The sequence below is a fragment of the Peromyscus leucopus genome, chromosome 7 (assembly GCF_004664715.2).
Source record: "Peromyscus leucopus breed LL Stock chromosome 7, UCI_PerLeu_2.1, whole genome shotgun sequence".
Classification (NCBI taxonomy): domain Eukaryota; kingdom Metazoa; phylum Chordata; class Mammalia; order Rodentia; family Cricetidae; genus Peromyscus; species Peromyscus leucopus.
The window spans coordinates 1,074,057-1,181,342 of record NC_051069.1 but is presented as its reverse complement, the minus strand read 5'-3'; the positions used below and the strand labels follow the sequence as shown (position 1 = coordinate 1,181,342).

The 107,286-nt window shown below is 47.0% G+C and overlaps 1 protein-coding gene across 3 annotated transcripts; it reads right to left on the bottom strand.

Annotated features, from left to right (window-relative positions):
- Positions 1 to 7,216: 7,216 nt before the first annotated feature.
- On the bottom strand, positions 7,217 to 98,695 carry LOC114690705 (myocardial zonula adherens protein). 3 transcript variants are annotated; one of them, XR_003734117.2, is made up of 14 exons: positions 98,511 to 98,695; positions 86,059 to 86,145; positions 69,616 to 69,771; positions 65,125 to 65,217; positions 63,987 to 64,100; positions 60,253 to 60,405; positions 56,955 to 57,080; positions 55,233 to 55,361; positions 52,062 to 52,141; positions 50,046 to 50,151; positions 30,208 to 30,291; positions 19,506 to 19,606; positions 11,632 to 11,737; positions 8,003 to 8,091 (listed from the first exon to the last, which is right to left on the bottom strand). XR_003734117.2 is itself a non-coding variant. In XM_028865590.2 (13 exons), exons 1-13 carry the CDS (start codon positions 98,583 to 98,585, stop codon positions 7,995 to 7,997), a joined length of 1,401 nt encoding a protein of 466 aa, XP_028721423.1. In that variant the 5' UTR covers positions 98,586 to 98,693; the 3' UTR covers positions 7,217 to 7,994. The 3 variants fall into 3 exon arrangements, 2 of the variants coding, with proteins under 2 accessions (XP_028721423.1, XP_037063250.1); XM_028865590.2 differs by lacking the exon at positions 11,632 to 11,737 and having other exon boundaries at positions 7,217 to 8,091; positions 98,511 to 98,693; XM_037207355.1 differs by lacking the exons at positions 8,003 to 8,091; positions 11,632 to 11,737; positions 19,506 to 19,606; positions 30,208 to 30,291 and adding an exon at positions 41,782 to 44,409.
- Positions 98,696 to 107,286: the final 8,591 nt, after the last annotated feature.

Genomic DNA, 107,286 nt, shown 5'->3' with positions numbered 1-107,286 from the left:
AACACATCCTTCCAGACTCCACCAGCTACTCACTCCACTGTTCTGCCCTTTCCTTCTTTGTGTGGAGGTCCCTGAATGCAGAGCCTCTATACTGGGACATGTGAATCATATGAACAGCTATATTGGGACATGTGTAAACTGTTTTCTTTTCTGAGATACTGTAATATCATGGAAACTTCTAGATTATCAGTACAATATCTATCCTTGTTATAGGAAAACGATCTTTTCCTCAAAAATATCAAAGTTTTATAAAGCTTTTGTGTTTTAAGAACTATCCCAGGGCCAGTAAGATAAAGGTGCTAGCCACACAAACCTAACAACCTGAATTCAATCCCAGAACCATGCAAAGGTTGAAGGAGACAGCTTACTCCACAAAGTTGTCTTCTGACCTCCACACACATACAGTGGCATGTATACCCCTTAATAATAATAATAATAATAATAATAATAATAATAATAATAATAAATCATTTAATTTTTAAAAGAATCATTGCAAATGCCCAGCTCTGTGGTATACATAAAACAGTGCAATCTCAGTGCTCCTACAGTGAGCTGGAAGGCAAAGATGAAAGTTGCCTGAAGCTTGGAGACCAGCTAGCCAGGGTCACTTAGAGCAGAGACAGGGGAGAGACCCTGCTTCAACAATGTGGACAGTGAAAACCAAAAGCTACCCTTTGTCATCCACACTCATACCATGGCATATGTGTTCTCTCTCTCTCTCTCTCTCTCTCTCTCTCTCTCTCTCTCTCTCTCTCTCTCTCTCTCATTTTGTTTGTTTGTTTCCATGACTTTTCTTTTGTTTTGTTTTGTTTTGTTTTTTCCTGACAGGGTTTTCTGTGTAGCCCTGGCTGACCTGGAACTGACTCTGTAGACCAGGCTGGCCTCGAACTCACAGAGATCTGCCTGCCTATGTCTCCCAAGTGCTGGAATTAAAGGCATGTGCAACCACTACCCGGCCCCTCCTCCAGATTATAAACTTCGTCAAGATTACAACTTTTTAGTACCATTTGTAGAAACTTAATTTAATTCCTTTTCTACCTTACCAAGCCCATTTATGAATTTGGAGGGCAGCACCAGTTTCCTTATTTTCTAATCCAACAACTAATGGTCAAATGTCCAGTCTCACCACTTCAAACAATCACTGTATTTGCAACCAGTTCAATGACATATCGATACCATTTACAAGAGTAAATGTGCTTCAACACTCTACTTAGTAAGAAAAACTGTTTTTAAAACTTCAAAGAAGGGGGCTGGAGAGATGGCTCAGCAGTTAAAAGCACTGGCTGTACTTCAAGAGGTCCTGAGTTCAATTCCCAGTAACCACATGGTGGGTCAATAATAGAATCTGATGCCTTCTTCTGGCATCTAAGTGTACGTGCAGAACAGAGCACTCTCACATTAAAAAAATAAATAAAACTTCAAAGAAAAGTAGAAATCTTTATGATTACTGTAAAAAAGAGCATCTTTAATAGCAGGTCTAATACTTTAAATTTCATATTGAAGATTTTGTAAAAAGACAAACAAAAAACAACAATAACAACAACACACAGTCAACTTGAGACAATCCTAACTTTCTTTTCCCCAGCTCTCCAAAAGTTTTAAAATAAATCTGTGGGTACCATAAAGATCTTTTCTTTTAGGGTAGGGCTACAAAATGATCAGCTAAGTTGTTTTCAGTCTGAGTATGTTTTGTTTAGGAGGTGGCAAGTTAAGAGGAAAAGAGAGAATTAATATTTGCAAGATGTCATTAATCTCCAGAAAGAGCCCAGGACAGCCCACCCTGCCCCCATCCCAGCTCTCATTTCAGAACTAACCCAGTTTTCTGTTATTTGGCTCTGAAAAGTCTTAAATCTGTAACAAGAGACTGACTTCCTGTTCTCAAGAGTGTGCCTGCCAACAAAAACATTTACAAGAAAAGCCCCAGGGCCAAAAAATTGCCTACTAATTATTTCTCAGCACCCCCCACCCCTAATTCAGGAAGGTGAACGCTGTAAACGCTGTATCTTAAAACTCTGAAGTATGTGTTGAAAAATTAAGAGAAAGCCCACAAGAACTGTTTGCTGCTTGCTTATATTTTATTACATTCAAATTACATCAGTTTTATGGCCCTTGGGCACAAATGATGGGGTTTTTATATAATATTTTATTCAGAATTCCACAAAGATTATACTATATAGTTATCAAAATACCCACTGGAAGTTGTATTCCCATTACCTTCCCAAGTGAGGAAGCAGCAGCCTTCACAGCCTGAAGCTGCCCTGAGCTTTTGCCAGATGGCCGAGTGGGCCCTAGCTGGACTGACAAGCCCAGGGCTAGGTGCTCTTGGTGGTCCATCCGTCCACTGTGAGCCCTGTCACCAGCCTAGCAGCCCCCCTGCAAGAATGCACAGGCTGGGTAATCGGTGTGAACATGCAAAGGACCTAGAATAGGAACAGTTGTGAAAAGGATTAGAGAGTAGATGCCACCTGATCTCCTGGCCTATGACAAAGCTACCATCATCAGGTGCCAATCCAGGCACCTGGGTCACAACAACAGGACCAAGAGCACTGAAATCAACTCAGGCCTCTGCAGCCAGTTGAGGTTCAAGAATTGTGCAAGGGAAAGGCAATGGTAGATGAGTTGTGTCCTCAACAACTGTTGGAGACATCAGGTACCTACCTGCAAAAGAAGAGGGAGGGAAGGAGAGGAGGGAAGAGGAGGGAGGGGAGAAAGAGGCTGCAGGAAGGAAAGAAAAGAGAAGAACAGGCCCTGCTTTGAGGGCTCTAACATACACTTTACACCAGGTTTGAGCTAATTTTGCCCCATGAATTATCCCAAGGCTTCAGCAGACGCCTCTTTCTGGTCCCCTCGCGTCTGACCTCTCCTCCTGGAAACACATCAGTCTCTTTTCTTCTCTAACAGAATCCACTCTTTGGGATTCCCATCTTTAGGCTTGAGGAAAAGAAGGCATGCTTTCTACCGGCCTGCTTACCTGAGCAAGTCTCCTCTCACTAGGGGTTGGATGTGGCTTGTTCCCTGAAAGTTCCTTTGCTAGAATCTTGGTGTGGCGATATGGAGAACACTGGGATACTTGGGGGAGGGAAGCCTGATGGAAGGTGATTACATCATTGAGGATACAATCTGTAGAAGTGATGGACATATTCTCGTAAGACCCTTTAGTTGCTAGGAGAGCAGACTGCTATGAAGAGTGAGGCTGGCCTTAGAATCTCCCCAACTGCCTGTGGCATTTTGTGGTATCTTCCCCTCCCATATGCCTCTACCGTGTTAACATACAGCCATGACAGAGTCCTCACTGAGCAGCAGGTTCTGGATCCCAGGGCATACTGGCTCCTTCTGAGTCCTTTCTTGGTTCCCATCGGCTGCTGAGACCCACTCTGGGCCCTGAGAGAACCCAACTCACAAGCGTAAGCTCTTGAGCTTAGCTACCCGAGGGCACTATCCTGCAGGGAATCTTACTGTCTTTTAGAAGGACAGGTCTGCAAAGGCAAGAAATTCTCCACATACTCCATTTCTCATTGCTGATGTTGGCAGAGGGGTCAGGAAGTCACATCCTTACAGTATTGGTGAGTTTCAGTGCACACAAATTTCCACAGAACAAATTAGGCCTTGTGCACTGAAAGATTTAAGGCTCACATACTGTTGGGACTGGCAATTCTTCATCAAGGAATTTAACCTGAGAAAACAATTAGGAGAATGTCCAAGGATGTGTGCAGAAGATGGATTGCTTAAGAAAGAGTAAGGACAACCTTTGAAATTCCAGTGTGACAGGATAGGTTAATTGAATCATGGTGCTTGAATGAAATAGAATCCAGTTAATTATATTTTTTTATAAAAATGGTGGAGCTGGAGAGATGGCTCAGCAGTTAAGAACACTTGCTGCTCACTCATGAGGAGCTGAGTTCAGCACCCACATCGGACAACCCACATCGGACAACTCACAACCAATTCCATCTCCAAAAAACCTGCCGCCCTCTTCTGGCCTATGCAGGCATCTGCACTCTCCTATGTTTATATACTAACACACACACACACACACACACACACACACACACACTCTCTTTTCACAACGATACAGTGATACAAGGGTTAGGGATGTGCTCAGCTGATAGACAGCTGCCTGGCAGGCACAAAGCCCAGCTCCATCCTCAGCACTGCGTAACTGGGCATGGAGGTGCACACCTGTAATCCCAGCACTGAGAGGCTGAGGCAGGAGGATCAGAAGTTCAAGGTCATCTGTAGCTACACAAGAGTTTAAGGCCACTTTAGGATACATGGGATTTTGTCTCAAGGAAGGAAGGAAGGAAGGAAGGAAGGAAGGAAGGAAGGAAGGAAGGAAGGAAGGAAGGAAGGAAGAGAAAGAAAGGTGCAGACTCTGTATGATATGTACACATAAACTTTAAGTGCATTAAGTCAAACTGCTTATGAAAGACATAACAATACTGGGTGGCATCTAGTAAGTGCTTACTGTGTACCAAACACTATTCTAAGACCTGTCCAAGGATTATTAGCTCAGTCATTCTTCACATCAACCCCACCAGAAAGAAATTGCCTCTGTTCCTCTTCAAAGGGGGGGGGTGCGTGCTCTGGCGGGTCACATGACTTGCATAGGCACACATAAGGGACTACACTCAAGCAGTTGGACCTCAGAGCCTATCGTCTTAAAAACCATGTGATTATACTTCTCTATGAAAGGTCGTATTTATTTTTGAAAATGAAACAAATGTTATATATGCTTGTTGTGTGTTTTTGAGAAAGCTAAGGGAGGACTGAAATGAAAATATTAACAAGAAGCACCATAATAAAATTCATTCATTTATATTGTGGTTCTTTATTCTGGAAAGGTCAATTTACTGTGTTACCATTAGAATCCTGCATCCCCGTTCTACACAATACTTGGGCTCCTGGTGGTAATATAGGAATATGCCTGCCAAGGTGTACGCAGAGGTCAGAGACAACTTTCTGAAGTTAGTTCTGTCCTTCCACCTTGGTTTTTGAGGCAGGGTGTCTTTCTCTTTCTGCTTGCTGTATACTCCAGACTGTCTGGCCTGAAAACTTCAGATGATTCTCCCATCTCTCTGCCTCTCTTCTCTCCATACAAGTGCTGGAATACAGATGCAAGCCACCAGGGATCAGATTCAGGTTGTCAGGCTCGCTCACACTGCAGGTGTCTTTACGGTTGAGTCATGTCACTGGGCCTTGCTAGATGTGGTATCAACCAAGGCTCTAGAAGGCTTTCCTCAGTTGTTCAGTCTGCACAATGTAGCAGCTCTCTGTAACATCTTCCTGGATAGTTCAGTATTTAGAATTCACTACATGTTATATGAAAAACACAAAGGCCCTGGCAGCAGAATGATCCCTTAAACATATCTGTCGGCCTGCCTACCTAGCTTCCTCTTTCATGCTTGTTTTAAAAAGACAAGGAACTACGGAGTTGTTTGCAGATGGTTTTCATCGATGCCTTTCGTCGCATTAAAAGCGGCTTTCTTTGAATCACTCCTTTCACTTTGAAACCTCTTCCAGACTAGTTTCTCCAGGGACACTGACTTCTGAGGATGACCTGCTCCTCCCTGTGGGTCCAGCGTCCCCATCTGCTCTCCTGATGGCCTCTGCTGGAGACACTCCTTGATTTCCAGAAGGCAGGGTTCCCTGCTACCCTCAAGGGCCACACAGGAGCCAACAATGCTTGAAAACAGCCTAGGGTGACAGCAGCTGTGAACTTCATTTCCTCTTACGTCAGCCTAGTGAGTTGCTGTGACTGTCCAATGGTAGAGGAGGAGATGTCCTTTACAGAGACTGTCCAACATTAGAGATGTCCTTTACAGAGACTGTCCAATGGTAGGGATGCCCTTTACAGAGACTGTCCAACATTAGAGATGTCCTTTACAGAGACTGTCCAACATTAGAGATGTCTTTTACAGAGACTGTCCAATTGTAGAGATGTCCTTTACAGAGACTGTCCAACTGTAGAGATGTCCTTTACAGAGACTGTCCAACTGTAGAGATGTCCTTTACAGAGACTGTTCAACTGTAGAGATGTCCTTTACAGAGACTGCCCAATTGTAGAGATGTCCTTTACAGAGACTGTCCAACTGTAGAGATGTCCTTTACAGAGACTGCCCAATTGTAGAGATGTCCTTTACAGAGACTGTCCAACTGTAGAGATGTCCTTTACAGAAACTATCCAATGGTAAAGATGTCCTTTACAGAGATTTTACGTCTCACCTAAAGTCCTTTAGCCAGAATTAAACACAAAATTGAATATAAAAAGGCACATTTTGGGTAATATCTTAGGTGGTAAAAGTATTTTCTGTGTAACCATGAGGATCTGAGGTTGATCTCCTGGAATCCATGTAAAAACAAACAAACAAAACAACTAGGCATAGTGGTGTGCACCTGTAATTCCAGCCCTGGGGTTTGGGGGCAGGATACCTGAGGCTCTCTGAGAGCAAGTCTGGCCTACTAGGCATGGTCCAGGCCAATGAGAGTTTCTGTCTCACAAAACAATAAGGCGGATGGTACCCAAAAAAGGATACTTGACATTGTCCTCTGGTTTGTATGTGTGTGTAACATGCACACACGTTTGCACATATGTTTACATATATACACATGCATGCACACACATGCATATGAGTACACACCCAGAGACATACATGAACATGTGTGTACATACACATGTGGCACACACACACATGCAAACATATAAACATGCACACACACACACACACACACACACACACACACACACACTTTCCTTTTCACTTTATCCTGACCTGGGGTGATTTATTCAATGGAACTATTTTGTTCATTTGCTTTTTCCAAACTGGATGATAGATGGCTGTGAAGGGAGGAGGATTTCAAATTTTTATTTCTTTATTTTCCATTTTTATATGTATATGTGTGTGCACAACTGTGTGCAACTCCAGTTTCAGGGGACTGGATACTAGGAACAGGACCCAGGTCCTCTGCAAGAACAGCAGTTGCTCTTAACAGCTGAGCCATCTCTCTAGGCCTGGAGGGTTATTTTTAAAAGGAGGATCTAATTCTTTTGTGATCATGAATATTTCTTACTCTTTCCGGAAGGGGTACTAACAAAATGTATTTCGGGTCAACTGATGAAAGACCTTTAGTGTTTGACCTGGACACCATTCCAGAGCCTGGTCTACTGAGTGACTATCCCTTCTACATAAGTCATAGATGAAACAGAACAGAGGCAACATTAGAACAAAATAGAAGTCATTTATTAAATATATGTGATGTGGGCTTTAATATTAAAGAAAGCGTGCGTGAATAGACTCCTCATCCATTTAACAAAAATATCAATTGTTCCTTAAACATGAAATGACTAAATGCCACAACATACAAAAGTCTTTTTAAGTTAAAGTGAGAAAGACAAAAATCACAGCTTGAATAAATACAGTGAGCTCAGGTGGTCCAATCAAGGCATAAGGCACACGTTAAAACAAGGAATCGGTGAATCAGAATGCAGCTACTCTGGCACACACAAGTCTTTACACGAGGCTCCTCCAACCAGGCACCCATCCTCCCAACCAGAGTAGAGAGCAGTGCATGCTGGGACTCCTTCCCTCCAGGTTCAAGTTTTTCCAGGTGCCCATGCTACCTGTGCACAGGCTTCTCCATGGGAGGAATACTGCTGCTAATACTTTATGGGTAAACAAAACCTTTATGCTGTAACAAACATGAAGTTTCTAATTAATGCCCCTTTCTCTCCAAACTAAAATCTAGTAAAACAAAACAGACTGTGAAACCTGGTCTTCAGCATCCACACGGAAAACAAACGATGATTCTGTATAGCAGGGTTGGGTGTGTGTCTGAAAGACGACCTCATGTCCATGACCTTGCTTCTTCTTTCTGCCTCCACTTGCCTGAGATTCCCATTCTGGCTTACACCGTGAGCAATCCTCATGCTCTCCAGACTTTTAAGTCACGGGGTTCCAGAGCCTTCCAGCATTTGCAAGAAGCATGTGTCTGAGTGCCTAGGTCAGCGTTTTCTTTGAGGTTAACTCCAGGACTCTGGTGTACGGGGTGTAACTCCTGGAAGGCAGCGTGATTTCACGGGTCCTGCCTGTGGGGCTGAGAAATGAGAAAAGGAAGGAGAGGAAAATGAGATAAAACTCTCTGCAGGCTTCATGTAGTTAAGAACTCGGCACTGAAACATAAAAATGCGGTGATTAGTAATGCAGTTGAGTATTTCACAGAAACGCTATAAAATGGATTTGCCATGGACTGAATATTGCATCCCTGAAAATTCAGAGCCAAAATCCTAACCCTCAAAAGGATGGCGTCAGCAGGTGGAAAGGCCATGAGGGTGGAGCCCTCAGGTGTAGGATTAGTGCCCTTACCAAAGGTCTCAGAGAGCTTCAAGGGAGGACCCAGGAAAGGCATTGTCTGTGCACACAGTCTAACCAGATCCTGAATCTGTTGGGGCATTGGTCTTGCACTTCTTGGCCTCCAGCATGAGCAGAAAATTTGCTGCCCTTTAGCTTCTAGTTCATTGTGACCAAATATGTAACTACATTTCCCAGCCTCCTTTGCAACTAGGTAGACCGTGTTACTGGATGGGTAGAAGTGAGGTTTGAATGATACATCCACATGCATTATCTTACATATTCACTTTCTCTTCTCTTTTATGTAGAGGTGTGGGTAGGGAGCAAAGGGACACTAGCCCACTGGCAAGCCTTGCCCTTCTCCCCCATCCCCTCCGCCTTGCTAAAAACCCTTAGATTACATTCCTAAAGCTAGCCACCAAGGTCTATTCCCTTATTTGGCCACTTCCTCCTCCTCCTGAGGCTGACACCAAAGTCCAGCAATCAAAAGCCCACTTTGGTTCACCTAATTTGCACACACAATTAAAATTAAACACCGCATCCTAACATGGACTTTCTTATTTTACCTTTATAAACTGACATTTTCCCTATGTGCCATGTCTGTCTCCTCTCTATCCAGAGGCAGTCCTTTGTCCCTCAGGGACAAATACCTCTTCCCCACTTTCCCTTGTCCCCTTCCCCTCTCCCTCATCCCCTATCTCCTTGACCACCACATCCTAGCCCATTCCAACACAGACCTCCCTTTTCCTCCTCTTAAAAACGACACCTGCAAGGTCATTTGCTGCTGTATTCTCCCTGAGTCAGAAAGCAGCCCCTTTCCTTCCCACCTAATAAAGGACTTCTCTGTGAAAACAGGTGTTTGGGTGTGGTTTGTGCCTAATCCAGAGCCTGGGAGGGAGCCCCCACTGTTCAGGAGTCCCCTGGGGGGGGGTGTCCAAGGATGTAACTGGTGGAAGAATCCTAGAACCCTGAATGACTGTGTAGAGTGAGGCTCATTTCACCCTGCCTTGAACTGTGATGTGGAGATACGGAGGTGAGCCACTGAGGCTTGAAGGTACCACAGTTACATTCTTTACCCCAAAAGCATAATGACCAAACACACAGGAAGCATGACAGTTAACTTCCTTACCACTAACTTCCCATGTCCAGCTACTCACAAAGTGGTACGGCTGTATCCAGAAGTGTGAGGGGCAGGGGTGTCAGATCTTACACATTGCATGTCTCCCCTAGGAGGCAGTTGTGCAGTAATTTACTTCAAAATTAAAACCTTCCATCTTGGAGGGAGTCTTATTAAGACATAGGATGTGAGGAAGGAGATGAAATAACAGGATGTTCTAAGGAGAGGTGAAACATTCCATCCTGCAGGGTAGCTCCTTAATCTCAGGAAGTGAACAACTCTAAGGCTTCAGGAAGTCCCTGAAACTGACCAGATCCAATCCTTCCCCAATCATATATAAGCAAAGAGTAAAGACTGCTGAGAGACACTTGCAGATCAGTTGAGACTCCTGTGAGAACTAGAGACCAAAGCCAGGAGTGGTGAGTGGTACCTGTCTTTAATCTCAGCAGATCTCTGCGAGTTCAAAGCCAGCCTAGTCTGCATAGCAAGTTCCAGGTCAGCCAGAGCTATACAATGAGATTCTGTTTCAAAAATAAAATAAAATAAATAAAACAAAAACAAAAAAGAGGAGGAGGAGGAGTTGGAGGAGGGGACCTGAAAAAGGCTCTGACCAACTGAGCTACCTGGAAAGGACACTCTCCAACCTGTTGAGCTACCTGCAGGCTGGGCAGTGTGCTCCAGGTTCCCAGCTTTCAGGGGCTGTCACCCACGCTGGGGTGGGCTTTGGGTGACAGAGCTGTCCTCAAACCATTTCTGCTTCTGTAACAAACCCCAATAAAACTCGTCGGCTCAGTAAGTTGGACTTTGATGGTACCCTTACTCTGGTGTGTCATGGGCTCCCTATCTGGGTAAGTAGACATTCATTTACATTCGTTCCCATCTCCCTAGATACAGTATCACACAACAGAGATCCAATGTGTCCTCTCCATGAATTCCATTCCCCAGGGCACACTAAAAAGGACTGTTGCTCTGACACACAGTGGCAGGGTCTCCTATCACACTGATTTGCATCTGTGCCCATGGCTAGGTCTGATTTTTCTGAGAGTGAAAACCACGTCTCACTCATCTTTGTGACCTCAATAGTTCACAAAGGCTGAGCCTGAAGCTTTCATTCCACACAGACATGGGGATGGAAGCCAGAGTGAGTTTGAGGAGGGGGCAATCACAGAGACAGGAATTTCTGGGATGTGGCACCTCAAGAATTCCCAGGTGACCTCACTAGGCAGATTAGATGAATAGCAGGGGCAGAAACCAGATGGCCTCGTGTGCCAACTCCTATGAAAATTCCATGCAACACAAATGGTCTCCTGTGACAATATCCTAAAAGCTCATAAAATGCAGAAATATTTATAAAGGTGAACATTCTGGGTTTCAAAAACAGGCACTCATATCCCAACCTTTCAAAAATGTGAAGGGTGGGGGCATTTTATTAAGCTGATCACTAGGAAACAATAGGACTTCAAGAGCGAAAGTCATTTTAATCACAGAACTGAAGTTTGCTTGTTTTCTGGAACACAGTTGGGATCCTGCTGACCTTTTATGAATCCACAGAGGAACAGTTTCCCTGGAGGCAGGAAGCACTAGCAGAACCAAAAGATAAAGCTTTGGCAAAACAAATTTCTGTTGTTGATCTCTACAACAGAAATGTGAAAATACAAGCCTTGAAAGCACTTATTATGTGAAGGGCACTAATGGCCATGGGGAGTATCTGCCACCAAACTGCACCTACTAAGAGGTGGTTAGAGAGATGACTCAGCAGTTAGAGCACTTGCTGCTCTCCCAGAAGGCCCGGGCTCAGTTCCCAGCACCTACTGTTGACTTACAACTAGTTACTCCAGTTCCAGGGAATCTGATGCCCTCTTCTGGCCTCCCCCAGTATCAAGTATGCATGTGGTACACATACATGCAGGCAAAAACAAAAACACTCATACACATAAAATCAAATAAATATATCTAAAAAAATTAAAAGTAAATCTAATTAAAAAACACAACTGAGTCTATCACGTTTCAATTTATTAAGGAGCAGAAGAAAAAAGTCTCGCTGCTCCTTTTTATTTTTCTCTGTACTCAGAGGCCAGATGACCTTAAATAATTCTCAATGACTAATCAATATGCATCATCCTTTTCAAACAGAACGAATTCTTAAAAAGCAAAAACTCTTGAACTCACAGTGAGTCCCTCCTCATGTTTTCATTCCATGATGAGATAGATCCTTGCTCACTAGAAATGAATGCAACCCAAAGAGGAGCTGGAGGAGAAGCAGCAGGACAGGAAACTAGAGACAGGAGGAAGATGGCTGTCAGGTAAGCTGGAGAGAGGGAGGAAGGGAATTTCTGAGAACCTCAGGAAGGGAAGTGATAGCACAGGTAAGCTAGCAAGCCCACGAGCAAAGCAATCACTGCTAAGCTATGGCTCTACTGTAGATCACGGGAAAATGGCAGAAATATCCACAGATTATGAACCTGCAAGTGCTTGGGCTGGGTACCCTGTGTTTGTTAGCTGTCCACTTGGACGCAAGCTTTCGGGGTGCTGTACAGGAATATTTTCCCAGCCCAGCAGCTGCCATCTTCATGAGTTGGCACATGATTATCACAACTGGGCTGGTTGACTATTGGCCCTCCTCACAGGAGGTGGGGGGGGGGGTTGGCGGCAGGAGGATCACAGGCCCTTTGAGTATCCAACCATTTTTCCTAACCAGCTGTATTCAACTTCTCCCTAATGGATAGTGTCCTCAGAGTCTTGGGGTGGGGCTGGAGTATACAGGCTTGGAAGAACTAGGAGAAGGTGACTCCATCTATGTGGCTATGGGGAAGCCATCACACATGCTGGGTGATGACTTTGTAGTATTGCTGCTTGGGGTCACCCATGCCCCTTTCAGTAACCCCTCCCCCATCTCTGGAAGTAAGCCCAATAAACTCACTGGTTCCCCAGGGGGAACTTTGGTGGAACAGAACTTTGGATTGGCATTGGGATCTTACGACTAGGGAGGTTAGATGTGACCTAGTACCCCACCCCCAGCAGAGAAAATTCTGGAAACAGGATCGACCACCAAACCTCCCCTTTCCTTTCTTTTGTTTTTGCTTTGAAAAAGACCTACAGCCCTCCCGCCTCAGTCTTCCCAGTCAAATTTTCCTTTTCAAGGTGAGGAAACAGACACTTCAAGAATTCAGAATTTTCTCAAAGCCACACAAAAGGCAAGCGGCAGATCCGAGACACAGATCCAGGTCTAACACTTAGTGGCAAGCATCTTAACCATTTCTAAGAACTGACTTTGGAGAAAAGGCTGGCACACTCCGCCTGGAAATGGTCCGTAGAGGACCAAACAGACTGCGCCCGGCTGGAGGACTCCAGAGGCCAGAGACTGTCAGGAATGAGGGGCTCGTGTTCGAGAAAAGGCTCAGCCACAGGGCGGGGAGGCAACACTATGGGCTGGGGCCGTCTTTGCAGAAATGACTGAAACCAAGACGGAATCACAGGGGACTCTAAGGAGAACGAGGCAATGCACCATGAAAGAAGATGGAGGACAGGCCAGGAGGGTGGGGAGAGAGCTAGGGAAGGAACATCCGGTAAGAGTAAGAGGCAAGCATTGTTCCACCAAGAACAATGTTGAAGCTGTTCAAACACCATCCGAGCTGTTGGAGGCTCTAGGGAGGTGGTACCGCACAAGGATGGGTTGAAAACCTATTCCCCGGCACCGCTCTGAGCACGTCTCGGGGAGACCGGGACTAGGAAGAGGAACAAAACCCTCTGCTCGCATGCTTGATGGCAACTTCGAGCAGCAAAGCCGCAGCCAAGTGCTTCTTCCAAGCCCTCTACGAAGTGAACGAACCACATCGCAACACCCGTCGGCTGCCTACATCCCCACTCTGTGTAGACCTTGCTGATTCCCCCCAAAAACGTTTACCGAGCATCAGCTAAATACCAGATTCTACCATCTGGATGCTTGCTTTCCAAAGAGGTCCAGGAATCAAAGCCTCGGGCCCTACTGGGGCACTGCTAGAAGGTGGTAGGACCCGTAGATGGTATGGCCTCAGAGGAAGGTCTCTGGCAATGGGGGGAGGTGTTATCCTTCAAGGGGGTTGTGGAACCCTAGTCTCGGTTATTTTATTTGTTTCCTGGATCATGGTGTAAACAATTTTTGCTCCACCTTGCAGTGCCCTCACCAAAAGATTTTGGAGTAAACTGAGTCAACACAATACACATTTCTCTTTCTAATTTGCCTCAGGTATTTTACTACAGTAGCAATCAGGTGACTAATACCCTGGAGGAACATTGGATCCCTCTTCATAGGCATTCACAATGCTGGCAAGAAAGAGGGCAGCGGGAAGGGGCGCCCTAGAAGAGGGGGTTAGTGCCATTATGACTAAAGAAGAGGTCGTTGCAATTTTGTTTTTCAGCATGACACAATTCCACAGGAGTCCTACTTGTGAGTTATACTCTAGGAACAGCAGCAAGCACCCGACACCTGCAGGTGTGAGAAGAGAGTGAGTCAGTGAGCTGGAGGCACGTGCTCCCCACAGGGAGCCCCGCAGTGCCTGGAACACACAAGGATCAGTCCTGTGTCTCAGCTCCCATGCTCTTATCACTCCTTCACTCTTTGAAACAACGTCTGGGGGATCTGAAGTCATGGAGAGTTTAACTGAGGGGTCCCATGCGCACTGAAGCACTGTATTCTTGACTAGGCTACCAACTGATGATAACTACCTGCAAAATTAAGTTAACAAAATTGCCTTAGCAAACCCAAATTCATTTATACAGGACACGGTGTTTTACATCTAAAAAATCGTAAGTTTGGTTTAGTTTGGCTATTTAAACCATTGTGTTTGTGGTGTGTGTGTGTGTGTCTGTGCGTGTCTGTGTCTGTTTGTACACATGGGTACAGTACTTGCAGAGACCAGATGAGGGCGCTGGAGCCCTTGTTGCTGGAGTTAGACGTGGTTATGAATCACCCAATATGGGTGTGAGGAACCAGACTCCAGTCCTCTGCGAGAGCGGTAAGTGTTCCTAACTGCTGAGCCATCTCTCCAGCCCCTTACTGGCTTTTTTTTTTTTTTTTAATTAAGCTACCTGCTTTATACATATTTTCACCTAATTCTCACAGCAACACACTGAAATTCAAAACTATCATCCTCTTTTCCATTTTGAGGATGAACATATCCAAGTTTCAGAAAGATTCATCAACCTGCCCAAGGCTGAGGTTGGCTGGCAGGGCAGAGCAGGGCTGGGCAGCCAGGTGCCCTAACTGTTCAACCTGGCTACACTGCTGAGCTGTGTGTGGCAGGAGAGTGTATAAACGCTTCTGTGTAATGCTAAATTCACTACTTCTCATAGAAAATACATTGTGGAGGAGGAATGTGGTGGTCTGGATGTAACCGGCCCCCATAAGCTCAGAGGTAGTGCCCTTGTTAGGAGGTATAGCTTTATTGGAATGGGTGTGGCCTTGTTGGAAGAAGAAACCCAGCTGTGGCCAGAAGACAGTAGGAGAAAAAAAGGGTGGCACTGAACTCAGAAGAAAGGCTTTGAATGTGGAAGGAGTAACGATGAGGGCAAATGTAATAGGACTCAAAAGTATCTCTTGAACATACAAGTGGCAGCTGAGTAGAAATCTGTCATGTTGGATAATAGGGGCTGTGAGGGTTCATTTTCATTGTCAAGTTAACCAAGTTTGGAATCACCTAGGAGATACAGTTTGGGGCATATCTGTAAGGTCATTTCCAGAGAAGTTGAACTGAGACCAGCTCTGAAATTGGGTGGCACCATCCTATGGTCTAAGGTCCAAGGATAAATAAAAAGGAAAAAAGGAGAAAGCAGCTGGGTGTTAGCATTCATCTACCCTTGCTTCTTGACTGTGGGAGCAATATGACCAACTTTGTTAAATTCCTGCCATATTGGGTTGATTATATGCCCTCAGACCAATGATTCTCTGTTGGGAACCCTGCAGTCTAGTTTTGGACCAGTATATGAGTGCTTGTCCAACAGGTCCAGATGAGGTAAAAGCCCACAGGAACAGTCTTACTCGGCAAGGACCAGTGGACTTCAGGATACTGCAGGATACTGCTGGGACCACACGACCTGCATTCTCTCTTCTCTCTCGTGATATTGATGATTCTCTTGGTGGATTTAGTGTCATTTTGTCAATCTTGCATGGAACAGATGTGATCATTCCTGAAAACCCAATTTTTCTCCAATATTTTCCCCTAAAATTCTTTGGGAGCTGATGCTTCTCAGGTTTCTTGTCTGGGGAAGCCAGCTGTCTGAAAGAGCCTGGGAGCTGTTCTGATTCAGAGCTGACAGGATCGGAGGCAGATCACCCCTATTTCTGTAAATATGTTTTGAATGATATTGTTGTTCTTGAAAATGTGTGCCTATGTCAATTACCTTTTAGTTTTGTAAAGACAGGATATACCCAACTCGATATTTGGCCAAGCCGGCAAAATGATAACTGTTGTTTTGGGTTTAAAGATGTTTTGATGTTAAAGTTGGGAAAAACACATTTGACATATTTGTTTTTGCTGGGGGTTAATGGAGGATGCAAAAAACATGTTTGTTATTATGGAAAAGCATGCTTGTTTTTGATGTATAAATAAAGATGGCTGGAGCTAAAAAAAAAAAAAGTGTGTCACTGTGGAGGTGGGCTTTGAGGTCTCCTATGTTCCAGATACGCCCAGTGTCTCAGTTCACTTCCTGTTGCCTGCCCATCAAAGATGTAGAACTCTCAGCTCCTTCTCCAGCATCGTGTCTGCCTCCACGCTGCCATGTCCCACCATGACGATAATGGACTAAACCTCTGAACTGCAGGCCACCCAATTAAATGTTTTCCTTTCTATGAGTGCCTGTGGTCATGGTGTCTCTTCAGAGCAATAGAAACTCTAACTAAGACAAGGAGGCTGGATAAAAATAAAGAAAAAAAAAAACACTCTGAGCCAGGTGTGGTAGCACACAACCACAGTCCCAGCCCTTGGGAGGGAGAGACAGGAGGATGAGGAGTTGGAGGTCCTTCCTCAGCTACATAGTGAGCTCTAGACCAGCATGGGCTACATCATCACCTGTCTCAAAGAAGTTAATATATAAATAAGTAAAAATTTGAAGTATAGAAAAATTCTGGAAAATATCCCAGAACATTTTACTTTTCAGACATAAGTTTGAAGTACAAGTAAGAAAAGGACTTTTGTCAGAACATACCTAGCATGGTTGGCAACCTTCTACTTCCTGCCCTTTCCTTCTCCATGTGTGTCTACATGTGTATGGGCATGGAGGTGCCAAGAGGTCAGAGGCCAGAGGCTCCTTCCACCACGTGGGTCTCAGGGGTCAAACTCAGGTCCTTGGGTTTGGTGGCAAGCACCTTTACCCAGTGAGCCATCTCACCAGAAACCCTCAACTTCCTGAGTCATTCCCGGTTATAAGTGGCTATACCCAGCCTCAGAAGCCTGCTCTTCCTGGCTGTGTGGCTTTCGGTGAGTTGCTTTTTTTTTTCTCTGGACTTCTGATTTGTTTCCTTTGAAATGTAGAATTCACCTAGACTGTGGGGTTCTGCTCTGTCTTCGCCCACAGAATCCACCATTCAGAACGAAGTGCTGGGTTGGGTCAGTGGGTACTGAGAAGAATGTGGAGAGGGAAGGTGTTCCCTAGCTGGCACCTCAACAATCCTCCTCCCCCACCACCGCAAGGTCTCCTCAGAAGCCCCAGCAACAGGGCAAAGCCTTTCTAAGAAGCCAAGTGGGAACCCTGCCTCGGGAGAGCTCAGAAGCTCTTGTCTCCTCACCTCCATGACCTGGGGGTGCTTTCCACATAGTAGGCACTTCGTAAATATTTGAGAGGAAGCGGGTGAAATATTATTCTGCCCTTTCGGAAATGTGGTTTATGCAGTTTTCATTTCCTCTGCTGACTGACCTAAGCAGTTAAACCTCAGCAATGGATCCTGAGGGAAACCCAAATGTTACATTTATGGAAAAGCTGCCTTTCGATTCTGACATGCCTTCCAGGTTCGCTGTGGCCATAAGTTAAGGGTCTGTCAGCACTTCCATTATGAAAACTGTTTTGTGGTTTCATAACGCAGCCATAAAAGTTTGCCTCCGGCCATCCTTGGGTGTACAAATTGAAAAGCTTGTTTTAAGCCAAAATGTGGGAATCAGAAAACAAACAATTTATTGGTTTCAGACATGGTTTTGTGCCCGTCTTGGCCAAACAAGATTTATGATGTGGGGAACTAGAGTGATCTGAGACACTTGGTCTCTGAAAAGCCTGAGAAAGAGGGAAATGGCCAAATTACTCATATTTCAAAAAGGGTCCCCAAACAAATCATTCATTCTTTTGGTTATATTTTCATCAAGTAAATTGTGTCATATGTTGATGAGATGCCGGGTCTACTTTATGTACTCTTATCTTTTTTTTAAAAAAAGCATTTTCTGTTAATTATGTTAGAATGGAAAACTGCCTCATTTACCTGGAAATCAGGAAATTGGCAAAGAAAGTTCCACAGTACTGCTAGTAAGTTCTTCGACAATGGCAAATGGCTGGATTTAACCAACAAGAACCCATCAGTCACAGACTCAAAAGTAGGGAAATGAGGTCTCACTGTGCCACATTAGTGACGCTGGAGACTTGGTAAAGCCACTCACTGGCGTTACAGACTCGGAGGCCAAGGCCTCAGCAAAGAGAGAAAGAACTCCTAGATGCCAGGCTACAGGTGGCCAACAGGACCAGACCTGGGCATTCCACATCCCAGATGGGCAATCGGCTGGTCACTCTTTCCCACCAGATGTTACTATCAACGGTCCCAGGATCTGACATGTTTTCTGGATCACTGTGTTCTAGCACAGCACAGCATAGCATAGCACATGCCTATACACAAGTCCTTTCTTGCTCTCATGATACCAGGCCTTGCCACTTCACGACTGTGAGGACCTACATCACAAGCCACAGGGCATTAATAACCATGTTATACACACAGTCACATCCTCCTGGCTGAGCACAACTGAGTACCCAGCCATGGCAAATTTGTGTCAGTCAGAGGCAGGACACTAAATCACAGGCTCAACTGTGACTCAGCGGGACACAGACCTCGCTGTGGGGGGGGGCAGCTGAACAAGGAACAGGTCAGCCCTCTAGCCTAGTAACAAATCCGGATGGTCAAAGGTAGAGTTATAGTCTGTCTTAGTTAGTGTTATCATTGCTGTGGTGAAGCACATTGACCAAAGCCACTTGGGGAGGAGAGGGCTTATTTGGGTTACACTTCCACATCAGTGTTCATCATCGAAAGAAGTCAGGACAGGAACTTGAACAGGGCAGAACGTGGAGGTAGGAGCTGGTGCAGAGGCCACAGAGGAGTGCTGCTTACTGGCTTGCTCAGCCTGCTTTCTTATAGAACCCAGGGCCACCAGTCCAGAGGTGGCCCCACCCACAATGGGCTGGGCCTTCCCCCATCAATCACTAATTAAGAAAATGACTTACAGGCTTGCCTAGGCCAGATCATCTGGAGGCATTTTCTCAACTGAGGCTCCCTCCTCTCAGATGACTCTAGATTGTGTCAAACTGAAGTAAAACTAGCCAGCACACAGTCTCAGATCATTATGATGAACCAGATTCAAACCAGACGTCTGAATAGATCAGCTATGGTACTAAAGGATGGATGAATTTTGTTCCTCATGTGGACACTCCCTCTGAAGGTAGCCAGCACACCCCTCTAACATGGTAATTAATGTCTTCCTATATCCTGTCCCGCCCTCCATACACTACTTCAGGGCAGGAACCAATCTCTTTTCTCTCTGCAGCCTATCTGCCTGCTACAGTTTGCTGAATGAATGAATGAATGAATGAATGAATGAATGAATGAAGAGAGGCTGATAGTCATAGCTTCCTCAGTCTTTCCTTCCTGTTTCCTCCACCTCACACAGTCCCTCTGCCTTCTCAGAAGTCACACTTAGCTCCAGAGCTGTACTTTCCAGAGGAAGAAGTCGATGCTGCTCATCACAGCCCCAGGACAACCGTCTTCTTAAGACAAAGAAGGATTTTTGTCAGAAAAAAAACAGGAAATCCCCAAATACCTGGGTAGAAGGTCGCAGCTCACTCCAATTTCTCTGGTCTCCACTTCAGTCTTGGGCTGGGTTTCTGTCAAATAGTCCAACCTGCTCTGTAGTTCATTGTTCTAGAAACGAGAGGAAGGCAGTCTTAGCACATCAGGCCTGCAGCACTGGCATCCACGTGCCTTTCAGAACTGGCGCTGCAGAGCTACACCGACTGCATCATTGTGCGAAGCTCTCTGTGTGTGTGTGTGTGTGTGTGTGTGTGTGTGTGTGTGTGTGTGCGTGCACACATGCACATCCAGTTGTGCATGAATAAAAACAGCACACACTGGTCCATCGCATCATCCCGCCGTTGTTCAGTCAGCACATTTGTTGTCAGGACGGTGCAGTGGCTCACTGGGTAAAGGGGATGGCCACCAAGGCTGGTGACCGGGGTTCGAACCCCAGGACCTGCACGGCAGAGGAGAACTGACTCCTACAAGCCGTCTTCTGACCTCCACATAAACTCTATTGCATGTTTGTGAACACACACACACACACACACACACACACACACACACACACGCACACGCACACGCGCATGCACGCACGCGCACACGCGCGCACACACGCATACACATATATCAATGTGTTGTAGATATCTCCCCAAATTTACTAACTTTCTTTCTGCGTCAGCAAACTCCGCCAGCTGAATCACAGTATCCCATTGTATGGATGCACAGTATTTACTTAACTAGTCTCGTACAATGGGCAGTTAGATATTTATCACATTTTTGGCATTATAAATACAGTGCAACTCAACTTTTTAACACTCCCTTACTAAGCTGTAAAATGAGTAAGTCTATTAATTTAATTTAGTGGGAAAAGCCTCTATAACTGGATAATTAGTATTTCATAGGTGTGGAAAAATTCAGAATCTCAAACATATAAACTAGAATGAGCTCCTTGGGATTAAAATTAGCATTCTGTATACTTTTCATGGCTTTTTCTTTTTCTTTTTTTAAGCTGGAGCCAAACACTGCATAAGCTTATGATTAGACGCCCAGGAATTGGAAATGTGCCCGGTGGGGAAAATGAAGGGCAAGGGGGCAAGAAAGGTGAGGATGGGGTTGGCTCAGCTTCACTCTAGATCCAGGGGACCCAGCACCCTCTTCTGGCCTCCAAGGGGTGTCAGGTCCCTGGAGCTGAAGTTCCAGGCATTTGTGAACCGTCTGCCACAGGTGCTAGGAACCGAATCTGAGTCCCCCGCCAGAGCAGCCAGTGTCCTTAACTGCGGAGCCAGCTCTCCAACTCCTTAATTGATTTTTAACACTTTTTTTAAACCGTTTTTCCCCCCTTTGGTAATGACAGACTCAATTTTAAAACCATAAAGGCTCTATCTAGTTTCTTGGCTGGAGTCTTTAAACTTGATATGTAACACATACAAGATAAAATTTACTGAATAAATGTACCAATCACTCATACACATAAAAATAAATACACTTTTTTTTAAGGGAAGGGTTAGAAAAAAGTCCCAGGGACTGAGAAGCCGACTTCAGTCTGAAGTGATGTGGGCTGTCCCTCAGTAGCTCCCCTCAGAATGAGCAACGCCAAGGAGCTGTTGTATAGGCCTTGTTCTGCACGTGCTTCTGACACATGGCCATGGTATAAAGAAAGAGAGTGTGCTCACCATGCCCCAGCAACTAATGAGTTGTGACAGAATAGGTCCCACTCTGTCACCCAATCTGTAGAATGGGAGTCAGGTGCTGGCTTCCTGGGGGTTGGGGCACATTTTTCTGCTATTTATAAGGAAAGAGAAAAGCCAAAGAGGTCTTTCTTGCTGACAACTGCAGCCCCTGTTCCTCTCCAATGTAAAGACTAATGTGGCCTGTTCCTCTCCAATGTAAAGACTAATCCTGAAGGCTTCGTGGAATGCCAGAGTGAGGCTATACCAACAGGGGGCAGAAGAGATGGAGTTGGCACATTTTCCTGGACCGGTATGCAGGGAAGGGTGAATGAGGGACTCCAAATGTTTTGTTTAATTTCACAGGGATTCTCTGTGTAATATCAAATACCCTCAGTGGTACAGGAATTAAAAATTAATACTCAAGAAAAAATACTGATGAAAGCAGTAAAAGAAAACAATGTGTGTCTTCTGTGCATCAGACAGTGTAAGGGGAGGCAGGGAAGAGCTAAGGAAATACAGCACAAGGTGTGTCCGGTGGAGCGTGGCCTTGCTGGGGTACAGACAACTGAGCAGAACAGGACGGTGTGGTAACATTACAAAAATATGACAAAGTATTAGCGTGAGCCCGGAGGGGCTACATTAGAACAGGAAGAGGGAGGGAAGTCACTAGACAGAGCTGGGGAAGCAAAGGTGCTGTGCACCCATGCTGGGCAGCTCACAACCACCTGTAGTTCCAGCTCCAGGACATCTGACGCCCTCTTCTGGCCAAGAGAGGGAGCCTTGAACCACCAAGACAATGAAACAAGTGGGCAGATGAGAATCAGAGCAGGGGGAAACCCCAAATTGTGTTCTGCACTCAGTAGAGGTCTCCAGCAGACCTTTGAACCATGCTCATGAAGGGTAAACTGTGGTGGTATTGTGTTCCCCAAAATATTGTGCACCCTAATAAACTTATCTGGGGTCAGAGAACAGAACAGTCACTAGATACAGAGGCTAGAAAATGGTGGCACTCATGCCTTTAATCCTAGCATTCCAGAGGCAGAGATCCATCTGGAGTTCAAGGCCACATTGGAAACAGCCAGGCATGGTGACACACACCTTTAATCCCAGGAAGTGAGCCTTTAATCCCAGGAAGTGAGGGCAGAAAGCAGAAAGGTATAAAAGGTGTGAAAACCAGGACTGGGCTGGTTAAGCATTCAGGCTTCTAGCAGCAGTTCAGCTGAGATCTATTTGGATGAGGACTCAGAAACTTCCAGTCTGAGGAAACAGGATCAGCTGAGGAACTGGCGAGGTGAGGTAGCTGTGGCTTGTTCTGCTTCTCTGATCTTCCAGCATTCACCCCAGTACCTGGACTCGGGTTTGATTTTATTAATAAGTTCCTTTAAGATTCATGCTACAGTGAACTAAAAGAAGTTTGAAGCTGAGTGGTAAAGAAGTGAACTGAGCCGTCACGCATTACAGGCACAGCAGGAAACAGCGGGGTCTAAACAAATTCATTTGCTTTTAAGGGAAAAATCCTCAGTGCTCTCTAGAACAATGAAACAGGCTCTAAAGCCGTGGTTCTCAACCTGGGTTGCAGCCCCCTGGGGCTGGACAACTCTTTCACAGGGGTTGTCTAAGACCATTGGAAAGCATAGGTATTTACATTACAATTCATAACAGTAGCAAAATTACAGTTACGCACTAGGAAGGTTGAGAACCACTGATCTAAAGTCTCCACATTAAAGGGTTCACACTGGCTGGTTTAGAATCCAAAGTCACACAGCGTATGAAAAGACAGGAAGATGTGACCTGTTCTTGGGGGAACAGGGATGGACAGACAACCGTCTTGACGGGACTCAGATACTGGATTTTGCAGGTAAGGATGGGAATGTACCCATTGTAACTGGGACCAAGAGATAACGGAAAACATGCTCACAGTCATGAACTAGTAAAGAAAAAAATAAAAAAGAGCCATGCAAGATTCAACTGGGAATTTTAGAATAGAGAAGTACAACACTTAAAATTATTGTTATTGTTGTTGTGATTGTTGTTATTTTCTGTTATGCGGACTTAGGGAGAGCAGGGAGGCGGTAAAGGAAAGAACCAGCAATCTAAAGGTGCATTACTAGAAATCATCCAATTAAAAGAAGTGAGAGCTGGGGAGATGACCCGGTGAGTGAAGTGTCTGCCTTGTAAGAAGACCGGAGTTTGGTCCCAGAACCCACACAAAAAAAGGTGCTAGGAAGCAGATTCTGGGCTCACTAGCCAGTTGGTATCGCCAAATCAGTGAGATCCAGGATCACTGAAAATCCCTGTCTTAAAAAATAAAAAAAAGGGAGGTGGAGGAAAACATCCAACACAGGCATCTGGCCTTCACATGCATGCATGTATGCGTGCACACGCGCACACACACACACACACACACACACACACACACACACACACACACACAGTTAAAGACAGAACAATTAGCAGAACCTCACTGAACCATGCTGCAGTTGTTAAAGGCCTAACAGAGCTGCTGGAACCACAGAAGAGATATCAAGGGAAACAATGTGGCCAAATTAAAACTCAGCAAGACAGAACAAACTTCCAATCCCAGCATACTGGGGGCAGAGACAGGGGATCAGGAGTTCAAGACCACTCTTGGCTACATGAATCTGTAGCCATCCTGGGCTACATGAGACCCTGCCTCAAAGAGAAAAGAGTAGGAGACAGTCCAAAACCATCTTATAATAGAGAAGTAGAGTATCCGTAAGATACGCTAACATTTTGTTGATTTTTAAACTAGGAAGCATTTATAAGGCTGTGTAGCTACTTGTGTATGAATTGTATGCCTGATTATAGCATCTCTGGTGCTAAGTTGGAAAGAATAATAAAAAGGAGTGAGAGCCAGTGAAATGACTGAACTCTGCAGAAGCTTCTGGGGCTGAGGGGCGATGTCCCGGCTTTCCCGCTTTCAAACACCACCACCTTGTGTTGGGATGTGTAATGAGTACCACTGTGTGGACAGGGAGGTTTACACACCTTCCGGGAAGAAAGGACCTGCCATGGTCCCTCTGGGTAGATGGGGGAAATTAACACACACACACACACACACACACACACACACACACACACACACACACACACACGAGGCAGTCATCTCCTCTCCCAGCTCCCCTCAGGCCCAGGGAAGCCAGTGGCCAGGAGCTGACTGAGATACCTAGACAAGAACATGTCCAATAAAATCCATGTGGGGAGCCATGTGCCAGGTGCTGCTGCCGCAATGCCCCACAGGAAACTTAATGAGAGTCCTAGTTGTGTTCCCCGGACACACAGAGAGGCCTGTGTCCTGCACTGCGTATGTTAAGGATAGGAAGGACTCAAGCCGGACTTTGGATTCATTTCCTGTCACTCTTCAGTGTCACCGTAAGTTCAAGATTTTCAGCAAAGTAAAACAGAATCCAGTCCAGAAGGCTTAGCCACTCACTGAAGACCAGGCCTCTAATTTCACTTTAGGACATTCTTTTTAAGATTTATTCTCTTAGGCCGGGCGGTGGTGGCGCACGCCTTTAGTCCCAGCACTCGGGAGGCAGAGGCAGGCGGATCTCTGTGAGTTCCAGGAAAGGCGCAAAACTACACAGAGAAACCCTGTCTCGAAAAACCAAAAAAAAAAAAGATTTATTCTCTTTTGTTTTATATGTATGAGTGTTCGCCTGCATGTCTATGTATTCATGGAGTGTGTGCCTGGTGCCCAAGGAGGACAGAAGAGGGTGCTGGATGCCCTGGAATTGGAGTTACAGACCGTTGTAGCCACCATGTAGGTTCAGGGAACTGAATCTGTGTCTTCTGCAAGAGCAGCTGCTGCCCTTAATCACCACAGACCCATTATTTTGAGAATATTTTAAAAGGTGTTTTATTACATTTCTGTGTGTGTGTGTGTGTGTGTGTGTGAATGCATACCTGTGGATGTCAGAGGACAACTCACAGGATCTGTTCTTTCCTTCTACAATATGGGTCCTAGAGATGCACTTTTACCCACTGGGCATTCTTGCTGACTCAGAACATTTAAAAATTTAAAATTTTTATTGAGGAGCATGGCATACAGACACATGTTCATGTGGGCGCTCGTGGAGGCCAGAAGAGGGCATCAGATCCTCTGGAGCTGGAGTTACTGGTAGCTGTGAGACACCTGATGTGGGTGCTGGAAACTGAACTCCAGTCCTCTGCAAGTGCAGCAAGTTCTCTGAACCACTGAGCCTTCGCTCCAGCCCCGGAACACGCTTTAAAATGTCAGAAAAAGGGAATGGAATAGCTCTTCTCCAGAAGATGAGTAAACAAAAAATTTTTTCGGGAGGAAAAAAAAAAAAGAATGGGAGAAAGCCAAGTGAAAAGGAGCTTTTGAGAATCTGGGGTGTATTTCTGAGGTGTGTGTGCATGTAAAGACTAATAACATTAAACAACCATTGAGAGTGAATGATAGAACCAAGGGGTAGTTGATATTCTCTATTTGAAAAGGAAAGAAGATTCCAGACCACCCCACCCCCCAGTGGCCCAGGATCAGGCACCCAGTGTTCCCCTGGACTGCTGTCTAATATCTTGATGTGGCTTGCAGGGGTGGGGGCAGCAAGCTTTCAAACATTCCAAGTAACAGCAATCTCAGGGGTGCATGAGCCCTCTCTCCCTCTTCTTGCCTCTTTGAAAGATGGCGTCACTGAGCCTGAGCCGTGAGTGGAATGACCTGCTCATGCTCATGCACAGATAATGATGAAACACGGGCCAGATTCTAGTCTCCCCTCAGACACATGCACTTTGTAAGATTTCAGCCCAACACTGTCAGGGGCAAAGTTTACATGTGAGAACTATGCCATTGAGTGACAAAAATAGTAACAAAATAGATCTCACTTTTGTGTGTATTGTTTATGTATGTACAGTGCATGTGTGTACATGCAGAGGTGAGAGTTCAAAACGTCAGCTCTCATTCCCCAGCCCCTATCAACCTTGTTTTTTTTTTTTTTTAGGTACAGTCTATCATGGGCCTGGAGCTCACTAAGTAACATAGGCTGGCTGGACAGAAAGCCCTAGGAATCACCTGTCTTGGAGCGAGTCACCACCCCCTGCCTATTACAAGGGTTCTGGAGACTGAACCAGGTCCTCACTTTCCCAAGTGAGCTTTCTCCTCAGAACGCTGTAAGGACACATATGATCATTCACAGCTATCCTCAGTTACATGCAGCAGCAGGTTGAACCTGCCCGAGTCCTGAACCTGCCTGAGTCCTTGATGATAACACAGAGTGAAGAACTAAGAGGTATCCGGGTGCATACAGTTAACTCTCGTGAGTCAGCTCTGACTTATCACTATACACTCCCCACAGACCTAAGGACACTATGGGGCCAAGCAAAGTGTGTGTAAGAACCAAGGCTCTTCAGCCATTTACCTACCCTAGGCATTTTATTATAGCAATAGAAAACTGCTTAAAAGCAGAAGGTGAAAAATTGTTATGATCCGGCAGCAAGCTGAGTCTGAGAAACACTTTTTGTCCATCATAGCATTCAAAGGCCAAGTTAATATACAATATATAAGGAGTATTATTAGATGTCTTTATATCAGCATCCAAGATAATTTTATAATAGAAAAGTAAGATTTTGACCTAGGAGCTTTTCTTTTTTTTTTTTTTTTTTTTTTTTTTTTTTTTTTTTTTTTTTTGGTTTTTCGAGACAGGGTTTCTCTGTGTAGCTTTGCGCCTTTCCTGGGACTCACTTGGTAGCCCAGGCTGGCCTCGAACTTACAGAGATCCGCCTGGCTCTGCCTCCCGAGTGCTGGGATTAAAGGCGTGCGCCACCACCGCCCGGCTCAACCTAGGAGCTTTTCTAAAACAACATAGTTTAGTATGTATTAATTATATGCCTGTCTGTAGCACCTCTGTGCTAATAATAATAAAGCGAAGTGAGAATCAGCCCACCCAGGATACCACAGCCCACAGAAGGACAGCTCAAAATCATAGCCACACATGAGCTGGAAAGAGGGATGCTCACTGGTGTCAGTAATCACACATAGCCAGCAAGGATACATATGTAAAAAGCTGGGCATCATGGGATATACCTGTCATCCCAACTCCGGAGAGCTCGAGACAGGAGGATCCTCAGGGCTCACTGGCCAGCCAGCCTAACTTACTTGCTACATTCCATGCCAATGGGAAATCCTGTCTCAAAAAAGATAGATAGTCCTCCCCAGGAATAACACCCAAGGTTGTTGTCCTCTAGCCTACACACACACATACACACACAATACTGAATTAAACAAAACAGTAGCCTTAGGAAGGTTAAAAAAATTAACAACACAATGAGTTAAATTTGTGATATTTAATATTTTAGAATACTTAAATCTAACTGCATTGAATTTTTTTTTCATGTGACTTATTTTGTAATCTTGTCTGCTGTTTAAGGTCGATGTGGAAAGTGGTCAAGAGCAACTGGCCATATTTGCTCCGGATTTAAATAATTTAAGGAAGGTTAATGAGTTTTATAATCAGTGTTTAAACGCTTAGGGAAGACTGGATTCCCAGTCCTGTTCTGAGACAGGGCATAGTTGATACTGTAGGGCCCTCTGGCACCCTCTGATGCTCAGGACCTCCTCACACACATCACCTCTTCAGTCTTTACCTAGGGTTTCCTGTGAGCGCCACAGGAAAAGTGATCCTGCCTAGGTGGCCAAATGGCCAGACCCCCAGGAGCAGACCCAAGCCACTGTCTTGGTGGGGTTAGTGAATGCTCAGTCTGTTGGAGATAACTCAAGCTAGCTCCATTCCATATCCCAGAGCCCCGGAGTGGCATGAGCCTTGGCTGCCCACAGAAGTCAGCTTCCTCTCCTAGCCTCATCTCCCCAGTCTACACTGGGGACTCCTGGAATCACCTCCCAACATCACCTCATAGCCACATCTCAGCAGCCCAAACCATGAGCTGAGCTGAATCATCCGAGCATTCAGCAAAGCATGCGTTTGCAAGCCCCTCACGGTGCACAGCACTCCCCTGGACACCTAGTGGTCTGCTGGAGAGCTTGGGAGTGCCACAGACAGAAGCAAGGTGGGGGACCCACTGGGGGGGGGGGCTCCTGTCTCTGGCAGCATCTCTTCCCTGTCTTCTGCAAACTCCTTCTCTCTGGGTACATAGACCTCTCCCATGGACTCTCAGCTGTCACTAGGAATCTATGCATCTGCACCTCCACACCCAACACACACAGGGCTGCGATTTCAGAAACCAGGGGAGGTAGCCCATACCTGTAACCCTGTAATTAGAAGGCAGAGACAGAAAAGCAAGCGGTCAAGGTCCTCCTTGGCTACACCTAGGGTTTGGGGCCAGCCTGGGCCACTTGAGATACTGTCTTAAAAAAAAAAAAAAAAAAAGCTGGTGCTGGGCCCAGTGACCAAGGAGGAGAAGACATGAGTGGGAACAGAAAAATATCCATTTACTCATCTTTAAGACACTGAGACTATCTGGGTGGTGGTGGCACATGCCTTTAATCCCAGCACTCGGGAGGCAGGGCCAGGCAGATCTCTGTGAGTTCGAGGCTAGCTTGGGCTACCAAGTGAGTTCCAGGAAAGGCACAAAGGTACACAGAGAAACCCTGTTTCGAAAAACCAAAAAAAAAAAAAAAAAAAAAAAAAAAAAGACACTGAGACTTATGGGTCTTGAATCTGATACCAGGTCCCTAGCGGCCATGGAGGCTCCTGGTTATGGCAGCCGTGGGCAGTCCCTCCATCAAAGTAAATGATGACCTGGCTCGCCATGCCTGCAAGCATGCAGCAGGGAGGTAGACTGTAGATTCAGACTCACAATCTCTACTGTAAGTGTGGACAGGAAATGATTTCTTGAACTTCAGTCTCTTATCTTTAAAACAGGAAATATATCATTTCTTCAGAGGGCAGCCCTTTCAATAATCTAAGAACAGAGCGCTCACTCCTCATAGTTTTGGTTGTGAGCCTGGCCTTTAACGGCTGATCCATCTTTCCAGCCCATGCCAGGCATTTCCTATGTGCTCTCCTGGGACTGTCCCACACTGTCCCGCACAGGTACAGTTATGATTCCTTTGTAGAGATAAGAGACCTTCCTGATCACTCGGTCAATTAGCAGTCCTGTGTTCCACCAGGATAGACCTGGCTCCACTCTTTGTGCCTATGTTATACAGACCATATAGAAAGGAACCAGCAATGCCCAGCATGCACTAGGCACTCAACAAATGCCATCCTACTTTTCTTCTGGCTTCACTGTTGTGTCTTGGGCTGTCTCATGGGGGAAGGGCCACAGAGAGGGACAGTGACAAGGGCAGGTGCTTGGCAAACCAGCTCTTCATGGAGCCAAAGAAGACAAAGGCTTGATGCCAAGTTCTTAATAAAGAGCCTACAGGGAAAATGGATTTCAGCTCTTCTATTAGTACCCAGCCTCCTAAGAGTCTTCCAACTCGTAATTTCGTGCCCTGGAACTGCCACAAAATCCCCCAAATGCCTTTCAAAAGGCCAGAGGCAGGACTATGAAACAACTTTGAGTTGCAGGCAAAACTAAGTTACCTCTAAAACATGCTTATCGAAGTAACAGGACAAGTGTTGGACTGGGAGTCTGTTCTCCAACCAGGGATCTGCGTTTTCCTAGGCTGGGTGAGCCTCGGTGATATCACCAACCTTTTCTGCCTCTTTTTCCATTTCACACAGAAATCACAATCCTTCTCTCCACATTTTAAAAGTTGCCAAGGAAATCACATGTGAGGGATGTATGCGCAGACCATTCACAAATTACAAAGCCCTCCACACTCGTGGGAGCCTGTGAGTACTGATATAGTGTATCAGTTGCTGGGGAAATTCTTGAAGCAGACACGCTCTTTGCAAGCACAGCCGTGAGCAGCAGGCTGGAGCGTGGAGAGGGAGAGGGTAGAGAAAAAAGAGCTGTCAGGGCTCCTTTGCAGAGCTGGCAGTTAACCTTCAATCAATTTTACAAGGCCAGGAAATAGCCATATTTTTAATTAAGTGTCCACAGCAGGATCAGCAACATAAAATTTAATGGCAGGGAAGACACCGACTTGAAAGAGCCGTAGCCTCTTACCTCTCCTTCCAGGAAAGAGATTTTTTCTAAAAGCTGCAATATTAGGAGCTGCTTCTGCTGCACTTTTTTCTTTAATGATTCAATCTGGGAAGAGACAAGAGGAAAATTGTCAGACGAAAATGCAGAACTGTACGGCTGCAAGGTAATCAGTGGGCAGAAATACTTCTGCTTGTTTACATAGAACCTGTGTGCAGACTGCTTTTCGATTGAATTCTTTTTTTTCTTTTTGAGACAGGGTGGGTCTCATGTATCTCAGGCTGGTCTCCAGTTGCTCTATAGCTGGACATGACCTTGAACCTCTGATCTTCCTGCCTCCACACCCTGGGAGCTGGGATTTCAGGTGTGTACCACCAGATCTGTTTTATGGGGTGCTGGGGATTGAACTTGGGGCTTTGTGCATGTCAGGTAAGCAATTCTACCCACTGAGCTACATCCCGGCCCTTCCATCTGGATTCTCAGACCCAGGGATGTCCTGTTAGGATTGTTTAGCCAACCTCTCCACACCAACTGTGCTGTTTGGATAACATCCACTTACAGTTCAGGAAGTCTGCTTTAGGACAGACACAAACAAGTAAACAGAGGTGATTAATTATCTAGCTTGGACTGATAGAGCATCTGCATTTCAAACATTTGGTTACTCCTCCTAATACATTTGTATCTGACCAACCAGGAGTCCAAAGTTTGTTTGGGGGTAAGGATCACTAAAATTATTCATGGAATTCAGAGGACGAAGGACTCAGTAGGCAGGAACAGACCTGGGCTGCACTGTCACCTCTGTGATATTTGTTAAATCTGTAACATCATTAACACACCCTGGACTCCTCTTGGCTTTTCACTCAGGCATCTTGTTTCCTGGGACAGAGCAGAGGATCTCCAAAGGCAAGAACCAGGGTACTTTGTGCCAGGTTATGTCTTGAACAAAAGTGAGATCAGTACGCAGACTCAATCAATGGTATGCTACCTTTCCAACAAGCACGTGTATTTGGGCATTTGCACATCCATTTATAAAAAGTCCTCAGTGCAAAGTGATAGAATTCCCATGCAAGGGAACCGAGTGCCACCTGGAAAAGCATATGCGAGATGATCGTTCGATCCAGAAATACGATCTCTAGGCATATATCCCAAAGACACATTGGGCCAATTAGAAGTAACTTGGACATGTGATTTTTGGTTTTAGAAAACACAAAATTAGTGGCTGGTTGAACAACATACACTATACCCTGCCAGTGAAGGCCTAAGAAACCTTCAAAAATAAGGATCTCTTACACACTGACATGAGAAACTTTTTTAAATTAATTAATTTTATGTTGTGTGGGTGTTTTGTCTGAAATGTATATATGTCTGCACCACTTATGGACTCTCCAAGAAGCCAGAAGAGGATGTCGGATCCTCTGGGACTGGAGTTACAAAAGGTGAACTGCCACGTGGATGCTGAGAATCCAACCTGGGTCCTCAGCAAGAAAAGCCAGTGCTCCTAACTGCTGAGCCATCTCTCCAGCCCCAACTTTGGAAATGAAGAATGTGTGTGGTGGCTGGAACAGATCAGCAGGGAAGAGATGCTCTGGAGAATCGTGTTGCACCCTGGTACCAACTGACACCAAGGGACTGTGTCACCTTGTCAGGCGAGGTGGCAGCATCATGAGTATCTCAGAACAAGTGCATGTTTCAGACAGGCCCTGTGCACTGTGCAGGAAGGACACTGACGAACATGAGCTAGGATTTGCTTCAACATGGAACACAGGGATGGAGAGAAGGGGAGTAAAGAAAACCACTGTGGCTATGTGGATCATCTGGTTAGCCTGGAATGAGCCTAGTGGGCTTCACCGATAGCCTCTTTGTGCTGGGAGAACTGGGCACTTATTCATTTTGAGACCGAGTCTCTAACCCAGGCTGGCCTCAGACTCTCTGTGTAGCTTCTAACCTCAAACACTCGACCCTCCTGCTAGGATTACAGGCTGCACCATCACACTTAGTTTTATGCCATGCTGGCGATCAAACCCAGGACCTCCTGCATACCAGGTGATCATTCTGTCGGCTGACCTATATCCCCGGCCTGCATTTGACACTTTTATTATAAGATATTTTAAATTTCATGTGATATCAAGATATATCACCCTATGGGAAGAAAAGCTAGCCATATAAAATAGAACCAGATAAACATACTTAAGGTTTTTAATAACTAAAGAAATTAAAGAGAGTCACAAGTTACCTTAATACCTCCGAAATCTGCCCCAAAGTAGTGCCTGAAGAGGCCAACGTTGGCAAGCCTGGAAGGGGCAGACACTCATATGTTGCAGGTGGTACTGTAAATTAGACTGACCCTTCAGGCAATTTAGCAATAAATATTAAGAGCCATAAAGCTGCTCAGACCCTTTGACCCACTAATCCCCCTCCTGGGAATTTGTCCTAAGGATATAACTCAAACACAGGAAAAAAGCTGCATGGAGAAAGATGTTCTTGCCTCCATTATTTATAATAGAGAGAAAATGGAAATAACCTTAATGCCTTGCACTAAAGGAACCAGCCATAAATTACGAGATACCAGCATGATGGAGTGTATCACACAAACACTTGAAACAAACACATTGCGAAGTGGGAAAGTGTTTATAAAAAGCCTCGGGGGACAGAAACACCAAAGTGTACCCAAGTGAAAATAAAAGCCATTGAGGGGATCAGGGAAGAGAAATAGCTCTGATGTTGGTGTAGGATTGTGGGCCCAAATGAAAAAAAAAATTGTGTCACTTTCTCCATTTTGTATAGGAATGGCTTACGAAAATCACCCCCATAATGCTCTTTTGCCTTTCCTTCCTGCAGTATTGAGATTTAGTGTGTTGACATACAAATTTACATGTTTGCACACACATGCATGTACGTGTGTTTGCATATGTATGTGGAGGCTGGAGGCTGACACTGTGTATCTTCCTGTTCCTTTCCATCCTATGTTTTGAGACATGATCTCTCACTGACTTGGAGCTTACTGAGCCTTCCTGTCTCAGCCCCATTTCATCATCACTGGAACTACAGGCACAGCCCACCATGACCAGCATTTTTGTGGGTGGTAGGAATTCAAAGTCATGCCCTCATGTTTTCAGGGCAAGCCCGTTACCAACTGGGTCATCTCCTAGCCCTTAAGATTTTTAAAATTAACTTTTGGTTGTCTTTTGTTTTGTTCTTCCCTATTGGTGGTACTGGATATCGAACCCAGGGCCCTGTACATGCTACGTAAGCATTCTACCACTGAGCTAGGGCCCCAGTCCTAAAATGACTTAAATCTTTAGGTGGCAGCCAAAATGAGACCTGAAATTCACTGTAGGGCTTAAGATGGTAAGGAATGAAATCCTATTAAATAACATCTACAGTGATTTCAAACACCCTGGCCTTCTGCCTCCGAAGGATTCTTGAATGGCTTGGGTGTCAAGGACACAAGAGATGAGGTTTTCTTTGAACACGAAAGCCAGGCCGCAGAGAACAACAGGACCTTGGGACGTGAGAATCTCATGGGCAGACAAAAGCCATCCTGCTGACCACTACCCTGAGATTCCGGCTTTGAAATGACATTGGTTTTCCACATCTGTGGGTTCAAACTATAGGCCAGAAATAGGTTTTAGGTGTCTGGGTTTAATGTGTACAGATTGCTCTCTTACTAATATTCCTTATATAATATAGTATAAAAACTATATACATAGGGTTGCTATTTTATTATTTATACTTATTTATTATATTTTATTATTATTATTATTATTATAAATAATCTAGAGATGCTTAAGGAAAGAGATGTGTACAGACTCTGCCTGAATACTGCACAATTTCCTGAAATTCTCAGATTTTTTTTGGTTTCCATGGAGGATTCTAGAACCAGATGCTCACAGATACCAAGCAATGGCTAAAAATCAACCCACAGCAAAGGCATCAGGAGGCATGACAGACAATGTTCTGGGAGCCTTTTCTGAGAGAGGAGAGAGAGGATGATGTCCCTCTGAGGAGGCATTCAGTTGGGAGGAGGAAGGGATGGAGGGTGGGGAGGATTCAGGGATTTTAGCCAATGTTCCTGATGTGATGGTGACACCGTGAAATGAACATTCCTCATATGCAGTCAAACCAGGTTTAAACAGTGCTGGGGATCAAACCCAGGGCTATTTGTATGCTGGGTAAGCATTCTTCCAATTGAGCTACACCTCAGCCCCTCTTTTCCGTCACTATTAATTTTTTGAAACAGGGCCTCACATAGCCAAGGCTGACTAGGAACTCACTCTGTTGCCAAAGACCTTGAACTCTTCCTGATCCTCCTACCCCACCCCAGAGTGCTGAGATCACAGGCTTGCTCTTCTACCCAGGTCTTCTGTGACTTCTTGAGGTATTCCAATTTGTAATGTGACCCTCAGGAAGTTCAATTAGTCTTCAGAAAATTCGGATTTAGGTCTAGCTGTCACCAGGTGGTGGTCAATGATCCAGAATACTAGGCTCAAGTCAGGATGCTAAGAAGCAGGAAGTCGCTTTCCAGACTTTCATAGGTGACTTCTACAAGACCTAATCTTGTCACACTAGCTGAATTTAAATGTCACACTGAGGTCCAGTTCTAGGCCCTCTGCATATAATCTTACCTGGTATCTTTAAACTGGGGTTAAAATGATGCTTTCTAACTCCTCTCTCCATCAGCATGGCTCTGTACCACACTGAACAGATGACCTACACTAATGAGATCTTGCAAGATGCCAACTGTCTAAGCCTTCAGGCTGATTTGGTGTTTAAAAGGGAAGGGAAGAGGTGGCGAGATGACTCTGTCGTTAAGAGCACTTACTGCTCTAGCAGGGGACCAGGATTCAGTTTCCAGCACCCACAATGGGTGGCTCACACTCCCTGGAATTCCAGCTCCCAGGGATCTGACACCCTCTTCTGGCCTTTATGGGTACTGCACACAGTGGTGCACATACAGATAAGCAGGCACACATATACATAAATTTTAAGTTAATTTTTTTTAAAGAGAAGGGAAATAGCAGTTGTAGCTTGTTGTAACTGATCGTTGACTTTCTCCTCTGTAGCAACAGTTGAGACACTTGGATCTGCAGTGTGAGCTAAGCGGTTATCCTTAAGCACGGCCACACACTGGCCTTGCCTGGGGAGGCAGTGGGCTAGCAACCTGTTGGGTTTTGTTTTATTTTATGAGATGCTTTGGAACCATTACTGTAGTGAAAGGATTCCTCTGAATTTGCCTCAAAAAGAGTCACCAACCAGACCAAGAAGAAATCATACAAAAATTTAGGAACAGGGTTGAGGAGACTATGTAGCTGCCATACTATGTCGGATCAGTCAGTCAGTCAAGTGGTTACAAGGCGGAGGTGGGTCCTCAGAGCATGCATTTAAAGTCAGGCATGGTGGTGGGCCCTGTGCTGGGAGGCAGGAGCTAGCAGATTCCTGGGGTTTAGTGACCAGTAAGCCCAGCCTAGTCCACAAGCTCGAGGCTAGTGAGAGACCCTGTCTCAGTAAATAAAGAAATAATAAGCAAACAAATAAATAAATAAAAGTGGATGGCTCTTGAGGAATAAGGCTGATGCTAGAGGTGGTACTCCGGCCTCCACAAGCATGCACACAGGGATATGCACCCATGTAACACACACACACACACACACACACACACACACACCACATGCACATGACCCACCGCACCCCCTACACACAGATGAGGACAGGTTCTATGCAGCCTGAAGCTGGAAGACTTGTAACTTCCTGTGCTTTTCTCTCTAATAATAACGTGTAGGAGACAGGCCATTTTATGTTAGAAGATGGAAAACGACGCCCCCTATAGCTGGGCCTATGTGACCAACCCCCAGCTGTGCAAGGCTCAGCAAACGTAATTCAATATGGAACTTGGGAACTGTGAGGAGAAATTAGTGAAATACAGCCACAAATTAGCATCTGATATTAGACATGATTGACACCGGTTGTTAAGAAAAATATTCTTTAGGTATTTTCTTAGCCCAGCTGGGAAATGATAATATACGTGCAAAATGCCTCATAAAAGCGGAAGCACATGAAGCGGAGTGCATGCAAGATTCCTCCCAGCTAGATGACACATCCCTGAGCCATGTGTCCAGTCAGCTTTCCTCCCTCCTCGAATCTGTACTGACAGTCACGTCAAAAACTGCTGGTCAAGCTTGGCAGTGGTGGTGCACGCCTTTAATCCCAGCACTTGGGAGGCAGAGGCAGGCAGATCTCCGTGAGTTCAAAGCCAGCCTGGTCTACACAGAGGAACCCTGTCTCAAACCACCCTCTACAAAACACCACCACCAAACCCAACTGGTGGTCAGGGACTGGGGATGTGGCTTACTTGGTAGAATGCTTTCCTATCATGCATGAAGCCCTGGGTTCGATCACCAGCACTTCATAAAACTGGGTGGTGGTGCACACCTGTAATCTCTATACTCAGGCACTGACCAGCAGTTCAAGGTCAGCGTCAGCTACACAGTACATCTGAGGCTATTCTGAACTACATGAGTCTACCTCAACCAACACCTAGAGTCAAGGGTCAGTACAGGGGCTCACACTCATAATTCTAGCACTCAGGAGGGCAAGGCAGGGAGACTGTCACATATTCCAGGCCAGCAGAGGCCACAGAGTGAATTCCAGACCAGCCTAGGCTACAGTGTAAGGTCCCATTATAAACAAAGAAAGAAACACCCTGGTCACAACTAGAAGTCTCACACCGAGACAAAGACAACCCAGCTATGATGGAGAAGGACAGTTAGGTTTGGGTGAAAATCTTATAATGAGAGGCTGCGAACCCAGAAAATGTTGAAATAATTATGGATCAATGCCTGGGGTTCTGACCCAAGCAAATAGAATCTCTTGGGGAGTTACTGGTCAACAACTGCCTTAAGAAAATGAAACTCAAATTTAATCAGAAGCCAAAAACTAGCCTTTAATGAGGCGCACCAATCAGAAACAAGTACTGGACCAGAATCTACCAGTCTAGGGGCTTCCGAGATCAGAAACTGCCAACTAACTTCTAACTAGGCACTTTCTAGTTTAAACACACACACACACACACACACACACACACACACACACACACGCACGCACGCACGCACGCACGCGCGCACACACACACACGCACACACACACACACACACACACACTTACTTTATTTTTAAATTTAGCTCAAGGTCTCATGGATCCCAGGCTGGCCTTCACCTCTCAAGTAACTGAGAGTGACCTTGAACTTGACCCCTTCCTCCACTTACAGAGTGTACTACCATGCCTGGTTTATTCTGGGGATTATACCCAGGCCTTCATTTACACTAGGCAGACAGTCTAGGGACCAAACTACATCCCCAGCCCTCCATGTCTGCCTTGTCTTGCTTCAGACAACACCCTGTGAAAGTTTCTCCTTTGTGCCCCTTGCGAAGTCCTGAAACACTTGTGCGTGGCACTGCCTGATTCATGAATGGACTGAAACAGTTCTACGTGGTGCTCATGAATGGCTGCTTTCTCAGAAAACCAGACAAAACAAAAAATACCAATAGTCACATTGATTCAACTGTTTAAGCTCTTGTCATAGGAAGAAGCTAGGCTAAATGTGTGACATGCCTATTTCCTTTTAAAACTGCTTTATTGTGCGTTTGTTTTTATTGTAGGAATAGCCATAAGGCCAACATATTCAAGATCAGGATCGAAGGGCTGAGAGTGCATTAATGTTAATGAAGAAGCCACACCTGTCATTACCAACACATTGATGTTATTGCTTTCTCCCAGAGGACCCACCCCCACCACCACCACCACCACCACCACCACCACCACCTCCACCACGGCTATCTACTTTAAACTTCGTGCACTCTCTCCTTGAAACATTTGTCAAAGATATATAAATGTTATTCCGGAATGTTTCTGAATACTGAGAATTTGAATTTTAGGTCAAAATAAAGAAACATGAAACTTTATTATGAGTCCCTACAGCCTTCTCACGGGAAATATCTGTTGTCACAGTATTTGAAAACTTAAAATTTCCACAAGGAATTAGCTCAGATCCTCAATACTGTTTTCAGAATGTATTTGTTTTTTATGTGTATGTGCCTGCAGGAGTTTTATGTACACCACATGCACACGGTTACCCTTTGAGCCCAGAAGAGGGTGTAGGATCCCTTGGAACTGGAGTTGCAGGTGGTCGTAAGCACTGGGAACCGAACCCTGAGTCTATGCAAGAGCAGCAAGTGTTCTTCACTGAGTCCTCTCTCCAGTTATCTCCCCTCCCCCATACCAACACTGTTTTCAAAACCACTAGGGAGCCATTGAGTCAGGGCTCTTCCAGAACAGGGATGGAACAGGACAGGAAGAACCTTCTAGAGTTCATTCAAACTTCCACCTCTTGCTTCTGCTTCCTCTTGTCCTTAGAGCGAGTTCCCTGTTCTCAACCCGATCTCTTGCTCCATGATCTGTCAGAGTCATTCCTACACTCTCAGCAAAGCAGGGGTCATTTTTGATCCCCTATACCACACCATGAAAACATGAACATAAGCAGCATTTTGCACCCTTCTTCCAAAGGGTGGACTCTAGTTTTGAAGTTGTGTGGTGTTGCCACATTGTCATATTTTCAAGTTTGGTTTGGCTCGGTTTACTTGCAATGCTGAGGATCAAACCCAGGCCCTTGAGTACCAAGTCATCCTGCCACTAAGCTGCATCTCTACCCTTTTGAGCTATAAATTTAAACTCCATTGCCCTTGATAAAGGAAAAGCCATCATAAAAATGTAAAAGTAAAAATAATAAAGCTTAGCTTCCTTTGCAGTATCATAAGGCACGGAGCAATTTGACAAGATCGGATGGTGTCCGGCACTAACACAGCCTGGAAAAATGGCCTCACAAGGATGAAGAGGAGGGTGCATTACCTCATGGGAGGGGATGAATCAAGGCCCCGACCAAATGAAACTGAAAATTGCTAAATGAAGCTGTGAGTGGAGAAAATGAAAAATCAATGGGAGCCCAGAGGAGATGGGCACATTTTTCATCTTCATGGAGCTGGAGTAGGTAGTGGAAATCCACTTTCAATTAATGTGTCTTGTGGCATTCAGCCAGGCTGGATACGAACAGGGTGCATATTTTAATCAATTTTTTCTATTAAGTTTGAAGTAATATATAATAATAGAACTATGCTAGTCAAAAGGATCAGTTGAAATGGGCTTCTGAGCTAAGATAATCTTATTTGGTTTGATTTCTACCTTAGATTGATGAGAATTCAACTTCTCAGAGTAGAATAGCATGCAGATCCTCCTGGGTACCCAAGAATGACTTAGATGTCAGGGAAGAAGGAATACATTGGCTTCCCAATGCCAATGCATGCATTGGAAAGAAAGGAAGATGTACTGGGTATAGGCCTTGGACAGCTTAGTTCGTGATGCTCACAAACAACCCTAAGTGGTTATCACTCCCAACAAGGATCCAAGGTGCAAGATGCTGGAAAGGGCTGAGATCTCAGATGCAGCCTCTTCAATGCTGAGACCCGGGCTCTTTTTATCCACATCCTGCTGTGGGGGATTCTTCTGCTACCATCCTCCTGAGGACCACACCTTAGCATTGTGGCAGCGGCCTGGGGAAAAAGGTGGGCTGGGAAAAAATGGTATTGTGGGATTTGCCCTTACGAAGGACTTCTTGGGGCTGCCCAGTGCTTGTGTGCTTGTGTGCGTGCATGCGTGTACATGTTGTATGTATGTGTCTGTGCACATGCACACATGTGCGTGCATGCGTGTACATGTTGTATGTATGTGTCTGTGCACATGCACACATATGCATGCATGCAGAGGCTGATGACAGATGTCTTCCTCACTGAACCTGGATCTCACCAACTAAGCTAGACTGGCCGGCCAGCAAGTTCAAGGACCTTCCTGCGTCTGCCTGGTACTGCCACACCCGGCCTTCTGTCAGCGCTGGGGATCTGAACTTGGGCCCTCATTCTTTCCTGGCAAGCACTCTGCCAACTGAACCATCTCCCCAGTCGCAGTCCCTGCCCATTTTATTTTCTGAGACAGGGTCTCATTAGCCCAGGGCCAGCTGAGGATGACCTTGAACTTCAAATGCTCCTGCCTCCATCTACCAAGCTCTGGGATTGCAGGCCACAGTATGTGCCGCCACCACACCCAGAAGGGCCCTGATTCTTTAAACCGCCACTCCCCCAGGGGGAGGCAAGTGGGATGGAGAAAGAAAGCAACAACTTGCTTGTCTGTCCCTGAGCTTTCCTGGATGGATGCAATTTCAGAGGAACAGCCCCAGATGCTGATGGGAATATCTGGGAAGAAGGCTGACTCAGAGCAAGACAACGCCCATCTCTCCACAGCTGGCACAAAACTGATGCTAAAAACGGTCCTTTCAAAATATCCCTAAAATGCAGGTGTTGTGAATGTGAGCGCTGCCCACACCAGCCAAGCTCTCCTCCCAGCCCTCTTTCTTCCTTCATCCCTGCTATTAGCCCGGCATCCTAGACACCCCTCTGAGGCTCAGGCAAACCCAAGCAGGAGGAACCACTGAGCAATCTCAAGTGGTAACAACCTTGTTCTTGGCTCGGTCCTCACCACCCACCACAATGGGTCTCAACCCACATTTTCCTGCCTCTTCAATTACCACTCCCTCGTCTAATGCAGTCAAACGAGACCCACACCTGGACTCACCCCATACTTTCTGGCCTTCATATTTTTGTTTTATTTACTCTACATCTTATCTGGCATGACCTCTCCTAACCCGTCAATCCCTGCCTAAAAAAACCCAACCCATCCTGCAAGATGCTATCAGACACTGCCTCCTCCCTGCAGACTGTCCACCCACAGGAGGATTAGTTCACACTGTGGTCATAAAGCACATGGCATGCATGTTATCAGTCAGTCCGTGCCACCACCTCTGGGACAGGTACTGTCGTGACTGGCCTCATTTTACTGATAAGGAATCAGAATCTTGGAAAGGATAAGGAATTTGTGAATTTGTGAATACAAAGCCCAGTCAGAAACAGAGGTAGGGCCAAAGCCAGATTTCATTTCCTCAGAGTATAGGATAAGCTGTCCGGTTTCTGTGTTCCCAGAAATGGTCCTTTCAAAATATCATATTCACAACACCTAAACTTTAGGGATATTTTGAAAGGAGCCTTTCAAAGGACCATGGCTTAGAACCGGGTATGTCACTTGGCACATTCTCCTCATCCTCTGATAAGTTTAAAGGTCATTCAGAGAGTCCCTTGAGAGCAGGAAGGAGCTCACATCCATGCTCACACCTGCCTTACAGAGGGTACTTCTTACATGCTTGCTGATGATCTCTGCAGACTTATCGGTAGGTTGGACCTGTCTGCTCCCCCCCCACACACACACCCAACTCCTACGTCTAAAGACTGGGCTTCTCTAAAGACTCTGGCAGAGGGACAGGACAAGATTATTCAAAGACAATAGCACAGGGGGAAAGAACTCCAGCTTGCCAAAGGTGACAAGAAAAAAAAAAATCCAGTGGACAATGATGTTGAAAAACAAGCTTCTCATAAGCCAGAAAGAGACAGAGTGAGTCCTGGCCACACCAGACACACACACACACACACACACACACACACAAAATCCAGATGGCTTAATCTTTATTTGTCCAAAAATAATATTTATTGAGCACCTACTGGATACCAGTGACCACTCTAGGTATTAGTAATACAGTCATGAATGGAACAGGCCAAAGTCCCTGCCCTCACAGAGCTTCCATTCTATGAGGGGGAGAAGACAAAAACAAACCAGCAATACAACAAGAGAAGTGAGGGCAAAAGACATCAAATCCAGTGGAAGGGCTGTAGATAATACCAGAGGAAAGAAGGGGGCGGGGACAGACACGTGGGGGTCAATAAAAGATAAAGATGACGAACAAAACTTTAATACCGTTACAGAAAATGGCAAACAAGACATACAACACAGTGGAAACAATGATAACTATAACCCCAGGAAAACTCAATATTTGTATAAGAGATGCCACAAACAAATACCACTGACTGGCAGATGAGAACATCACACGTATTTTTCAATAAATGATCCGTGCCAGCCACACAAAGAGTTCATACAAATTATCAGGAGGGAACATAAAGGAATCGATTTAAAAACTCAGTGAAGGACATGAGCATTAGTTCACAAAGGAGAAGTGCGGCCAGCCAGCTGAGGACGCCATATTGCCTTCCAATCCATAGTGAGTGTTCACCAGGCTGACAAAGATTATGCACTAAATACACTATGACCTGCCTATGCTCTCATGATCCTTTTTTTCTAGAATACATAGGGAAGAAAGGTTGACCCAACTGTGTTCTTTGTGATACCTCTAAAAACTTCATGGACAAAGTTTTAAGATTTTAACTAAAATAAGTGACTACATATACTATGGTAACCACTAGAATTTATAACAATAACATTTTCACTGGCTATAAATAAATCCTGCCTCAAGTTGACCAGCACCTCCTTTGGGTGGGGTAGAGAGTGGCCAGGAGACAAGATACAGCCTTAGGAGTCCAGGCAAAGGGTCCAAATAAGAGCTGGGGGATATGGGGTGACTAAGGATTTGAACGTAAGTCAGGTTTGGAAGCAATTTAAGTCACGCTGACACCATGTCAATCCAGAGAGGAAGACAGAACTAAGACACAGGATTGTAAGCTGAAGCAAAGGGCCCAGAGCGAAGAAGCTCACCAGTTAGCCTATAACCAGGGCCAGGACAGGAGGCGGGAGCAGCATTGAGGACACACGGGGAAGGTGGTTCACACTCTGGGCCCCTCACCATCTGCTCCACAGAACAAGGCTTCAAGGGACTGACTATAGCCCAAGAGAGGAGAAACTCCAGACAGACAAAAGCATACCACAGCGCACCGGAAGAGAGATTCACCCAGGATACACCTTCTCTGAGATCCAAGGCCACTCCCTCAGGTCCTGTGATTTCACTTCCTGAACCTGGGTAATGACTTGTTCCAGAAGAAATGCCAGAGATTGAGTCTCTAGGAATAGGGCAGGTGAGTGACTACCTATGGTCATGAGAGATGAGTGTCTTTTGACTCTGACTCCAGCTTTCCACAAACCTCTACCGAGTATGCGGGGGTCCAGCTTTAAACGGGACCCCACACCCAGGCTCACATCACCAAGAGCTCTTTTGAGGTGTGGAATTAATTGTCTTGTCTGTTTCCTTCCCTTCCACGCCAGCCTAACCTAGGGTTGACAAGACCACCGATATGAACGAACAAGGCCAAACTCTGACAAGACAGCATGCCCCCAACACACTTTCCTCTAACAAACTGGTAGACATGCCAAGGTCACAGGGATGCTCAGGGATGCTCACTCCACCAGCACACTCTACTGGCTTGGGCAGGTTAACACCACCCTTAACTAAAACTGCCGCCATACCACCTGCTGGCTCCCAGAAACCCTTGCTATGTTTGGATGAAATAACAACACAAAGCATGCTTCACTCATCTCACTTAGGCTAGGCATATTTCTCTTTTCATTGGGCATATTCCTGCTTTTCCTGAAGTTGGTTGAACCATGTCTATTCAGGCAAGATGCCCAGAAGGCTAGAGCCAAAGCGAACTTTCCTTCAAGAAGAGAGAGACATTCACTGACAATGACTGGAGACAGTAATTCAGGAAGGACACCAGAGGGCCACCTCCAAATACGAAGGCCACCATGTACAAATGTAACCAAGCCGCCAGGACATTTGGCTGGATCTGCATTTTCAGGAATATGATCCAGTGAGGCGCGCCTCCTTCCCACAGCGCCGGCACGCTTCGCCTCTCTTCCCTTCTCCTTAGCGGGCATCTTGTGTGGCTCTTCCACCTGGCACTTTCTGAGTTATTTTTAATAGTCCTTTCCAGTGCAGTTCTTGCTTTGATGTCTAGGAACCCAAGTTTCTAAAAAAAAATATCCCGAGGATCTCTGAGGTCTCTTTGGTCTGTAGTTTGAGGTTGTATGTGTCGAGGCTACTGTCTGAGAGTGTTTTCACAACTGAGGGCCCCACAGGGTCAAGGTTTCCTTTGAATCGCACATCTTTCCTGCTTGCTCCAGGGCTCAGCACAGATAAACACCACCTCTTCCCCGCAGAGTGTACAAGCCTTCTTCTAATCACACCCAGGGAGACGTGTCCACCTCTGCGTCTGCCCAGGGCAGGCTAGCATCTTATCATCTTCCAAAAAGTCGGAGACTAAATGTGGAGAAGAGCTCGTGCGACAGGATCTAGGGGCAGTTCAATGGGGTGGGTTAGGGCTGGGGGTTCAGGGTCATGGCTCCTTCCCTGACCCGCCAGGGACCTAATTACCAGCTATGGGAAGAACGGGGACACAGGGCATTTCCCCAAAGCACCCTTTTGTGTTGTACATCTCAGCACATCACACGACAGTTTTGAAATGAAGATCTTTGAGACGGAGACAATTTAACTGTTCTACTCAAGAACCTGCTGAGGGATATAGTTCAGTTGGCAGAGTGCTTGTCTAGCACGTAAGGGACCCTGGGTCCAACCTCCAGCACTACATAAACTGGGCATAGTGACACACACATACAATCCCAGAACTTGGGAGTTGAAGGCAGGAGGATCCAAGGTTAAGGTCATCCTTGGCTACACAGTGAGTTTGAGGCTAGCCTGACAACATGAGACCCTAAGCCCCCCCACCATACTAAAAAGCAGTTTGATGGCTAAGTTAGAGAGCAGAACACAGCACAGACAGGAAGAGAGGCATGCCCAAAGATCCAGGTTCGCTCCCGAGACTCCCACAGAGAAGAAGGCCAGCCCTGAGTACAGGGGAAGCCAGACACCAGATACTTTGACCACTTACCTCCACTGTGGGTCTGCATCACAAGAAACCATTTACCGAGAGAAGCAATATTAGTAGTTGCTAGTATTCATTAGATATTTTCCATGTCCTTCCAATGAATAAGTGATATGTGTGTGTGTGTGTGTGTGTGTGTGTGTGTGTACAATACATATATATGTACAATCTCATTTAATTTGAGCCTACAAAACCTTCTCAGGCAGACATTCTTGTTAATTCTATTTTACAGAAAGGGAAATGAATTAATTTTCAAAGTCCCGCAACTGGTCCACACAGATCTGCTTGATTCTAAAGTTCAAGTTTATGACTATCTTCTGGTTTATGGGTATCTCACACTATGTCCACAACGATCTCTGACTGCAGGAGGTGTGTGTGGCCTCGGGGCCTGCAGGGGATCGGTCCAGAACCCTTCTATGGACAGGAGGGGACTGCTCTGCCTACTGACCTAAGAGCCAGGAACTCAACGCGTCGGTCTCAGACAAGTCATTCTCTAGCTGCTCCGCGGAGGGGACCTGCCTCCCCAAGGTCATGGCCCCGTCACTCCGCCAAATGTCTGAGGTGACGAGATGGGACTTCCAAAGCCATTTCATGGGAACTGAAACCAAGTCCTGCTTTGGCTTTTGTGTGAAGGGAGGCCCTGCTAGCAAAGCTACTGTTTGGCTCTTCACTGAAGGGCTGAAGTGCAAGGCAGAAAGTGACCCTTGAAACCAATGCAGGACAAGTCTGTGACTACAGACAGAGAAGGTTCACACATACACACACACACACACACACACACACACACACACACACACCCCACAGGGCGAGCCATGAGTACACACGTTCTCTATTTTCTGTCCAACAACTGACCTCATCCTCCACTGGTGAAGCCTTCCAGGCGGGTCCACCCACAACCCACAGGCCTCGTGAAGCATGGGCAACGGCTATGAATGTAGCGCAATACAAAACAGCAAACTTACTTAATACAGGGTGAAATTTTTCTTTCTTTCCTCCCCTCACCCCGTTCTTGAACATTCACTTTGTAGGTGACAATGTTGTGCTCGACGTCAAGATGTTGGACACACCTGTGAACCTGGATGGATTCCGGGCACCCGTGGGGCATTCCTACATGGTGGATGCCAACAGACACTATTGCACATTAGCATGTTGCCACAGACCTCTTCCAGGACCCAGGACCCAGGGCTAGCAGGAAGAGATGGCCCACTTCTTAAAGTCCCTGCTCTCGTCCCTGGTTGCTGTTGCCCAGGCTTTTCTTCTATGACAGTGCCCTTCTCTGGGGTCACAGCCAGCTTTCCACCATGGGTACAGGAGCTTCTAAAGTAGGCTGGCCAGACAGTCTGACAACATGAAACTCTACAAGGACAACCAAAGTCTGCTGTGTGCTAGACACACACACACACACACACACACACACACACACACACACACACACACACACTTAAAAGACCCCAGTACCCAACCTGCTCCCACCAGCATCTACCAGCTTTGGAGGTTTTCTGGGCCCCCACCCCCACCCCCAGGTGATCCTAGTACTCAGCCAGGTGGAGAAACAGGAAAGGGAACATGTCTGTCTTCTCACTTTAACCGAACAGCTCTGTTGGGGGATAGAGAGACGTCTCGGTGGAGACAGCGCTTGCTGTACAAGCGGGAGGACCTGAGTTCGGATCCTCAGCCTCCCCATAAAAGGTAAGGTGGGTGTGGTGGCTGCCTGTAATCCTAATGACTGGGGAGTGAAGACAAGGGCCCCCTGGAGCAAGCTGGCTGGCTAGACTAGCTGTATCATCGAGCTCCAGGCTCAGTGGCAGACCCTGCCTCCATAAATACAGTGAAGAGTTGATCCAGAAAGACACCTGACAACCTCTGGCCTCCACAGGCACACACGTGCCCGTACACATGCAAGCACACATATATAAGCCGACCAAAAGAACGTTATCATAAAAAAAAAAAGGGTGAGCAATAAAATGAGGACATGCTTACTAGCCAATGTGGAAAACAGTTAAGGAGCAGACAATTGGCCTTACTACATGGCCCATGACCAAACCACCCCCTAACAGTGGAAGCCAAAAGACAGCAGATGCCAGGACAATCACTTTTATTTTGACCACTGCTCTTCAAAGTGATATTCATGTCGGGGAGTGGTGGTGCATGAACCTTTAATCCCAGCACTCGGGAGGCAGAGGCTGGCGGATCTCAAGTTCGAGGTCTGCCCCTGGTCTACATAGTCAGTTCCAGGACAGCCAGGACTGTTAAAACAGAGAAACCCTGTCTCAAAAAACAAAAGCAAAACAAACAAACAAAAAAATATTCTACTGAGGTAGGGAAAACATATTGCTGAACATAGAAGTTTTTTTTAAAGAGATTCAGCAGCAACAGCTGGATATTTGGGGCTGATCAATAAGCTCACAGACACTTCCTTCAAAGCTGTTATCACCAAAATAGGACCAAAAAATGGCCGGAGATATCCCTGAGGAGTCCCAGCCTTGGGGAAGGTGAAGCGGTGACAGAGACAAGCTTTCAGACTTCAAGGGAAAGAAGGAAAACATCCCTGGAAGCAGCTGTACCTACAGGCCGCCCCTAGCTCCAGTGTGCCTCTCCCTCCAGGTACCAGGTGTTGACAGATAAAAACACACTTCTCCACTAAAGTGGGAATTCAGCATTCCACAGTGACTAATTCGGTATGTAGTTTTCAAAACGAGGCCCATGTGACCTGGGGTGATGGCGTTGTGACTTTGTTGACTTTGTTACAGTGAACCAAAGTTCTCATAAAAAGCCACACCCATGTTAAAGACTCTGCAAGGCTGGAAGACTGGTGGGAACCTGCTGAAGGTGGAGAGTAGGAATGTTGCAGATCCAGAGCCAAATTATCTTAGGCTACTGTTAATTGCCCAGCTGTGTCTGACCTAATACCCTCGTGACTACCAGGTGAAACCTTCTGAGACATAGTAACGTAACAGACCATTAGCTTTCAACAACTCCACAGCTAAGGGCGTCATCACACAGCACCTGAGACCTAGAGCAGAGTCCCCTGCCTGCCCAAAGCTCCTAACAATGGATTTGGAAAGTGCCTTGGTTTATGACTTCCTTTTGTGGTGTGACTACAAAGACTTCCCAAAACTGTTAACCACATTGGAACATGGCATTCGGGGTACCCTGAATGCATGTGTCCAGGTACAGTCATTCATATCTGGCTCCAGAATGAACTATCTCTTACTCCCTTTGAGGTGAGAGCTATGTTTTTGTGTGGACTCTCTTTATGTAACGACAAAGCTGAGATCACAGTAACAGACACAGCACACACACACACACACACACACACACACACACACACACACACACACGAAATAATAAAATAAAATAAAGAACACTGCCAAACTCAGCAGATTTCCACCAACTATCCGACCACATGGGATCCAGGAGCAACACTAGCAAGCTCCAGGCTCGCCCTCTCACTTTGTAAGGGATGCACCTGTGATCTGGGACTATTTACTCAGAGCAGCCGGTATCAGAAAAGCTGTCTGTATTCTGAATGAGACTCAATACTTTCCTCATTGAGAGCGCCACCCAGTGGCTCTGGCCTGGCCTTGCACCAAAATAACACTCCCCTCTGCCACAAACCCTTTTCGAAGACCCCGGTCAGCAGCCCGCCTCAGCCATGTCTTCCTCAGTCCCTCCAACCGACCCCCCCCCCCACACACACACACTCCTGTCTCCTTTCCAGCCTGGTGGCTCCTCTGAACACACTCACTTGTCTGCATCACTCTTCCACGTTTCTAACTTTAAACAACCTAAGTGCCCACAATAATTAAGGTTTTTTTTAAACTGCTCTTTTTCTGTAGGTGTGACCACAGTGTGCTGGACAAACTTGATTATTTTTACTTCCTGATTTAAAGATCTTAAATTCAGAAGACAGACTTTTAAAAATAAAAATCTCCTTTCGCTGTTAAAGCCCAAGCAGCCGGTAGGTGGCAGTAGCGCCACTCACCACGCTGTCCCGACGGTGCGGGCCGTTTCTCTCCAAGGACCAATCTTCCACACTCAATTCAAGAAGCTTGTGTGGGAAATGTGAAATCAAAGGCCCAGCTCTCAGTCTTTGCAAGCTTCCCTGTTTAAACACACACACCCCACACATGCCGGCTCAGCCCTCTGTATCCATGGGATCCACACCGTGGATTCAACCACCTTCAGATTAAAAATATTGGAGAAAATAAAAATTATGTCTGTGCTGAGCATGTACAGATCCTCTAAACAAGACAGGAAAACAACACTAGATTCAGTATTGTAAGTATAAATCTAGAATGATTTAAGATACACAGAAGGGAGACTGGAGAGGTGGTTTAGCAGTTAAGAGCACTTGCTGCTGCTCACAACCACTCCAGCCCCAGAGGATCTGACGCCCTCTGCTGGATGAAACAAGCAGTGACCTCATACAGCACGCACACACACACACACACACACACACACACACACACACACAAGCACAATACAAGTCAATCTTTTTTAAGAATACGCAGGAGGATTACAACTGTAGTATGCATACATAGGGCCATTTTTATAAATGAGACTTGAGCATCCAAAAATGTTGGGGTCCTTAGAAGGCTCTAGAAACAAGAGAGAGGAAGGAGAGAGGCCACAGGGAGCAGAGCATCATGGGGAAGGAAGGAATGGGACAGGACAGAGGACACCCAGGAGCTGAGAAAGGGGCGCAGCAGCTGGTGTGGGAGAAGAGGGTGGGTTCGGGAGGCATGCGGAAGCCTGAGCTGAGGTCACCTTCTGTCACCTTTTGTCCCCTAAACTACAGGACTCACATGTGGTGCCACTGTCCTTGGAGAGTGTAGGCACTGTGAACTGCACTTGGCCAATACTCTGGTCTAGAGAAAACCCTCCTTTGAAGGGAACAATCATTGGTCCACACAGCACACAAGGGGAGCTGTCCCTCTGGGCTGTGACCACAGTGGCCCGGGCAGAGTCACGTGTGAGCTAGAGTGCTATCTCTTCCCCACCATGGGAAGCTGTCCCGGGTCCCAGGCTTCTGTGAGAGCTTACCTCCTCAACCATCTGCTTGACCTTCTTCTGCTGGCAATGCACCATGTCATCCAGGTGTCGGATCCGCTCCCGGAGGCTGGCGGATGCCTCTTCCAGCTGCTGGTACCTAAGGAAGAAGAGAGAGCTCTGGGCCCTGACTCGGAACAGCCACGGCAGCAGGGAAAGACACAGCGTTGTAGAAGCCTTGCGAGAACCAAAACTCAAACTCAAGCCACGCCCTCCTCTCCGTGGACTCTAGAGATCAACTTGGAATCAATATCACCCCAGAAAGTGCACAGATGTCCTTCAGATCCCCTCCTCTGTATAATGACATGTCTGTACCTCCTGGGGCAGAATGAGTTTTTTCTCCACTGACAGGTGTGAGAGGGTTTCTGCTTGGGGTTAATACAGACTGGGGCACGCAGTCAGTGATCTTAATTAGGGGACCGAGAAGGGGAGTCTAAGAACCCAGTGAAGCCCCTGCAATCCGGGGTGGAGTCCAGGACAGCCTGCAGCCAGCTCTGCTGTGCCCATCACTTACTGGACAACCGAGGCACACGTGGAAAGCCCTCCGAGGCACCCTGCCCCACACCACAGAACGTCTCTGGGCTTTTATTAGAGACATTACTCTGTCTTTGCTCCGCTCAAACCAACCAAAAGGAGCTGGCAGACGAGTGTGTTCTGTACACCGTGAGAGCAAACACGGGAAGAAGTTTTTAGTGTCCTTGTCCCATTTCCCAGCAACACCAGGTCCCTCTTCAGCACCAAAGCAGAAACTAGCAAGGACTCCTACAACTCTGGAAACGCTCAAGTTACAGGAGAGGGCGAGTGAGTCGGCTCAGCAGGTAAAGGTGCTTGCCGCTAAGCCTAGTGATCCGAGTTTGATTCCCCACATGACCCATATAATGAAAGGAAAGAATTCATTCCCAAGAATTATCTTCTGACCTCCACACTCATGCCATGGAACATTTGTAAGACATATACACACCTGCACAATAAATAAATAAACATCATAATTTTTTTTTAATTGAGGAAAACAGATTTTTTCCCCCAGCACGTACTATGAAGCAGGCAATAGGTCAAAGTTCCCTCACAATGGGAACCAAAGGGATAGGCATCTGATCAACATTCCTCACTTAGAAAAAGAGTTTCCATCCCACAGTTAGGCAAAGAGCCTCGGGGGTCAGGTAACTTACCCAGCCTTTCTTTCCTTCCTCTCTGCCTTTTGATTTCTAGAAAAGGCCATGAATGACTCCTGTATTTTCCATCCAGGGTGTTACAAGTTCACGGCCAAAGGGCAATGTAAGGCTTGGAAACGAGCAACACTTTAAAAATTAATTTCCAGGACAAACGGTATCAGTCACAGCTGATGAGTTATCTCATTAACAAGGTGCATCCTGTGATGCTCAGGGTCATGAGCACACCCAGACTGAACGTCTGTGTTTGTGGCCATCTGTGATGTGTCCTGCTGAACTAACAACCAGCCTAGGGCTGTGAGATGTGACTGTAAGCTCCTGAAGGAACTGGAGCCACACTGGGTGCTCTCAGCCAATGTCACAGTGACTACAGAGGTCGGTACTGAGTGAGGAGCACAGGAATGAAAACACAAGAGTCAAATGAGCTAGCCCAAACAGGGCACATGGGGGTGGGGAGATGGCTCAGTGGGGAGGAGGACTTATTGGGCAAGCATGAAGACCTGAGTTCAAATCCCCAATACCCATGCAAAAAGTTGAGCATATCTGTGGGGTAGGGTGTTGTAGGAGGGGAGACAGAAGGGGGACCAGGGCTTGCTGGCTTCCAGCCTAGCTCCCTAGGTTCCAACCTAGCTCCCGGTTCACTGAGAGACCCTAGATCCAGGGAATAAGGTAGAAAGTGGTAAGAGCAGGGTACCAGACATTGTCCTCTGGCCTCTGTGTGCACGAACACACACATTGCATACAACACACACACACACACACACACACACACACACACACACACACACAATGTGTGTGTCCACCTCTGAGTTGATCCAAATCCAAGGCCAGCTTGCCTCACCTGTCCTTGTCAGAATCTGCAATCTCCCCCGACATTTCTGTTTCATGTTCCAGGAGCTGGAGCTGGAGTTGATGCCGTTCCTAAAACAGACATGATAAAATGGAGCCAGATGGAGCCAGACAGAAGAGGAACACCAGACACACGCAGCTCTGGTGTCCAAGTCTGCACATCATTCCCTGGGTTTCACACATCTACCAGCCCAGAGCTCAAAACCAAAAGGGGCCCAATGCAGAGACACACTATGGATTAGACAAGATACTCTAATCAAATTACATGAGCACTAGCCCAGGCTCACATGTCTTATAAAAATTTACATTTCTTTTCTTCCTTTCTTTCTTTTTTTTCTTTTCTTTCTTTCTTACTGAACTTTTTTTTTTTTTTTTTTTTTTTTTTTTTGAGATAGGGTCTTTCTGAGTAACTCTGGCTGTCCTGGAACTCACTCTGTAGTCCAAGCTGGCCTCAAACTCAGAGATCCACCTGCCTCTGCCTCTTGAGTGCTTGGATTAAAGATGAATGCCACCACTTGAAAATTTGTATTTCTAACTAATGATAATCAATATCATAAATCATTGAAAAATTCCTGATAGTTTTCAAAAGCATCCAGCAAAGAGGCTCTGAAATTCTGGCAATGTCCTATGGACCAACCACATCATGTTTACACAGGGGTAGTTACTTATAAAACGTACATTATGGCCATAACAATTGTTCCACACACACACACAAAGAAGTTCAGTGTTAGTCCCTTATAAACACATCATCTCACACAGAAAAGGGAACTTTGCAAGCATGGTTAATGATACGGAGAGTCTCATGTACGATGATATTTTATTTGTGCTGAAATGTGATTTTATTTGTATGTTAATAAATAAAGTTGCCTGGGGATCAGAGCTAAGAGCAAGCCATTAAGCAGAAGTCTGGTAGTGGTAGCTCACGCCCTTAATCCCATCACATGGCAGGCAAAGTCTTTGTGTATTCAAGGACACAGCTAGCATGGTAACACACGCCTTTAATCCCAGTACCAACCATAGAGACCTGGAGGTCTGTATAGACAAGCAGTGACGAGGAAGTCATGTGGTTGGGTTTAGAACCAATGAGAAGGCAGAACAGAAAGGCAATAAAAAGACAGGACACAGGAAGAAGGTGTTTCTCTGAGGGGAGGACAGCAGCCAGTGGTAAGTTAAGGTGGTCTTAGCTCTTGGCTACTGCTCGATCTCTGGGCTTTTAACTCTTTATTTGGCTCTGTTTCTTATTTAATAAGACCGTTGGGCTGGAGAGATGGCTCAGCCGTTAAAGGCTAGGCTCACAACCAAAAATATAAAAAAATATAAGACCGTTTAGAATTTCATCTACACTCATGGGTAGTGTGGAGCTCGTACTAGAGGAGGCAACAGAGTTAAAAACAGGGAGCTAGGGAGACACCACATGGCTGACTCTGACGCCAGCGTATGGGCCACAAGGCAAGTCGTACAGGTAGTGCCCCGAGTTAGACAAGGCAAGGAAATAGACTTTCTTTTAGAACCTCTAAAATCCTGCCAACCTCTTCCTTCTGGGACTTCTCACCTCCAGGACACAAACTGACTCTTTGGCAATTTATTTCAGTAGCAATAAGAAACATAGATGTGTCGAGCTACATGCTTCATGGACCTTGCTGGATACATAAACATACATGTGTACATTTAAGTTTGCCCCAAACAGCAAGAATTTTCACAATTACTTCTTTGAAAAGAAAAAGTAGGAAAGTGTTCCTAATGGCACAGTGCCTGTCATCACTGGAGTGTGTAGTAGACATGCATTATAGATATTAATATAGCAAAATCCCTTAAAACACATTTGGGGAGCCCTGCTTGGGGGGGAGGCGGGGATTTGCTTTGAGAGCTCCCCTGAGAAGGGCTCTGCCTCACATCTGCTCTCAGCAATTCTCCCCAAGACACTCGTACAAGTTACATCGGCTCCAAACCTAAATGATGAGACTCTGCTTTCGGGGTGGGGGTGGGGACACAGACATACATGGGAAAGGAACCTGTGACCCTCCCTGTCCAAGGAGTAAAGGCCTGTGTGGCAGGCCAGTCAGAAGAGGTTAGAGGCCCAGCCTCAGATCTATCTGAAGCCTAGACAGGACCTTGCTCCACCATTAGGCTGGGGTTTCCAGCTTGCAGGGTCTGGCACTTGGCGCCAATGACATCATGCCCATGGTAGGTCAGTGCTATGGGCAACTTCGGCGTAACTAGGGAGCTAGTTTTTCCAGAAGCCAGACCCAGCTTTGGCCTTCAACTCCAGAAGTCTAGCCAGAAGTCAGCTGTCAGCTGCTCAATGTCACCACGCTTTCTCTTCCTCTCCTTCCTTCCTGTCTTTTCTCTTCCACTTCCTGCCTCGTTGTGCACCCCTGCCCAAGACTGACCTGTCAGCTCTGTAAGCCTTCCCCCCTCCCCCCACGGTCAGCCTGTTGACCACACACAGCTGAGGTTGCCTCCCCATCCCATTCAGGGCCCAGGCGTGTCGTGGAAAAGTCAACCTGCCCCAGACACATGCCCCAGAAACAAGAGGGGCGGGGTGCTGAGGGAGCCTCCACATACATTGCCTCATCAGGTTAAACGAAGAGCACGTCTAGAGAACCCACAAAGCTAGCTGCTGCAATATTCATCTGCAGAAACAATTTTACAGGTGACTTTTTTTTTTTTAATGTATCAAAATAGTTTTGATGAGCTGGGCTGGGCTTTGCCTAGCAGGTACCAGGCCATGGGTTCGATTGCCAACACTACAGGAACAACCAACCATAGAAATAGTCACCAGAGAGGAAGACAAGAACTTTGTTCACCCCCCTGCTGTGTTTTATAAGACACACTGCCCTGAAAACTGGGGGACTGACGGGAGTCAGTCCTGAGGCTTCTGACACTTTGGGCAGGTCTTCAAAGGAACTGTGGGGCCAGGGGGACTGGGAAGGGGGGCAGCAGGCCCAGGGGGGCTGGGCAGGGGGCAGCAGGCCAGGGGGACTGGGGGGGGCAGCAGACCCAGAGGGACTGGGCAGGGGGCAGCAGGCCCAGGGGGACTGGGGGGGGCAGCAGACCCAGAGGGACTGGGCAGGGGGGCAGCAGGCCCAGGGGACTGGGCAGGGGGGCAGCAGGCCCAGGGGGACTGGGCAGGGGGGCAGCAGGCCCAGGCTGCATCTGTTACCTTCTCCATTCGCTCAATCAACCTGTCCAGCTCCCCGATCCTCTGGTCTTTCTCCTCCAGGCTGAGCTCAGCTGCCTCCATCTTTTTATTGGCCTCTTCGATTGCTTTCAGAAAGCTATTGGTTTCTTCCTGCAATAGGCACACACTCTCCTCAGCAAGGCCTGGATACCCAGGTGACTCACCTAAGTCCAGACCAGACAGTGCCTTACTGGGTCCTGAGCTCCCTGTGAAGGCATGACCCAGGGGCCCATGCTTCTCACATGGAGTGAACTCAATTGTCATGAGTCTGGTTTCATCTCCGAACAAAGCACGTCATGTAGCAGCTATTCTTCTTTAACTTTATTTAAGATTTTATGTTTATTTTATTTTGTGGGTGGCAGATATGGGTGCCAGGGTACATGTGTGGAGGTCAGAAGTGTGGAGGTGAGAAGACAGCCGTCAAATGTCTGTTCTCTCCTTCCATCGTGTGGGCTTCGGATCGAGCTCAGCTTATCACCTCGGCAGTAAGCATCTTTACCTGCTGAGTACTCACACTGACCCCTCATGTGCTTTTCAATGGGCCCAGTAACTCTCTCCTGAAAGTTTATGTTAAAAAGGTGCAAAAAAAAAAAAGAAAAAAGAAAAAAAAGAAAAGAAAAAGAAAAAAAAATAGCCTGTGAAGGCTTAAATACCATTGTACAAATGCTCAGTGTCACTGTGTGGGCCAACATATGTCTGAAGCGGAATGAGGAACTCCCAGGTCTTCCTCCCACAATGCAATACAGCCACTTACTCTTCCAGAAAAACCCAAACATCTGGGGCATTGATTAAACCTCCAAGGACACAGACACAGAGCGACTCCTTCAAAGAATGTGGGCCCTCCTAGCGAGGCCAAGATGTGAGCCCACCTCTAGTCAGAGGCACAGTCCAATCCCACAGCCAGGAGGAGGGGGGGAATGACTCTCTGAGGACACAAGTCACGTCCCCCTGTGGGAACAGCAGACCTGGGGATGGAGAAGGTGGAGCTCCCAAGACCGGGCGCAACTGTATAATCCAGCACGGGGACATGGGAGGTTAGAGCAAACAGACCAACCCAGGATCCACTCGGATGTGGGCGAATGGTCCTATTAGCTGGAGAAACGTGTATTTGGAGACAGACAGAGACAGTGGCTTACTCCAGAAGGAGGGAAAACGGGAGCGAATGAACAATCAAATAAATTTCCCTGGGCCGGGGAGGTGGCTCAGTGGATGAAGAGCTGGCAGTGTAAGCAGGAGGACCTGAGTTCAGATCCCCAGCCTGCAAGTAAAAGCTGGGCATGACAGTGCATGCTGTGACCCCAGCACCGTGGAGGCTAACACAGGGCCACAGCGGGTGGGTATTCTGAAAAACCGCTGGCCAGGGGCCTAGACTAAATGGTAAGCTTCAAGCTCAGTGAAAACTCTTGTTTCAAAATAAATAAGCAATAAAGAGGGTGTTGAATGGCAGGGGCACACTACCAGAATCAATCTCTCGCCTCTCAAGTGCACCCTTGAGTAGGGACACCTGTATACACAGTGCACATATGCATATAACACACACATGAAATAGACAGTGAATGAATGAATGAATGAATGAATGAATGAATGAATGAATCCCCTGATTCCTCTTCACATCCAACCTCATGACTCCCTTCGGGGACAAAACCTTCCTGTTAAACCTGCCGGCCACATCCCCCGCCTTCTGTTTTAGCAGCACACACGCACCAGGAGCGCCTCCTTCTCCGCACTGTGCTTGCGCTGCGCCTCCTGCAGCTTCTCCTCATACTGGCTGTACAGCTTCCTCGTCATCTCCCGCATCACCTCGGCGTTGGCTTCCTGAGACGACTCCACCTGCAATGAGTCTCGTTGCAGAACTGCAGCCTGTACCTTGCCTCTCTAGCGCGTCTACACACACAGATCAGAGTGTGACTCCCAGGGGTCTCTGGATAGACAGGAGCAGCAAGCAGGAGGGCCAGGAGAGAGGCAGAGCAGGGCGCACACCAGTGAAAGATGGCACTGTACACGAAGTTACTTAGGATAATTGGGACAAGGTGTTTCAGGGAGCGAATCTTTCAGAAGGTCGCTTCTTGGGGCTGCGGAGATGGGCTCAGTTGGTAAAGTTTTTCGAGAACCCATGCCAGAAAAAGAGAGAGGGGGAGGGAGGGAGAGGGGAGGGAGAGAGAGAGAGAGAGAGAGAGAGAGAGAGAGAGAGAGAGAGAGAGAGAGAGAAATGAAACAGCCAGGTATGGTGGCTCACACTTGTAACTCCCAACACTGAGCAGACAGACAGGTGGACAGGTGGATGATCCCTGGGGCTCACTGACCAGCCAGCTATAAACAGCGAAACCCTGGTCCCAGTGAGAGATTGTGTCTTGAAAAGATAAGATGGACAGCTCCTGAGCAACTACACTTGAAGTTGACCTCTGAGCTACACCCAAGCATTTATATATATTATCCGAAGTATATATATATATATACACACATGTGCACCCACATTTATATATATTATCCTAAGTATATATATATATATACACACATGTGCACCCACACACATGCACCTATATGCACACGTGTGCACAGATTATTTTAAAGTTAGCTTGTCTAATCAATCCCATTCATTGCACTGACCAAGCGCATCTCTAAGTCCGGTCTCAGTAAGCACAAATGAGAAATCTGCACTCGTCTTTCCCATACTTTCCAAACTGTTGTCTTTGGAAGCCTCTCAGCCTAGTGGGGCCCCTGGGAGCCTTTAGTGGCCAGCCAGAGCAGGTGCAGCTTGAGAGAGTCTTTGGAGCTGGGGTGGGTGGGGAGAGGCTCCAGGAATGATGTCTCCTTTCTGGCCTTCAGTAAGGACCTCATACCCCTGCCCCAACACTGCTGCACATGTGCCTTGCCCTATCAGACTTCTGCTTGTCTAAGATGCCTGAGCATGTGAGCACCTCACCTCGGGAGGAAGGGAGGTGCCCTTTGGCCTTAATAAGCTGCATAGTGTTTACTCCAAAGATGTGACAAGTCACTTTTGACACCCTTGAACGTTCATCTCTGGGGAAGTGTCAGTACTGAGAAGTCACAGGATGGAAATTCACAAGCGAAACTTATCATTAGCTTAGAACGTGGGTCCACCCCACACTTCATGTCTACTGCACAGGGGCCATGGGAAAGGGCTGTGCCTGAAGTCTGTTCACACTGCATTCCAGTCACGTATGGCAACGTGAGTCCCTGGAACTCCTTTCATTTTTAATTTGTAGGATAAAGCAAAAGGAAGTGGTCAGGATTGAACTCAGCAAAGGTCTCTAAAACAGGTCACTGTAGGCTGGACATAAGGGGTCTGGACTGTCAGACTACCTTGCCATGCCTGGTGACATACGACCCCAGAGCAAACAGGAACACACAGGACAGACCCAAAGAGTTGGTGCTCAATATAATTCCTAGTGAGAAAAATATTGTATAAAACTGTAGAAAGGAAAGGAAAGGAAAGAAAGGAAGGAAGGAAGGAAGGAAGGAAGGAAGGAAGGAAGGAAGGAAAAAAGAAAGACCGACCTAGGGCTGAAGAGATGGCTCAGCAATTAAGAGAAAGGAAACGAAAGGAAACGAAAGGAAACGAAAGAAGGAAGGAAGGAAGGAAGGAAGGAAGGAAGGAAGGAAGGAAGGAAGGAAGGAAGAAAAAAAGAAAGACCGACCTAGGGCTGAAGAGATGGCTCAGCAATTAAGAGCACTTTCTGGTCCTCCAGAAGATCTGAGTTCCCTTCCCAGTTCCCACATCAGGTGGCTCACAATCACCTGTAACTCCAGCTCTGAGGGATCTAATGCCCTCTTCTGGCCTCTATGGGCACTGCACTCAGGTGCACAAACCCACACTGAGATACATACATATACACATCATTTAAAATAGTAAAAACAGAAAGAGTTGGCTTATTTGAAGACAAAGCAAAGAAGGGCTGAAGTATTCTGCCTAAGCCTGGCCCCAGGTGGCTGTAACAGCAGGAACCCAGAGGGGAACAACAGAGTCTGCAGTGCAGCCCAGCAGACACAGGGAAGGCCGCACTGCCAGACAGTTTTCCTGACTGAATTAGTAGCAGCTCCACTTCTCACTAGCATACTCTGGATTAGGCCATCAGTTATACAGGATCCGCAGAACAGCTTAAGGCTGCACAGTACACAACCTGAAAACCACAGTCTTGGAGGAGGGGCTCATGAGGCCACGCCCTCTCTAGAGCATCTGTAGGCGGTTGATAGAGGCTGGGAGAGAGAGACATTTTTTTTCAGTGGTGTAGTCATTGGCAAACTGCTTATAATCCCCTGAAGAATCTCTCACACACACTCCTGTAACAAAGCCTACCTACACTCACATACACAAAAAGACATAAAGCAGAAGGGGGAATAGCTGGGAAAAGGAAGGTGATAAATGAGGGGGGGTAAGAGAGACCAATGAGGGGGTGGATATGCTCAAAACACACACATGCATGTATGAAAATGTCATAAGGAAACTGCTATTGTGTCATAGCTGCCTCTAAAAACTTAAAAATAAAACCCCCACAGGCTTGAGTGAAAACTTTGGGAAGGCCCACTGATGTGTTCAAAGTTTATCTTAGGCCTATAAACAATTCAGTGGCTAGGAGGGACAGATCTTTGGGGTGTGTGTGTGTGTGTGTGTGTGTGTGTGTGTAAGGCAGGGGCAGTCCTTGGGACTTCAAAGAGGATATACATGGTAAAGGGAGAGCCCCCCCCCCAAAGCTCATGAGTATATTCTAGACCCAGGAAGCATACCACTGGCCTTCCCAGTAACATAACCACAATGTCATGATGGCTTCTAGGAAGACCTTGAAAACACTATAGGTTAAGAAAAGCATCCCCCAAGGGTTATTTGTGCAGCACCTCAACTCTAGGCAGGGAACTGTGCACAGATACCTCCTTGGCACCTTCAGACAGTGCCTGTGGGTAAGGAAGCCTAATGAGAAAGAGAATGGGGAAAGGGAGACGAAGAATTAGAGAGAGGTCAGTGGGAACAAGGCCGATTGTTTACCTTCATTTTCAGCAGCTGGTTCTCCATTTGAGCAGCCTCTAGCTGCCTCTGCTTCTCCCGAAGCTTGTCCATGGATGCTTCATAGGTCTGCTGCAAATGTCTGATTTGATCCTTGATGGTGCTATTTTCCAAAGTCACATCCACAAGGGTTTTCTAGTTGGGTGAAAATGAAAAACCCAGATCTAGTGGTGTGAGAACACACAGCAGTGTCACCCCAGTAGCAGCTCCCAGGCAGGGACCAGGGATTCCCACAGCAGCTGAGGCCTGCCCCACTGTGGTCTAGTGGACCACAGCCTTCCCTACAATCCCCAACAGCTGTAGACTGTTAGACTTGCCACTGCTTAGGATGGGAAGATAGATTAAATGGAATCTTTTTTCAAGGAAAATGCTCATAATACTATCATTTCATGGGGAGGGGGGCATGGAGCAGGTGTAAAGCAGTAAACACAGGTCAATCCCATTCATAAATCCAAACCTCTTTCATCTCATGAGAGAATTGAGTTTTATGTCTATTTTGTTGCTTCCTTGTCTTTTCCATATTTCCACAGTGAAATAAAAATAAAAAACAAAAACCAAGCATTTTATAGACTAGAGATGAAGTGAACAGCCTTGCCCGACAAGTGTGGAAAGCCTGTCAAGGGGGCTGGCGGTGTGGTTCAGATGGTAGAGGGCTTGGCTAGTGTGCCGCTGCTTAGTCAGCTTGATGCAAGCCAGGGGCACCTGGGAAAGGGGCATCTCAGTTGAGAAAATGCCCCCATCAGACTGGCCTGTGGGCAAGCCTGTGGTGAATTTTTCTTGACTGATAGCAGATGTGAGGATGCACAGCTCACCGTGGGCCGTGCTGCCCCTGGGCAGGTGGTTCTGAGTTACATAAGGAAGCAGGCTGAGCAAGGCAGTCAGCAGCACCCCTCCATGGTCTCTGCATCAGCTCCTGCCTCCATGTCCCTGCCTTGCTTAAGTTCCTGCCCTGACCTCTTTCGAAGACGGACTGTGATGTAGAAGTGTAAGCCGAATGAACCCTATCCTCCCCAGGTTGCTTTTCATCAGGATGTTTTATCACAGCAATACCCAGGGAACCTAGCATGCACACTGTCCAGAGTTCCACTCCAGCACTGCATATACGACACATGGTGGCTCAGGCCTGTAATCATAACACTTAACAAGTAGAGTCAGGAAGGTCAAATTCAAGGTCATCCTGGGCTACACAGCTGAGTTTGAAGCCAGCCTGAGCTACATGAAACCATGTCTCAGGAGAAAAAAATGCTGTTGACTGTCTGCTGTTCCAGGATACTCAGGTGGGCAGAACTAATTGGATTAATAATGCTGCTGTTTGTTGCTTCCATTTCTATTTAATTAGAGAGAAATGATTTCCATAATCCCCAGACTCTCTACCACTGGACACTGGGGTGTGGGCATTGTCTACAACTTCAGATTGCAAGACTCAGAACCTGGTACCAGATGGTGTGATGGAATAATCTTTTTGTACACTGTGAAGATGTATCTTTGCCAAGGCACCTTTTGATTGGTTTAATATAAGAGCTGACTGGCCAATAGCTAGGTAGGTAGCAGTTAGGTTGGACTTGTGATGGGGGTGGCTCAAGGAAGGAGGAGGGGAGTCACTAGCCAGACACAGAAGAGATGCCTAGGAGATGAACATGCTGTGATTAAAAACAAAAAACAAAACAACAACAACAAAAAAAAACATGCCAGGTGGTAGAGTGTAGATAAGAAATAAGTTGTAAGAGCTAGTTAGAAAAAAGCCTAAGCTATTGGCCAAGCATTTATAATTAATAATAAGCCTCTGTGTGGTTATTTGGGGGCCAGCTGGCAGGACAGATCTAACTGGTGGGACAGAGAAAGTCTGACTACAAGATGGCATGTCTATCTCCTCTGTCCTCTGATGGATGACTGGCCTCTGAAGATTCCTCATCCCTCCTCATTGGAGAACAATATAAGCCCATTTGAATCACTTTAGAAACTGTCAGTGGAGGTAAAAAGTTACTAAAGGAAACACCGAGGCCATGGGAAGATTCCAGGAGCTGCAGAAGACATCTAGCCTAATGTCCAAGTCCTTCTGGGAAAAAAAATGGATGCATAAACACTTAGCCTTGACCAGGAGATCAGATTTATCTAATCCTGACTCTGCCACTAGCTAGATATGTAATGTCATTGATCTCTGCTGACCTCAGTTTATCCACAGAAGTCAGGATTTGGAGACCAACTCCACAGTTTGTCCAGCTCTGCCTTTCTTCAAAATGAAGTCAAGAATCTGGTCTCTGTCAGTAGTGGCAAACATGAGTAGAAAGGACAAGTGGAAGAGGCTGGAATCTTGCACGAGTAAGAAGCCGACAACCTTCAGACATGACCGATGGTGTAACCTTCTAGTTGCATGGCTCTGTTGGCAAACCCAGGATTGAGACTAGGGGCCCTTGGGCTAGGGATTACCCTGTTCCAATAAGTGACCTATGAGGTAAATGCCTAGATTGTCAACCAAAAAAAGCACATGAGAAGAATTCGCCTAAAAATATATTGTTCTTCTAGGGAGAAAAACCCAGAGCCACAGTGCAGATAGGAGCAGGTCTAAACTCAGGTGGGGCAAAGCCCTCTCTGGTAGGCTGGGGAGTGAAATGGTTTCCAAGAGGGAAGGAAAAGGGGCCTTGGCAATGTCCCTTCAAGATAGGAAGAGGGAACAAAGGGCTCCTGGATAAACCAGGGGCTTGGCCTGAGGCCAGGCGGAAGCTGGCATACACAAAAGGGAGCCAGGAAAAGCATGGGACTGCAGCCCAAGCAGAAATGGGCATCCCAGACAAACCCAAACACAGCTCCGCCCCACCCACTGCTGGATGCTGGCCCACCTTTGTTGCCTCTGGGGCTCCATCAACTATGGCTGGCGAATACTAAGATCTATGGGAAATGGAGGAGCCCAGTATGATGGCCTGTTTGCTTATCCACAAAACTATTTACACAGGACCAGAAAGCATTAGAAGTGAGTGGGTTGAACGTTTAAGACGCATAAAAAGATAAGCCAAATAAACTCGGAGGATGACAGAAATGATTGTATATTTGGAAAGTAAGACCAAGGGCTTGCTCTGAACATCTTCAAATGAACTTGCTAGGCAAGGCAATCCTGCATGCTAGGCAGGAACTCTTGGTTGGAAGAATAAAGAGTGAAAACCCTTCAATGATTAGCTCAGAGCCCATCTCTGGTAGGTCTTAATTAAGAATGTCTATCTATTAAGAATGTCTTCATTCACTGGAACACACATGATTCTTTACAATGTAAAATCATTCCTAAATCAAGAAAAAGTGTTTCCTGTGAGAGCTGCTTCCCATGAAAGGCTGCATGTTGTCTTTGGATAAATACGTCTTTTCTGTAACCAAGTGGGACTTCCTGACGCACCAGAGCTACGAGGAGAAGGTAGTTGATGTGCTGTGTAAACACAGAGGACCACTTAGGTACCTGGAGAGCAGGAGACGACGCCATCCCAGAGTTGAGCCTCAAACCCCTCCTTGACACGGGAACCGACAGAGGCTCACATTTCTACTGGAAGCATTTCCTCCGACTTCCTCCCCACCTTCCAGTAACTGCATTTACCCTCTACCAAGCCTGTGCTTGAAGGACCATGACTGACCACAGGACATTCTGTGACTTTTCTGCAGATAGGCTCCACTCTTGTTTAAGCTCACTGCCCAACAGAGAAAAGGTTCCCAGCTAAGGGGAAGCAGAGGGGTACCTGCAGGCCAACAGAGTCTGCTGCCAATGCTGAGTTCATGGCGTTGAAGCTATCCAGGGCTGATGACTGCGCTTGGATGTGACTGTCTAGGTAGTCCTGCTGAGCATGGGAAACCTGCAGAGAGGAAAACAGTCACTAGAGACCAACCCACACCCCACAGACTCCAGGGAGAGGGAGATTTCCTGAGAGTAGCCCCATCCATTTCAGTAATATTTACGGTAAAACTATAGATCAGAAACCAACATCTGGGGCCAGGGAACTAGCTTAGTCTATGAAGAGCTGGCCAGGAAAGAGAGAACACAGGTTCTTTTGCTTGGTGTGGATTTCAAATCCCATTTTTTTTTTTACTATTACAAATGATGCTAAAGAAATTTAGTTCATCCACATGTCATTTTGTATGTAGGAGAGCTTATCTGTAGAATAAATTCTTTTTGTTGTTGTTGTTGTTGTTTGAGACAGGGTTTCTCTGTGTAGCTTTGGAGCCTGTCCTGGAACTCGCTCTGTAAACCATGCTGACTTTGAACTCACAGAGATCTGCCACCTCTGCCTCCCCAGTGCTAGGATTAAAGGCATGCACCACCACCGCCCAGCTGTAGAATAAATTCTTACAAATGGAATTGGAGGACTGAGACTGTGGCTTGGTAATCCCAAGTTGGTAGAATGCACAAGGCCTGGGGTTTGATCCTCATTGCCCTGTAAATCAGTGCACACCTAGAATCCCTTCACTGCATAAGTGTAAACAGAATGAGGAGTTCAAGTTTATGCAAAGCTGAGGCCGCCCTGGACTACACAAGACTTCATCTTTCAAAAAAGTAAAATATATCTTTTTTTAAAGTAGGTCATTAACTAGAACCGATCTGGGTAGGAGTAGATGGCTGAGCCATCTCCCAGCAGTTAGGAGCATGTACTGCCCTTGTAATTCAACTCTAAAGGAAATTATTAGACATTTCTCCTTTGAATAATAAAGTTCAATCTATGACTCAAGAAAATGTCCTGTCAGTCCATTTCAAGTCTGACTCGGTTTATAAGAAGCCTGAGCTTTTTAAACATCCCCAGGCCACTGAGCACGAGTCCCAAACCCTGCCATCCTTTCACGGCTACAGTGCCGAGGCATGGACTTACGGACTGGTGGGCTTACCGACAGGTCCTGGGTGAGCTGGCGAATCTTCTGCCTCATCTCATCATAGTCTCCATACATCCGCTTCCTCACCTTCTCCAAAGTGGCCCTCACCTGCAGCCACAAGAACGCTACTTAGATATCAAGTTACAACAGTTTCATGAAAGACACTGGAAACTTTATTACTAAGAGAAAGATCAAAAAAAAAAAAAAAACTTAAGAAAGGCCAGGCGGTGGTGGCACACACCTTTAATCCCAGCACTCGGGAGGCAGAGCCAGGCAGCTCTCTGTGAGTTTGAGGCCAGCCTGGTCTACAGAGTGAGTTCCAGGATAGGCTCCAAAACTACACAGAGAAACCCTGTCTCAAAAAACAAACAAACAAACAAAACTTAAGACTAAGACATGTAGCAAATTAAGTGACAAGATCACTTCTAACATCTAGTTAGAAACAATGGAAATGATCCAAACGATAATGTGTATTGTCAAGGAGGATAAGGACTAGTAAACATTAAGTTACCCAAGCAACAAACGGAAGCACAACCGTTTTGTTAAAACTCACCATCACCATCCAACACCGTTAGAACAGAGTTTACCCCTTCCAATCACATGTTTTTACAAGCAGGAAGTTTTTAACTAATCAACTGTAAGCACATGGTTACGAGGCTAAAAACACTCCAGAGCAGGCAGCAATCTCTAATTCTCTCTCTCTCTCTCTGCTCCAAAGGCCAAAAAGCAATTAAATGTCTAGAATGCAAGGTGGGAAAATGAGAGGCCTGAAGGGGCCATAAATTCAGATGTCAGTTTCTCAGTAATTACCAACAGAATGCACACGCACCCGGGGTGTAACCAAGAGGAAAGTGGCCCCCAGCTCCTCACTCAAGCAAACACTGTGCAGGTCTGGACTGGGGCGTTAAGTGGGAAGCTCATACAGAACCCCGTTTCCCCATCTTCTGGCGTCCTCGGATGTTTGGTAAACTTCTCGGGAGTCCTTTAACAGATGGAGAAGTCTGGAGGCAGCTTCCTCCAGGCGAGCTCCAGGCTGTCTGGTTTACAAAGGACTGAAGGGAAGCAGCTGGGTTTAAATGCAAATGTTTGGAGCAGTGCTGGATGGAAGACTTGATACTGAGGGTCTGTTTGTGGAAGAAACTCCTTGCTGTGCTTTGGAGGGTTTGTTTCCTCTTTCTTGCACTTGGGATTTGAACTCAGGGCCTCAAGCATCCTGGGCAAGAACTCTTACCAGTGAGATACGTTTTATTTTAGAATGGATATTGGTAGGGGGTTAGAAGAGAGGAGTCGAGACCTCAAGTATTCCCCAGATGAGGTGTTTTTTGTTTTTGTTTTTAAGATTTATTTTATTTTTAAGTGTGTGTGTGTGTGTGTGTGTGTGTGTGTGTGTGTGTGTGCGTGTGTCAGGAGAAGCCAGAAGAAGGTGTATCTCTCTTAGAACTGGAGTTACAGACACCTGTGAGCTGCCTGACATGGGTGAGTGCTGGGAATCAAAATTGGGTCCTCAGCAGTAGGAACTCGGAACCCCTAAGCCACCCCTCCAGCCCCTCCGCAGATGAGTTCTAATAGCCTACTTTCTTGCCATTGACCACAAACAACCGGGAAGAAGAGGCTCAGAGCATGAGCCTTCATTCTAGGTGCGAATAACTCTTTATCACCCCAGCTGGCTCCAGTGCTGTCACCAGAGGTGAATGGGCAGAATCTTGAGCTGGGTGTTGCTCTCACTGAAGGGTGTAGGAGGCCAATAAGGCCAGGGCGTCTCCCATCAGGGAGCAAGGGCAACAAATGCATAAACACACTGAGGAATGTGAAGGCTGGGATGGATCTAAAACCAGCCATTGAAGGTGGAACCTAGAAATTAACTTTGGATTGCAGATCGCGGTGGAGGGTGGGAATTTTGGGTCAGAACCAGTTCTGTGATTTCAGCACATGTCATTTATAGCAAGGATTAGCAGCCTGGACCTGCTGTATTTGTCTTGGGAAACTTAGGAGTCTCAGCTCTACTTAGAAGGCTTACCTCTAAAGCAATCCCAAGCTGTGCAGAGCATATAAATGAAGAAGGTCTAAATAGTTCCTTGAGAAAGTCTGCATTGTTAAAAAAACAATCTGGGGTGCTGGAGAGATGGCTCAGCAGTTAAGAGCACTGACTGCTCTTCCAGAGGCCCCGGGTTCTATTCCCAGCACCCACATGGCAGCTCACATTTGTCTGTAACACCAGTTCCAGGACTTCTGACACTTTCACATAGATATAAATGCAGGCAAAACACCACTGAACATTAAAAAAAAAAATAAATTGTGTATATACATACATACACACACACACACACACACACAAACACACACACACACACATATCTGAGATCCAACATTCTGCATGATTAGAAAACTATCTTTGAGAGGTCAGATAACCGACTGGTGGTTATAATACACTGTGTGTGTGTGTGTGTGTGTGTGTGTGTGTGTGTGTGTGTGTGTTTTCATGTGCACATTCACATGTGAGTATGTGTGTGGTATATGTATATATATGGGTGTGTATACATATGTGTGCACATGTCTGGAAGCCAGAACTTAACATTAGGTATCTTCCTTGATCATTCTCCTGTTGTGGGATGTTCTGTATGCTGTGAATGTGTTCCTCTGATTGGTTGATAAATTAAAAGCTGATTGGCCAGTAGCCAGGCAGGAAGTATAGGCGGGACAAAGAGAGAGGAGAAGTCTGGGAAGTGGAAGGCTGAGGGGAGGAGACGCCAGCCTGCCGTTCAGGGAGCAGCATGTAAAGTCAGCAGGTAAAGCCACGGAACACGTGGCGACATATAGATGAACAGAAATGGGCTGAGTTTAAGTGTAAGAGCTAGACAATGGTAGGCCTGAGCTAATGGCAAGTGGTTTTAATTAATATAAGCTTCTGAGTGATTATTTTATATGTGGCTGCAGTGTCCATGGACCAGAGAAAACTTTAGCTACACTTGCCACCTTATTTTTTGAAGTAGGGCCTCTCACTGAACTTGGAGCACATCTATTCAGCTACAATGTCTGGCCAGGGAGCTACAGGGATCATCCTGTGTCTACCCCACCAGTGCTGGAGTTACAGATGCCAGCAACCACACATTCTTTACGTGGATACTGGGGATCTGAACTCTCAGGTCCCCAGGCTTGTGCAGTAGGCACTTTATGGACTGCACCATCTCCAAGCCACGGACTTGTTATTTAAAACAAACAAACTCAGACAGCAGCTTAGACAACATGACTTTGCACATCATCTGTCCCAAATCAAATGAGGCTCACAAAGCTGGAGGTTTTGACCTCAGGGAAGAGAGCCCACCTAGAGATGAGTAAACTGAGCCCTAGAGAGGAACAAAAGGCCACACTAAGGGAACCTGGGTCTGATATGGAAGCAGAAGCAATGAGCTCCCAGGCCGGGGGACTTCTCCGGCCCAGTGCGGACCTTTGCCTCCTCCAGCACTGAGCTGTGGGGCTGTGTTTGGAGGCCATGGGCATCAGAGTGGTTCATTTCTTCTCTTATCTCACTAGTCTGGTTTGAGCTTAGCAGCATCAATCAGACTCATGTGGATGGAAGGGACACCGAGTAGCACAAAAAGAAACCGACAGACAGCCATCAAAGTATTTGAAGGAAATGACCCACAAGGTTAACCACAAAACAGGTTGAATGGTAGAATGATGGCCAATTGTTTTCTTCTTCATATACTTCTCCCAAACTTTCTCAACTTAAAGGATACCAGGCGATACGTTAAATACAAAGAAATTGCATTGATTCACTGTCTATTGTAGCTGACTTGTCAACATCTATCTCAACCCAAATCATTGGTGTGAACTTGTGAACCTGCCAGGTCTGCCTACATTCCCTGTCAGTGATTAGGATGGGCTGGGCTATGTGACCATCCCTGGCCAAGATGCCTTGGAAGGGGCAGCCTAATGGGGGCAGGGCAACTTCAAAAACTTTCCAGAAGTGAGTGTCCTATTTTCTTCCTCCAAACGCTGTCATGTGTACAGAAGAGACCCAATCATGAGACTGAAGAAAGAAAAAGTCCAAAGAGATACAGAAAACCGGACCCAGAGCCCAGTTGTACCCTGCCCAGAACCCCACCCCCACCCCCACCTCCAGACTCATCTCCAGGGAGACACACTTCTTTCTGAGTTGGCGGTTCTCTTATGAGTAGCCAGTAACACCCGCATTTATACAGTTGCCCAAACATATACATTATGTGTGTCTGGTATCTTAATGCAAAACCACCCAAGAGCCTCCACACCACACCCAGCAGGGGCCCTGGGTCTCATGACCCCTCTGCCTGTAAGGAACAGCCACCCAAGAGAAGCTTGTTGAAGAATTATACTTATGCCTTCAGCATCATCACAAAGAAATGGAGAAACATTTCCCTCCCAAATAAGACTTTCAAAATGCCTACTTAACATTCCCATCCACGCTTCCGACCCCACCCTCCTATCTGCTTCAAAGGACAGAAAAACAAAATATCCCCAGTAGCTCACGTCTTTGATGTAGTTCATCTCTTCTTTCAGCTGATTGGTGGACCAGCCATACACAACCATTTCCTTCTGCTGGTTGGGATCTGATCTTCGCACCACACCATAGACAACACCCTGAGGAAGCTTCCTGGTGGACTCTCCATTGCTTAGTTCTGGAGGCTAAGAGAAGGCAGGAAGTGAGAAAAAGAACATACGTCTCACGAACACAGTGATAATAATGGCCACCCGTGTATGATTAAGCAGATTGTAACCAGCCCTGGGTGCCTGGACAGCAGAAGTAAGGGGCAGAATGCCAGCGTGGCGTCTGCTGACTACCTGGCATGGGCTGGGGCTGCCTGCATCCTGGAGAAAGCATCAGTTGCTCACTTCTATCAAGTCCTGGTCCACCATCCTCGTTGGTAAGAACCTTCATACCTCTTTTTTCCCAAGGGGATATCCGTTTCTAATCCTCCCAAGGATGCCAGAGGAATTATGTCATGAAAACCTTGCACTGAGGTGACACTGGTTTCTGTCTTATACCAGTTCCTCTGATGACTTTAACTCCCTCACCAACCACATGGCCTGAAATGCGGGAAGCTGAGGTTGACCGTCATCGGGGAGCGAAACTATCCGATGAGGGCAGGGCTGACCCTGCACCCAGTCTCTGAGGGAAAGAGGTGGGGCTGGACACAACCTGTTGTGTCCATTTATGAAATACTTCTGGAAAGCCAAGCAGAGGTGGTGTGACTCTAGCCCTGAAGAATCTCTCACTCTGCTTAGCTGGTCTTTAATCCAGCACTTAAAGCTTGAATCATCAGTAAGCTGTAATTCAAAAGGACCATGTCCAAATCTCACATAGCTTTGTAGGATGAAGGCTTCAGGAAGCAGGAAAAGGTTAAAAAAAAAAAAGTGTTTTTGACCACCAAGAAAATTCCTTCCAATGTTTAATGTTCACAACCACTCACCAACACAGCCTTTTCCTTCTGCTTCATAGCTGAGGGCATTGGAGTTCAAAGGGACTAAATGGCTTGCGTGTGACCGCACATTCACATTTAAACTAATCCTGTCTGGTCTTAAGCACGGCTGTTCCTCATGCTGAGGGTTTGTTAGATGTGGGGAGATGGAGTAGAGACCTCCTCAAACATGAAGGGACCAAGACAAAGAAAGAAAAATGAGAGAGAGAGACAGAGACAGAAAAGGGACAAGGGCTGATGAAATGGTGCAACCAGTAAAAGTCCTTGCCACCAAGCTCAATGACCTGAGTTTGATCCTCCGGATCTACATGGTGGAAGGTGAGAACTAACTCCTACAAGTTGTTTTCTGACCTCCACGTGGGCACTGTGGATCACTAGCTGTGGGCATGCACACACACACACACACACACACACACACACACACACACACACAGGTAGGGGGACTCAAAGAATAAAAAAAAAGTAACAATATTTTTTAAAGAAGTAACTTGAGAGAGAGAGAGAGAGAGAGAGAGAAAGAACAAGACCCAGGCTGAGACTTCACAGATAAGAGGCTTCCTCACAGCTCTCCCCGGAGCTGACCCAGTATTTAGTCTACACCACAGAACTGTACAGGCAAGTCCCCTCCAACACCAACTTTTCTCTCTTTTTTTGTTTCTGAGACAGGGTCTCACTCCATAGTCTTGGCTGTCCTGGAACTCACTCTGCAGACCAGGCTGAACTCACAGAGATCCACCTGCTTCTGCTTCCCAAATGCTGGGACTAAAGGCGTGTGTCACCACACTGGACTCTGAACCAACTTTTTCAATTACCTTTTTGTAGACTTTTCCCAGAAAATTGTTTAAAATGCAAAACTGTAATTTGCGTTTTAAATTATTTACTGTCACAAAATAAAGACGACCGAAAACATTCCAAGTTTGTAAAGTCAAAAAAAAATAAATAAATAAAACCCAGAAAGATTCATGACAAATTGCTAACCACTTCTGAGGTGGGAACAGTGAAACACATTGGAGATGCTAGAGAACAAAAGAGCAGCTTTCTTTTTTATTCACTTATTTATTTTTCTTCGTTCCCTGCATTATTTGTGAGTACTTTTACCACAAGGACTTTTAAAGAAGGGAGGGAACACACCCAATGCTTTTTACTATTCTGTACAAAGTGGGAAGAGGTGTTATGTGAGGATCTGGGACACTTGTGTTTGGCTTCTGGTAACAGCTTGAATCTGGGCCCCAGGCACCCAGACCCCATGGGTGCTGCTGCTACCCTTGAAATCTGTTCGTCAGTTTCAATGACTGGGCTGCTAAGTGGTTCATGGTGGAGGGACACACTGGCGTTCAGATCTCCCCAATGGTGGAGGGACACACTGGCATTCACATACCCCCAATTTGCTTGACTGGTAATTAGGAAAAGGAAAAGCTCCCATGAAACTCCCCACAGACCAGGAAACAGAAGCTGTTCTTCCGGCCCTGGGCCCTACCCAGTTCCTGAAAAACTGGCTGCGGACAACACAGGTCTCTGAGGAGACACAGAGCACAGCAGAGTGTCCAGGTGACTGGTGGCCAGACCCAGAGAACGCCACCACCTGGGAGATGCGAACAGTCTCAGCACTGAGCAGTCGGAGGCAGGGAGACTGCCCTGAGTTTGAGACGAACTGGGGTGGCATAGTGAGTTCAGGCCTGTTTGGGCTACAGAGTGAGCCTCTGTCTCCACAGAGAAAAGGAAGTGTGTGCACTGGAAGATACCTAAGACACACCAAGTGAAAAAGAATAGTTCTTACATTCCTGCTTTTATTTTAAGAATGTGTGTGGAAAATTTCTATGCTGGGTGGTGGCGGCGCATACCTTTAATGCCAGCACTCAGGAGGCAGAGGCAGTCGGATCTCTGTGAGTTCGAGGCCAGCCTGGTCTAGGACAGCCAGGGCTACACAGAGAAACCCTGTCTCAAAAAACAAAAAACAAAACAAACAAACAAAAAAAATGGAAAAGAAAGAAAATTTCTAAAAAGATACGATCCAAACCTTTGGTGACAATCTGCTCCGTGGGAACAGGAGGCCATCTTTTCCTCTGTGTCCTTTAATGGCCTATTGATGTTGCTGAATCATTGTTATGTAAACTTAAAAAAAAAAAGATTTATTTTGGGGGTGGACACAAAGTCCCACCCTTAGGAGCTATTGGCATTTGATAACAACCGCTGAGAGTCGTTTTCTTTAAGGGTGTGACCCCTGGTAGGTGGACCACACTCCAGGGGACAGCCCCACACCCAGGAATATTTGGACAGCACAAACTGGCCTGGATTGTTGTCTTTAATAAAGGAGGCCATGAAGTTGGGTAGACGGTGAAGTGGGGGTGGGCAAGGGAGGAGGTGGGGGAGAGGTGAATAAGATACAAATACATTGTATGAAATTCTCAAACAGGTTAATAAAGTATTGGTTTTAAAGACTATTTTTTAGTTATCTGTATATGTGTGTAACTATGTAGGGGTACATGTCCATGTGAGCATGGGTGTCCACAGAACCTAAAAGAGGGTGTCAGATCTCCTGGAGTTAGAATGGCAGGCAGGTTGTGAACCACCCAATATGGATGCTGGGAACTGAACTCAGGCCCTCTGCAAGAGCAGAAAATGTTCTTAACCATTAAGCCATCTCCCCAGCCCCCCTTTATTTCCACTTTCAAAAGGAAACTAAAAATTATTAAAATGGCATCTAAATAAAAGCCCTCCAGAAAAGGGCCTGGTCACAGGGCTCTGCTGAGAAGCAGGGCAAGCGGGCGGCATGGTGCTCCTTAGGGAAGAGGCGGGACCACACAGGGAAGGGGCACTCGCCATGAAAGAGAAAGAGGAAGGCGTCCGCTGCACAGTGATTTTTATTAGTCCTCACAACCCTACTGTGTAAACATTACTGGTTCATCTGGGGTGAGCGTTCAGGTTCCTGTCTCTGTCTTTCCAAATGTGAGCTCCTCCACCCACACTGCCCCCAGCCAGGGAAGAATCAGCGGGGAACTGGACCTCGCATGGCTATGTGGCATCCCGGAGTTTAAAGGGGCCCAGCCCTCAAGTGCCAGAACCGTTTGGAAGAATAAGGCCAGAGATAGGGGCTCCCCACCTCCCCTCCCCTGCCTCATTCTTCTACCAACTCCCCTCCCCTCTGCCACGCTGCTAAGCTGAGATGTCTCTTCCTCCAGAGTGACTTCTTTAACCCTTCAGAAGTTAGGCTCCCCATGCCCATTCTCCCCACGACCACAGCCATGCCCGTAACTGTGGGTGTCCTCAGGACCAGAGGCCTGCTCCCCTGGCAGCCACCAGTCCCAAGACATCTAGGCCTCATCTGTCTTCTTTCCACACACTGGGACTCTCAGCAAATATTTACTGAATGAACAGGAGCTTTAGAAGCCAGAAGAGGCTCTGGGAATATCGACTCGAACATGCAAATAGAGTCCAGCTGAAGGAAACGCCCTTTGTCCCTCTTAGAGCAAGGGACACACAGCAGCCTGGAGCCTCGGCCACAACATGAAACCCTGAGAAGTCCCAAGACATCATGTTTTGAAAGTACCAGCATGCTCGAGGTCCAGTGCTAGACGACACAGAACAACATAGTATGTTTGCAAATGTTTAAAGTTCATTTCTTTTCTCTTAAAAGATCCCTTTCAAGCATGACGAACATTACTGTGGTAATACTAAAACATACTGTCTACCTTTGAGAGAAGCATACTGAAATATTTATGACGTATCTATTTATTTATGCAGGTGAAGGAAGTGGACAGGATGTAGACGAGGCAGGCCTGGCCACGGGAGGAGGGCTGCTGAGGCCGAGTCAAAGGCCAGTAAGTAGCTTGTTCCACATTTCAGTCCCCTTTGGCTTAAGTTTCACACTCTCCACAGTTAGAAGAGCTTTTGCAAAGCTCTAGAGTGCAGCTTTACATCTTTAAAAAACAGGTTTTCAATGATATATGGAGGCCAGCAAGACGGCTTGGCTGGTGGGGGGAGGTGCGTGCTACCTAAGCGGGACCCCAAGTTCTGTCCCAGGGACCCACAATGTAGGAGGAAATGACTGACTCCTGCAACTTGTCCCCTGACCTCTCTCCATGTGTCATCACACACACACACACACACACACACACGCACACGCACACGCACACGCACGCGCACGCACACACAGAGTAAAATAGATGTAGAAAACAAAAACATATCTAAAATAAGTTTGAGGCTGGAGAGATGGCTCAGTGGTTAAGAGTACTACTCTTTCAGAGGACTCTAGTTTGATTACCAGTACCTACCCATGTTGGGAAGTTCATAACCACCTGTAACTCCAGCTCTAGAGAATTTGATGCCCTCTTCTGATCCCAAGAGCACCTGCATCCCCATGAACACACACACACACCACACACACACACACACACATACACACACACACATACACCTTAAAAATAATAAATCAAATCTTTTAAAAATAATATGTGTATGTCAGACCTATTATGAATATGTTGGGGCTAAAACAATGCCAGGCAAAGCTCCTGGAAAACTAAAGCCCTACATGCGTCGAGATGAAAAGAAAGTTCCTACCACAGAAGGGAGCAGAGTCAGCTCACAAAATTGGCATTCCATAAACCCCACATAAAATGCTCAGAGGAAGAGCAGGTGCACACAGTAACACACACACACAGAGGCTGTGATCAGTGATTTCCCATGAGCACTCACAGCTCAGAATTTACCTCAGGCTCTAGCTACAGCTGTTTTTTCCCTGGGCCGGAAAAGGATGAGAAGCCACAGAAAGTAACCCAGCCTAAAACTCTATAAGATGCCCCAAGGGATTCACTGGCCATTGGATTAGTCAGGCTAGTGATGAGGGCCTAGGGTTTCTCACCTCTTAAATATGTGATCTGCCAACACGGCAATCCCCACTAAGGCAGGGAGTGTATCTATTATTCTCAATCCCCAGCATAACTAGACAGTCAATAAACATGGGGAGGATTGCGTGTGTGCACATATGTGTGTTCATATGTTGGTAGGTGAGCATGTAGAGGCCAGAGGTGGACCTCAGGTGTCAACCTCAGGAGTACTGTTCACCTCCTTTGAGACACCGCTCTGACATTGTTTTTTTTTTTTTTTTTTTTAAGATTTATTTATTTATTATGTACACAGTGTCATGTCTACACAACAGAAGAGGGCACCAGATCTCATTACAGATGGCTGTGAGCCACCATGTGGATGCTGGGAATCGAACTCAGGACCTCTGTAAGAATAGCCAGTGCTCTTAACCGCTGAGCCATCGCTCCAGCCCCTGACATTGTTTTGTATGAATGTAACAGTGTTAATATAGAGTCCCGCAGCTGAAGAAATGTTGGAGAGGGGCGAACCCTCTTGTGTTCCAGAAGAGGAACCTGGATCGCCTTGAGAGAGCTTGAGACAGGAGCATTGCAGAGGCTGATGAAGGTCCCAGGATCAGAACCTCAGGCCTCTTCATTGAGAGGCAGAGACAGCTCCTGCACACTGTCACAGAGGCAGCCCAGCCCCAGCTGCAGCCATGAATCAGGGCAGCACACCCGCTCACCTGGCAACAGCCAGGATGTTGTCTAAACAGGCTCTCCAAGGACAAGAACCAGCAGGCTTGTTCAGCTCGCTTTTAAAGGAAAGGGGCTATAAAACCTGCCGGTGGGGGTTTCCTCCTCTGACACACTGCTGGCTCCAGGAATCCTGGACTCTGCACCCATACGTATGCACACAGCCAATCTCCCTCACTTAGCTTCTCAAATTAAAGAGTAATCAAAGGTCACTGAAGGACACATAATGTCCTTCCTATTGTGTTAGTAGCTTCTGATAGTAGCGTCTCTTCTAGTTAGTCTATTAAAATGCACATAATGAAGATTTCACTCATGATGAAGATTACAGAAGCAGCCCCAACCAGATCCAAGACGATGCAGTCACATTCTGGTTCAATGGGACGCATCTGTCATAGATAGTATTGATCTCCTCTCCCTCTCCCTCTTCTCTCTCTCTCTCTCTCTCTCTCTCTCTCTCTCTCTCTCTCTCCTTCCCTCCCCCTCTTCTTTCTTTCCCTCTCTTTTTCTCTCCGCATGTGTGTGTGTATGTGTGTGTGTGTGTGTGTGTGTGTGTGTGTGTGTGTGTGTGTGTGTTTACTCACAGGATTACAGAACATACAGATTTGGGCAAGAATATGGATACAGATCTTCAGAGAGTTACAGAGTTCTTTGAAAATGTCAGATGGCAGTATCTAATTTCAAAATGATCTACTATCAGTTTTATTCCTAAAGTTTAACCATCTTTACAGACATTCCACATTTACCAATTCTACATGAAATCTGTGATAAGAAATCATCATTCCTTCTTCTACATTATTGTGTTTAATATATAAACAAAAAGCCAGGGACAGTGGCACACACCTCTAATCCCAGTCCTTGGGAGGCAGAGGCAAGAATATCAGGAGTTCAAGGCCAGCCTCAGCTACAAGAGACAAGCAAACACGCAAACAAACAAAAAGTAAAAAGAAAACAAAGAGCTAATTCATCTGAGTTGCTCAAACAATTTAAAGAACTTGCTAGGGGCCGAACTGTGTCACTCTCCCATAAAAAGTATGCTGGAGTCTTAACTGCTAGTCACTTAAAATTCGACCTTACTTAGGGTCACCTTAAAACAGGGTTGTTGAGAGTGGACTCTACTCCACGACCACCAGCGTCCTGACAAAAGGGGGGAATTTGGACAAACGTGCACACACTATGGAGACTGCAATTATACAGCCACAAGACAAGGACTGACAAGAGCCACCAGACTCTTGATGAGTTCAAGGATTCTGCTTCGGTGCCTCCATCCCAGGCTTCTAGTCCTCAGAACTATGCACTAATAAAACTCTATTGTTCAGCCCATGCAGTCTACAGTGTTGTTATGGCAACTTCTGAAACTAACATGAAACTGATCATCACAGTCACTAAACACCTACTGTGTGCTGAGAGCAAGGCTCTGCAGACACAGAATCGAGTCAATGCCTTTGTGCTGTGTGTTTCTGTGCTAACTCAGTGTTATTTCACATTCACATGTTTGCAGAAATGTATGTCCACTCCTATGGACATGTCTTTGCTAAGAATGCTACAGGTAAAGCAATAAGGGCCGTCTGGAACCTGGAGCTTGAAGGAGAGGCGATCATGGATGCACAGGACAGACAGGGAGGGTCTCAATGGAAAAGCAAGCCATTTGTCGAGCCTGGAGAGACAGGATGTCTGAGTCTAAACAGAGGCAGTTGAGAAGACACTGAAACATGAGAGAGGACCTTCGCAGGGATCTAAGGAGGGAATATATGCAGGTACATGAGAGATGAGGAGGGGTTATTGGGCTGGGTTTAGGTGAGCGGAGCCCATGAGAGCTAGCTGGCAGAGCCCAACCAGTGATGCTATGGAGGAGCAGAATCACAGCCCCAACACATGGGCTCAGGAGAGACAGAATCACCATCTTCCACGCCCTGTCCTCATAGGCCATGCCAGGCCTCTCTAGTCCACCTCACAGGCCAGAGGCAGAGGAGGACACCACATCAACTCATTCACTCTTTTTAGAATATTTTATTATTTCTAATTATGCACACGTCTGTGGGTGGGTATGGACATGAATGTGCAGGGAAGGCCAGAGGCGTTGGACACCCCTGGGCTGGAATTGGAGGCAGTAGTAAGCTGTCTGTCTCGGGTGTTAGGAAATGAACTAGGATCCTCTGCAAGAAAAGTTTGTGCTCTTAACCACTGAGCCATTTCTCCAGCCCTGGCTCATTTATTCTTTACAGTAAGGCTGGGACTGAATACCTTGGTAGCTATTTGAGGAAGAAGGTTCTAGAAAAACTGATCTCAGAGTCTAAAAGAGAAGGGACACTGCTCTGGAGGAAATGAGGGAAGAGGGACGGGGGAATCTGCTTAAGATAGGGATAATTAGATCCCAGGGAAGGACAGGGACCTTCCCATCTCCTCCCCTCCCCCACTAACCATCCTATCAATGTCTATTCCCTGTAATATCCCCAGATCCATGCCTAAGACTGACCCTGCCAGGTTTCCTGGAAGCGCATGAGCCAGACTGGCTCTGGGGGAAATACACTCGGTGAATGAGCCTCAGAAAGGAACCCCCATTCTCACCAGGGATCAGGGCAGGGGACTATCAGGTGCAGAGGGCCACCGCCAGAGTGTCTTCTAAATGTGTGTGCCCATGCCCCATTCAAAGTTCGAAATGCTGCCCCAAAACTTTTTAAAATATGGAAATAGTAGTAGTGCACACCAATCAAACTATCATTGTTCTGGTGGGTAGAAAAAGAATCACAAGTCAGCGCGGCCTTCATCAGGATAGGATGCAGGAAGCACAGCTCACCAGTGAGGCCATCTCCAAGCCAGGAAAGGGGGAGTTCTCTAGGGTTGGGTCTTTGCAGAGAGGGGAGGTAGGGGCAGGTCGGTCTTTGTAGAGAGGAAAGGTGGGGTCAGCAGGTCTTCGAAGAGGGGAATGCGGACCAGGTGATGGCAGAGTGATGCTCTGATTTATGGAGGAGAGTGGAATGACATCAGCAAGGATGCAGAAGGAATAGCCTCAGAGGAAGAAGAGAGACAAGACAGTGCTTCGCGGGTGGGAACGGCTGTAAGACAGCTGGAGGGAGAGGTGCCGAGGCCATTGGGTTTGACCTCAAAAGGCAAAGGTGGTATTCAGTCACTCCACCTTAGAGGCCGGACATGGTGGCGGGAACCTTTCCCATGCTAGTTTAATTTTTTTAAATGTTCATGTGCATATATGGGGGGGGGCACATGCATATGTGTGCAGAAGCCAGGGAATGGCCTCATGTGTCACCCTCAAGAACGTCTACTACCTTTGAGAAGTTTTCTCCTTGACCCGGGGCTCACCAATTAGGCTTGACTGGCTGGCCAGCAAGCTCCAGGGACCCACCTGTCTCTGTCACCCTAGTGCCGTGACGACAAGTGCATGTCACCACGCACAGCACTTTTAATTAAGTGTTAAGCTTTAAACTTGGGTCCTCACGTACGTGATGCAAGAGCTTTACAAAACCGAGCCATCTCTCCAGCCCTGCTTGGCTCCTCTGCTCTTCATAGCTGGACATCACCATGCCTGCTGACAGAAGAAAATAGCGTGTGTTTTCCAGAACTGGTGGCCAGCAGAACATAGTCTCAGACAGAAAAAGAAAAGAAAAGAAAACAAACAAACAAAAAAATTCTCAAGAGAAAGACTAGCAGGCAGGCGAGCATCTGCTTTAGAGTTAGGAAGCCTCCACAATACACCCCACAATCCCACGACTCCAGGAAAAGTGCTGACTATTGACCTTGCCTTGAGCATCCTCCCAACACATCTCTGTGCAACAGGACAAAATGTGACCTCTTCAATACTTCGGAGCTGTGAGGAATTCCTCTCTGTGATGAACAGAGAACAGACAGAAGAACAGCCAGCAGGCAGTGGGTTTATGCTTAGCCAGATGCCCACTGGCGGATCTGCTATGACAATGTCAGTGACTAAGGCCTGCCTGCCCTCAGCGAGCTGCAGCTCTAACACCCTGAAAGTCCTCTGGGAAGTTTCACTTCATTAGAAGTCAGTCAGGCCACTTGACATCTTCAGACTTCCATGTCCTAACCAACCTCAATCCCTGGCTTAGGAAACCATGGATTGCCCTTCAAAGGAACCAAAGTCATTTAGCCTGGGAAGATCATGAAGAATGTTGGGTACCTTGCAATTTTGCGGCTCCCAGGGAGGGGCAGACACATTGCAACCACATCAGAAGAAGTGGCTCCTCCAGGGAACCCTTGTTGGTATGTGAACCCTGCTCCCAGTGAGTCAAGCCCAGGAATCCAGCCAGGACATGGTATCAACGTCACTGTCTCCCCAGTGATCACTAGGACATCTGAGTGCTGCCACCACCCAAGAGCTTCAGTCCTGAGGCAACAGCCAGCCTCACCCTCCCCTCTACCCCAGTTCTCCTGCAGTGAGTCACCAGGCTGTTACAGGTGGACACTTTGGAGCTCACACCTGGTGTCCCAGTGCCAGGGGCATTAAGGTGCATGGCTCCCGAGCTCCCAACTTCTTGGAGCCTGGCTGTTCCTAAGCACCTGCAGTGAGCTATTTGAGAGTGTAAGGACAGGTCCTGCTTTGCTATAAATATAGGAAGGTTCAGAGTGGGAGTGTGTGTGTGTGTGTGTGTGTGTGTGTGTGTGTGTTGATCTGAAGAAGACATTAAGAAGGTCAGAAATGATATTCTCGGAAAGGTTAGTGTTGAGGTTTTTAAACCATTTCTTCTTAACTTTCTCCTGTATGTCCCATTTGTCAAGTGAGCCAGGAATTGCTCCTCACAGTAGGATCTCTGAAGGCCAGGACTCTTCTAACCTTTTCAGTGACGTCACAGAAGAGTAGCCACTTGGCCGTGAGGAAGTATCTCCCAGAAAAAAGGCAAATCCAAAAGCCTATACTGAGACTCAGGGTGGATGACAGAACTTAGTTTGGGGACTAGACTTATGTTATTCTGATGACTAAGGCAGTTGGAAATTCCACCTTTGAAGGAGTAGCGTGCTCTTTCCTAGCCCAACAACTTACATCATTTTTATGTGACTTGATTCGGAAGTAGGATCATTCCTGTGTATGTCTTCTACCTTTATTGATAAAATATTCTGGCAAGGGCCCTTTCTCTTAAAGTCTGGGGCTATTCTGTGGTTTCTCAATGGTGCAGGATCTGGCTTCTTCTTGTCATTTTTCTTTAAATTTTTAAATATTTATTTATTTATTGTATATGTATGTAGGAGGGTTGTGTACATTCCATGCTGTACATGTGGGAGAAAAAGGACACCTTGGGGGAATCGGATCTCTCTTTCTATCATGTATGCCCTAGGGATCAAACTCAGGTTGTCAGGCTTCGTGGCAGATGTCTTTTCCAGCTGAGCCATCTCACCAACCCCCTCCACTCCCTACCCCCACGTGCCTCTTGTAAAAGAGAGCTGTCTGCTGACCGTTCTGAGTATAAAGGTCATTTTCATCTAATTGTAATCACGATGGAGTTGGAATTATCATGGTGAAATACAGAATGGATATATTCTGTTATGGACTTTCTCTCCCCAAATAGATGGTTTCCCACTGAATGAGTATCTGTCATAAAAATATTCCTTTGACTTGTAGTGCAAGTTAGAGCAATATGCACACGATCTCAGATAAAATGACCCTGTCAATGTCTTTACCATTTGCATAAAGCTACTTGTAATTTTCATTTTAACTTTTGACACTTTTTCTCTCCATAAACAGAAGTAATGCCTGATGTTTAGTTATAGTAAAAGAATAGGAAAAAAAAGTCACTGCCTTAACTAATTTGGAAAGCACTCTTCGAGACAAAAGGTGGGCAGGCTCACAACTTGAATCCACAGCTAAGCGCTCAGACTCTTTCCTGGGGAATGTGGGTTCTTCTGTGAGGACAACTGCTCCGGGCACCTTCTTTTGCAGCTCTCAGGAACATCTTGTTCCTTATTACTTTACCACGCACATGGACACAGCCACCACGGCCCTGGTCCCATCACCCACTCTGGACTGGGCTTCCTCCTCAACCTTTCCCAGATGCCATCGGCTCTAAAGGGGACAGAGAGAGTGAGGACAAAAAGGGGGGAAGGGGATGCCCCCCAACAAGAGGACCCCACTCAGTCCTGGTAATCACAAGGGTTCAGTAGCTGCAGCCTCGCTACCCCGTTCTCCTTGTTACGAGTGTGATGGCTAACACCAACTGTCAACCTGACAGGGTCCAGAATCACCTAGGACATCAAGTACTAGGTACATCTGTGAGGGAGTTTCTAGATTGGGTAAACTGAGGTAGGAATTCCCCTCCTGACTGTGCATGGCACTGTCCCATGGGGTAAATTAAAAGGGGGAAGCAAGCTGAGCACTGCTTTCCTCTCTCTGCTTCCTGACGGCAGAGGCACTGTACCCATATGCCTCGGGCCCCTCCACAGCGGCTTCTGCACCTTCATGGGCTGCACCCTTAAACCATTAGCCTGAAGTAAATGCTTCCTTCCTCAAGTTGTTTTTCTCACAGTTTGCCACAGTAATGAAAGGAACATAATGAATACACTACCAAGCATTTCCTCTGTTGAATGTTCATAGCTTCGGGGAAGCGGAAAGAACTCTTCAATCACATGCATAAAAATGAAATCCATCCAAAAGTTAATACAGGGCTCATAGTCCAAATTTAATGAGTATATCAACATGTCTGATACAACGATTTTGTATCAGACCCAAGACCTAACCAAGTCCATTCCTAACATTTCACATTTAGTTTCTTGTTTAACTTACCAACAACAGAAGTTAATCCTGTTTTTAAGACCATCAAATTCATGGTGAGGGATTCTGGCCAACCGTTCTGTAGAATGTCCTGCATTTTGGACCTTTCTGTTCCCTTATCATTAATTCAGTTATACAATTCATCTTGAAGATTACACAGGTCCTGTGTGTACATCTTAATCACATCCCTTGGGAAGTCCCCTAACAGAGAGGGTTGTCATCTGCTGTCAATGCTGGGTTGGGTCACCGGGATGAAATGTTACTCTAAGGTTCACGGTTCCTTTACAGGCTATACTTTCAGACCATGTGAATATCAGCATTCAGTGACAATGTTTAACTAACTAGTTTCTTAACCATTGGGCCTGCCTGGAAATTCCAAAGCAGGTTGTCTAGACTAGTTAGTGTTCTATAACAAGCTGCCCTTCCCCTTCCCTCTATGCCTCTCAGCTATCACTAGTGTTGTAGATTTTTACTATTATTCAATATATCATAATCCTTTGTAGGTTGAGTGTCCTTTATCTCAAAATGCTTAGGACCAGAGCTTCAGATGTTGGAGTTGTTTATACTTGGTTGGGGATTTTTGTACAGACTGTACCAGTCAGGCATGTCTATCCACCAAAATTCAAAATCCAAAATGTTCCAAAATCCAACTCATTAAGCTGGCTCATAGGAGTAGAACTGTTTAGCTGGCATACACCTTTAATCCTAACACACAGGAGACAGAGGCAGGCAGATCTCTGTGAGTTTGAAGCCAGCCTGGTCTACAGAGTGAGTTCCAGGACAGTCAGAGCTGTTACACAAACAAAAAAACAACAACAACAACAACAAAAAAAAAAAAACAGGAAAAAGAATGGGGCTATTTAACTTGTACTGATCTTAATATTTTTGGTGTTCAAGCTATGTCCAATTTAACCAGAAAGAGATATCAGGGATGGAGAGATGGCTCAGTGGTTAAGAGCAACTTCTGCTCTTCCAGATGACCTGGTTAGATTCCCAACACCCACATGGCGGCTCACAACCATCTGTAACTCCAGTTCCAGGGATCTGGTGCCCTCTTCTGGCTTCCCTGGACACTAGATAATGCATGTGGTCCACAGACATTCATACAGGCAAAACACACATACACATAAAATAAAAATAAACAACTCTTTATTTAAGAAAATAAAATAAAACCATCCCCTAGGGCCTTGGCTAGGACCTCACTGGTGCTGCCTGAATTTCCAGGTCTACCCTGTCCTCCCCGCCTCCTGGAACCAGGACTCTTGCAGCTGCTGTGAGTGAGACACTTCCTCTCCCCTGCAGCAGGTCAGAGTTTACATCTCTCATGGCTCCCTGGCCATAACTCCACCTGCCTTCCTTCCTCCTTCCTCCGCCCGCCCGTCATTTGCCATTGGCCTCGCTCGTCACGGGTAACCAGTGAAGAAGAGGGAGCTGGGATGATGGCTCCCCTGGCGAAGGGCTCGCCTTGCAACCATGAGGACCTCAGTTCGGATCAGCACCCACATTACAGAACAAAGCAGGGGTGAGTGGGTGGACAGAGGCAAATCCCTGGAGCCATGGCAAATCCATGGCAAACTGGTAAGGTTTGGGTTCAGACAAAGACCCCATCTCAAGAAATGAGGCCAGGCACAGTAATGCACGCCTGTAACCCCAATACTCAGGAGCCAGAGGCAGGCAAACTCTGTGAATTTGAGGGCAGGCTATTCTACAGGGAGTTCCCAGTCAGCTGGGACTACATAGAGAGATCCTATCTGAAAAAGGAAAAAGCAGTCTAGAGAAATGGCCCAGTGGTTTAAGAATACTTCTTATTCTTGCAGAGGACCCGGATGCAGTTCCCAATACCCACATGGTAGCTCACAACCATCCATAACTTCAGTTCCAAGGGATCCAACATCCTCTTCTGACTTCTGAGGGCATCAGGCACGCATGTGTTGCGCATACATACATGCAGACAAAACACCCATACACGTAAAATAAAATTTGAAAATTTTGAGAGAGAGAGAGAGAAGAAATAAGGTGGAAAGCAAGTGAGGAAGGCACCCAATGTCTGTCACTGGCCACCACAGGCACATGTAGACATACATGAACACACATACACACACACACAAAGTTGGGAGAAGAGCACCATAAGACAGGAGAAACACATATACACAATAAATTCTGGGACACTATCAGCCTCTTACCCGTCTACAGGGAGCTTCCTTGTTTATGGTTCCTGGCATTACTGGTTAACTCAAAAGTGAAGCTTGCATTTCAAGAAGTCACGACCTCATGATTCTGCCTATGAAATTTATAACCTATTATTTCATTTTATGTTCATATAAAATACCCGCCATAAGGAGGACTGCCCAGTGTCTGGGCTGCCTATCCCTTTCTCTTACACTGTCTCGCTAGAAAGCACATCATTATATTGTTTGCTTTCATTCTCAGCCCACGAGGATATAAGCTCCATGAGTGACAGCCATTGCCTTGTTTACAGCTATGTTCACCACTCGAGTCCTAGTGGATGAAATTTACCACGTGCCAGTCATGGCTTAGGAATGAGCAATGGCGTCACCTGGAACACAGGTGGAGAGGTAAGCCAGCCCTCCCATGTATTTGTTAAGCCTGCACCTCTGCCCCCTGCCAGGGTCCCTTAGCGTCATCTCTATGTTCCCAGATAGGAACACATGGGACATGGCATCACCACGGTTTCTTTAGATACCTGTCCCACCTGAAAAGCTGCGAGCCCCTCTAACGCAAAGGGAAGCGCACGGCCATCTGATCTGTACGGTGCCAGCACTCACTTCAGAAATGACACAGAAATGTTCGCAGATTTCCTCTTGTCTCCAGCCAAGAGCACACTCAGCTGCCTGCTGGGCTCTTCCTGCTGGCTAGAGCCAGGCCTGCATACAACCTGTCGCTCCAGTGCTCACAAAAGGCCCTTTGACTCCACCGCAGGGGCATTCCAGGAACTTCCCTGCCACAGCACCTGTCACTAAGTCCAGTGTCCCCACAGCTGCGAGGCTACACAGAGCCCCAGTGTTCCCCCCGGGAAACGAGGGCTGGGCCCAAGGCTGCAGAGGCAGCTGGGAGAGCGTGTGGAAGGCTGGGGGCCTTTTCTTCAGCAGTGATCAATGCATAACTTGGAGAACAGCCTTAGTGAGGGATGGAGAAGACGTTTAACATAGAAGACCAGCCACGGGCCCTGGCCTCCGAGAAGGCTCACCTGGTCTTTCCTCTCAATCTTCTTTTCTGTTTGCTGGGGCACTGGACTCTCGGGAGGCACGGTCAGCCGTAGTCTGCAGACATTTGCCTAAGAGAAGTGGAAGACAGTCCAATTAGTATGGGCGTTGGGGGCAGGAGTCAGGGACCCTGGGCCTTCTCTCTGACTATTCCACGGTTAATGGGCTCACCACACCATACTGATGGCACCAGAAGGAGGCTGAGAGTGAGACCAGCATGGCCTGGCATAGGTGCCCACCAACAGCATCCACCAGTAGCCTACTGCTCAAACAAGGAGCTATTAAATACCTGCAGAGTTTTTTTTTTTTTTTCAAGACAGGGTTTCTCTGTAGCTTTGCGCCTTTCCTGGATCTCACTCTGTAGATCAGGCTGGTCTCCAACTCACAGAGATCCACCTGCCTCTGCCTCCCAAGTGCTGGGATTAAAGACATGAGCCACCACTGCCCAGCTAATTTCAAACATTTTTATTTTATTTATTTTTTTCTTTGGTTTTTCGAGACAGGGTTTCTCTGTGTAGCTTTGCGCCTTTCCTGGGACTCACTTGGTAGCCCAGGCTGGCCTCGAACTCACAGAGATCCGCCTGGCTCTGCCTCCCGAGTGCTGGGATTAAAGGCGTGCACCACCACTGCCCGGCTAATTTCAAACATTTTTAAATGGCTCGGGTTTCATAACAATATGCCTAAAATGGTCTCATTTCACAGATAAAGGCCAAAATTCTACTAGAGAGAGAGACGCCAATTACATGGGGCAGTTACTTCTTGTCTAAAGTCTAAGATTTCCGGTGATGGGGTAGGAGGTTATTCTCTGTTTTTCTAGCCTATGTGTTTAACTTTTCTACAACAGACATGGAAATGCTAATCACAAGGTTTTTATTTTATATGTTGTGTGAGCATGGGTGTGCAAGCAGGTGGCAGGGCAAAGGCCAACTCTGTGGACTCAGCGCTCTCCGTTCACCTTTTTGTGGGTCCTGAACACCTGTCACTGACCTCTGAGGAATTCCTGTCAGGTTAAAAAGGCTGTCAATAAAGTTCACTGAAATTTTGCAATAAAGGCCAGTAGTGGCGCACACCTTTAATCCCAGCACTTGGGAGGCAGAGGCAGGTGAATCTCTGTGAGTTCAAGGCCAGCCTGGTCTACAGAGTGAGTTCCAGGACAGCGGGAGCTACATAGTCAGACCGTGCCTCAAAAACAAACAAAATATAATCTATACATATATACACATATATATACACATATATACACACATACATACATACATAAATAAAGGTTCCTAAGTGGTTTTCAAAAGGCCAGCTCTGGGGGTATGGCTCCATGGTAGAACTCTGGTATAACACACAGGAGGCTCTGGGTTCAAGTACTGCAGAGTCAAGCCAAGCCAATGAGAGAGAAAGTCTAAATTCCACTATTCCTCTTCAAATTAAACACAAAAGAAGCATTAAAGCAGCCACTGAGGAGAACTACAGCTTGTGTGATTTGCCAAGAGTCTGGTGACAGCCGGGGATCCTGAGCAGTCATTTTCCTGACCCCTGGAACTAAAAATAGACCAGTGAACCAGTGACAAGGCAGTGACAACATCAGAGGCTACGCACCCACAGGACTTGCCAAGTGACCCCAAAGTCATTTAAGACTGAACATAATCCTGTGGAAAAGGTCCTCTTACCAGGCCTACTGAGTGGTTAGGAAGTCGTCTCCAGTAAGGGGGCGTGGAGGTCCCACACTAGGACACAGCAGAGCTAAGACTTGAGCCTGGTCAGTCTGCAGAGCCTGGGCTCTTCGCCTTCACATTCTCTGCCACCACACCCCTGAAACACCATATGGGCCTGACTCACGGGAGGACTGCTCGTCCCGTGCTCTACATTAAGTTGTGCCCCACCATAATTCAGTGTATGTCCTAACCCACAGGACCTCAGAATATGGCCTTATGTAAGTGGTTCTCAGCCTTCCTAATGCTGTGACCCTTTGATACAGTTCCTCATATTGTGGTGACCCCCCCAACCATAAAGTTACTTTCATTACTACTTCATAACTGTAATTTGGCTACTGTTATGAATCTCATGTAAATATTTTTGAAGATAGAGGTTTGCCAGAAGGGTCGTTAACCACACGTTGAGAACCACTGGTATAGGGAATTTTGCTTTGTTTTGGCTGAGACAGGGTCTCAGGTATCCTAGATTAGTCTGGAACTTGCTATGTAGCTAAGGGTAACCTTGAACTTTCAGATCTTCCTACCTTCACCTACCAAGTGCAGGTCTTATGGATCATGCACCACCATGCCTGGTTGATGTGCTGGGAATGGAACCCAGGGCCTTGTGTATGCTATAAGCAAGCTCTGTCAACTGAGCTACACGGTGTCTTTACAGAGTCAATCAAGGAAAAATGAGATCACAGGGGTAATCCTTATCCAACATTGGTAAAGTTATAAAAGTGGGAATTTCAGAGACAGAGGTACAAGGAGAACACCTCAGAACCATTAAAATGCTCATCTAATTCAGGTCTGGCCGTGCTGGTCCACAGCCTCAGCTACCTGGGAGGTAGAGGCAAGCGTACAGTGACCTGAAGGATTGCTCAGAGACAAAATGAGTTCAAAGCCAGCTGGAACAACTTTGTGAGCCTCTCTCAAAAAACTGCAAGGCTGGGCATGGTGGCATGTACCTTCAATCCCAGCACCCAGAGGGTAGGGACAGGGGGATATTTGTGAGTTCAAGACCAGCTTGGTCTACATAGCAAATTGCAGGCCAGCCAGGATTACACCCCTATCTTAAAAAAACAAAACCAGAAAATCATTGCCTAACATGTACAAAGCCCTGGGTTTTGTTTACTACGATCTTCTCCTATAAAACATACGATGCGGTTTCAAGGTACGTTTCTATCCTTACTTTCTTCTGCGAAAGCTTCTTCTTCCAGTGACCTCAGGATGGAGCTGGCCTGACACCCAGGGCTATCTTTGTCCCAGCCAACTTTACAACCAGTTTTCAATGCTCACAGCCAGACATGTTGGCCAAGAGGAGAGCAAGCCATTCTACCGGGTAGCTCTTTCTGGATGGGCAACAGCACCAATGGAAAGAAATCTGGGCGTTGCCTGTGGAGAAAAACAGCCTTCTGCCTGCAGGCCACTCCACCTGGCTAAGACCAGACTGGCATTCACAAACATTAAAGTGTAAGCCACACCAGGCAGACCATGCAAATCTGTGATTCCCAGCAATCATTTCTGTCAGGCTGCATCTGACCCAGGGTCTATCTGTTGGCAGAAGAAAGGAGGTACGTTTCTACTGCGCCACATCCCATACACACATGGGGGTGCACACACATGTATATGCACTCACATGCACAAATGCATACATGCACACAGGCTCCAACATCCACTAGCTAAGTGGCTATGGGAAATCTGTTCTCTGAATTTCAAGAGTAAGATGAAATTAAGTGGAAGGCATATTTCTATAAATAATAAGATTTTGTGTGTATGTGTGTGTGTGTATCCACATATATACACACATTTATGTTTAAAAGTATGCACACACACACATGCCCCAGCATGAGGCTGTCAGAGAACAGCCTCGGTGTCAGCCCTTGCTGCCATGTTTGAGGCAGAGCATCTTGGCTGTTGGCTGCTGCACACACCAGGCTGGCAGGCCCGTGAGCTTCCAGGGATTCTCCTGCCTCCACCTCCCATCTCTGTGTAGGAGTGCTGAGGTTACAATTTTTAAGTAGGTTCTAAGGATTCAGACTCAGGTCCTCACACTTGCTTACCAAGGGCTGCACTGGCTGAGTCACCACCTCCCCGGCCCTGTTAAAGTATTTTTATTATTATCTAGATACTATCGCTGTGCCCTCAACCTACACACTCCAAAACAAAACAGGTCCGCTCGGCTTCCTGACCCTCATTTCCATGGAAACTATTTGAGCACTGGGATTGGGGACATGAGATGGTAAACAATGTCTTTTCACTGGCTGATGGGTCCTAGAAGGGCATTCCCTAATGGCCATACTTTTTAGGAAAAAGACCTTCTGCATTCATTCATCCAAAAGTGAGATGGGCCTTCACCACGGTTGTACCCATAGTCCGCTGGCCCTCCCAGAACTCTGACATTCCTCCACTACCCATAGTCCGCTGGCCCTCCCAGAACTCTGACATTCCTCCACACACTTCCCAGAGTGGGCAGCTATACCGCGTCCATCAGCCTGGGCTGTGAGCCATGCTCACCCTGAAGTACACAAAGCCAACAGTAAACACAATACGTAAAAATGAACTGAGGCTGCAAGAGAAAAGATTTGGCTTCAAAGTGCTTAGGCAGTTGCAGCAGGTGCCGGGGCTACACCCTCGGGGCCTATCTGAAACATTGTTCCCATCAACAGAGGCTGGATGGGAACATTAAAGACCGCAGCTACTGTTAAGAGATGCTGACCCACTCATGACCCACTGTTAACAGGGCATAAGCAACTCAACCCCAGCTTGGAGCAGGATCACACAGCTCCCGAACAGACAGATGATCCCAGTAAAAAAGACTAATCCCATTTCTGCTTTTAAATACACTCTTACAATGAATGTAGATTCAAAGGGGGGTAATACACCTTTAAGGAACCACAACTGTTAATGCTGCTTATCTCCCCCTCACCGCCCCAAAGGGGTGGGTTCTGTGTTGCTTGCAATGGTTTCAAGTAGTTTTCAAACTAAAATAATAACACGGGGCTGGAGTTCAATGATTAAAAGCATTTTTCCCCCAATCATGAAGACCGAAGTTCAGCTCCGAGCGGCCATGTAACAAGCTAAGCATCCCCTCCACACTAGTAATCCAGTTCTGAGGGGGATGGAGACAGGAGGATTGCTTGCAGCATATCTGAACAAGTATGAGCCCCAGGTTTGGGGAGAGAGTCTGCCTCAAAGGAATAGGTGGAGGGTTACAGAGGACACCAGATGTGCACTCTCTTCTGACCTCCTCATTTATGTACAAGAGTGCACATCACACACACACACACACACAGACACACACACACACACACACACACACACACACACACACGTGAGCGTGCACACACACAAATATAGTAATAACAATGATACAAATTAAAAGAGAATATGTATGGAGGGGCTGCTAATTCTTCCTAAACTGGATAGCTTCAGGGACAGCAAATGAAATATGCTAGGGGCCTATGAGGTATTCTGAATTCCTGATAAAAGCTCTGATAAGGAGCCTGACCCCTGACCCCTGCCCACTAGAGTGACTGGGCATAGTCCACCTCCCTCTCCCCATCTTCCCTGTGAGGAATCTCCCCTGAGGAACATCAACCCATGTGGCTTATCTCAGCATTTTATAACGCTAATCATTATGGCTTCCTGAAACTCTTACAATTCCCAGGGCTTTCCCAGGCTCATCAGTGCTCAAGAGGTAGTTAGGACAATTCATAGCCAGGGTTTCCTCAGCAGCCGGCTCTGCCTTTGAGTTCTGAACACTGTGGAAAACTACAGCTTGCACACACCATTGCTGTCTCTCCATCCACCCCAGGAAGCAACGTTCTAAAGCAGCGGATCAAAGTCAGGAGCTGCACACAGCATGCTCCACTCTTTATCACTGAGCTCCCATGACTTGTAAACAAATTTTTAAGGGCTTGAAAGGGACCATGATGTCAAAGAAGCTGCTGTCCCTACCCCCAGGAGCTCGTATGCTATTAATATTCTCATTAGCATAGCCAATGCATGGTAGTGAGATGCAGAGTAGTTAAAGCACAGGAAGCTACATTTCTTGGGTTGTAATACTGGTTTTGACACTAGCTAAGAAACTTTTTGAAAGCAGCTTCATCCTCAGAGCTTCAGTTACCTCAGTCATAAAATAGAGCTAAGAACACAGCGTTCTCTGTGAAGGGTGAAGGCTAAATTAGCTGACACATGGTAAGAGTGTTGAGCAGTCTCTGGCACATGTTAGGATTCTGGAAGTGTTCTTATTCTAGGGATAAATAAAGAAGAACCTTAATCTTAGCTGTAACAGGGACTTTGTGGGAAAGGTGGCACCTAGAAATGCCACATGAGCTGGGTATGGAAGGACAGAGTGGACTTTTCAGGTCAGTCAAGTCTGGGAAATCCATCATCACCAAACAACAGACATCTCCCAGGCAAAATGTTCCAAGATAGCCCAGGCACTGCTCAATGTTGACATGTCCAGACAGTGACAAGCTAACCTGAGCATTTTGGTTAGCAGGTGAGATGAACACAAACAGAGCTAAGGACCAGAGACTCACATTGACATGAGTTCATCTCAACAATCCAACTGAATAATGAAGTGTCTCCCTGCACTACAGAATGGACGGAACAAAGACACAGGTTGAGATCATGCAAGTGTTTTACCAGGATGGCTTTTAGAGCTTTCCAGAGCTTAGCAGGGTATCAGTGTGGTTTGGTTGGATAGTTTGAGGGGTGAACTGAAACAAAGGAGGCCACACCTGAAACTCCCTAGAGACTCTCCTGGTCTTCAGAGCCATCCTCCTGGGAGGGAAGGCAGAGAGAAGCAGCTAGCATTCAGGTCTCCTTCCCAAAAAAGGTACAATCCAGTCTTTGTTTGTAGCTCAGGGTACCTGGGGAGCTCAGGGCATCCTCTGGGGCCCTGTGTGACCCCTTTTGTGGAGGTAGAACTTCTCATCTAGAGACACACTGGGGTTTCAACCACCTTTTTGCTCTTAGCTTCTGATACTGGGGCTCACAAAGGCACGGGGGTCCTATCTCAAGGGGAGGCGATCACCCAGGGAGGTGATAAGAATTTGCTAATCAGCCTGCAAACCGGATTTCACTAAGGAAATGAGCCAAATGCATTTATGTTTCCCTCAGGTCTAGTCCATTCCTATGTGGGTGTGGCTGGAGGACCGACCTCCACTCCCTGCTCAACACACGTATCCAACCTCTGGAACCTGCATGCCAGCCTATGTGGGAACGGAACACGCATCATCTAGATAAGGTCTGCTGTGACCCTGAACTTGTAGCTTCATTATCTATATCAAGGTGGGGTCAACTTTCTATATAAAGGGCTAGATAAGAACCATTCAGACTTTGTAGGCCACAGTGAAATCCACTCTTATAGCTCACAGACGTACAAAACAGAGCAAGCCAGATCTGCTCAAGGAGCAGCATCCAGCTCCCCTCTCACCATGAGAAAGGGCCCTTTCCCATGTCCGACCTGCTGCCACCCAAAAGTCACCAAGAGGGAGGCAGGGAGCTGCCCTTGCTCTCTCAACTCTCTCTGGATCACTTCTGCGTTAGCCACAGAATGCGCCCTAAGTGCTAAGATCTGAGAAGAAAGTATAAGCCCACAAATGCACACAAAAATTCCAGTACATCTAGCAGTGTTTTGACCCCTTGGTCCTGCCCCACCCATAACCCCGATGGCCATCCACAAGGCCCAAGGGATCTTACTGGCTGCCCCAGAATATCTGCCTTTCCAAGAACTCCATAAGGGGAAGCAAAGCCTAGAAAAACTCTCATTCTCAGCTGTACTCACAATCACAGGGGCTGTTCCCCAGTCAACACGGGGGCTTTGTCCTTTCAGCCTGTGTGTCCCTACAGTTGGCTTTGAGGGGGACCCAGACATAACTGTTATAAGCCACCTAATGACTCTACGTAGAACCAAGGTTGAGTGTCGCTGAATTAACCCAATAAGTGAAATTCCAACCATGGCAGAGGAAGAGGCAAGGAGGGTACTTGGAGACCTTGCCAGACTGTCTAACTTCTCACCTGGGCCAGCATTTCTCGCCACTCCTCACCTTCCTTCCCAGGTAGGACGGAAGCATTGGGCTGGCTGGATCCCAGGACTTCGCTTCCTAAGTTCTCCTTTCCCAAATGTGTGTCAAGTGCGGTTTCTTCGGGACCCTGCCTGTCATTATACCCACCTTGGTTTCTACTGAAACACGTCTCTCAGTAGCCTGGCACTCATCAGGCAGGCCGGCAATCCCCAGGGATCTGCTTGTGTCTGCCTCCCCATTGCTGAGATGATGAGCCCACACTGCCACCATGCCTGGCTTTTTATTTTATTTCATTTTATTTACAAGGGTTCTGGGCCTTGAACTCAGGACCTGTGTTTGTGTGGGGAGCACCATATTAGCAAGTGGTCACTCAGCCCCACACAACCGTGGGCTGCAGAGGCTGAGGGAATGAGGGTTGGGGGAGACTGGGAGTCTCACTATGGGAGAAGCATGAAGCAAAGAGAGAAAAACAGAATTGGAAGCTCTGGAGTGGTAGGTGGGAGCCTGAGTACCTGGGGAAGAGTATAAAGGACAAGGAAGACCAGAGTCAGCTCAGGGGCCTGGACGTCACACTAGGAGTTTGGCCTTGCAGAGGCTCCTGATGCAGAAGAACCAGGTGGCTGGATTTTGCATGTTAGAAAAGATCATTCGCTTCCATAAAGAATGGCTATGAGTCAGCCATATGATTGACATTTAGGAGACACGGCTCATCAGAAAGAGGCAAACACCAGTGCATTATTCTCCTACACGCTGGAAAAGTACTGGGGCCGTTTTAAACCTCAAAGCAGATAACGGCTGACGGGCTTCAGGTTAGACCTCAGGTTCAACCCTATCGAGTCAGCTCTTGAACTCCATCAGGCACCCGAGGCTCACTGATTTGGAAGGGTGTGCCAGCCACCAAGAAGCTCGGTGGGGACACAAAGCTCCAGGTCCCTTGCTGGGATGTGAATGCACAGCACAGGAAAACATCAACAGGGACCACATGTAGGCCTCTGCAGCGGCCCAGGAACAAGGCTAGACCTTCTTTCCATATACTGCAGAATAAACGTGGAACTCTCCATAAACCAAGTGTCCTTCAGAGCCCCACGTCTGGCCCACCCTACACAAAACAAAGCAAGATAGAGAGAAACAAAAGAAGGGGGGGGTTGGTGTTTTTCTGAGCCTCTAACTGTCAGGTGTTATGGCAGAAGTCTTTGGCTTTAAGTCTTGGTGATGCCACAGGTCTAAGACTCTACAGCCTGGCCTGTCAGGAATTGGCTCAGGAGGATCCCAAGCAGTGGGATCCAGGAGCCAGGCAGATTTCTGAATGCAATAAAAATCCCCACCCATGCCAGTGGATACTGCAATCAGCTTCCTTCCATCAGGGGCTGAATGCCCCCAAAATCCCATGTCCCTTCCTCACATCCCACGGGATGGTAGAGTTGTGTGCACATGCTCCTTGGATTCCACGGGGTACAGGATACCAGAGCTATACAGGCTGTTTCCTCCATTGAGAAGAGGAAGCTGGGCAAACACCCGCCAGCCCCTTTCCCATGCCGGTCGAGGGGAATTCCTTATTTTTGAACCAACAAGGCTGGAATGAGACTGGTGAGCAGAGCGCCAGCCAGGGAGTGATGATGGGCAGGCCTGCGCTGGGTTTTAAGAGAGAAGGCATTTGCCAAGGGAAGGGCCGGTTAGGAAACAATCGTACCCCGTGGCCTTGTTTGGATTTGTTTGAGTTGGGCTTTTTTACTCCACCAAGGGGTCACAATACCAGCTACAAGCAGCCAAGTCTCCTTTTCTCAACAGAACACAGTGTGGGAGAGACCTGTGGCAGGCTTCACAGCTCTTTCTGCTCCAGCCCCAGTGGAGCCCAGCTCCAAGGACCCGGCTGCAGGAGACGGCACGTGCCTTCCACTCCAGGCACACAACCCGGCCACACAACTGACTTCATTTCAAAGGCCTAGGCTGTGAGGCTAACCTTCAATTACAAAATTCCTTTCAAAACCATGCAGTCATTCGTGTAGTTATTTTCTGAAATCCCACCCCCACACCCCCCAAGGTCATCATTCTAGCTGCACCTATCCTCCAAACACTTTATCTTCCCGCTGTTGCCATAGATAAAACTATTTTTAGTGCACAACTGGTTTGAAGGCAGATTCTTTTTTTTTTTTTTTTTTTTAATTCCCACTGGCTAGTATGTATGAACGCCTCTCCGAGTTTTGTTTATCCGCTAACAGAAATCACCCTCCCCACCAGGCTCCCTCCTCCCCCTGGAGATGATTTCAGATAAGAGGGAAGTAAGTACATTTGCAGGTGGCAGTCACTGAACAAAGGGTGACCTGGGACAGCCTGACTCAGGGCAACTCCTGCACAGCATCACCCGCCTCCGCCGCCGCTGCCACCACCTCTGGTTGGCTGGAAGTCTGCGACAGCGCGGTCTGGTTTTCCCCACAGCCACTACCTTGATAAGCCCTGTGGATAAAGCTGGTCTATTTTAATAGCTAGCAGACCTTTTGACTTTGAGACTCGGCGTTCTCCTTTACAAAGTTCACCCTCAAGAACCATGCAGCTGAGTTACAAAGCAAACAACAGCATCTCCTGGTGTTTTAAGAACATTCGTGACTCTGTGTTGGACTACAGTCATAGCTACCCTTGGCCACAGGCAGCCCACGAGTGACAGGTTGAACATGCCCCAAAGTATTCCCGTTTGAGAGTACCTCTTGTCCAAGAGCAGGCAAGAGATGAAAGGGTACAGGATTTCTTGAAAACTTTTCAATTTCAGAAACATTTCTCGTGGTTACTTATTTAGTGTATAATTTGATTTTCTTGTGTTGCTGTAAGTTTTTTTTTTTTTAAAGGTGTTTTGTTTCAAAGCAGGTTCAACACACATTGTCATAGAGGCTAGGTCAAGCATCCACTGAGAGGCACGATAGTTCTGTTTTCCCAACCAGTCATGTCCACTGGCCTCCAAACTCCTGTTTCTGCTGGCCGACTACCTAGCAGCTCACCTGCAGGGAGAGGCCTGCCTCACACACCTCAGGAAGAGCCTTCCTCTTAGTGTCACTGAACCCTGGAACCACTCTGCTCACTACAAAAGCCATCACTGTACATCATTTGTGACAACGCTTGCCTCAAGGAGCAGAGTGGAGCTGAGTGCCCAGCCCTGTAGCGCACAGAAATAGATCTATAAATATATACAGTGAGTCAGTCAGTCAATCAACACACCATGGCTTCCCAACACATGGCCCTGCCAACACACACACACACACACACACACACACACACACACACACACACACACACACACACACAGAGCACCTGGAGCCTTTAGAAATATTCTGTCCACAGAAAGTGATAGGATGTTCCAGTCAGAGGCCTGAGCTCTTCAGCCCAAAGTTTTGATGGAGTCTTACCCAATAGTGTGTCCAGACACCAAAGCACCATTCAAGGGGGAAATCCTCAAAGATGCTACTGAATGCACTGGTCACATCTGTGTCCACCCACAGGATCCCACTGCCTACCTCAGAACTCTCCCTGTCGGGGAGGGGTGCTGGACACAGCTCAGGGCTGTCTTTTCAATGATTTCATTCTTTGTCAACCAAAATTTTGTTCCAATTAACAAAGTTTTCCATGGAAAAAAGTCAAATACCCTTTTGGTAGTAAGGTAGGACTATGCTTGGAAACCCACTAGCCAAATGTGACACTTACTATATGAAGTTAATGATCAAGCAACCTGAGTTCTGTCAGCCTTTGGTGTCCACCATGCACACACAAACACAAATACACACATACACACACACACACACACACACACACACCATCACTTGGCCCACACCCAAAAGCAACACATGCCTTTCGTGTATAAGGTAACCGCCAACAAGCTCGTCTACAAGTCACGCAAACTGGCCTGACTACAGAAGGGGCTTTGGGTCTGGACATAACCTGTTGGAATGAACCTGGGGAAACATGACTAGAGGAGAGTATTCGATATCACGACACCAAAACGAAAAAGCCACAGGCCACGCTCTAGCAGTGTCTCTGAGGCCCCGATCTTAGAAGGGGCACGGCATGTGAACCTGACCAGTCTGGCCATTCTTTCACGGAGCACCTGAGGAGGTGAGAACAGATGAGGCAGAGACTGTGGCTGAACAGATTTCCACAGGGAAACCTCCCTGGAGATGACGCCCGGGGCTTTAGGACTGGCCCCGGTGCCACAGAGAAGAAAGTGCCAGCCTGCATAAACTAGGGTCCTGCACAGCGGGGGGTGGTCAGCAAACAGGCAGCCACCTTGACAAAGCCCGTCCCTGAACCAGAGGCACTCTATCACCGGTGGATGGGCACACCGACCATGCTCCTCATCAAGAGATGGAGGAAAGCTGGCGTTTTAATACGTTCACTACTTGTGCGTCTCAGGGTAGAGACACTCAGAAACCTCTTGCTCCCCCTTTTAAACGGGTGTCACGCTTACGCGTGGCTTGACAGTGGAGACAAGGAGGGGAAACTTCTGGGTATTGCAGAAAGTCCCCTAAGCCCTCTTCTTCCAGCCACAGGGTGTCCAGAGAGAGGGGTCTCTGTGCAGTTCCGGACAGACCGGGAAACTTAAGCCAGGATGAGGTGTTGGCGGCCTGCAGCTGACCCCTAAGTATCCTCCCCACCACATCTCTTACAGAAGGGTCGACAGGGATCTGTGCAGGGGACCCCCGGCAGCTCCTTCTCCAGCTCGCTACTCACCCGCCTACTGGGCGTCCCAGGCGACTTAGCGCTGCCACCTGAGAGCAGGGTGACAGTGGACGTGGAGCGCAGCATCTCGCAGCGGCTGTGGAACGAGGGCTGGGTCCCTGCGCTGCTCCGGGGCAGGATAAGCGTGCGGGGCGCGCCCTGCGCGGGGGAGGCTCAGACACTTGAGGTTGTAGCTTCCGCAGGGCTGGAGCCCGGGGGGCGGGGTCTGGGAGGAGCCTGGGAAGGGGCGGGGCCAAAGAGTGCTGGCTAGACCCGTCCGGCTTCATTCTCTCCCCAAAGTTGAGCGTCATTTCTCTGAATCTCCCTGTCCAGTCTTCTTGCACACACCTGCAGGTTCAGCTCTCTGAGGCCTGTCCATTCGGCCTCACGACCCCAGTGCTTTTTGCCAAACCCGGAGGACCACTGGGACCCTTGCTGTGTGTCATTTATTTAGTAACTACTGAGTGCCTATTATTTGTGCCTCCTAGTAAATGACCGACCCCTGTCTTCACAGAATTTGCACCCTGATGGGGACCCTGAGAGGCGACAGCTGTCGTTGCTATGGTAGAAGACAGGTATGTGTGCTGGGAGTGTGCAACCGTCCTCAGGTCCTCAGGAGCCAGGAGGAGGCTCCCAGAGGAAGTGACTAAGCTGAAGACCAGAAATGCAAGTCGGAGGAAGCCAGACACAGGCTGCCCATCACATTCATTCAGTGATTACTGTGTGTCCACCTGGGAGGGCTGAGCACCCATTTCGTCAACCAATCTCCACGACCACGCTTTGGGGTAGGTGTCATTATTATCCTGCACCCCATTTTGCAGATGAGGACATTGAGTCATCAAGGGTTGAGTAAGGCAGCAGGAACCCCACGGACTGCTGGGTGGCCAAGCTAAGAGGTGACCTACTCTGGTCAGCCCCTAGGGCCTTAGTGGAGCACTCTGCTGCCCCCTAGCAGAGATGAGAACAAGGTAAGGGCAGGCCTGTCACCTTTTTTAGGAACCTTGCCCTGGTGCAAGGAGCTAAAAGTGGAGAGGATCTAAAGAGAGCTGAGACCTAGTCGTTAAGAACCTACAGGCCAAAGTGGTTTTGGGAAAGGGAAGACACTGTATCTCCACTCACCTTGCAAAGCCCAGCCTCTCTCTCTCTCTCTCTCTCTCTCTCTCTCTCTCTCTCTCTCTCTCTCTCTGTGTGTGTGTGTCCGTGTCCGTGTGTCCGTGTGCACTCCCAGAATAGCACCAGCAGGGAAGATGATCAAAGAATGTTGCTGACCAGAATCCCTCACGATCCTGTGAAACTTGCTCCTTTATAGCCGAGGAAACAACAGCCACGTTTTCTGTAAGTCTGAATGAAAGTGACTTTCCAAAGTCACGGGACCTATTCTATGCCAGCCCTTCCCAGTGCTCTCTACCAACCTCACCACCACTATGCGTGTGTTCTTTTATTTAAGGTTTACTTTTTATTTTTAATCATGTGTTTGTCTAGGTGAGCGCAGGTATCCTCAGAGGCCAGAGGCATCCGATCCCTTGAAGCTGATGTTACCTCGGTTGTGAGCCACCCAACGTGGGTGCTGTGTCCTCTGCTGGGCTGTAAGCTCTGTGGTGCTGAGCCATCCATCAGCCTGTGTGTCTGGGCTCTCTGGGCACAGGGTTCCCTTTCTCCTCAGACCGCACCTCAACCCTGCCAGGTGGACCCTGTTAACACCCTCATCTTGCAAAGGAGAGAACTAAGGCCATCCGAGTCAACTGGTCAATAGCTGTACCTATTGCTTCTCGCTCGGCTGCCTTCAGCCTCCCATGTGCCTACCTCTTTCAAAACGCAAATCATAGGTTTCCTTCCACCCTCCTTCACACAGCCCTCCATTCCCAGTAGTGACATTTGTAAGACTGAACTCTAAGTCTACCCTTCAGTAAGCAGTGGTCGAAGTGTGGCTGTTGGGGCTGGAGAGTCGGCTCAGCGGTTAAGAGCACTTGCAGAGGACCAGGACTTGATTCCCAGCACCCACGTGGTGGCTCACAATAGTCTGCCACTCCAGTTCCAGGTGATCCGACACCCTCTTTTGGCCTCCAGGGGCACCAGGTGCACACGTGGGGCACAGACAAACATTCATTCACATAAAAGGAAATAAACAAATCTTTAAAAGGAAGTTACTGAAAACCCCTAGGAGCTAGTCTGACTCTGCATGGTTACCTCAATGGGAAGAAGCTAATGGTTAATGTAGTTTTGCTAGTTTGCCCCAAGGAGATAGGAAATGGGCTGTTTTTGCAGACACAGTCAAAACAACCTGGCATCAGTAATGTTTACTTATATCATGGCAAGCACCCAAGTGGCCATCCAAAATAGGCTCGGTATGGAGAGAAAGGGAATTTGCATGTCTCCATTTTGTACATTGTGCTGGTTAGGTTGGGTTTTTTTTTTTGTTTTGTTTTGTTTTTTGTTTGTTTTGTCAACTTGACATAGCTAGAGTTATCTGGTAAGAAGGAACCTCAGCTGGGCAGTGGTGGCACACGCCTTTAATCCCAGCACTCGGGAGGCAGAGCCAGGTGGATCTCTGTGAGTTCAAGGCCAGCCTGGTCTACAGAATGAGTTCCAGGAAAGGCACACACAAAGCTAGCTACACAGAGAAACGCTGTCAAAAAAGAGGAAGGAGGAGGAGGAGGAGGAAGAGGAGGGGAAGGAGAAGGAAAAGGAAAAGAAGAAAGAATCTCAAATGAGAACATGCTTCCATCATATTGGCCTGTATGCAAGTATGTAGGGCATTTTGTTATTTTGATATGGAAGGGCCAAGCTCACTGTGGGTGGAGTCACCCCTGGGCAAGTGTATAAGAAAGCAGGCTGAGCAAACCATACGGAACAAACATATAAGCAGCATTCTTCCATGGTGTATGCTTCAGTTCCTGCCTCCAGGTTCCGGATCTGCTTTCTCTCAATGAAGGACTGTAAGTTGTAAGCTTAAACAAACCATTTCATTCCCAGGCTGCTTTTGGTTATGGTATTTTATCACAGTGACAGAAACCCTAACTAAGTCATCCGTCCAAGTCTTTTCCACCATAATATAATGGTTTGGTTATTAACAAAGCAGCAAACTGCTCACCAACTTGTGACTCTGGTTAAGAACTGGATCCTGTTCACATCCCTGCCCCACAGCCAAAATACATCACTGGGGTGTGCTAAGTGCTCAGTAATTTTCAATGGGTGTGAAAGCATCACAGAACAACATTGCAATTTATTCACGATCAATCCAAACAAGTAAGATCCTTGCCAGCCCAACTTAAAAGGTGGCCCAGGGTCTCCCAGCAATTTGTCAACGTAAGTTGGCCAAAGCCCCAGGATTGTCTCTGTCAGGGCGATTGCCAACCTCATAAAGTGGTGTGGGTGGTAATCAGGCAGGTGCAGGCTGACCAACACGAGAAAGACGAGAGCACAGGAATTACAAGAGCAAGGGGTCCCCAGAAAGCGGGAAGGAGTAAGGAGGAAGCGGGGAGGTGAGTAGGACTTGAGAGTCAACGGAAAGCTGGGTACAGGGTGGAGGGGAAAAATAAGAACAAAGCCAGGTTTCTGTAGATAGTTCTGGAAGAAGATGTACCAATAAGACTGACTTCTTTCACATGAGGAACTGGGGCTAGGGAGATGGCTCAGCAGTTAAGAAAGCGCATACTGCTCTTGCAGAGGATGCAGGTTTAGGTCTGACCACCTGAGTAGGATAGCTCCCAAGTGTGGACATCCACAGAGGCTTCCTAGTGAGACCTTACTCGGGGTCAGAGAATCTGGGCTTGCTTTACCCGGCAGGGCTGCATAAGGGGATGATTTGACCACAGGTGTGGTTACCAGGTGTTTGGAAGGGTCTACACTTGGCAGTATGGTGTGCTTTGACCTTGCAAAGGGGAGGTCTTTTGCCCCGCCCCTTGGCATTTGTATAAAAAGCCTTTTGAATAAACGTATAGGGCGGCTGGGTATTGACCCAGGGCCCTTCCAAAGCTATCCTGTGTCTCTGTCTTTCTTGTTCTTTAGATCTATCTTTCTACCTAATATCTCCTCATTTCTCTCTCCTCCACCCAAGAACCCTTCGAAAGGTAGAGCAGGTCAGAGCTGGACTCCCACAGTCTCCCACACACAACCCTTGCAACTCCAGCTCCAGGGGATCTGATGCCCTATTCTGGACTCCACAGGCACCTGCTATCATGTACACACACACACACACACACACACACACACACACACACACACTTAAAAATAAAATGAATCTTTTAAAATGAAAAGAGGAACCAAAGGCTGAGAACTCTAAGATCTACAGAAGAGCTAGTAGGAAACAGGATAAAAGGGACAGGGCTCTGGTGCAGAAGGCCATCAAGCAATCTTCCAACATGCTGGGGCCTCCCTAGGCCCTCCTTACACATCAGTGGTGGGTAGATGCCATCATCTGTGCTGGAGAGACCAGGAGTTCTGACAACACCATCTTAGTGCCGCTGTTTTCCATCCATGACAACAGCCATACATGCCTAAGTCCTGTCCTAACCGCCCCTGCTGAAGCACAGGTGTGCAGAAAATTCTAGATGCCTGTACAAATGGCTTTCCTTTCCTTGGAATCCGTTTCTTAGTTGAACCTCCTTCTCTCGAATCCTCCAGGCCTTTGCTTCCTCAATTGTCTGTGCTACTTCCTGATGAAGCCTTAGCTGAGAGCCTTAGGGTGGGATCCATTTCTCTAGTGAAGTCCTAAGAAGAAAAGATAGTTTTTGTTTCTGGGGAGAAATGACCAAGAGTTGACACCAAGCACGAAATAGGTGAGTCGGGGCACGCCAGGCCTTCTGGTGTCTGTGCCCTCTTCACTTTCCAGTCCCTGAGGAATCCCTTTCTTCCTTTTATTGGGCTGTGACCACATCCCAGAGTCCTGGCACATTCTCCTCTTCTGAATGCCACAGAGACCAAATGTTCACAATGGGAAAGGACACATTTCCAGCCCTGGGCAAGAGTGTTGAATTACAGAGCACCTTTGCATAAATAGGATAAGTAACAGCCATATTGACAGGTCTCTGAGAGGCGGGGAGCAAGGCCCAGTGATAAGGAAGGCAGACTGAGAGGAACCCAATCCCCAGACAACTGCCTCCCTCAGATCCTCAGCATTTATAAGCCTGTCTAGACATGGGCTGAATCTGCTGCTGACCCACTCTAGGGGAGAGAAACTCACTGAGGCAATTCTGTGGCCTCACACCTAGCCCAGTAAACAAATAGCACATTCATCAAGCTCATCTGTACTGTTTGGGTTTGCGTGTGCAGTGTTCCCTACAGGCTGAAATGTCTGAGGCAGTGCCTTTGTTTTTATGAGACTGCGGAACCTTTAGGAAATGGGGTCTGACTGGAGGAAGTGGGTCACTACAGGCAGGCCTTGGAGCATTCTAGCCTGAGCAGACTTCTGGTCCCATTCTTTTATTTCCTGTTTGAACAGCTGCTCTGTCACATGCTCCTCCCAACATAGACTAAGCCATTCTTGACACCATGTTTCTGTGCCTTGATGGACAGAAATCCCCGGAAACCGTGAGCCAAAATAAATTCCTTCTCCCATAAGTGCTTCAGTCACAGGAATGAGAAAAGTCACTGATCAAATAGTATTTGCTATACCTTGGGGATACGAACACAGGAAGAGCTGCCCCTGCTTTCTAGGATTTCATTACAAAATTCATTACTTAGGAAATAAATGATGGCTAGGACTCACATGGAGAGAATGTGTCCATGCGTTGGAAACCTTTGAACATATAACAATAAGGAAGGTTCTCTTCTGTCCCTTTTCTGCAGATGAAGAAATGGAATGACAGGTAGGTGGGGTGACTTGCCCGTGGTACCAATACTAGGAAGTGGTGGACTCAAGCTTCAACCTGAGGCTAGATGACTCCAGACTCTGTGATGTTGGCAACTTGCCTTCTGCTCCGGGATAGAGGCCAGATTTGAGGCGTGCTTGGGTCTGTAGAAGTAGGGGAAAGATGCCCTGGGAGGTGGCCCATGAGCTGGCCCTGAAGAATGAAGAACAGAAGCAAGTGCTTCAGAGGAGAGGGACAGAGACAGGGTGAGTGGGGGCTGGGAGATGCGTGGTTCTGGGGAACAGAGAAAGCCCCAAGAGAGTGAAGTCCTGAGTGAATGTTTTTGTTTGTTTGTTTGTTTTGTTTTGTTTTTCGAGACAGGGTTTCTCTGTGTAGCTTTGCGCCTTTTCCTGCATCTCGCTCTGTAGCCCAGGCTAGCCTCGAACTCACAGAGATCCGCCTGCCTCTGCCTCCTGAGTGCTGGGATTAAAGGCGTGCACTACCAACGCCCGGCCTGAATGTGTGTTTTTTTAACATAAGCACGGCCATGTCAAAGACCCCAGAGCCTCAGACTTGAAAGAATAGCAAGGGCTTCCTTGGGGGACAGTATGAGTGTTAACAGAAAATGTCTCCCATAGCTTTCTCCTTCCTGGATATTGACATGCTGAAGACGGCTACCCCACAGAGCCCATTTCTACCAAGATTAGCTCAACCTGGCTCTTTGATCTAGCTGTAGACCATAAACTCTGCCTCCTTGTTTATCTGTGTGCAATAACCCTGCCTCTCTGTTCAACTCAATCTAATCAATGTGGGGCCTTTCCGGGGTACTGTGGTTTCTCCAACAGAGAGCCTACGCCATCCAATCCTGGCTTTCTGTGTCCTTCTGTCTGTCATCTCTTCCTTCCCTTATTGCTCCTACTCAGGTCAAGTCCCTGAGACTGTGCGTGGACATGGCATGTGGTAGTCAATTTAACTGTAACTTTTGGGGCAGAGGAACTGTCCAGAGAGAGATTAGAATATAAATGTCCCCAGATCCGGTTGACATTTGTCTCAAGAGAGGGAGTCTTGAACTTCTGAGAAGGGCAGTGATAGGGTTGCCTTTGTATTGAGAAAGATGTTAGCAAGAAAGATGCTGATGGGTGGAAGCAAAGGCTGCTGTAGCAGAGTGAATGGTGCAGGAGCTGCAGGGAGCAGAGTGAATGGTGCAGGGGCTGCAGGGAGCAGAGTGAATGGTGCAGGGGCTGCAGGGAGCAAAGTGAATGGTGCAGGGGCTGCAGGGAGCAAAGTGAATGGTGCAGGGGCTGCAGGGAGCAGAGTGAAATGGTGCAGGGGCTGCAGGGAGCAGAGTGAAATGGTGCAGGGGCTGCAGGGAGCAAAGTGAATGGTGCAGGGGCTGCAGGGAGCAGAGTGAAATGGTGCAGGGGCTGCAGGGAGCAAAGTGAATGGTGCAGGGGCTGCAGGGAGCAGAGTGAATGGTGCAGGGGCTGCAGGGAGCAGAGTGAATGGTGAAGGGGCTGCAGGGAGCAGAGTGAAATGGTGCAGGGGCTGCAGGGAGCAAAGTGAATGGTGCAGGGGCTGCAGAGAGCAGAGTGAAATGATGCAGGGGCTGCAGGGAGCAGAGTGAAATGATACAGAGGCCACAGGGAGCAGAGTGAAATGATGCAAAGAAGCTTTGAACTGGGAGGCCAGCAGCAGTCAAAACTCAGAACGTTCACAGAGTTTAGCAGCCAAAAGTTGGGATTTTGTGAATTGTAGGCCACCCTAGTGAATAGTAATCGTTACTTCTACACATCATGGGGGACGAGAAGCCAGTTGAAATGAAATAAATGAGGGCTGGGGCGGAGCTCAGGTGGTAAAAGTGCTTGTCCAGCACTTTAGATTTGGTCCCCAGCACCGAATAAGCCAGGGGTGGTGACACACACCTGTCATCTCAATGCTTGGAAGGTAGAGGCAGGAGCATCAGTAGTTCAAGGCCATCCTCCACTACAAACTGAGTTGGAAGTCAACCTGAGCTACATGAGCCCTGTCTCAATAAAATAACAAAGAAAACCTCAGATTCTAGAAGAAGGCGTCAATCAGGCCTTTTTCAGTAGCTCCTGCTCTGGGATTGTAGTAGAAACCCTTTGAACGAAGAGGTAGAACGCGCCTGTCTGACTTCAGAAAGGCAGCCTGGTGACTGTCTGTAGGAGGAAACAGGCTCCAGCCAGCCAGCGTCACAGATAATAACAGCAGAAGCAGGAGGCAGACAGGTGAGAAATGCTGGGATTAGGGCTGTACTGAGCCGTGTGGCACAAAGTGAGTCATGTAATTCAGCCTATACCCAAACGGAAATGGCTAACCTATTGAGAGGAAAGTGTCTTCTTCCACAGCCGCTCTTGCTGGTTTGGCTAAGCTGACCATTCCAGAGATCCTCCTGTCTCCACCTCCACAACACTGGAATTACAGGCATGCACCACTACTCCAGGCTTTTTAATGTAGATCCTGGGGCATTGAACAAGGGCTTTCCTGGCTATGCCATAAACTTTACAGACTGAGTCATCTCCCTAGTGCAGTAATTCTTATTTTTTTCTCATTTTAGTGTTTCTGCAAATATTTTCATGAAGAACATATGCTGTGTCTGTGTGTGCTGCAGCTATGATCTTAGGTCTGCTTCTTCCAACACAAGTGCTAATTAAGAAGCTGTGGCCAGGAGCACCAAGGAGGGGAGTGGAGGATGGAGGAGGGGAGGGGAGGATGGAGGAGGGGAAGGGGGAGGGGAGGGTGGGGAGGGGAGGGGAGGGGAGGATGAAGATGAGAGGATGGAGGAGGGGAATGAAAGATGAAGGAGGGGAGTGGAGGATGGAGGAGGGGAGGGGAGGGTGGGGAGAGGAGGGGAGGGTGGAGATGGGAGGATGGAGGAGGGGAGTGAAGGATGAAGGAGGGGAGTGAAGGATGAAGGAGGGGAGTGAAGGATGGAGCAGGGGAGTGGAGGATGGAGGAGGGGAGGGGAGGGTGGGGAG

Coding starts and splice junctions, on each gene's coding strand:
- LOC114690705 (XM_028865590.2), bottom strand. CDS start 98,585: ATGCTGCGCTCCACGTCCACTGTCACCCTGCTCTCAGGTGGCAGCGCT. Junction 65,218..69,615: donor AGATGAACTACATCAAAGAC/GTGAGCTACTGG, acceptor TTGTGGCTGCAG/GTGAGGGCCACTTTGGAGAA. Junction 57,081..60,252: donor ACCAGCTGCTGAAAATGAAG/GTAAACAATCGG, acceptor GACTCATTGCAG/GTGGAGTCGTCTCAGGAAGC.